Here is a 107873-nt window from a genome sequence, read left to right as displayed (position 1 = left end):
AGAGGGTATGTTACGAGATAAAGCAGAGGTGTTTTTACCTAAGACTGGCGGTATTGAACACTTTCAGTACACGTTTTTGAAGTAAAACAGCACAAACCATTTAGAGTGCCACCCTATACAATCGCGTTAAGCTACAGGAATAAAGTATTCCAGGAGATATCTAAAATGTTAGATGACGATATTATTGAACCAGCTACCTCCACATATAACAGCTTGCTCCATATTGTACAAAAACGAGATGGGAGCATCAGGTTAGTGCTTGATTCCAGACAGATCAACACAATCATAATCACTGAGACAGATCGCCCAGAAAAATTAGAGGAATTGATACAAAACTTCCACGGTGCTGAAATATTTTCATCAATTGATTTACGCAGTAGTTTCTGGCAAATAGAATTGGCCCCAGAATGTAGAAAATTTACAGCATTTATCGCATTCGGTAGATGTTACCCGTTTAAACGATTGCCATTTGGTTTAAACATATCATCAGCATCGTTTATTAGGGGATTTAATACTATACCCAGTCCTGAAATTTTACAAAAAATTACTTGTTATGTTGATGATGTGATTATAGCAGAACCCTCTTGGGAACATCACAACGACACATTAAATCAGTTTTTACAGATCATGAAAGAGCATGGGGTCACAGGAAATATAACAAAATCCAAATTTGGAAGGCGAGAGGTCAGATTTCTAGGACACATAATTTCCGAGAAAGGGGTAATGCCCGACCCAGAAAAACTAACGGCAATCAAAGAATTCTGTACTCCATATAATAAGAAAACTCTCATAGGATTTCTAGGTCTCACCGGATTCTATAAAAAAATTATTTGGATCGACTCTCCCGCAACACCACGCCTATGTGCATTGACTGGAAAAAACACGCCATGGATATGGGATCAACAAGCCAATAAAGAATTTTTAAAAGTGAAAAACGCACTAACAACAGCACCGATTTTAGCACATCCTGATCTAACACAAAATTTCTGTATGGCCACTGATAACGCGAAAACAGGTTTAGGAGTTGTGTTATTCCAAGAATACGAACAGGCAGGGCTAAGATCATATAGAACAATTGCCTTTGCCAGTCGGGTACTCACAAAAAGCGAGAAAAACTATTCAGTCACGGAGCTGGAAGCATTGGCCATTGTATGGGGCTTCCACCGTTTTCGATACTTCCTATTCGGAAGAAAAACAAAAGTATATACTGACCACAAAGCATTAGAATTTCTGTTATCCGCCAGACTGACTCATGGGAGGTTAGCCAGATGGATGTTAATACTACAAGAATTTGACTTCACTATTACACACATACTAGGACCAGCGGATGTATTAGCAGATGCTTTATCACGACGTCCACAGGGTGCATCCAATAACATAGGTTTGGAAGCAGCTGAAGACCAGTTTACAATGTACTTTTATGAAACAAGTACCTTTCGAAAACTACACTACGACAGCATTGAAAACCATAGGCAAAGAACAGGACAAGGATCCCGAAATTCTAGGAATCAAACACAAGTGGAGAAGTAAGGATTTTCCAGACATTCGACAGGACTATCTCGTAAAAAACAATGTTTTATTTTTTATACGAAATGTTGCAACGAATGAATGGTTAATTTATATCCCAGATGAACTAATTAATAAGTAGACATGGTATACACATTTAAGTAATGACCACTTTGGACCAAATAAATGCTTTTTAAAAATAAAACAAACAAGCCATTTTCCTAATATGGAAAGACGAATTCGAACAGTATTAGTCAAATGCAAAAAATGTATGAGAGCTAAACACGTCACTTTCCAAAACCAAACCACCTATGTTTCCAATAATCCCTAAAAGATTAAAACAAATAGCTGCAACAGATTTGATGGGGCCCCTCCCACGCACAAAAATGGATATAAACTCCTGGAAATGGAAAAAAGAACACATTGACACCGGTGTGTCAGACCCACCATACTTGCTCCGGACACTGCGAGAGGGCTGTACAAGCAATGATCACACGCACGGCACAGGGGACACACCAGGAACCGCGGTGTTGGCCGTCGAATGGCGCTAGCTGCGCAGCATTTGTGCACCGCCGCCGTCAGTGTCAGCCAGTTTGCCGTGGCATACGGAGCTCCATCGCAGTCTTTAACACTGGTAGCATGCCGCGACAGCGTGGACGTGAACCGTATGTGCAGTTGACGGACTTTGAGCGAGGGCGTATAGTGGGCATGCGGGAAGCCGGGTGGATGTACCGCCGAATTGCTCAACACGTGGGGCGTGGACGTGAACCGTATGTGCAGTTGACGGACTTTGAGCGAGGGCGTATAGTGGGCATGCGGGAGGCCGGGTGGATGTACCGCCGAATTGCTCAACACGTGGGGCGTGAGGTCTCCACAGTACATCGATGTTGTCGCCAGTGGTCGGCGGAAGGTGCACGTGCCCGTCGACCTGGGACCGGACCGCAGCGACGCACGGATGCACGCCAAGACCGTAGGATCCTACGCAGTGCCGTAGGGGACCGCACCGCCACTTCCCAGCAAATTAGGGACACTGTTGCTCCTGGGGTATCGGCGAGGACCATTCGCAACCGTCTCCATGAAGCTGGGCTACAGTCCCGCACACCGTTAGGCCGTCTTCCGCTCACGCCCCAACATCGTGCAGCCCGCCTCCAGTGGTGTCGCGACAGGCGTGCATGGAGGGACGAATGGAGACGTGTCGTCTTCAGCGATGAGAGTCGCTTCTGCCTTGGTGCCAATGATGGTCTATGCGTGTTTGGCGCCGTGCAGGTGAGCGCCACAATCAGGACTGCATACGACCGAGGCACACAGGGCCAACACCCGGCATCATGGTGTGGGGAGCGATCTCCTGCACTGGCCGTACACCTCTGGTGATCGTCGAGGGGACACTGAATAGTGCACGGTACATCCAAACCGTCATCGAACCCATCGTTCTACCATTTCTAGACCGGCAAGGGAACTTGCTGCTCCAACAGGACAATGCACGTCCGCATGTATCCCGTGCCACCCAACGTGCTCTAGAAGGTGTAAGTCAACTACCCTGGCCAGCAAGATCTCCGAATCTGTCCCCCATTGAGCATGTTTGGGACTGGATGAAGCGTCGTCTCACGCGGTCTGCACGTCCAGCACGAACGCTGGTCCAACTGAGGCGCCAGGTGGAAATGGCATGGCAAGCCGTTCCACAGGACTACATCCAGCATCTCTACGATCGTCTCCATGGGAGAATAGCAGCCTGCATTGCTGCGAAAGGTGGATATACACTGTACTAGTGCCGACATTGTGCATGCTCTGTTGCCTGTGTCTATGTGCCTGTGGTTCTGTCAGTGTGATCATGTGATGTATTTGACCCCAGGAATGTGTCAATAAAGTTTCCCCTTCCTGGGACAAGGAATTCACGGTGTTCTTATTTCAATTTTCAGGAGTGTATTTTCATATTTGTCGGTTTGAAACTTACTTCTAATATGTTACCTTGACACCATTAAAACGGGCAACAGATCTTACTATAAGTAAAGCATTTAGACAAGATTTTCTCAGACAAGTAGGTCGAGTGGAACGAATCATTTCTGATAATGGACCACAATACAAATCAGTGCAATGGCAGAACACGTTGAAACAACACAAAATAAAACCCATCTACATATCTAAGTACAAACCTAGCGTAAATCCAGCAGAACGATCTATGAAGGACATAGGCACTTTATGCCGATTATATGCAGGCAAAAGACACAACACTTGGGATATATTGAAAGGTCTCTGTTGGATTCCTTTCATGTTAATTTCTTAAATCTGTTGCCATTTACGGCATAAATTCCTCTTCTAAATTTACTGTGGTGTTTCTGACTATCTGGGAGGAGACTGAGCAGTGCAACGTGTTGCTTTTACACATAAACAAGAACGATCTATCACACTACTACACTTTAAAACACAGTTTATATGTAATTCATGTCACACAGACTCATACGGAACCTACATCCCCTTTCTTTTATATACTGTATATGATAAGATACTGTCATCCCCTTTCCTTTCTGTGTGAAAGAATGAATGAACAAATGTATTTCTAGTTGCGTGCTTGAGAACAATAGGACCAACGTCGGAACAGGTAGCTACGCTTTCTAGAAGCAAAGAGGTTTCTATTCTTAGTATGTTCCTGTCCGTCCCTTGTCATGTTGGTATAGGCAGCTGCCTCTCTGGTCACTTCCGTTTGTATTTGTGAAGCACGCTCGGTAGCGGGCCAGGTCAGTATGACCGCGGCGAGCGTCTGAAGTGGTAAGATCTCCGGCTAAGCGTGTGTCTGCTAAGTCCGCAGGACAATGGATTTCTTAAGTTCAGCCTAACTGAAAATTTAATCACCTTTATTTCAGGTTTAGCTCTAAAATATCTAATGTTATCGTAAATTGCAACGCAGTGTATTTCGAGTGTGAATTTCAGAACATTTTCCAGTAGTTGCTTTGTCACTACTTTGTGAGTAAAATGGAACAACGTGTTGATCAGTAACTCTAACTAAGATCATCAATCTTAATTGTGAATGTGCGTGAGATTATAACGTCTCGCCTTAACAATATTTTTCAACATAGAAACTTTTCTTTATGTTCAACCCACGTGGGGTGTACTTTGTGAGACCAGTACCACGTGCTTATACAATTGTTTGATCCATCAGGTTAATAGTAAGACGATAGTGACCAGTCTGAGGTTTTTCTTTTGTAAATTGCTTTTCGATCTAATTTATTTTAATTATCAAAAATATTGTGGAGTTGCACTCTTTGTGTAAACCAAGTTGAACACGTGAAGAATGTAGTGTTATCATTAAAGTAGCCCTCAGCTATTCTTTTCGGGAAGATTTCACAGAGAGTTAGTATGAATTTAGTATACCAGTGTGTGGTAATTACATGACGGACAGGATTGCGCTACGGACGTAACTTCTTTGGGTGAAAATTGAGTCGGTTGGTTGTGGTTAATTTCTTCTCGCATACATTTCAACGTTCTTCGTGTGTTAATTTATGAATGCAGTGTTGTATGCAGTCTCCCAATCTTGGCTCCATATTTGATGTTTTCCGTAAGATTACAAACTCACATTTTCACAATCCTAAATAGGGCACCAGCTTAGTTATGACTCAAGTTTAATATGCTGAAATTTCAATGATCAATGTTAAAATAAATTTCCAAATATAAACTGATTTATTTCTTTTTATTTAAATTCTCTTTTTTATATATATCACCGGTTTTCATATGACTATTAAAAGATTATAATTAATGTTAGTCTGGTTGGGAATTTGGTAAGCTAGACTAGATACCTGGTGAAACAGTCGCGCAGTAATGCAAGGTTAACTTCCTCAGATTGCTCACAGCTTTTATCCCACTTTTATGGTCATGAATAGCAACACCGCTTACACAACAAATTAATGCAACAATATTACAACATACCTTAAAGATGTTCAAGAAGTAATAAATGAAATGCCACATAGCACTACACTACTACCTCCAGTTACTGTACTTAAAAATATTGAAGCCCCAAACATAACCAGAGAAAATGTTATATTTCCTATTGTACCACGTAGACAGCACAAACAAGTCATAGCAACAGCACTCTCCAACATCAGAAAGGCAGCCATTAAAAGAAAAGAAAGAGGAGATAGAACAGCAATTAAAAGAACATTCTCAGTAGGCCAGAAAGTATTTGTAAAAAAAACACCATCTCTCCAGCAAACAGAAACACAAAATACATAAGTTTTACGCTGTGTACAAAGGACCTGTCATCATTAGCCGAATTGCTCATGATAATGCTGTGGGAGTAATGAACCCAAAAACAGGCAAAACCTTAGGACTTCACCATGTGAGCCATATCAAAAAGTTTGAAGATTAATTTTATTACTGGTAAATAATCAGCACAATATTTCAAGATTATGTTGCAGATAAGATCGTCAGGAGGAAGAAGAATGAAGAGAGAGGAAGGTGGGAAAAAGAAAGTAGTTTAAATAACACCAATAGTATCATAGATTCAGGTGAAGGGATAAAGCGTAGATAGTCTAACAGCATGAAATACTAAAATGCTATACACCACGATGCTACACAAAAATAAAAAACGAATTTGAGGATTCTTGAGTAGAGGTTAAGACTCCAAATATCTTAGAATTGTAACATGGAAAGGGTGCCGAAATTTGTAAAGCTTTTTAAGAAGGCCAAAACAATGTACGTACTAGACATATGTTAGATGATTATAAGTAAAACTTTTTGTAAGAACCATTGTAAAAACTCCAACAAAGACCAGATGCAACGACCCACAAGTTGCAACGCGAGAAGTATCAAGAAAGAAAAAGGACGTAATTATCAAGATACGAGGACAGTGAGACCAACAAAGGGCGCTTGTAAATCTGTTACTGAAGGGACACGTGCACGGACAGACAAACAGGCACCCGACTTTCGCCGCTCGTAAACCCCGGGGCGCCCCCACTCAGCGGAGCGAGCAAAAAACGGCCCGACGAGAAGACCGCTTGGGCAAGCCACCGCTGGCAAAAAATTTGTGTAAAGTCACACTACTGCTATTAAACAGCACGCTGATGCACGAAACTGAAGAAGAACTTCCACAAATTAAAAATGACACGCCCAAACAATTTATCAAACTATTACTAGGAGGAGAACTTCAAAGCGACTAGTTATCGATAAATACTTCCATATCCTGCCCAGAGAAGAACCAAGAAGCAGGTAAGAATCAGAGAAAAAGCAGGAAGAACAGAAGTTGAAGATTCGCAAAATTTGAGACTAAGAAAGAAGATGGGTGAAGAATAGACGACATACCTTCCCAAATCCCTATCCTATTGTAAACTAGTCGTCTGCGAAATATTACAACGAAAAACGACCGCTTTCAGCGACACATAACGATGACTTTCACGCATACAAAGCCAGTAAACCACGAGATTCTGCACTCACAGCTCCATTCCATTGTGGGACCGCCACAACAGCAACACACTTGCAAAGCCAACAAGGTACGACGAACGAAGCTGTACATCATATACTTGCTCACATCCATCTCGCTCAAGTCCATCACATTCGAGTAAAAAACATTCGCCAACCTCATGCTTAAACATTCATAGGATTGTGTGAACGTGTGAAATCAAATTACGTGATGTAGGAATTGTGCAAAAGATATGTGTGAAAAACTAAATAAGTTAAGCACACCAGACAGCTAAAAAACTAAAAAATAACAGTCATTGACTATGGACTTAAGCAAAAAATAGACTATTGATTAAAATAACTCATTAGTTCTGAAATGGACAGTATATAAAGAAACAATATGCCACTTATTTTCTCCTCATAAAAAATAAAAGAATAACTATATTTCACTTATTTTCTCCTTATAAAAACAAAGAATAAAAAATTATCTTGTTGGATGTTTTCCCTTTTTCTAAACATTTGTACCATTTATTAGGATAATATCTCAATACTTGTGTATGTATATTTCTTTGTCAAAGCAATTCTTGGAAATAATTCTTATTTGTTAGTCTAACAATGCTGAAAAGAGTGTCTAGAAACAAAAACATTTTACTTGTACATGATATTTAGAAAATGTGTTAGGAATAGATTTTACTTAATTACTACATTTATAAAAACAATATTTCTAAGAAAATCGATGTGAATTTCTCCTCACTTTCGACAACAAACATCTTAAAAAATAAACTTCACACTTAAATAAAGAAAGAAAATAATTAAAAATTAATAATAGCATAAAAATATTCTTCTCTTGTCATTTTTAATTATAATGTGGAAGAATATAAAAATATAAATTAGTAATACAAACTAGCATAGAACAGAATAACGTGTATGAACAGTAGGCAACAAAATTTAGACACCGGAATAATTTTTGACTGACTTAGACAACGATTCAATCATTGCCTAACTTCAGTGCAAAAATTAAGTACGAAGGGTGGTGATATGTAAGGTGTCAGGCAAATCCAACACCTGCCATGAAAACCCTGACATGACAAGCAAATCCAGTAGTACGCCACATAGCTCCGAATAAATCGTGACATTAAATTAACCAAAGTAATACGAGTAATGAGTGAGCAAATGGAATACCACAGACTAACACAAGAATGCCTAAATGCATGTCATACCTCCCCACCGTGAGACAGACGCAGTTCCGAGGGGAGAAACGAGAACAGAAGCCGAGAGCAGAACCGTGTTAAGCTAGAAGGCCCTACGATAAGGGACGGACTGGACACCCACGTCGCCAGCCTACCGCTAAGACCACACCACCCGCACGTTTTAGCGTGAGACTTTTTCGCGTCTCTTCTGTTACGTCAAGGACACCCCCCCCCCCTCCCCCAGCCCATGTTAAAAGCTAGAGCCCTCCAGAAAAACAGTATAGATCTTACGATAACACAAAAAGGGCCACACCAACCGCAAGGTTTAGCGTGAGACTTTTTCACATCTCTGTTACGTTAGGACCACCCACCAGCCCATGTTAAAAGATAGAGCCCTCCAGAAGAACAGTATAGATCTTACGATAACGCTAAAAGGACCACACCAGCTGCAAGTTTTAGCGTGAGACTTTTTCGCGTCTCTGTCACGTTGCAAACTTTAAAAACATTGCCCCACCACGAAAAGTATAACGTTTCTCATTGTATAGACAGAATTTTTGTAGGCGGAGCTTAAGGTTAACATTGAGACCCTGATTGGTCAGATGAAAACACAGCCAGATAGCTTTTTAAACCAACTTCGGTAAATTGTAGTAAGGAGAAGTTAGGTAGAGGGTTGCTTCGGAGACGGCGAAGTGAGCGGAGCTGTGCTGCTCGCCGCCGCCCTGACGCTGCCTAAACACCGACAAGGTAATGAACGCACGCGATGCCGCATTTTTGAGCGCATAAGCCTTCACTCAGAACTGCAGAAGTCTCATCTGTTACACCTCCGTTTTGCGTAATACTAGTGTCGATCGTAAATTAAAGCTCATGGTGTTCACATTTACCACTTGAAGTAAAAATCTGAAACGCAATGATTTCTCTGTTATATAATTATTGAGAAGCCACATCATCCACTGTAATTTACGACAAGTTAGATAAGTAATTAGAGATAATTGAGGGTCACTGTAGACCATTTTGATAGTTTTCTCTCTTGTGTAACTTAATTTAAACCTAGATTATAGATGTGATCTGGCATAGTTCATCCTTCGATCCATTTTAGAACTTGGAAACCCATACAGGGAGTATTCGTTCACAATTTTGTTGAACGCAGTTGGTTTTTACCAACCTGTATTAAAACACTTCCTTTTATCAATAGTGCAATTTATAAACAATGTTTTGTGAGTAGAATAAAATTTCCAATGGTAAACTTAACTGCTTTTTTGACGTTATTTTACCAGGTAACTAAAAACAGAAAAGCCTTGAACCGCTTCCACTAAATTTAGTTAGTATTAAGATTCTTTTACAGGGTGTGTAGTGGAGCTGACGCTGAAATTATTAAGTATTTGGTTATATCATCGCTAGTCTCACTGAACTCTTCTGAATTCTACATGTCATGTGTGTTCTGGCGTCTCCTTACCAGCAACAGGTCCCAGGTTCAAACTAGTCAATTCCCTAAAAAACACGCTCAGAGCGTCATTGCGCGAAAGTGGCAGGGAGACACGATATAGAGCAAACAGACACCACCATGAATGTTTAGAAGGCAACTAGTAGCAAAATAATATACAAATCAGAAAGTAAAAACATAGCACCAAGGGATGTCTTAAAACAGGAAACGGAAAGAGATAAGCAGAAACATAGACTTAAGGGATGCGAATATAGTAATAAATTATGCACACCAGCTAACAGACATAGTTAATGAGTATTTTCAAGAATCTCAGATAAACTGCAACAAAAATTCCAAAAAACAGACATAATACCCATAATAATTATAGTGCATAAGTACAATGTTGTTGTTACCCTCCGTAGTGCATGAAGTCAGTGAAATTGCACAAAAACTAAAATATAAGAAGTTAGTATGCCTAGACGAAGTAAGAGTCTGGGCTCTGAAACGATGCATACAGAGCATACAAGCTCCTTTCGCAACGTAATAAATGAGTCATTCGCACCAGTGAACTCTCTAGCGTACAAGAGTTGTAATTCTGCGGAAGGAAGGTAATTCAGGGAACATAGAAACCTGCAGGCATGTTTCCGTACTGGCATTATTCCCAAATATATTGGAGTCGAGCCACTTCTGAAAGACATTGGTTAGATAAATAAAACCTTTCAACTGCGTTGTACTATTGGTTCAGAAGTGGTAAAAATATAGAGTCAGACGGAGTATCTATAAAAGTGGTACTTGATGATATTGGCAAGAATGTATGCGTCAGAAACCTATTCTTAGATCTGTCCAAGGCTCCTCATACTGCTGAGCAAAAGATTCCACTAAATACACTATAATAGTTAGGAAGGAGAGGCGTAGCTAACGAATAGCTCCGATAATATCTATGAGATAGGTTAAAAAGACTAGAGATACAGAAAAACCTAAAACAAAGCTAAACATTTAACGAAAACGTACCACAATCAAAATATGTAAATATCCTCAGGGTCGCATATTAGGACCAATCTCTTTACTGATGACAGCAACATTATATTCACTAAAAACAAAAGAACTGCTTGTAGAGAAAGCAAGTGAGTCCATCAAGGACGTATATAATTGTTCAATATGCAATTAAGTTAGAGTGAACACAGAGAAAACAAATTTCATGAATTTCAGTTTGATGAAGGAAAAATGACAGTTGAACATGACTGGTAGCTCAACACACAGCGTAAAAAATTCTAAAAATGAATATTGATTCTCAGTTGAAGTATTGTGAGCACACAAAGAAGTCTGAAAACATATTGTCATTAGCACGTTATACCCTTAGAGTCTTGTCATCAGCGTGTAGCAGGCGATGCCTTTAGCTAATATTATCCATATGCACACTCAATTCCTAGATAAGGAATTCTATTTTAGGAAACAATGAATAAAATATGAACACAGTTTCCAAACCAAATAATCAGAAACAGTAAATGGCCTTATTGCAAACATCAATTCCAAACACTGGCGATTTCAACTAGATTTACCAATCAGCTATGGACATCAAAAATAACTTTCATAACTGCTACAAAAACCGCTCTGTCCATGAAGTGGGAACAACATAAAGACTGAACTTACATTTACCAAGAAAGAATAAATATAAAACTCAGAACAGAATTTTCTATTAAGGATAAAACTGTACAACACATTGGCTAAGGGGATTAAAAAATTACTAAAACAGACTTACTTAAAAATGCAGGGAACAAACTACTTGTAGCACAATGCAGTCTGTTGAGTGAAGGACTGCTTAGATAATAAAGACTAGGAGTTTGGCAAGAAATGAAACACAGCTATTTAATAATAAATGACTCTGTTATTTTACAAGACACTTTCGCACTATACTGTTTTTTTCATCTGAAAAACCTTACATCAGATCTCTGCAATATATAATACTAATATCACATCTTCTTTGTGAGCTCAGTACCTCACTCAGTATGGAAGGATGCTGACTTAATTTCTCAGGGCAGCATGTCCGAAAGAACAGATACCATCTTCATACAGTTAAGGCTAACCGGCCATTGACCTTCTTCTTCTGTGCAGATGCGCACATATTGCCCGAACTCTTACGGTGCTCGGTCACATTGTCTGCCGTGAGTAATGAGTGTAATGGACAGGGGCACTACGAATGTAGTGTGTGGACATTAAGTTGGCATTGGGAATGTGGGTCTCACGGGGAGCGTGCAAGGGATAAGTCCCTACAGTGTGACTATCCTCTGTACCCTCGGTGGCTGTGAAGGATAGAGTGTCTGCCATGTAAGCAGCAGATCCCGGGATCGAGTCCCGGTCGGGGCACACATTTTCAACTCTCACCTTTGATGTACACTCCTGGAAATGGAAAAAAGAACACATTGACAACGGTGTGTCAGACCCACCATACTTGCTCCGGACACTGCGAGAGGGCTGTACAAGCAATGATCACACGCACGGCACAGCGGACACACCAGGAACCGCGGTATTGGCCGTCGAATGGCGCTAGCTGCGCAGCATTTGTGCACCGCCGCCGTCAGTGTCAGCCAGTTTGCCGTGGCATACGGAGCTCCATCGCAGTCTTTAACACTGGTAGCATGCCGCGATAGCGTGGACGTGAACCGTATGTGCAGCTGACGGACTTTGAGCGAGGGCGTATAGTGGGCATGCGGGAGGCCGGGTGGACGTACCGCCGAATTGCTCAACACGTGGGGCGTGAGGTCTCCACAGTACATCGATGATGTCGCCAGTGGTCGGCGGAAGGTGCACGTGCCCGTCGACCTGCGACCGGACCGCAGCGACGCACGGATGCACGCCAAGACCGTATGATCCTACGCAGTGCCGTAGGGGACCACACCGCCACTTCCCAGCAAATTAGGGACACTGTTGCTCCTGGGGTATCGGCGAGGACCATTCGCAACCGTCTCCATGAAGCTGGGCTACGGTCCCACACACCGTTAGGCCGTCTTCCGCTCACGCCCCAACATCGTGCAGCCCGCCTCCAGTGGTGTCGCGACAGGCGTGAATGGAGGGACGAATGGAGACGTGTCGTCTTCAGCGATGAGAGTCGCTTCTGCCTTGGTGCCAATGATGGTCGTATGCGTGTTTGGCGCCGTGCAGGTGAGCGCCACAATCAGGACTGCATACGACCGAGGCACACAGGGCCAACACCCGACATCATGGTGTGGGGAGCGATCTCCTACACTGGCCGTACACCTCTGGTGATCGTCGAGGGGACACTGAATAGTGCACGGTACATCCAAACCGTCATCGAACCCATTGTTCTACCATTCGTAGACCGGCAAGGGAACCTGCTGTTCCAACAGGACAATGCACGTCCGCATGTATCCCGTGCCACCCAACATGCTTTAGAAGATGTAAGTCAACTACCCTGGCCAGCAAGATCTCCGGATCTGTCCCCCATTGAGCATGTTTGGGACTGGATGAAGCGTCGTCTCACGCGGTCTGCACGTCCAGCACGAACGCTGGTCCAACTGAGGCGCCAGGTGGAAATGGCATGGCAAGCCGTTCCACAGGACTACATCCAGCATCTCTACGATCGTCTCCATGGGAGAATAGCAGCCTGCATTGCTGCGAAAGGTGGATATACACTGTACTAATGCCGACATTGTGCATGCTCTGTTGCGTGTGTCTATGTGCCTGTAGTTCTGTCAGTGTGATCATGTGATGTATCTGACCCCAGGAATGTGTCAATAAAGTTTCCCCTTCCTGGGACAATGAATTCACGGTGTTCTTATTTTAATTTCCAGGAGTGTATATCAACGCCTGTCGGCAGCGTAGGGTCTTGATTCAATTATAATTTCATTAATTAAAATTGTAGCACTAGCTTCGTGTTAAATGATGAAGTTCCTTCGTTGTAGTAAAGAAAACAGCAACTTCCATTTGGGACAATCCGAATGAGGTTATGTTGTTTTCAACAGACTGTCCTTGATTTCAGGTGGATTTAAGTTCTCTTAGTTTTCTTCCGTTTCAAGAAAATGCCGGGAAGGCTCAAAATATAAAATGCGTACGCCTGGAAATCGACGACCATTTCAGCTATAACTTAGCGAAAGCCGCACCTCCATATATTTTTTCCTTCCGGATACATTTGGGATGCCCTGTATTAGCTTTCACCCTGTGAACTGAGCTGGTCGCTGAAACGGGAGATTTCTTATTTAATTCAGTTTGTCGTTTTATTTTAATTTGTTTCATTTATTTGTGAAAAGTACTCTAATTTTCTAAATTAGTTTATATGAACCCACAAGAATTGCAAAAGGGAAATATAATGGATAAGTGATGACCGAAAATGAAAATACGGAGAGTTCGACCTTCTGTCTGTCCCAGGATTTTCTCTCTGTCACTTACGGCTTCTTTTCACCTTTGGCAATGTTTCTTATGTGGGGACTTCGGAAAGTAAGTTACACATATCGTCTCACGCTAAGACCACTGGCAAAAAGAGCGAGGCTTTGTCAGAAGAGACAACATGTTGTGGGTTTCCTACAGAGACAGTATTGTTGCGTAACACTTACCAGGTGCACCATAGCATGCGATCGAAATGATGCAGCAACAGGAAACATACTCCTAAGTTGAGGCGCGTGGGACAGTACGATTCACGTGGGCGAAATGCCTCAATTGTCCACAGTTTTACCGTGAAATTCTGTTGACTACATAGACCAAATGTAGTGTAGCGACTACCCGTAGTGAATGGTGCCAAAAATTTCCGACCGCTGATTACAAGAGACTTGATGAACACTCTGAATTGATTGAAGTCATGATAGCGATATGCACATGATGACGGCAGTATATCGTACATAAGCTATAAAATGGCAGTGCATCGGCGGAGCTCTCATTTGTACTCAGGCGATTCACGTGAAAAGATTTCCGATGTGATTACGGCCGCACGACAAGCATTAACAGACTTTGAATGCGGAATGGTAGTTGGAGTTACATGCATGGGACATGCCATTTCGGAAATCGTTAGGGAATTCAGTACTGCACGATCCACCAGTGTCAAGAGTGCGCCGAGAATACCAAATTTCAAGAATTACCTCTCACCACGGACAAATCTGCGACCGACGGCCTTCACTTAACGACTACGAGTCGCAGCGTAGAGTTGTCAGCGTTAACAGACAAGCGAACTGCGTGAAATAACCGCAGAAATCAATGTGGGATGTACAACGAAAGGATCCATTAGGACAGAGCGGTGAAATGTGGCGTTAATGGGCTATGGCAGCAGACGACCGACACGAGTGACTCTGCTAAAAGCACATCTCCTGCAGCGCCTCTCCTGGGCTCGTGGTCATATCGGCTGGACCCTACACGACTGGGAAATCGTGGCCTGGTCAGATGAGTACCGATTTCAGTTGGTAAGAACTAATGGTATGGTTCGAGTGTGGCGCAGACTCCACGAAGCCATAGACCCAAGTTGTCAACAAGGAACTGTGAAAGCTGGTAATGGTTCCAAAATGGTGTGGGCTGTGTTTACATGAAATGAACTGCGTCCTCTGGTGCAATTGAACCGATCCCTGACTATCTGCAGCCACTCATGGACGTAACGTTCCCGAACAGAGATGGAATTTTTATGGATGACAAAGCGTTTTGTCATTGGGCCAGAATTAATCGCGATTGGTTTTGCAGAATATTCTGGACAGTTCGAGTCAATTGTTTGGCCACCCATTGAACATTTATGGGACGTACTCGAGAGGTCAGTTCGTGCACAAAATCCTGCAGTGGCTGCACTTTCGCAATTATGGATGGCTATAGAGGCAGCATCGCTCAATATATCAGCAAGGAACTTCCTACGACTTGATGAGTCCATTCAACTACGACAGGTCACAGGAGGTATCCCATGACTTTTTGTCAGTTCAGTGTATGTTGAAAAATAGTGGCATGTATCTGTGTCATTATCAAGTGTGGCGCAGCTTTCAATAAAAGTTACTTAGCCTACCAGGATAACGTTAAATTATTTTTGAAGTCTCCTAGCATATGCTAGTAATGCCAAGTTCCAAAATGGTTCGGATTCCACGTGAAAACTCTGTGTTCCGTGTAAGTGGCTAAGAAAACTGCCTAGCAAAGCACTATTGTGTTCAAACCAACCTTTCGAGTTGGGGTACACTACTGGCCATTAAAATTGCTGTACCATGGAGATGACTTGCTACAGACGCGAAATTTAACCGACAGGAAGAAGATGTTGTGATATGCAAATGATTAGCTTTTCAAAGCATTCACACAAGGTTGGCGCCGGTGGCGACACCTACAACGTGCTGACATAATGAAAGTTTCCAACCGATTTCTCATACACAAACAGCAGTTGACCGGCATGGCCTGGTGAAAAGTTGTTGTGATGCCTCGTGTATGGAGGAGAAATGCGTACCATCACGTTTCCGACTTTGATAAAGGTCGGATCGTAGCCTATCGAGATTGCGGTTTACCTTATCGCGACATTGCTGCTCGCGTTGGTCGAGATCCTATGACTGTTAGCAGAATATGGAATCGGTGGGTTCAGGAGGGTAACACGGAACGCCGTGCTGGATCCCAACGGCCTCGTATCACTAGCAGTCGAAATTACAGGCATCTTATCCGCAAGGCTGTAACGGATCGTGCAGCCATGTCTCGATCCCTGACTCAACAGATGGGGACGTTTGCAAGACAACAACCATCTGCACGAACAGTTCGACTATCAACTCGGAGACCATGGCTGCGGTTACCCTTCACGCTGCGTCACAGACAGGAGCGCCTGCGATGGTGTACTCAACGACGAACCTGGGTGCACGAATGGCAAAACGTCATTTTTTCGGATGAATCCTGGTTCTGTTTGCAGCATCATGATGGTCGCATCCGTGTTTGGCGACATCGCGGTGAACGCACATTGGAAGCGTGTATTCGTCATCGCCATACTGGCGAATCACCCGGCGTGATGGTACGGGTCGCTATTGGTTACACGTCTCGGCCACCTCTTGTTCGCACTGACGGCACTTTGAACAGTGGACGTTAGATTTCAGATGTGTTACGACCCGTCGCTCTACCCTTCATTCGATTCGATCCCTGCGAAACCCTACATTTCAGCAGGATAATGGACGACCGCATGTTGCAGGTCCTGTACGGGCCTTTCTCGATACAGAAAACGTTCGAGTGCTTCCCTGGCCAGCACATTCTCCATATCTCTCACCAATTGAAAACGTCTGGTCAATGGTGGCCAAGCTACTGGCTCGTCAGAATACGCCGTTCACTACTCTTGAACTTACATGGGCAGCTGTACCTGTACACGCCATCCAAGCTCTGTTTGACTCAACGCCCAGTCGTATCAAGGCCTTTATTACGGGCAGAGGTGGTTGTTCTTGGTACTGATTTCTCAGGATCTATGCACCCAAATTGCGTGAAAATGTAATCACATGTCAGTTCTAGTGTAATATATTTGTCTAATGAATACCCGTTTATCATCTGCATTTCTTCTTGGTGTAGCAATTGTAATGGCCAGTAGTGTAGATTTAGTGTTATTAGAACTTCGCTACAAATAGTTCCTTGTTTCATTTGTGTGCAGGTAGTACGTAACTGAGCACTTAGCGTACTACAAACTATTTTTCTTGACTATAGTGAGGAAGAGCAGCAGCTGCGGACAATAACGTGAGTGCAACCATTTATTTTGGCATGTGTGTGTGTGTGTGTGTGTGTGTGTGTGTGTGTGTGTGTGTGCAGACGTAAGGACATGGAGGGGCATCAATTTGTGAGTGTGTGGAGGGGAGAGGGTCGGCGAGGTGAGAGGTTGGCCGGCGCTGCGTCATGTTTGCAGGTGCGCAGCAGGGGGCCGCCGTGTTAAGTAAGCGCAGCCGACCATCCGCGGCACACACGGACACCAGCCATGCTGCACGCCGCGCTCATCTGCCTCGCCTTCTGCGCCCAAGGTACTGTCTCACTGCTCTTTCTCTCTTCTCGTGTTGCTGCCCTCAGTAAAAAGCATATTATTTGAACATACTCTGAACTCCGCGGGCTGACTCAGGGTGTGTGGCAGAGAGTACTTGGTGTAACGCTGTCACTTCCTACTTTTCCTATACCAGATGCGAGTGGTTCGTGGAAGGCACGATTGTTGATAAGACTCTCAGTAGTATGACGGTCGTGCACTTTTGCCGAGATATACGGAGGAGGGACCACTACATCGGTTAACTCTTCTCTCACTCGTTCGACCTATACTTGAGTATTGGTCATCAGTGTGGGATCCGTACCAGGTCGGGATGACAGCCGGCCGGAGAGGCCGTGCGATTCTAGGCGCTACAGTCTGGAACCGAGCGACCGCTACGGTCGCAAGTTCGAATCCTGCCTCAGGCACGGATGTGTGTGATATCCTTAGGTTAATTAGGTTTAATTAGTTCTAAGTTCTAGGCGACTGATGACCTCAGAAGTTAAGTCGCATAGAGCTCAGAGCCATTTGAACCACTTTCTGGTTGACAGAGAAGAGTGGCGCTTTTCGTCACAGGGTTATTTGGTAATCGTGATAGCGTTACGGAGATGTTTAGCAAACTCAAGTGGCAGACTCTGAAAGAGAGGCGCTCTGCATCGCGGGTTAGCTTGCTGTCCAGGTTTCGGGAGGGCGCGTTTCTGGATGAGGTATCGAATATATTGCTTCCCCCTACTTAAACCTCCTGAGGAGATCACGAATGTAAAATTAGAGAGATTCGAGCGCGCACGGAGGCTTTCCGACAGTCGTTCTACCCGCGAACCATACGCGACTGGAACAGGAGAGGTAGGTAATGACAGCGGCACGTAAAGTGCCCTCCGCCACACACCGTTGGGTGGTTTGCCGAGTATAAATGTAGATGTAGAATTTTAGCAGTGTACCGCTCAGAGATGTACAACGCCACTCTAGCGTCTGCTATTGGAGCTATATGGGCACACTGGTGACGCTTTCGCTGTTTCCAAACGAACCAGTAACAAAAAGCGATGCACTTCTTTAGTTTTTTCTATTTATTCTATTTATATAATCCGGTAACAGTCCCAGGCTGACAGCAATAGTTAAGTATCGGTGGAACGAGGGATTTCTAAGCTGCCTTTCTACCAATGATTCTCATTCTGGCCTTTGCCTTCCCTACAATTACCTTTATCTGATCGTTCCGTGCATGTTCCCACATCTTAATGGGTGTGGCCGCTTGTAGCGACTGTTCAGTAATGGTAGAATCATACGATAACGAGTCTTTCAGCCTATTTATGCTCAGTACGTTACATTTTAAGCTAAGGGTTAACAGCCAATCTCTGCACCAAATGCAAGTCCTCTGCAATTCGTAAAATTTTCTGGATTTGCGACTTTCCTATATACAACAGTATTATTCGGCCACAGCTTTTAGACGTTACCACTACATCATTTGTACATATTGTGACAATATTGGTCTTATAACACTTCCTCGAGGTACGCACGAAGATTTCTCTCCGTTACGAATGACATGCTGAGCTCTATTTCGTAGGAACTCTTCAATCTAATAATAATGTTTGCCTGGTATTCTGTACACTCATATTTGGTCCATTAAACGAAAGTGCGGAAGCGTATCGGACGGCTTGCAGAAGTCCAGGAACACGGCATTATGCTTCTTTCGCCGCCGTTGCTGCTGCTGTATGTTTTCCCACCTTACGCAGAGTTTCCGTTTTTGAGAAATTTCTGCCATTTAACCAGCGCTATGGTGTGACCCTTTGTCATTTTTTCTACCTCCAAACCCCTCAAACACAATCGTTCCACTTCTTCCTGGGCCGTACCGAGTGGGTGGTGAGATCGGCCTTGGCCCAGAGCACAGACAGGAGCCAAGTGCTAACTAATGCTAGTTGAGAAAGTAGCTGCACGGGAGTTCCAGGCGAAAGAGCTGACAAAAATCTTTGACACGGTACCCATTTGATATTCTGAATTTATTTTTTGTTAAAGTATGTGTTATAAGTTCTTTGTCCAAACATCTAAATAGCTTTGCGGATATTTACGACAATGCCAATGAATATAGCATCTTGTGTAAGTAGTTTCAATATCTTAAAGTGATTAAAAACCACTTAAGATCGAGCGTGGATGAAATTTTCTTATCTTGTCCACTGGATATGGCAAAGCATTAAAAACCTGTATTCAAAGACAAACAATTAGTTTACTTTGCTAAAATCAAGTGCATGGGGAGTAAAATTATAATTAAAATACAATTTCTGGAAAGAGATATTTTCCTCTAAGGCTCATATCAAGCTATTGATATTTTTTCATCCAAATGTTTTTCATCCAAAAGTGAGTTCAACGTTTTGAATTTTTAATCATGTAAACATTAGAAAATATCCTCAGTACATATACAACAATTTTCAGTTCCTACGTCGTCAGCAATCGATTACAGATCCCTTTTTCTTTTACGCACTAGACGTAGTGTAAAGCGAATAAAATCTGTTCTTTTTTTTTATCACACATAACATAAAATTCAGTACTCATAGCTGTCATGAAGAATTATACATATATCTTGTACTTTATTTACTGCAGTGATACAATTAATTGGCTCTGCACAATACTCTTCATTAATATAGTCCATTTCTCGATAGGTCGGTGGTTAAGTGCCACTATTACGAATAGAAAGGTCTGGGGCTGATTCCCGGTCAGTCACGTAATTTTCATCTGCTACTGAACATTTCTTTCACCTTTGTCATTGTTTGTTATCGTGGAAACTTCCAAGTAGCACCGTTGCTCTAAGTCCACGTTGATCTGCAGGTTCCCCTGTAACTGGATAAGTAAATCCAAAGGTCGAAAGAACGCAACGGCATACCGTCACCAACAGAGCCAGGCCAGGAAAGCACTGTGATGTTAAAACTGATCCTAGAGTTGACTATACTTTTACTTTAATCGTAATATTTTACAATAATACATAATTTTTATAAAACGTAATTACAAAACAGTGAAATTTGCTGAATCCTTGCAGCAAAAAAAACAATGAGGTACTTTTATAGGAGAGGGGAGAAATTATCGAGGTGATGACAAATTAACAAATACGTAGCGCGTAAGCCGTGGGGCCGCTGGCACACTATGTGTTCAAAAGTATCCGGTACCTAGCTGAAAATGACTTACAAGTTCGTGGTGCCCTCCATCGGTAAAGCTGGAATTCAGTACGGTGTTGGCCCACCCTTAGCCTTGATGACAGCTTCCTCTCTCGCAGGCATACATTCAATCAGGTGCTGGAAAGTTTCTTGGGGAATGGTAGCCCATCATTCACGGAGTGCTGCACTGAGGAGAGGTATCGATGTCGGTAGGTGAGGCCTGGCACGAAGTCGGCGTTCCAAAACGTCTCAAAGGTGTTTTACAGGATTCAGGTCAGGACCCTGTGCAGGCCAGTCCATTACAGTGATGTTGTTGTCGTGTAACCACTCCAGCACAGGCCGTGCATTATGAACAGGTGCCCGGTCGTGTTGAAAGATGCAGTCGCCATCCCCGAATTGTCCTTCAACAGTGGGAAGCAAGACGGTGTTTAAAACATCAATGTAGGTCTGTGCTGTGATAGTTCCACGCAAAACAACAAGGGTTGCAAGACTCCTCCATGAAAAACACCACCACACCGTAACACCACCGCCTCCGAATTTTGCTGTGGGCACTACAAACGATACAGAGTGACACAAGTGACACCCAGTCACCTGACCACGTTCTAAGTCCGTCAGTTCCGCGGAGCGTCCCACTCTGCTCTCTCACGATTTCTAATGACTGCTGAGGTCGATGATATGCAGCACCTGGCAGTAGGTGGCAGCACACTGCACCTAATGCGAAAAACGTATGTCTTTCGGAGTGTCCGGATACTTTTGATCGCTTAGTGTAGTTGCGCTATGGCCGCAAGGTCACTATGGGTCTCTTCTCATGACCTGTTTATGCTACTGGAGCTTCTCTACTAGACTTTTTGAACATTTCAGTAACTTTTAATCACCCTCATACTTTCTCATTTCGAATTCTGCCGATCCTTGTAACTCCGGACAGCCATTTCGGAATAATCCCTTCGCCTCTCGCATTAGTTTTTCTCTTCACTACCTTCAGCAGTAATCGTCTCCGCGTGAGTGATACTAGATTCGTTCTGCGTTGATGTATACAGATGTGGCAGGAGGAATAGTAAATTTTTTAGGAGGTAACAGTGTACACTAATTCCAATGAAATATTCCGTATAACATCTGCCCAATTTTTTATGGTTCTAGAGATACAGCTGTAGTCAAAGAAATTAAGTTCAAAATTGATTTTCATAAATTCCATCTCCGAACCTCTGACTTCAGTGTACTTTCTTGTCGCTTTGGCAACTGCACATGGTGCTCTTCTGAAAGAAGGAAGGAAATGAAGTAAAATGATCATATGGCATTATTGGCCAGGAGTTCCCTCACTCGGGTTTGTTCGGCCGCCTGGTGCAAGTCATTTTATTTGACACCACCTCGGCGACGTACGCTTCGATGATGATGAAACGATCAACAACAATATAACACCCAGTCTCCGAGCGGCTGAAACCTCCGATCCGGCCGGGAATCGAACCTGGACCCCTGCCTGGTAGTCAGACGCGATGACTGCACAGCTGCGGAGACGGAAGGAAGGAAGGAACGAGCGAACAAACGAAGGTTCCTATTTAACGAAATCCTTAGATACGAAGACAAGCTCGTATTAGAGAAGGGTGGGAAAGGAAATCGGCAGCACCGTTTCAGAGGAATCATCCCGGCATTTTCCTGGAGTGATTAAGGGAAATCGCGGAAAGAATAAGGCCAGGCAGGGACTTCAATCGTGGTCCTCCCGATTATGCTCTTTTGGAGTAGTCTTGGCGCTCTTTGATGTCGACAGGTTATTCATAAACCGGACGATCAATTCGTCTCTTGTGTTTACTTTTTCTTTCTAGACATTCCCTTTCAACAATGCCTGCAGGTAAAGTCTAAATAAGTAAAGTCTGCGGATATTAGTGTCCAAGAAATGTGGCCATTTCTGTCGATCTATCTTACTGGGAATGTTACGTTTAATTGATGTACGAGCTGGCGGCTAGAATGTGCGAGGACCTCGTCATTCCAGAAGAAAATACCCGTTCATGTAACCAAAGTACCATCTTACAGTAATTCTGGAAGGTAACTTTCAAGAAATTCTAAAAATAACGAGGCCTTCTAAGACAAGGTGGTAACACAACAGGCTCAATTAACTGGTTGTATATAATACCCCGCAACACACCCCCGGGCAGCTGCATGTGCGAGCATACCGCTTACGGGATTCGGGAAGACGCGCCGGCCCCGGGTCGAATCCGCCCGGTGTATTAACTTCGAGGGCTGGTGTCCCTTCCAGAGTTGATGTTGATGTGTTTTTTAGGAGATTTCCCACATCCGACTATAAGAATACTGGGTTGATGCCCACTTCCAGTCCCAGTTAAAGGATTCGCAAACGTTTACATGGACAACACTAGAGCAGGCAGTTGCGGTACGCAAATTCCGTCTCAGAAGGGGGAGAGGATATGTGTGGCGACAGTAAGAGCATCCAGCCACCCGTTTATTATTAACAATGCCAACTGCGATAATTAATCTGCCGACGCGCGTAGCTGCGGGTAAAAGAAAAGAAAAAAGAAGAGGAATAAGATCACACAACACATTTACATTTGAAAATGTATCTCCACAAAGGCATTTCTGTTGGATCAACGATGTGTTTACAAGTATTATTGATACCGTTGCAAGTGAATGTGGTTTCACCAATAAACAGTATTAATGGGATCAGCAGATACAGTTATCGTTTCTTGGTTAGCCAGGTCCCCGAACCTCACCCCTTCAGATTTTTGCATGTGGGAATGGCTGAACGGTGAAGTCTACATAGACAAAGTAAACACAAGAGACGAATTGATCGTTCGTATTATGAATAGTGCTGCCGTAATACAAAGAAAACCTCAAGATGATCTCAGGAGAACTGCGCGTTTTGTTGCCAATAATGTTCGAAAGTTATTTGAAGACAGGGGGGGGGGGGGGGGAGGAATTGATCAAAATGAACATTGAACTTAATCAGTTTCCTTTGCTTAACGCCCTATGTGAGTGTTACAGTCAAACAGCTGTGTCAATGTAGTCAGTAAAAATTGGACACACGTCAAATGGAATTTTTTGTTCGAATTAGACTGTACTGCTACCTTGTAATATATTTACGGCTCCTCCTGGAACACCTTCTACTGCGAGTCTCTTTCTGTACGGTTAGATACTTCACATTTTTGGCATATTGAAATGATCCTTTGCTAGAAAGGATTGATATACGGTATACATATACTGCTTGAATAAACGTGTATGTAGACTGTCTTCTACGAAGAAACCCAACGTCGTAAAAAAAGAGAGAAGAACAGTTGTGCGATGCGTGGTATGTGGCGCAACATCCAGCAGCATGTGACCTCGGATACAACTAACTTGGGCGGTCATATGCTCTGTGTGGGAGAGTGTTTGCTACCTGGATGTAGAAAGCTAGTTGTCATCAAGGCCACATACTTAACTAGTCGTTAGAAGCCAAGTAGAAGACATCGGTTGAGCAAATAAATACACTGCCTGGACCAGACCTGTGTTGTATGAACATGTACCGGAAAACTAATAATTTTACACATATTACATCAAGGCAAACGTTTAGAACCTATTGAAATATTCCTGTGCTAATGATACCGGGGAACATGCTACAATATGAAACTTGATAGCGGATGAAATCGTGTTCCAGTATGAACTCAAAGAGAGACTTTCTTCTTACGCAGACACGCCTCTCGACCCGACTGGAAATTTCATTTCTGCTACACTCTCTAAAATTACAAACTTCACACAACCTCTAGTCCCAAGAGGTTCTGAGATGGCTCAGTCGGTTGTGCGGTGCTGCGGAAAGCAAAATTCCGCGTTGGTCTCACGGTCCGGTAGACAGCTGTAATCTACAGGTGAGTAGAAGCCGTTTACGTAGTACATCACAGTTACTCTTTGGAAAGTATTGCTCGACTCAAAACCTTAAAGAACAAAATACATCAGGTGATTTTTTGTGATTTCTCCAGATCATCTGACTGAATGGATAATAATACTCTTACAAACAACTGGTTTCAATCGTACTTTGTAAAAAGAATGTTAAAGTGATTCTAAATAATTCAAACAATGGTGAAGTGAAAAAAATACTTTAGTGACTGTGAGAAAACAAATCGCAAATAGAGTCCGACAGTTCTCAAGTTTAGATACACTTCTTTTCCTCATATAGATGAATAACATTCAATTTTTGGTCGGAGACGACAAAGTTCATCATTACCTCTGTCTGAGAGACAACAATATAGATACTTGTTAGTAATATTTTCCAAAACACCTATTTATTTCTGAATTAAACACAGAATATTCATTTCGCGGACAGAAATGGCTGGTTCAAATGGTTCAAATGGCTCTGAGCACTATGGGATTTAACTGCTGAGGTCATCAGTCCCCTAGAACTTAGAACTAATTAAATCTAACTAACCTGAAGACATGACACACATCCATGCCCAAGGCAGGATTCGAACCTGCGACCGTAGCGGTGGCCAGAAATGGAATAACGTCAACAATTGGTCAGTGAATTGAATTCTTCCCATATTTTTGGTGTACATATTGATGGGAACGTGAACTGGAGGAACAATGTCAACCGGCTTCTCCAACAACATTCAACAAATTTTCGTCTTTACACTATTGCTTCATCTCTTACAAATAAAACATTAATTGCACAAATCGAACATTGAGATAATATGTAGTGTTCACCAAGGCGTCTTTTAAGCATTCCATCCGCACTTGCACAGTATTTAGAATCCATCGTAATTTTCAAATTACAGTAATGTCGACAGCTACAACAGCAGAAGAAAATATAACTCATCGTTAAAGCTGCCAGTGGTTCAGAAAGGTATTAAACAAAAAACCACAAAAATCTTCGATAATATGCGCAATTCAATAAAACTCCTACCAGATAGCAAGGTAAATTTAATTCTAAACTGAAATCGTTTTCTTTAATGCCTCTTTCTATTACATAAACATGTTTATAATGAAAATAGTAGCATATATAATCCAAACGACTATGACGTTTACATTTGTTGTTAAATTCAAGTATTTTTCACTAGTATCAAGAGTAATTTCAATAGAAATACGTGCAGCTCTCTTATATTTAAGCCACTATGTACTCTTCATAACCTTCTGTAAATGAGCAGCATGTATTCATACTGAGAAACGAATCGTGTATTCTTAGCCTGTAAACGGACTGCTTTTACATCATATTGACAAGAATTATGCCAGTGATTTATGGAACACGGAATTAACTATTTAAATAAATCTATTTCATTAGAGTGTACACCCATCTGAAGAGTGAGCGGTTTTTCTGCGTGTGGAAATACGTCATACCTTTTGTTATTGTTGTTGTTGTTGCTGTGGTTTTCATCAGGAAAACTACTTTGATACTGCTCTCCATGCTAGTCTACTCTAGTCTCTTAATTGCTGCATTACCACTGCGCAGCACACATTCACTTGAACTTTCTTACTGAATCTAAACCTTGATTTCCTCTTACAGTTTTTACACCGCCCACTTCACGTCAGTCCCAAATTGATGATACCTTTACGTCTTAGGATGTGTCATATCAAACAGTACCTTCTGTTACTCAACTTGTGTCATAAATTATTTTCTCGTCAATTCGATTCAGTATACAAAATACAGTGATGACCGAAAACATTATGATCACTGCCGACCGCGAGTGTGAATGCCGCCTGGTGGCGTCTCGGGTCACGTGACGCTGGAAGAAGCCACCGCCGTTAGGGAAGACGTGATTCATCCGACCAGGCAACACTGAGATAAGCGACGTGACACAGATCAGGTTGTTACGGGCCGGCACCTGCGAAGAGCATCTTGAAAACAGCGAAACTAGTAGGCTGTTCATGCGCTACTGCCGAGAGCATCTAGGAGCAGGGGTTGCAGAACGATGAAACCACGAAAAAAGGAAGGACGACTGGGTTTAACGTCCCGTTGACATCAGTGTCATTAGAAACGGAGATGAACACACGACTAGGCGACAAGGTGTTGGACGACAACGCTTCAGCACAGAACGTACAAATCGCGGACTTGTCTGCGCTGTAAAGTAGGAGGAAGGTGTTGGACGACAACGCTTCAGCACAGAACGTACAAATCGCGGACTTGTCTGCGCTGTAAAGTAGGGTCAGACGACAGAGAACAATGCTTGGGTAGGCAAAAGTGTTTCAGAGCGCGCCGTTCAGCGCACATTATGGACCGTGGGGCTCCGCGGCGGACGAAAGCCGTGGACCAGCGGAACTGTGTTACCTGGTCGAATGAATCACGTCTTCCCCAACGGCGGTGGCTTCTTCCAGCAACGTAACTGTATGTGTCATAAAGCCAGAAGCGCACTATAGTGGTTTGAAGAGAGTGATCGTGAACTCTCCTGCCGACCGAATTCACCTGTTCTCGAACAGATGGAACATATCCGGGACGCTGTCGGGCGCCTGCCTCGCTTGCACCAATTGCGTGACCTGTGTGTAGACATCTGGTGTCCCATACCTCAGGAGACCTACCAAGTGCTCCGAGTGCGCGAACTAGTGGTCCGTAATTTACAGGAGTTACGTGACCTGGGCTTAGACATCTGATGCCACATACCTCCGAAAACCTACCAAGTACTTGTCGCATCCATGTCGCTCACAATAGTTGCTATCGTGCCTTCTAAATGTGGATCAGCACGCTGTTAAGCAGGGATCAATATTTTGGCTCTTCATTGCAGTCTCGTGAATTTGGATGAATCTTTTTGAGGCAGTCTGTAACTCGTATGTTATGTGTCCACGGTAGAGTTAACCAAGGTTTACACAGTACATAAAAAGGCAGCCGTAAGGGACATTACTCGTTACAAAAAATTGCAGACAAGCATTTCATGTATGAAGCATCAGTGTGTAATGCCCGGAACACTAGAGGACTAACGAGAGAGGAATTTCACTGTAGGAGGCGCCCTAATTGGAGGAAAGGAAGGAGGACAATGAGACTATCAGAGACAGAGCAAAAGCGCAGATTCTTGGAAGATCGTGATAGAATTAACCGTGTCATTTTCAAAGTAACCATTCCCGCGTTCGTCATATGTGATTTAGGACAACTATGGAGAAGTGCAATCAAACTCTGCTCGTAGACACTGCGAGTCCAGCTTTTTACCACTGCGCCAACTTGCTCGCTTCCTCATTGAAAAAAATCTATCGCCTTGGATAGACACTTGTGCCGTTCTGGCCGCAGAGAGCTGGGCACAGGTTTTGTCAAAGAATTTTTCGCACAGCAGACTTCGAGGAGACGGTGTTCGATAATTTAGCAGAAGGTTCATCAACATGCACTCGTCAATTTTACTGTCCGCAGCTCGTGGTCTAGTGGCAAAACGAACTTGACCGGATGTCATGTGACGTCCTCATCGACCAAACACAACGATCAACAACGAACAAAATGCAAAAAAAAAAAAGAAAAAGGAAAAGAAAAAGTGGCTACCGTTGCTGCCTCTAGATCATGGGGTCCCGGGTTCGATTACCGGCCGGGTTGTGGATTTTCTCTGCCCGTGGACTGGGTGTTCGTATTGTCCTCATCATTTCATCATCATAATCATTCGTGATAGTGGCTAGATTGGAGTGCGTAAAAAACTGGAGTGTGAAAAAATTGGGACTTTACACGGGCGCTGATGACTACGCAGTTGAGCGCTCACACACCAAACATCATCATCGTCAATTTAACTGCCAAATGCACACTTGGAGGGCTATAGCGTAAAGAGTGTTAGACAAGCAGTAGTTGCGTCCCTGCCACCAACAACGTGTGTGGGGCTGAATTTGGCAATGAAAAGTTGCTATGAGCTTCTGTAGTTGCTGTAAGGAGTAACTTGTTTACTGGCATGAATCCAAGGGGAAGGAGGTCATCATAAAAAATAAAAAATAAAAAGTTTATCAGTTAACATTCGGAGAGTAAAATGGCATAAAGTAAGAGTTTGGAAAATGGCAAGAAATTTTGGAAAATTACAAGCTATTTTACAGTTTCTTTCCTACAATCATTGGCTTATGTCCTGACCTGCTGTGTAGATTCCAGCCAGATAATGGCGACATTTAGGACGATGATGGTACCTTGCCGGCAACAAATCCGACACGATTCGAGGGTCCACAGGTAGGACGGGAAAACTACAGGAAGTAGAGTAACACGAGACATAAAGGGAATGAACCCTCGCCCCACTAAGAAAAAACTTGCGAAAGGGCGACTTCCGGAACAAGGGCGACAGACCTGTGTTCTAATCGAAATGTTACGTGAAATACTAGTAATCATGAATGCACACATTTGTTTGATAAAGTGTAAGGTCAGATAAAATCCTGAAAGTCTGTTGCTGTTATAGTCATTTGCGTAATCTAAGAACTTCTAAAATATTTCGACGAATTCTTTTCAGGTGCTCTACTTTTTTGAAACGGAATTTCTTGGAAGTTATGCTAAATTGATGTACTCATTGCCTAAACAAATTATTGTTAGATTAAAATATGTTATATATTTTATTGTTATTATTGCTGTAATTGTACGCATCTGTGGTATGTTAAAAGTGGCGGTGATTTAGATTTGTCGGCGGGACTTTAAGAAAATTTCGCTTATCTCCCCTAGTTACATGCCTGCTTGTTTACTCGACAAATATTGTGTGTTTCCTACTATTATTTCATGATCTCAAAGGACTCGGTTTAGGATGCTCTCCCCTATTCCCCTAGCAGCGTTTCCTCACCGACAATGGCGTAGTTTTCCGCTTTCTTACTGCAATACAGGTTTCCTAAAAATCGTTCGGAATCCTTATAACGTGGACACGATAGAAGTTATCGAATGAATTCGGAGACGCACTGCTAGGATTGTAACAGCTCGCTATTGCCCATACGAGAATATAACAGAGGTTTTCGGGAAACTTAAAAGAAAATCTTTGGTGGAGAGGCGACGTTATGTTCGTGAAATACCGCTGGGTAAATTTAGAGAACCAGCATTCGATAAAGACTGTGCGGCATAGTGTATCTCGCGTACAGATCATCAGAAAAAGACGAGAGTGATTTTGGCTCTCACAGAGGCAGACAGTCATTGTTCCCACACAAAATAAACGAATGGAATCAAACATAAAGCTGCTGATATTGGACGAAATGCTCTCCGCGATGCACTAGACAGTGTGCTTGCTGACTGCACTGGGTGAGTCGCTTAAGACGTAACACCCCTTTTATTCCGTGAACGGTTCGAGATGTCGAAACGAGGATACCGGAAAATGGTTGTACGCAGAGGAGCAAGTAATTAGATTGTGTGTTTAGTTGTCTTACCTCTTGCATCAACAGTTAGTGTGGTTTCTTCAATCGAGCTGTCCTGCCTTTCAACTTCACACATTTCTGGGATACTTTTACGGAAAGTTTAAACTCCAGCATAAAGGTTGAGTACCACCGGCGTCCATAGCGAAGCATTGCTCCTGAAGCGTTGTGCCCGGCGCCGGCCACAGCATAGTCTCATAGCTGACGCCGTGGCCTTGCCGTGAAACATCTATTACTATGCGTCCCGCAGTCGGCGTGTTAACAAGCGTTATATCACTGTACTCGTCTTCTCAAGAGATTTCAACTCCGTTAAACAATTACCGGGTGGTTATAATTAAAGTGCAGCTACTCGCGGAGGTTCAGAATGGGCTGTAATTATCGTATGACAGCGAAACATTGTAGTTATGCTAATGCGTTAATGCGGAACCGATTGACACTGAAAAAAATTAGTTCCACTTTTGGCCAACAGGTGCAGATCTGGCGCTGTACACTGTTTGTATGACGGTATGATATCCACGCTGTCATTTAACAAGTCACGACGTGAATGAACAGTGTGGCTATCGAGAAGAGATACCCTGCGCTTTTAATGGAACTGCTATATGCGAACGATAGGAATTATAGAGCTGCATTGAAAGGGTACAGCCGACTGAAAGGTCTAAGGAGAGACCGATGCCATTAAATGGTTTAAAGAAGGTAATAATGAAATTAGAAAACACGAGTGAACTTGGCTTGCCTCCGGTGGAAGTTATTGACGAGGTTGCTGTTTCTGTAAGTGACCATGAAGCACGTGCCCCGGGTAGTGCTATTGCTTGTGCAATGTCACGACAATTCCTTATTACAAGAGTATGGAAAGTTTTACGGTCTATTTTACACTGGTAACTGCACAAAACCCAGACGGTGCAGGAACTGAAACCTCGTGATCCGCAGCAACGTTCTGAATTTGCTCTTCGATTTCTGGCAGGGATCGAAGTTGGTGACATGTAGCCGAGCTATATCCTATGGAGTGACGAGCCATATTTTATACCACAGGGTGCAGTGAATACACAGAACTGTCGAATTGGGGATACTGTTAAATCACGTTTTGTGCACGAAGAACCATTGCACTTGCCATATGTGACTGTGTGCTGTGGATTTACAAGCATGCCGGCCGGGGTGGCCGAGCTGTTCTAGGCGCTACAGTCTGGAACCGCGCGACCACTACGTTCGCAGGTTCGAATCCTGCCTCGGGCATGGACGTGTGTGATGTCCTTAGGTTAGTTTGGTTTAAGTAGTTCTAAGTTCTAGGGGACTGATGACCGTAGAAGTTAAGTCCCATAGTGCTCAGAGCCATTTGAACCATTTTTTACAAGCATCTTCATTGTTGGTCAGTTCTTCTTTGAAGCGAGTAGACCCACAGTGCCTATCAGGTGTACACATACCTGACGTCTGCACAAGACTTCCTTGTAAAGCTTGTGATTCTGCTGTGGAAGTGCTCAACAGCGTAGAGACCACTGTTTTCATACAACATGGTGCAACACATTATGTCGCTCGTCCAGTGAGAGATCTGATTAATGCAACCTTAGACGAATGTCTTATTTCCAGAGGTTTACCACATGCATGGCCTGCGAGATCACCTGATCTGAATCCATGTGATTTTTGGCTCTGGAGATATCTCAAAGAACCAGTTCACCAGGGACAAGTTCGGTCTCTACCTATTCTGAAGGCCAGTATATAGGAACATGTTGCTCAGATTCCACCGGAACTGTTGCGAGAACTGTTGATTACGTCGTTTTATGGACGCAACACCTCGTCCACGTCTCCTGTGCTCACACTGAACAAATTGTGTAAACAGCGTTTAATAGTAAAATCGTCGTTATGCCTTTCTCACTCGTTTGACCTTTTCTGCCCAAGTCCCGTTTCTAATCCATTATTCTCTTATATGGATGTATTTCTGTATATCTTTCTTACATTTACACCTGGTGACCAATACTGGAACTATTTTTTTCCAGGGAAAATCGGTTCCGCATTAACGCAATACAATACCTACCAAGCTTCGCTGCCATAAGACAATTACAGCCCACAATGAACCTCCGACAGTAGCTACATATTAATTACGTGTAACCACCCAGCATATCGTTCGTTTAAGTAAACCATACTTGTTTCAATATCTTGATTGATACCATAGTGACAGTGAAACATGCAAAAAGTTGCGTCACGCTGCGCACTATCATTTGCAGCAAACGACGTGTCGGTATAACGAACCACTCACGAAGTAAAATGGGTGTTACGTCTAACGCGACTCACCCTTTGTACGTAAGTAGACTTCGCAAGAATTCTGTCTCTATTTACACTGCGGCTTTCTCTTCCTTGTTGAAACCGATGACATGCTAATGAATTTCAACCGTCTCTCTGACCAAACAAGAGAGATATTTTCCACGGCGAGAACTTTTGAGTGGTGATGAACTTTTCGTTACATAATCGGCGTGACCAGAAGCGATTTCAGACACGGCTCATTTCCCTGTGAGTTGTGAAAACAACGCCGTTTATCCACGGTTATCCTGGCGTAGACTGATTGGTTTTCGTTGTAAAAACTTTCTTCAAGTTCATAGTACACCAAAACCCACCCGCACCTGTGAGTGCTTCGCATTATTGCATGAAAATCGCGGCTCGTCGGACCACACAACATGCCTATCCAGTGTTTTTGTGTTATTTGGTCCATTGAAGACGTGTAGCTATATGTACCACTCTGAGCAATAACCTTTCGAGAGGTACGTGATTCCAAATGTCCACTGAAATCAGTTCTCTTTGCATTCTTCGCTCGAAAGCTACTGAAGATGGACTTTCATTCCCTGACAGGGTAATTTCCAGTCTGGTCTAAAACCGACTGTCATTGGCAAGACGTGACATTTGAGTCTCTGCCCTGCCGGTTAGGATCTTTTTACGACAACTGTTCTTACGCCGTGTTACATAACGACACGTGAAAACCACTCCTTGTAGACACGTTGGACATTGCGCGTAGATACATAAACAAATCGAACAATTTCACACACGTCGTGGTCATGGCTACGGCCAAACACGGTAGCTCCTTTCTGTCTCCACGTCGGCCAGTCTTATTCTTCTGATTCCATACAGCAGACTGAAACATACACAGCACTTCACTGAAAAATCTTACTTTAGCTTTGGGGCACTCATGGCCACAATATCTCTGTACTGCACCATCTAAAACGCTCCAAAGCGACCATCGTGCTCTTTTGTGTGTGTGTGTGTGGGGGGGGGGGGGGTTACTAATATTTTGTCCAGTGATCTGATGTGAGGACGTCGGTCCTGAAACACTTTATTTCCATGTTGAACATCTTCTGCGACAACACTTCATAGCACATTAATCAAGAGAAAATAAGAGAACAGAATGCACAAACACATTACACAAAATTTTTTCTGGTCTGAAGTGTTCAAAATCCCCCTGGTAGCAATCATCCGTGCATCCACGAGCCGTCACACTGAATCACTTCTGATACTCTAAAAGGAAGGGAGTAATACTTTGAAGAGCCAAAGAAACTGGTACACCTGCCTAATATTGTGTAGGGCCTCCACGAGCACGCAGAAGTGCCGTAACACTACGTCTCATGGACTCGACTAATGTCTGAAGTAGTGCTGGAGGGAACTGACACCATGAATCCTGCAGGGCTGTCCTTAAATCGGCAAGAGTACGAGAGAGTGAAGATCTCCTCTGAATGGCACGTTGCAAGGCATCCCAGATATGCTCAATAATGTTCTTGTCTGGGGAGTCTGGTGACTAGCGGAAGTGTTTAAACTCAGAAAAGTGTTCCTGGAGCCACTTTGCAGCAATTCTGGACGTGTGGGGTGTCGCATTATCCTGCTGGAATTGCCGAAGTCCTTCGGAATGCACAATGGACAGGAATGGGTGCAGGTGATCAGACAGGATTCTTTCGTACGTGTCAAGTGTCAGAGTCGTATCTAGACGTATCAGGAGTCCCATATCACTCCAACTACACACGTCCCAAACCATCACAGAGCCTCCACCAGCTTGAATAGTCCCCTGCTGACATGCAGGGTCTATGAATTCATGAGGTTGTCTCCATACCCGTACACGTCCGTCCGCTCGATGCAATTTGAACCGAGATCGTCCGACTAGGAAACATATTTCCAGTTATCAACAATCTAATGTCGGTGTCGACGGACCCAGGCGAGGCGTAAAGCCTTGTGTCGGGCAGTCATCAAGGATATACGTGTGGGCCTTCGGCTCCGAAAGTCCATATCGATGATGTTTCGTTGACATCACTTCTATCACGCTGAACGATTCTATACAGTCGTTATTGGTCCCGTTCCTTCAGGATCTTTTTCTGGCCGAGCGATGTCGGAGATATGATGTTTTACCGGATTCCTGACATTCACAGTACACTCGTGAAATGTTCGAACGGGAAAATCCCCATTTCATAGTTACCTCGGATATCCTGTGTCTCATCGCTCGTGCGATATTGATAACCTGCCATTGTAGCAGCAGTAACCGATCTAACAACTGCGCCAGTTGTTATATAGGCGTTGCCGACCGCAGCGCCGTATTCTGCCTGTTTAATACCTCTGTATATGTATTGCATGTCTATACCAGTTTCTTTGGCGCCTCAGTGTAGTATATAGTCTCTCTGCCTGCGAGTTCCTTAATGGCAGAAGATTACCACACTTGAAAATTGACAACGACATAATTACACTACCCAATCGCAAATAACCAGACACTCCTAGACAAAGTGTAGGAGGAGACAGGGGTATTGTGTTGTCAGTAGAGAGGCAGTAACAGCAGAATTGGTTGCTCAGGAAAGCTCAGTGACTTCGAACGTGGTCTAGTCATTGAATGTCAACTGAGTAACAAATCCATCAGGGACATTTCAAACCAAGTCGATTGTTGATTATGTAACTGTGGAACGCGAAGGAACAAGAACAGCTAAACCTAGATCAGAGGGTTCTAGGCGCTTCAGTCTGGAACCGCGTGACCGCTACGGTCGCAGGTTCGAATCCTGCCTCGGCCATGGGTGTGTGTGATGTCCTAGGGTTAGTTAGGTTTAAGTAGTTCTCATTTCTAGGGGATTAAAGACCTCAGATTTTAAGTTCAAAATGGTTCAAATGGCTCAGAGCATTATGCGACTTAACTTCTGAGGTCATCAGTCGCTTTGAACTTAGAACTAATTAAACCTAACTAACCTAAGGACATCACACACATCCATGCCCGAGGCAGGATTCGAACCTGCGACGTAGCGGTCGCTCCGCTCCAGACTGGAGCGCCTAGAACCGCACGGCCACTCGGCCGGCAGATTTTAAGTCCCATAGTGCTCAGAGCCATTTGAACCTAGATCAGGCAGACCTCTTGTACTGATAGATGCAATTGCATTGTAAAAAATTACATGAAATTAGAGGCAGGACCCACTCGTGAGTTCCAGGTTGTTACAGGCAGTCCAGCTCGCACAGTGACTGTGCATAGGGAGTTAAAAAAAATGGAGTACAGTGACCGAACAGTCTCTCATAAGCCACACATTTCAGAATTCAGTGCTAAGCGACGTCTCAGGTTGTGCAAAGAGCGACGCCACGGGACAGTGAATGACTGGATACGAATAATTCGAAGTGATGAATCACGTTGTACTCCTCAGGAATCCGAGTGAATGACAGACTGCTGGAGAATGTTACTGCCCTCATGAGTAGTGCCAACGGTGAAATACAGATTAGGTGGTTTTGGGTATCGGCATGTTTTTCCTCTTTAGGGGGTAGTCCCATTATTGCGCTTAAGAAAACGTTAAATGCGGAACGATACGAACACATTTTACAGTACTGTGTACTTCATACAGTAGATGAATAGTTCGGAGGTGATGATCATTTGCATAAGCAAGACAACGCACCCTGTCATAGAACAGCATTTATGAGGCAATGGTTTATGGACAATAACATTTCTGAAATGGACTGGCCTGCCAAGAGTCCCTATCTGAACCCAATGAAACATCTTTTGGATGAGTTAGGGCGTCAGCTTAGCTCCATATCCGAGTGTCCAACATCACCACCTTCTCTGTTTCGGCTCTTGGGGAAGTATGGGCAGGCATTCCTCCACAGACATTCAGACACCTCGTTGGTAGTGCCCCAGCAGAGCATTATAAATGCGAAACGTGGACGCACCCTCTATAAATGTGTGAGTGTGGATACTTCTGAGCCGCGCGTGTTTAGCCGAGCGTTCTGAGGCACTGCAGCCATGGACTGTGCGGCTGGTCCCGGCGGAGGTTCGAGTCCTCCCTCGGGCATGGGTGTGTGTGTTTGTCCTTAGGATAATTTAGGTTAAGTAGTGTGTAAGCTTAGGGACTGATGACCTTAGCAGTTAAGTCCCATAACATTTCACACACATTTGAATATTTTTTTTGTACTTTTGATCAGACTACATATGTGCGTGTAGTTATGCAACTGGATTCGTGATTTCCTGCCAGAAGGATCACAGTTTGTAGTAACTGAGTGAAACAGAAGTGATAAATGAGGATTACCCTAGCAAACGTTGTAGGCCACCTGCTACTCTCAATCTTTAGTAACGATTTAGGAGAAGATCTGAGCAGCTCTCTTAGACTGTTCGTTGCTGATTCTGTCGTTCACCGTCTAATAAACTCATCAGAAGATCATACGAATTACAAAACGATTTACGTAATATATCTGCATGGTGTGGAAAAGTGGCAATTCGCCCTGAAAAATAAAAAAGTGTGAGGTATCCACAAGACTACTAAAAGAACGTTAAATTACTGTTCCACAGTAAAAAAAAAAAAATAGAGGGATAGGGAAGAGAGTGGTACGAATGTGGTAAATGAGCTGGGGTGGCATACAACAAAAACAAAGGCGTGTCTCTTTGCGGCGAGATATTTTCGCGAAGTTTTGATCACCAACTATCTCTTCCGAAAGCGAAAAACTTATGTTGACCTCCACCTACATAGGGAGGGACGACCATCGGGATAAAATAAGTGACATCAGAATTCGCGCGGAAAGCTTTAGGTGTTCATTTTTCCTAAGCGCTATTAGAGGGTGGAACGTCACCGAAATAATGTAAAAGAGGTTCTATGAACTTTCTGCCAAGCATTTAAGCGTGTATTGTAGAGAAATCATATAGAGATAGATGTAGATATAGATACAGATGTAAAATACTCCATGGACCTATTGAAGATCATCCAGGTCACGAAGTATAGGGAAATCACAGAAAATAGCGAGCTATGACAGTAGCTTCAGATGTACCGCAAGTTTACAGTGTTATCCTTATTCTAGATTTCCTATATCGGGATGATGTTCACTGCATTCTGCGGTGTTTTAACTTGGACTGTCGACCTGTTGACGGTTGAATATTTTTATCACAATGCTGTAACTGAAGTAACTGTCAAGTAAATGTGAGTACATAATTTTCTTATATATTTTCGTGTATTATTCAAATACAGTTTAACCGAAACAAGACCTTTATACGTTTTGCTCTGATTTACACACAGATGTATCCCTGAATACGTGACTCTAACGCGATGAAACTAGCTGTATCATAAATAAATATTTGTCTTACAGCTGAAGCGGTCTTTTTCGTCACGATAAAGTTCTACAGCTGTGAATGCTCACAGTACAAAATTTGCTGTACCGCAAGGGACTGTTTTACAGTCGTTACTGATCACATTACATACTGACGCTCTGCTACCTTGGATGTTCCATGAGGCTTTTCGTGGATGATGCTGTTGTATTTCGTGGATGATGCTGTAATGAGATGTAGGAAGATCTGAAGAGGAGCGACGGTTGATGTAGGAGCTTACAGTTGATCCACAGCGTAATCAAATGTAACGTATTCCATATATGTAGTCTCAGACACTCATTACTTATCATCAACACGATTGGCGATCCATTACTGGAAGTAATAACTGTGTTTAGCTGTATACGTTCTGGACAACGTAAAGGTTAAAAGGACCGCATAAAACTGGTTGTAGGAACGGCAATTCCCAAACATATTGTTCATAAAAAGCTCAATTACCAGCTCCTGTCTGATTACACGACTGGAAACCAATTACAGAAAACAGATGCAACTTTTAAATTTCTAGTATACTGAATTAGAAACGATTTAAAGTGGAAGGGCTCCTTAAAACAAAAAACAAGACGCAGGAAAGTACTGTAAATGGCAGACTAAGATTCACAGGAAGAATCCTAAGGAAATATAATTCACCCGCAAAGTAGGTGGCTTACAAAGCCCTCTATCGACATATTCTTCAGATTTGATCGGAAGTCTGTGGCCCTTATCGCAAAGGTTTAATGGGTAAGTTAGAGGCGGTCGAAACAAAATCAGCCCACTTTGTACTGTAATCACTTAGTAAGGGCGAGAGTGGCAGGGAGAGGCTCATCTCACACCATTGGCCGCGCAGTTTGGGCGCCATGTCACGGATTGTACAGCCCCGGAGGTTCCAGTCCTGCCTCGGGCATGGGTGTGTGTGTTGTTCTTAGCATAAGTTAGTTTAAGTAGTGTGTAAGTCTAGGGACCGATGACCTCAGCAGTTTTGTCCTTTAGGAGTTCACACAAATTTGAACATTTCGACTTCATTGACAGATGCTATGCAACACTGAGTGATTTACTGTTAAATTTCCGAATGTGTCAGTCCAACAAGAGTTAACCAATGTATTGCTTCCTCCTGTACACGTTTCGCGACCAGACCATTTCGGTAAAATGTGAGAAATTACAGCCCATACAGAGGCGTACCAACAGTCGTTCTGCCGCACATCAGTCTTAGATGCAACGGGAAATGGGTTCGGAGTTTGGCGGTGGCCTTCGTAAGACGTTTTCTGTAGCTTAAAATTCTGTCAAGAGTCAGATAGCGTTTTGTTAGAGTTTCATTGCAGGGAATAACGGTGTCCTCAAAATGTGCTACAAATTTGTTGTTCGCCAGTTCGTTGTTTAACGGGGAAAATGTGAACTCTGGTTTGGACGGGTTATGTTGAAACCTCCATTCGCGGAAGTATTGTTCAAATGTTCAAATGGCTCTGAGCACTATGCGACTTAACTGCTGAGGTCATCAGTCACCTAGAACTTAGAACTAATAAACCTAACTAAACTAAGGACATCACACACATCCATGCCCGAGGCAGGATTCGAACCTGCGAACGTAGCGGTCGCTAGGTTCCAGACTGTAGCGCCTAGAACCGCACGGCCACTCCGGCCGGCGGGAAGTATTGTCCAAGAGCTCTTAAAGCCTTCACCAATATTTCATCTCTTGCTTCCATGCATTTATGTTGAACAGTTATTGGTCAGTCATTGTAACTGTGCTACAGTGATCATAAAGGACAACGTTGGAAAGCCGGAATCTGCCAAGCCTCCCAGACTTTACTTGTAGAGTAAAAGACAACTGTCTCCTAAAGGTCGTCCTCTCCTCGAATTCGGCCTTGCGAAATAGCGCTGTTTTCACCGGAGAAATTCCTCAGCACAAGCTTAACGTCAGGTACAAGATTGCGAAACTGCATCCGCAGAGATTGATGAGCTACAAGTAGCTTGACAACATCGGCCCGAAAAACAAAACTATTCCCAGGAGTGAAGTTCTGCCGAGGAATGTGGCGCCGTCCTTCTGGATCATTGCCATAACCTTTTAAGGTCATCCACGCGCAGCAGCTATATGACTCAGACCTGTAGTTTGTCTCCGCGAGAGACCGGCTAAGAATAGCACAGCGAACACAGGTATGTGTCACGCGACGAGCAGAAATTTAAACGGGGGCGGCAGAAGCGCTGGCAGTCCTGTTCCGGACGGGGAGCTGCTCAATAATTTTGCCAGTGGGCTCGCAGACGAACTTTCTCAGTGTGTGTGTCCTTGGCATTTGGCCTTACGTAAGTCTCTGCTTTCCTGCCGGAGGCTACAACGCATCCCGAAGCGCTTCTTTTGTGCTGACACCTGCGTGGCGCGAGGAGAAACTGCCACATCCTTTCGCAGGATTTCAGGTCCATCGTACTTCAGTCCAGAGAGCCAGAGTCATTACGTTACCGACTATTGCTCGTGGTTATCTTACACACCTGTGTTTCACCATGAAGCACGAATCTAACATTCATCATTCTTTGGGGTGTTGATCATCACATAACTAGTATTAAATGATGAAAATTTCATTCTATTCGGAGCTGATGACAATCATCAGCATCAGTATGAGATGTGATCCCAATGCGCACGAATACACTCTTGTATTCGCTGTTATGTGGAAGCAAACAGCCTCCGTACGTCATCTTGGGCAATTTCTTGCCGTGCCTGAAACACATGCTGTGTCACTTCTGGATGAAGTCAATGTATACTTTATCAGGTGACAGGGCAGGTCATTCATGGTCTGTACATTCCTCAGAGCATTCTAAATCTACATACATACACCGCAAGCCACCTTATGGTAGGTGGCGGAGGGTGCCCTGTACCACTGTTAGTCATTTCCTTTCCTGTTCCACTTGAAAATGGAGCGAGGGAAAGCACGACTGTCTACATGCCTCTGTAAAAGCCCTAATTACGTTATATTCGTGGTTCTTAGTCGAAATGTACGTTGGTAGAAGTAGAATCGTTTTGCAGTCAGCTCCAAATTCCGGTTCTCTAAATTTTCTCAATAGTGTGCTCGAAAATAACGTCGCGTCTGAATTGCTTCGATGTCTTCCTTTAATATGACCTGGTGCAGATCCCAAACACTAGAGCAGTACTCGAGAATAGCTCGCGCTAGCGTCCTATATCCGGTCTCCTTTACAGATGATCCACACTTTCCTAAAACTGTCGATCACTCGCCTTCACTACCACAATCCTTACGTGCTCCTTCCATTTCATACCAGTTTCCAGTGGTACGCCTAACGACATGACTGTGTCAAGCATGAAACTACAAGTGCTGTATCCGAACATTACGGGTTTGCTACTCATCTGCATTAACTTATATTTTTCTACATATAGAGCCACGTGTCATTCATCAGACCAACTAGAAATTTTGTCTAAGTCATCTTGTATGCTACTACAGGCACTCAACGACGGCACCTCCCCATACGCTACAGCGAAGAACCGCAGATTCCTGCTCATCTTGGCCGCCAGATGATTTATGTCTATGGAAAATAACAGTGCTCCTATCACACTTCCCTGGGGCACTCCTGACGATATCCTTGTCTCTGGTGAACACTCGCCGTCTATGACAACATATTGGTTTATGTTACTTAAGAAGTCATCGAGCCACTCACATATCTGGTACGCTCGCACCTTCGTTAACAATTTGCAGTGGACACCGTGTCAAATGCTTTTCGGTTTGTGTTGTGAAATACAATGTAGTCTTGCACTATCCTACTGTAACATACCATTTGGTACTCTCGCCACGAGGGGTATGAAAACAGGATTTACCATCACTGCCACATACTGGCAAGAAATTTGCTATCCTTCAACAATTACCATAGCACTCCTGTGTCATTCAATAGCTCCCACACCACGATTCCGGGAGTTGGAGAGGTTTCGGTCTCTAGAATCGCTGCTTCCTGTGACATTTTCCTCAGGTCGTCCACAGACACATTGGTGTTAATCTGACTGCCACAAACAGAAGTGAGACTCGTCGATCATGACTACTGAATGTTCGAGTTGTTTCTGGCTCTACGCTAGGTACGAGGGCGTGCTAAAAAAGTAATGCCTAAGAATTTTTTTATGTGAAAACTCTTAAAGCTTTTTATGTAAAGCAAATGTTATTGACGTTCTACATCTTTATTCTTCACGTCTACATATTTGCACTCCCTTGCCGCTAGAGGGCATCGAATTATAGCGTGTTACATGGCAGTGTGTAACGTGACTATATTGGTGAGTGTGAAACAGCGTGCTGTAATCGAGTTTCGAATTCGAAGAGTTCGTCCACACATGGAGCACATGGAGCGGCATCGTGCATGAACTATATCTATAGTTTTCGCTAACAGGGAACATGCCGGCCGCGGTGGCCGAGCGGTTCTAGGCGCTTCAGTCCGGAACCGCGCGACTGCTACGGTCGCAGGTTCGTTCCCTGCCTCGGGCATGGATGTGTGTGATGTCCTTAGGTTAGTTAGGTTTAAGTAGTTCTAAATTCTAGGGGACTGATGACCTCAGATGTTAAGTCCCATAGTGCTCAGAGCCATTTGAACCATTTGAACAGGGCACATGCTAGAGATAGGTAAAAAAATACATTAATGAGAAGTCCTCATATTGTGCCCCATTTAATCTCTGCGGTAGAACATAAAGCTCTATTAATCTATTGCTAAGCGCGTTCGCCTCTTACATTGATTGCAAAACTGAGCTGGTGCCCTCTTTCTGCAATTCCCTCAGCATGACAATGCCAGTCCACACGCGAGCGCCGCAACATCTGCAACAATCCGAAGCCTTGGGTTCACTGTCGTCGGTCATCATCCATCTGTCTTGGTCCCATCCGATTTTCGTATGTTTCCAAAACTTAGAAAACACCTTCGAAGACTTCACTTTCATAGTGATAAAGCGGTGAAAACGGAACTGAGGTTGAGGCTGCGTCAACAAAATCAATCATTCTACAGCGACGCTATCTACAAACTGGTCTCTCATTGGGAGAAATATGTTCGTCGTCGAGGCGACCCTGTTGAGAAATAAATTTGTAAAAACATAGAGTAAAGATGTAGAATGTTAATGATTTTTGTTTTATTTAAAAAGCTTTCAGAGTTTTCACATAAATAATTTGAGGTCTGTTGAAGGAGAAGATCAAAGTGTGTTGTTTCCTCGACAAATCCAGTGGTCTTGAAATATCACTGCAAAATGTTCACGCACATTGCTGTGAAAATGTGCTGGTGCAGCATCGTGGTTGAACTATATCTATAGTTTACGCTAACAGAGCACATGCTAGAGCAAGGTAGGAAATATATTAATGAGACTCCTTATATTGCGCCCCATTTACTCTCTGCTCTAGAACATAAAGCTCTATCTATTGCCAAGAACGTTCGCCCCTTACACTGATTGGAAAACGGAGCTGACGCCCTCTTTCTGCACTTCCATGGGAATTTTCATCAGCCCACGCGTGATGATCTCGAAAATTCGCAACACGACCTCCTGTGAACCCCGCCTCGTCAGTAAATAAAATCCTACAATGAAATGAATACTCTTAGCTGCATACAGGCGTTGATATAAGTCAACGGGGACAGTTGAAAATGTGTGCCCCGACCGGGACTCGAACCCGAGATCTCCTGCTTACATTGCAGACGCTCTATCCATCTTTTTTTTTATATCATTTTGTTCTATATTGTTCGTTGAATTAGTTCGGGGCAGACGTCCAATGACACCCGTTCGGGTTCGTCGTTGATCCGTTCACTCAGTTTTTCATTACAGAGGGTAGCTAGCCCTCTGACCGAACACGCTGAGCTACCGTGCCAGTTCCATCTGAGGCACAGAGGATACTGCATGCGCCTGCAGGGACATATCTCTGGCACACCTCCCGTGAGACCCACATTCCCAACTTATTGTCCCGTACTATATTCATAGTGCCCCTGCCCATTATACTCACTACTCGCGGCTTGACTGCTGATTCCCGTAGCGTTTCGAGCAGTGTGTGAGCATCCGCACGAAGAAGATGGTCAAATGGCCGGTGAGCCTTAATTATATATATATGGCATCTGTTCTTTCGGACATGTCCGAAAGAACAGATACCATCTTCATATATAAATAAAACCTTAGTTGTAAATAATGAATCTCCGTTACGCTTTTGCAAGAGAACTGCAATCTGCCACGACGGTGTTGCCGTGCGCTGAAAATTGTATGCATACAGCAATTGTACATTAAGTGCGCTGAGACAAAAGAATGCCTCACGCATTCCGCTGCTGCCAAACGCCGCGCATAGGTTCAGTGATTTTCGTCCTTTAAATGCAGCACACGTTACTCCATTTCAGGCATACGAACTGAGAAAATTCTTTCACTTTTTACCTTTTGGGGCGTTATAGCACCCGCGTCCTTAAGACGCTGGCAAATCGACCGACTAACTTATCATTTGGGCAGATAGTATTCTGGGCCGTTGATATTGATCTGTGCAGAGGGTGCTGACTTGCAAGCTACTTTCATTTGCTAAATTGTACCAGAAAATCTCATCCGTACTATCGCTTGTGGTGACTTCCATTATTAACATGTGATGAAAAAGGGCAAAGAAAAGGAATAGAACCATTTGTACATACAACCAGCACAATAATAGTAATGTTAGGCGAATGAGGGATGGTTTCTTTGAGAAGGCACACTACCGATTCTCTTCTCATTCCTGTACAAAATGAACTTGCGTTCTGTCTCTTACTTGTCTCGTCGTCAACGGAACGTTAAATGCTATAGTTTCTTTTCTTTCGGTTTCTGGGATAAGATGAGTACAAGGAAATTTTATGAGTGGCAATAAAGGAAGAGGGCCCTGACTGTTATATTTTTTACTTATTTATTTGGCCACTGTCTGACGTAATTTAGCCGTCATAAAGTAAATTTAGCCGCTACTGCCCTATCTACCGTTTAAAAGAGATTTAAGAATAATTAAATGGTTCAAATGGCTCTGAGCACTATGGGACTTAACTTCTGAGGTCATCAGTCCCCTAGAACTTAGAACTACTTAAACCTAACCAACCTAAAGACATCACACACATCCATGCCCGAGGCAGGATTCGAACCTGCGACCGTAGCGATCGCGCGGTTCCAGACTGTAGTGCCTAGAACCGCTCGGCCACTTTGGCCGGCTAAGAATAATTAAAACGTTAATATTCCCATGTTCATAAATAAGACGTGAAAGCAACGTGGAACCAACAGTAGTTTTCAAAAACCTTCGCTTTTGCAATACCAGCACTTGGCGTTAGACAAGTTGATAAGAAATTATTGTACAACTTTTGCACAATTAGTTTATATAGTAATCTAGATTTGAGAACCTACACCAAAGGCTAGGGAAGTACCTTCTGCCGCGCAATTATGAGCAGTTTCCTGAGTATAGATTTACACGTAGATACCTAACAAAGATGAATAATTAAACAATGGTCACATTTGAGTCGAGCTACCGATATGTCGAAAAATTCATACTACTGACGACAGTGGTACTATACGAGGGGACTTCAAAACGTAAGCTGCGCATCGTTATGGCAGATCGTTTGACTTTTATTGAATGCTGCACTTTACTTCAAAGTGACACATACATGACACTATCTTCCAACATAAATAAATGAAATGATCGCATGACATTGATGGCCTGGGGAAGTTTGGGCGCCGAATTTCAAGTCTTTTCAGTTGACGTCACGATAGTCGACCTGCGTATCGATGGTAATTAAACGATGATCAGGACAACACAACATCCAGTCCCCGAGCTGAGAAAATCTTCGCCCCCTCCGGGAATCGAACCCAAGTCCGCTGCAGTGCATTCAAACGCGCTGACCACTTTTTTATTTTATTATGTTAGTTATTGTTCGTCCTATTTGTTCGGTGTGGACGTCCCATGACACCCGTCCAAGTTCATCGCTGATGCAGTCACTCAGTTTGTTATTACAGAGGGCAGCTAACCCTCTGACCGAAAACGCTGAGCTACTGCGCCGGCTACCACTCAGCTAAGAAGGCGGACGTGCAACAGACTCACCAAGCGACTGTAAACAAAGTTCGGAACACTCTACTAATCCTTCAGTTTCTCGGCGACAGAAATGTGCTCCTTGGTAACGGGGCTATTTGAGAACCGCTGTGTGAACGTTATCATCGCTGAAAAATCTCTTTACTTCCAGATGTGTTTTCAGTTTGCCGAAAAGATGGAAATGGCATTGTGCAAGATATAGACTTCTCTATCAGCGTCGCCCACGTCCGTGCGAACTTAGTGATATTTTTGTCACCATTTCGCTACGGCTGGACGGGACATTACATTTGGTCCACATACCGACAGAATTTCACGGTAAATCAAGATGAAATTGTCTGTCCCCGCTACCTGAGTGGTGCCGGAACGGTAACTCAGCTTGTTCGGTCAGAGGGTTAGCTGCCCTCTGTCATAAAAAAAAACTGAGTTAATGGGCCAACGACGAAATGAAACGGGTGTCTTGCGACGTCCGCCCCGAGCAGATACAACGAACGAAAACAAGCAAAATGAGGTTAAAAAAAAGTGGTCAGCGCGAAAGAATGCCAATCCTAAGGACCTTGGTTCGATTCCCGGCTGGGTCGGAGATCTTTCTCCGCTCAGGAGAAATCCAACTGGACTCAGTTATTCGGTTTCAGTTTGCATTGACCCAGTCATTCATTTTCAGTTTGCTTAGTCTCTTTCTCTCCATGATTCGGCAAATTTTATCATATTTTGTTAAATTATTTTTTAACCTCTTGGCCGGGTGCCTTTGGTATCTACACTCAGATAAGCTAAGGAAGGAAAGTCGTGTACGCCATCTGTCTGTGAATCGTGTAAACCTTGACCTGTGCGTGTTAATGGTTTGTGTACCGGTATCATTTTCTGGGGAATAGATTGTGGGTAAGCCCAGAATCTGCCTTAATGACCGTATAAAACAGCATAAAACCACACTCACACTGCCCGGTGTAACAGACCAACGGTCATTAAAGCGCCTTCGGATTCGATCCGGATCCGGCTTCCCTTTCAGTCACGCTGCGCATTAAGCGATACGAGCAGGTTTTGAATTTACCTCGTCTCCTTTTTCAAAATGGAAACCTGGCATTATTAATTGACTGTATACACTGAAATGATAATAGTCATGGGATACTTGCTACTATAATGAGCCTCTATAGCCGTTCATAATTGCGAAAGTGTTGCCAGTGCAGGATTTTGCGCACAAACTGATCTCTCGATTAAGTCTTATAAATGTTCTGTGTGATTCACCTCGGGCGATCTGGCTGGGCAAATCATTCTCTCTAATTGACTACAATGTTCTTCAAACCAATCGCAAACAATTGTGGTCCGGTGAAATGACGCATCGTTCTGTAGGAATGGCTGTAAATGATCTCCAAGTAGCTGATCACAGCCATTTCATGGCAATGATGGATTCAATTGCACCAGAAGACTCAGTGCATTCCATGTAAGCACAGGTCACACTCCATTCCATGTAAGCACAGCCCACACCATTATGGAGCTACCAACAGCTTGCAAAAGTGCATTATTTACGACTTGGTACCATGGCTTCGTGGGTTCTGCACCACACTCGAATCCTACCATCAGTTCTTACCAACTGAAATCCGTACTCATCTGGCCAGGCCAAGGTAATGGCAGTTGTGGGGAAGGCGGATAGTCGTCTCCGGTTCATTGGTAGAATTTTGGGGAGATGTGGTTCATCTGTAAAGGAGACCGCTTATAAATTACTAATACGATCTATTCTTGAGTAGTACTCGAGCGTTTGGGATCCCTATCAGGTTGGATTGAGGGAGGACACAGATCATCACACGAGTGTTACGGAAATGCTTCAGGAACTCGGGTGGGAGCCTCTAGAGGAAAGGAGGCGTTCTTTTCGTGAATCGCTACTGAGGAAATTTAGAGAACCAGCATTTGAGGCTGACTGCAGTACAATTTTACTGACGCCAACTTACATTTCGCGGAAAGAACACCAAGGTAAGATAATAGAGATTAGGGCTCGTACAGAGGAATATAGGTGGTCATTTTTCCCCCGTTCTGTTTGGGAGTGGAACAGGGAGAGAAGATGCTTGTTGTGGTACGAGGTACCCTCCGCCACGCACCGTATGGTGGATTGCGGAGTATGTATGTGTAGATGTAGGTTTTCCAGCCGCCAAAGGTCCAACCATTATGGTCAGGAGACCAGGAGAGGCGCTCCAGGCGGTGCCGCGCTGTTAGCAAAGGCACCCCCGTCGGTCGTCTGCTGCCATAGCTCACGGCTTTCACCTAACGATCGAAAGCGGCGGCGTTTACGTAGGGTTATCAGTGCTAACAGGCAAGCAACAATGCGTGAAACAACCGCAGAAATCAATGTAGGACGAACGATGAGCGTATCCATTAGGGCAGTGCATTAAAACGCTACATTTCGGCGCACTGTACTAACTGATACGTTCGCCGTTCGTCCCATATTGACTTCTGCGGCTATTTCACGCATTGTTTATTGTTTGTTAGCACTGATAACCCTCCGCAAACGCCGCCGTTTTCGTTCGTTAAGTGAAAGCCGTCAGCCACTGCGTTGCCTGTGGTGAGAGGTAATGCCTGGCATTTGGTATTCTCGGCTTACTCTTGATACTGTGAATCTCGGAATATTGAATTCCTTAACGATTTCCAAAATGGAATGTCCCATGTGTCTAGCTCCTACTTCCATTCGTGTTCAGAGTCTATTAATTCCCGTCGTGAGGACATAATCAAGTCGGAAACCTTTTCACGTGAATCACCTGAGTACAAATGGCAGCTCCGTCAATGCACGGCCTTTTTACGTGTAGTGTACGCGATACTACACTATCTCACGACTTTTATCACCTCAGTGTAAAATATGCAATGTGATCAGTGGAGAGTAGTTTCAATGAAGCGCCCAAGGATCGAAGGAAGAAGATTAGTGATTCGGTTCGTGTTGACGAAGAGGATATTATGTCTGTTTGAGAAAGGAGCCGTCCCGGAAATTGCTTTAAGTTGTACACTCATGCTAATAAATTAAGGATAATGCTGATACATGGTAAAACAACGCTCCGGTGGGCGGTTTACGGGTTTAAATAACCTCGGGGTATGACCATGCGGTGCATTTGACCTACAGTCGTCACACGGTGGCGCTGGCAGCAGTCCACATACGCAGAGGTGTGTTGGTGCACATCAGAGTTCGGTGCAGCGAGTAAGTCTGCAGACGTTTTCAGATTTGCTAATGGTGACTGTGTGTTGAAAATGGCTCAAAAGACACATATCGATGACGTTATGAGGGGTAGAATACTAGGGCGACTGAAGGCTGGTCAAACACAGCAGGCCGTAGCACGGGCCCTCCGTGTGTCACGAAGTGTGATCTCAAGATAAGGGCAACGATTCCAGCAGACAGGAAACGTGTCCTGGCGCTACAGTACGGGACGTCCACAGTGTACAACACCACAAGAAGACCGATATCTCGCCATCAGTGCCCGCAGACGGCCACGGGGTACTGCAGGTAGCCTTGTTCGGGGCCTTACTGCAGCCACTGGAACAGTTGTCTCCAGACACACAGTCTACAGACGACTGAACAGACATGGTTTATTCTCCTGGAGACCTGCAAGGTGCATTCCACTGACCCCTGGTCACAGGAGAGCTCGTAAAGCCTGGTGTCAAGAACACAGTACATGGTCATTGGAACAGTGGTCCCAGGTTATGTTCACGGACGAATCCAGGTATAGTCTGAACAGTGATTCTCCCCGGGTTTTCATCTGGCGTGAACCAGGAACCAGATACCAAACCCTTAATGTCCTTGAAAGGGACCTGTATGGAGGTCATGGTTTGATGATGTAGGGTGGGATTATGATTGGTGCGCGTGCACCGCTGTATGTCTTTGACAGAGGAACTGTAACAGGTCAGGTGTATCGGGACGTCTTTTTGCACCAGTATGTCCGCCTTTTCAGGGGTGCAGTGGGTCGCACCTTCCTCCTGATGGATGATAACGCACGGCCCCACCTAGCTGCCGTCGTGGAGGAGTACCTTGAAACAGAAGATATCTAGCGAATGGAGTGGCCCCCTGTTCCGCAGACCTAAACCCCATCTACCACGTCTGGGATGCTCTCGGTTGACGTATCGCTGCACGTCTTCAAACCCCTAGGACACTTCAGGAGCTCCGACAGGCACTGCTGCAAGAATGGTAGGCTATACCCCAGCAGCTGCTCGACAACCTGATCCAGAGTATGCCAACCCGTTGTGCGGCCTGTGTACGTGTGCATGGTGATCATATCCCATACTGATGTCGGGATATATGCGCAGAGAACAGTGGCGTTTTGTATCACATGTGTTTCGGGACGGTTTTCTCAACTTACAGATCTGTGTCGTGTATGTGCCTATGCTATTAGCGCCAGTTTTGTGTAGTGCCACGTTGTGTGGCGCCACATTCTGCAATTACCCTTAATTTATGATCATGAGTGTACATGGAAATCACGGTAAATCCAAGTGTGGCTGGCGATTTTAACCGCAGTCCTTTCAGCTGCGAGTCAAATGTGTTAGCACTGCGCGATGATGCCATACAGTGGCACCTGTGGGTGGCCGTTCCAGCTCGTCCTTGAGACATGCCCAGCTCACGCACCTGGGCGAAGGCAGATGGGTCCGTCCTTGGTCGGCCTCTGAAGCTGACCTCGCAGCAGCTTCTCGACCGCAGACAACACTGCGCGCTGCACTCAGCTCGTATCTGGGAGTGCTTCACGCTCTGCTTGCTATACAATGCAGACCGAAAGAATTTCCGACACGTAGATAACATATTAGTGCCAGATAAGAGCAAATATCGACGAGGGACCAATGGTATCGAGCACACACAGCATGGTTACACAATATCAGGGAACGCGCAGTGGAGAAATGATGCTACCATTACCTGACATCGAAAACACGATCCTGAGAATCAGATTCACACTGTTTAGGGCTCTAAAACGCCTACTGCTTGCAAGTTACAGAGTTGCCACACTCATACTACACTCATGAGTAATTCCGTAAGGAACACTTACCTAGCATCGTGTATATAGCTCTCACGATGGTGGTGAAGCGTTGGCAAACCATAAATTATAGCGATTGGTCAGAGCTCAGACGAAGAAGCATACTGCCGCGCAGGCTAGTGCCCAAGTGTGGAGGTTGCCGCGTTGTATTCGAGAGGTATGCTATTTAACCATTGTGTCGCAGGTAGCATGATACATTTACGAATAGTACCTGTGCGAACATTGCAAAAAGGGAAATACTTCGCATAACCGGATAGTATCTGTAGGTGGCAGTTACTTGTTGCCGGTGGTTTTGTTAGCAGTTCTACACCCAGAAATGTCATGTGATGATTGTGTTACAAACAGCTAAAGAAAGCGAAAATTCGATCGTGGAAAAGATACAGCTGGTGCCAACATATTTACGAAAAAAAAATAAAAACAGACAAGAGACTTAGGACAGACATGTGGAAATCTATGAACTTTGGTTTTTTGATGATTTATAGTCTTCTTACAGAATGCCAGACGGAAGAATTCCATAGTTCTTAAATTCTTAACTTGAAGCACGTGAGAAGGTCTAATTATGTGCAACTATACTTTGCAAGCCACTCTACAGTGCGTAGTGGCGGGTGCTCTGTGTACGCCTGTCACTTCCCCTCTTTTCTGTCCCAGTCACGAACGGTCTGTGGGAACAGCGATTCTTGGGAAGGGGAGTGAGCTCGGAATTCTCTAGTTTTGTCTTCACTGTATTTTGGCGAGATGTACACAGGAGGGAGCAACATATTGGGTAACTCAACAGGAACAGAATTTTAACGGTCTACCACTGCGAGAATCACAACACCTCTCTTGTAGCGTCTGCTACTGGGATTGAAAAGGCATATCCGTGCCGATTTCGCTGTTACTAAAGGAACCTGTGGCTGAGACAGTTGCTCTAACATGGATCTTCTCTATTTCCTCTTTCAGTCCTATCTGATAAGGATCCCAGACTAACGAGCAATATTCAAGTACTGAACGAACTTGCGTTTTGTAAGCTACCTCCTTCGTCGGATTCTTTCTGTGGATTCTTCCAATCTCAGTCCAACCTCTGTCTTTCCAACGATTAGTTTTATGCGCTCGTTCCGCTTTAAATTGCTCTGTACGAATACTCCCACATATTTAATGGATGAGCTTGCATCCAGTCATGGTTCAGCAATGATCTACATCTACATCTACATGATTACTCTGCAATTCACATTTAAGTGATTGGCAGAGGGTTCATCGAACCACAATCATACTATCTCCCTACCATTCCACTCCCGAACAGCGCGCGGGAAAAACTAACACCTACACCTTTCTGTTCGAGCTCTGATTTCTCTTATTTTATTTTGATGACCATTCCTACCTATGTAGGTTGGGCTCAACAAAATATTTTCGCATTCGGAAGAGAAACTTGGTGACTGAAATTTCGTAAATAGATCTAGCCGCGACGAAAAATGTCTTTGCTTTAATGACTTCCATCCCAACTCGCGTATCATATCTGCCACACTCTCTCATACCACCTGTTTATGCTCAATACGTTCCATTTGTTGATGGTGAGGGTCTTTGCACCAAACGTCGATCATCTGCAGGTGTTCCTGCATAGCGTTGCAGTTTTCTAGCGTTGTGATTTTGCTGTATACAACAGCACCATCCACGAATAGCCTCATGGATCTTCCTATTTAATCCATCAGAGCACGTTTATATAATGACGGGAAACAATCGAAACCCCAAAAGAGAATTATTGTAAGGTAATGAAATTCCGGGAATACATTTGTCTAGGTGACATATTTAGGTGATGCACATTGCAAGATCACAGGTTAATGTAATCGCGCAGTAACCCATTGCAAATGAGAAATGTTGGTGCGTTAATAACCGATGTAACCGCCAGAATGTTGAGTGCAAGCACGCAAACGTGCATGCATTGTGTTGTACAGCTGCCGGATGTCAGTTTATGGAACAGAGTTCCATGCCTGTTGCACTTGATCGGTCAGTACAGGGACGGTTAATGTTGTTTGTGGATGATGCTGGAGTTGTCGTCGGATGATGTCCCACATGTGCTCGACTGGAGACAGGTCTGGTGATCAAACAGGCCAAGTCAAGTAGAAAAAGTTCAAATGTGTGTGAAATCTTATGTGACTTAATTGATAAGGTCATCAGTCCATAAGCTTACACACAACTTAACCTAAATTATCCTAAGGACAAACACACACACCCATGCCCGAGGGAGGACTCGAACCTCCTCCAGGACCAGCCGCACAGTTCATGACTGCAGCGCCGTAAACCGCTCGGCTAATCCCGCGCGGCTACCCTTTCTCCCCCTCACCCGGTACAGCCTTGCGATCCACCCATCAAATCTTAAGCATTCTACTGTAGCACTACATGCCGAAAGCATCTATCCTCTCGTGTGTTTACTGTTTGTCATCCACGTTTCACTTCCACACAAGGACGCACTCCTGAGCCGGCCGGTGTATCCGAGCAGTTCTAGGCGCTTCAGTCCGGAACCGCGCAACTGCTACGGTCTCAGGTTCGAATCCTGCCTCTGGCAGGGATATGTGTCATGTCTTTAGGTTAGTTAGGTTTAAGTAGTTCTAAGTTCTAGGGGACTGACGACCTCAGATGTTAAGTCCCATAGTGCTCAGAGCCATTTTTGAACACACTCCTGAAAAATACTTTTAGAAAATACTTCCTAGCACTGAATTTGTATTAGATGTTAAAATAAACTGCAGTTGTTTCAAAGAAAATGCCTTTTTTGCATGATGCACATCGAAATTGTTATTTTAATTTATGCACGCAGACGCATTTCGCCTTTTTTACAAGGCCTCTCTCTCTAACACACACACACACACACACACACACACACACACACACACACACACGTGTACATTCACAAAACAGTTGAATTCAGAAAACTAATAATGTTGGTAACACTTAGAAAAACAAATGAAACGCTGTATTAAAAAGACAGCAGTTACAGTGATTTGTAACGTAAACAGTGAACTGAAAGTGAACTGTAAGATGTCCACCTGGTTGCCAGATGAGAAAAAGCAGTTTGCTTAGATGCAATTAATTAGAAGTTACCTGTAAGTACCTTTGCATTTCATAAAAAAAGTTAAGGAACTGTTTTTAAATCTATAACCTGGATGTGAAACCATAACCTATGTGTAAAAATGGACAAATCAAGTAATATTTCAGGACACCCATTGAAGATAACTTGTAAAAAAAGGCGAAACGCGTCTGGGTGCATAAATAAAAATAACAATTTCGATGTGCAGCATGCAAAAAAGGCATTTTCTTTGAAACAACTGCAATTTATATACAGCTGCTGCGAAAATGGCCTCTACAAGAAACGTGATTTTAAAATATTTGTCTTTCCCAGAAACGCAATTTTTTACTGTTTCCTCGTCTCATAGATACGTACATTTAAGAGAGTCATAAAAGACGAGGACCCATATCCGTCAATGTAATAAACAAACTACAATCATTTACACTTGCAATTGTGATCTTTTAATACAACATGATGTATTTTTTTCATGGTATTTCTCACTGTTACCTTGGTTGCTGCTCGCTTTTTCCCGTATATGTAGTACACTGACAAATATTGGTCTTCTGTTTCCTAAGAGACTGTCAAATACACGCTTCTGCAGGATATGATCACCGAGCTAATTGTGCTTCTTATTCTATTATTTTATCATATTCAGTACAGCGCGCAACCACAGAAGTCCAAGCATTGTCTTATTGAAACTACCTCTGACGTACTTAGTCATGACTGTAGCTAGTAATACATTTTTCCTCTAGAGTAGGAAACACGAGCTGCTTTAAGACACGCGCTGTATACGGAAATTTTATTTGGTTTCTCTAAACTGTACGATTTTATTTCGATGATAGGAATAACATCGACGAAAACCCAATCTCGTTGAAAGTGAGTGCCTGGTGATTAGTCGATATGAGAGACCCACGGTAAGACAGGAGAAACCGTCAACGGACTATTAATCATACAACGAGAGGCACATCTAAAAGAGAAAAATAATATTTCACTAAGTGTCTTTAACGACATGTTCAAATAAATATTAATTATAAGTAAGTTATAACTTTGGAAATTATATGTCCTAACCTTTTTCTCTTTAAATACAGAGAATCATAAATATCTTTCACAGATCAGTTCAAAGAGGATTTACTTAGAGGACAAAATTCACTCTCTGGACAGTCGAAAGGAATTAATAATAGCCGCTCAGATATATACAAGTTAGACTGAGTTGGTTATTTCATTATCTCCGAAACAGTTACGAGTAATGGTCCTCTATAAACAATAGGAACAATATATGTTTCAATGTGACACAAAAAGATACTAGGTCCGAGATTTGTGTCAAATCAAATTTATGTAATTATAAAAAAAATTCTGTTTAATGTTGAGATCTTTCCATCATAAGGACTCACTGCTGCCAGTAGCGGAACTGTACGGGCATCTACCATTCACAAAATCCTTGTATTCTTCAAGTGTTTAGACCACTCTAGTTGAACAATAACCATTTCTGTGTCATTAATTTTTATTTATTTATATGTTTTTCATCGATTTTACCTGTCAAGATGATGATCTTCAGTTCCTCTCTTATATATAACCATGTATCTTTAGACATGCACTTTAGAGTTAACATTGCAGTGCGCAAACAATTAGTTACAGATAATAACAACAATATAACAATGACAATAGTAATAGTAATAACGAAAACATATCTAATAATAAATCCAATAATTAAAATAACGTCAATTCAGTCAACATCGCAGTAAGTGCAGTCCTGTTAATATGACTTTCCTATCATATGGGAATAATGCATACAAACAGAACTACGTACATTGTATCTGCATCTAAATTTATACTGCGCAAGACACCAAACCATGTGTGACGGAGGGTAATAGTTCGGGTTGCCACCATCCCCCCCCCACCCCCCCCCCCCCCCACACACACACCCTGTTCCATTCGACAATGGTACATAGGAAGTATGATTATCGGTAAACGTCGTGATGAGCCCTAAATTCTCTCATTTTCTCGTCTATTAATTTCACGACATGTATGTAGGAGGAAGGTGGTACGTGCCCGGCTCTTCTTGGACTGTTCACTCTTGAAATTTCAATAGTAAACATCTCCGCGATGCACAGCGCCTCTCTTGAAGTGTTTGCCACTGGAACTTTTAAAACATCTCGCGCCCACTTAGTGACCCCGTGACAAAACGATCCGTTCTTCATCGGATCTTCTGTATCCCTTCTATTAATCCGGTTCGGCAAGAGCCTCATAATGATGAGCTACAGTCACGAATCAGCCTTACAAGTATCTTGTAAGCCACTTCTTTCGCGGATGAATCGTGACGTGTTATCTGGTTTTCCTACAATTTGTGTTATATGGCCATTCGGACTTAGATCGCTATGGATGCTTACTCTTAGTTGTTTTACAGTAGTTATCGTTTCCAGTAATTTATTGCCAATGGTGTCATCGAATGGTAGTGGATCTCCTCGACTATTTATATACAGTGCATTACATTTATTTCTGTTCAACGTCAACCGCCAACCCTTGCACCAATCATCGATCCTGTGCAGGTCTTTCTGCATTTCGCTACAGTATTCTGGCACTGAAATGTTCCTACAGACAACAGCACTGTCTGCGAACAGCGTTATAGAGCTTCCGACGTTACCCACTACGTCGCTAACATACACTCTAGAGTCAAACAAACTGGTACACCTGCCCAACATCGTGTAGCGCACCCGCCAGCATGCAGAAGTGTCGCAACAAGACGTGGAGTGGACTCGACTAACGTCTAAAATACTGCTGGAGGGAATTGACACCATGAATCCTGCAGGGCTGCCCATAAATCCGTAAAAGTAGGCGAGGGTGGAGATCTCTTCTGAAGAGCACGTTGTAAGGCATCCCAGATATGCTCAATGATGTTTATGTCTGAGGAGTTTGGTGGCCATCGGAAGTGTTCAAATTCCGAAGAGTGTTCCTGGATCCACTCTGTTGCAATTATAGACATGTGGGGTGTCGCATTGTCCTGCTAGAATTCTCCAAGTCCGTCCGAATGCACAAGGGGCACAAGTGGATGCAGACGATCATACAGGATGCTTACATAACTGCTACCTGTCACAATCGTATCTAGACGTACCAAGTGTCCCATATCACTTCAACTGCACACGCCCCACATAATTACAGAGACTCCACCAGTTTAAACAGACCACTGCTAACATGCAGGACCCGTGGATTCATGAGGTTGTCTCCATACTCGTACACGACCGTCCACTCGATACAATTTGAAACGAAACTCATCCGACAACGTGTTTCCAGTCATCAACAGTCCAATGTCGGTGTTGACGGGCCCAGGCGAGGCGTAAAGCTTTGCGTCATGCAGTCATCAAGAGAACACGCGTGGGCCTTCGGCTCAAAGAGCCCACATCGATGATGTTTCGTTGAATGGTTCGCAGGCTGACAAATGTTGATGGCCCAGCATTGAAATTTCCAGAAATTTGCGGAAGGGTTGTACTCCTGACACGTTGAACGATTCACTTCAGTCGTCGTTGGTCCCGTTCTTGCAGGATCTTTTTCGCGGCAGCGATGTCGGAGATTTGATGTTTTACCGCATTTCTGATATTCACGGTGCAGTCGTGAAATGGTCGTATGGAAAAATCCACACTTCATCGCTACCTCGGAGTTGCTGTGTCCCATCGATTTTGCGCCGACCAAATACCACGTTCGAACTCACTTAAATGTTAATAAGCTGCCATTGTAAAGTAAACCGATCGAACAACTGCGTCAAACACTTTTTGTCTTATATAGGTCTTGCCGACTTCCACGCCGTATTTGAATATGCATGGCTACAACAGTTTCTTTGGGGCTTCAATGTGTATTGTAAACAGGAACGGTCCTTGGAGGCATCCCCGAAATTATATTTACATGTGTCTATTTTGGTCCATTAAGAACGACGTGTTGAGGTCTACCTTCAAGGCAGTCTTCAATCCAGTCACAGATCTGGTCCGATACTCAGAAAGCTCGTGTACCGTACACGGTGTGGAACCGTCTAGGTTCCTGTAGAGAGCCGTAGTATGTCACATGAGGATACAGTATGATCTTCACAACAGATGGTCAATAATCAATGCTGTGTCGTTCAGCCTCCTAGACGACTTCTCAACCAAACAAAACTAAAAAAAAAAAAAAAACAGCAAAAGATGTGGTGTTACTAGTGAAGTACATTAGTAGTTAAGGATAAAATAATCTCTGCCCAACTGTTGAGTGTCTCAAAAGTATGGGAGCTACACCCACCACTACAAAGTAGTGGATGAAGCTATCAACGAGATACTTCACATAATAAGAGGCTTTCTGCAGCCTATCCATCCAAAAGCTGAAATGTACAGTCAGTGACAGTATTTGCGAGAACCCCTCCCCTCATCTTCTTCTTCTTTTGCTTGTGCCTTGTCCCGCAGCTTTCGCAGGGTTGGCAGGGTCACGATCGGATTTGTCATGGTTAATTGAAGGGGTGACCAGATACCCTTCCTGCCGTCACCCTCTACCCCCCAGGACGGAAACAGTGAATCCCAGCTGCCTGTGTCTAGTGTCAATCATGAATTAGTGCGAATGTGTCTCAAATGCCTGCAGGCCATGTAACTGTGGTGAGACGTGGGGAACAACCCGATATTCACCTAAGGGGATGACGAAAACTGCCTAATAACCACATTCAGGCTGGCCGGCACACCAGCCCTCGTCGTTAATCCGCTGGGAGGATTCGATCCGGGGCTGGCGCGCATACCCGAGTCCAGGTAGCAGCGCATTAGCGCTCTGGGCTAACCTGGCGGGTCACCCCTCCTCTCATCATTATGCCAAATTGCACAGCTTCACTGTCTGCTAACACAACATAACTTGGAAGGAGACGAAGTGGTATTAACGTATTGACTATAGACTTGAAGTTGAAAAAGTATCCGAACACTGAAAGACTGTTTTAGATAATGTAGGAAACCATACTGCTGTTGATTTATTTATCTCTTATGGTTATCTGCTGTGTTCCCTAAATTAACTAAAAACTGCTACTTAGTATGCACTATAGTAATACAAAACAATTCAGTTATCATGATAACGTTACTAAAAAGTCTCTTTAATTCGGGGAAGATCAGTTAGGGTTCCAGAAAAATGAAGAAACATGTGAGATAATACAGACCCTATGACTTATCTTAGACCATAGAGTACTGAAACACATATCTACGTTTATAGAATTTGTAGATTTAAAGAAAGCTTCTGACAAAGTAGACTGGTATACACTGAGATGACGAAAGTCCTGGGATAGCTATATGCACATATAAGATGGTGGTAGTATGGCTACATAATGTATAAGAGGCTAGTGCATTGACCGAGCTGTCATTTGATTCATGCGGAAAGATGTCCGACGTAATTATGGCCACACGACTTTAATTAACAGACTTTGAACGTGGAGTGATTGTTGGAGCTAGAAGAATGGGACATTCCATTTCGGAATCGTTAGGGAATTGAATATTCCGAGATCCACAGTGTCAATAGAGTGCCGAGACTCACACAGTGGCCGACGACTTCACTTAACGACGGAGAGCAGCGACGTTTGCGTGGCGTTGTCAGTGCTAACAGACAAGCAACACTGCGTGAAATAATCGCAGAAGTCGATGTGGGACGTACGACGAACGTATCCATTAGGGCAGTGCGGCGAAATGTTGAGTTAATAGTCCATGGTAGCAGATGACCGACGCGAGCGCCTTTGCTAACAGCGCGACATCGCAACCGTATCCAACCATATCGGTTGGACCTCAGTCGATTGCAAAACCGTGGCCTAGCCAGAGGAGTACCGATTTCAGTTGGTAAGAGTTGATGGTAGGGTGCGAGTGTGGTGCAAACCCCGCGAATTCATGGACCCAACTTGCCAACGATGCACTATGCAAGCTGGTGGTAGCGGCTCCGTAATTGTGTGGGCTGAGTTTACAAGGGAATGGACTGGACCTCTAATCCAACTGAACCGATCACTGACTGTAAATGGCTATGTTCTACTACCTGGAAACCATCTGCAGCCATTCACGAACTTCAGGTCCCCAAACAATGATGGAATTTTTATGGGAGACAACTGTTTGTGATTGGTTTGAAGAACTTTCTGTACAACTCGAACGAATGATTTGGCAACCCAGATCGCCCGACTTGGGACATAATCGAGAGGTCAGTTCGTGCAGTATATCCTGCACCGGCAACACTTTGGGATTTATGGGCAGCTAAAAAGGCAGCATGGCTCAATATAGCTATAGGAAACTTCCAATGACTTGTGGAACGAAGTGCTACACCACACAGGGCAAAAGGAAGTCCAACACGATGTTAGAATGTATACCATGAGTCACCTCAGTGCACTCTCTTTCGAATTCTGAAGGTAATTTGGGATAAAATAAGGGAAACGAAAGGTCACTCACTATCTGTACAGGAGCCAGACCGTATTTATAAGATTTGAAAGAACTGAAAGGGAAGCAGTGATTGAGAAGTAATGAGACATTGTTGTAGCCTATACTCAGTATTATTCAATCTGTACATTTAGCAAGTTGTGAAAGAAATCAAGGAGAAAACTAGAAAGGGAATTAAAGTTCACTAAGAAGAAACAAAAAAAGTTTGCTGCTGGCTTAGTAATTCCGTCAGAGACAGCAAGGGACTTGGAGGGGCAGTTGAACGGAATGGACAGTGTTCTGAAAAGAGGTTATAAGATGAACGTTAACAAAAGTAAACCAAAGGCAATGGAGTGTATTCGAATTACAGCAGGCGATGTTGAGAGGGATAGGTTAGGTAATGGGACACTGAATGTAGTGGATGAGTTTTCTCTATTTGGATAGCAAAATAACTTGATGGCTGGAATAGTGAGGGCATACGATATAGACTGGCAGTAGCGAGAAAAGTATTCCTGAAAAAGATAAATCTGTTTAGTTGTAGCCTAAATTTAAGCGTCAGAAGGTCTTTTCTAGAAGTACACTATGTGATCAAAAGTATCAGGACACCTGGCTGAAAATGACTTACAAGTTCGTGGCGCCCGCCATCGGTAATGCTGGAATTCAAAATGGTGTTGGCCCACCCTTAGCCTTGATGACAGCTTCCACTCTCGCAGGCGTACGTTCGATCAGGTGCCGGAAGGTATCTTGGGGAATGGCAGCCCGTTATTCACGGAGTGCTGCACTGAAAAGAGGTATCGATGTCGGCCGGTGAGGCCTGGCACGAAAGCGGCGTTCCAAAACATTCCAAAGGTGTAATAGAGGATTCAGGTCAGCACTCTATGCAGGCCAGTCCATTACAGGGGTGCCATTGTCGTGTAATCCCTCCGCCACGGGCCGTGCATTATGATCAGGTGCTTGATCATGTTGAAAGGTGCAGTCGCCTTCCCCGAATTCAGTGGGAAGCAAGAAGGTGCTTAAAACATCAATGTAGGCCCGTGCTGTGATAGTGCCAAGCAAAACAACAAGGGGTGCAAGCCCCCTCCACGAAACATACGACCACACTATAACACCACCGCCTCCGAATTTTGCTGTTGGCACTACACACGCTGGCATATGACGTTCACCGGGCATCCGCCATACCCACACCGTGCCATCGGATCGCCACATTGTGTACCGTGATTCTTCACTCCACAGAACGTTTTTCCACTGTTCAATCGTCTAATGTTTACACTCCTTACACCTTACAGCAAGCGAGGCGTCGTTTGGCATTTACCGGCGTGATGTGTGGCTTATGAACAGCCGCTCGACAATGAAATCCAAGATTTCTCACCTCCCGCCTAACTGTCATAGTACTTGCAGTGTATCCTGATGCAGTTTGGAATTCCTGTGTGATGGTCTGCATAGATGTCTGCCTATTACACATTAAGACCCTCTTCAACTGTTGGCAGTCTCTGCCAGTCAACATGCGAGGTCGGCCTGTACGGTTTTGTGCTGTAAGTGTCCCTTCACGTTTCCACTTCACTATGACATCGGAAATAGTGGACCTAGGGATGTTTAGAAGTGTGGAAATCTCGCGTACAGACATATGACACTAGTGACACCCAATCACCTGTCCACATTCGAAGTCTGTGAGTTCCACGGAGAGCCCCATTCTGCTCTCTCACGGTGTCTAATGACTACTGAGGTCTCTGATATGGAGTACCTGGCAGTAGGTGGCAGCACAATGCACCTAATATGAAAAACGTATGTTTTTGAGGTGTCCGTATACTTTTGATCACATACTGTATTTGTGTGTTGTATAACCTCATAGGCAAGTGGAACGTGAACGACAAACAGTTTAAACAAGATGCGAATAGAACCTTTCGAATGTGCTACAGAAGAATGTTGAAAATTAGATAGCAGATAGATTCCTAATGAGAAGGTACTTTTGCGAATTGCGAGAAAAAGAAATTTATGGTATAACTTAACTAAAGGAAGGTATCCGTCGACAGGACACATCCTGAAGCATCAAGGGATCATCAGTGGAAGAAAGTGTGGGGTGTAAAAATTGTAGGGTATACCAAGACTCGAATACAGTAAGCAGGTTGGGCACGATGTACGTCACAGTAGTTATGCAGAGATGAGGACACTTGCACAGGATAGACTAGCACGGAAAGGTTTTTCAAACCAGTCTTCGGAGTGAAGTAATACTAATAATCATTGTCAATCATCATTATCATCATCATCAGAGGCAAAAAAAGAACCCTTCAACGTGTTCTCCTGCTGCAGAGCAACGCTGATACGGCGACTTTCGGCCATTTCTGCAGAGGAGAATCTCTACCTGTGGCCGACACAGTGGGGTGACATTTACAGCTGCTTGCTTATGGACTGTGAGCTGTTTATGGCCCAGTTTGCTGTGCGGGATACGCCGTGTAAACGACTCGAGTTACGGCTCGCAGTAGCCCTTAATAGGTACCCGCGATGGATTCCCTTAGCCGACTTTATTGCCTGCGGCACCGCTGGAAAGAAAGCGACTTGTGTAAATTTTTGTGTCAACCTCCAACCAGTCCAGTAAAACACGCGAAGAAGAGACCGCGGCTTTCTGGTGTGAATTTATTGCTGTTTCACTTGCAGAGCCTACGACCGTGACATTTTCCTGAATTCTTGCTCAAGAAATTTCGAGGTCGTAAAATATTCAAATGCTGAATAAAATTTCTAGAAAATCGCTATCTCGCTTTTACAGTGTTCCACAACACTAAAGCATGTGAACTTTGCGTACGGAAGGAGTGCTTTTACGGCCTTTTTCCGTCACAATACAAACTTCTGTGGTTTTGAGCGATTACGTAATGTTGGTACAGTTAAATTCCTCTGGAAGTTTCAAATGATTTCGCTTCTGTAGACTTGCAATTAACTTCCAGTCGTAAAGAACTGTTTCTGTAAAATTATCGTTCATATCATGAAAATATTTTGAGAAAGCATGAATCACTTTTCTTGATGGATAAGAGCAATTTTTAATACTTAATGAAAGTTTCAGAAGATTTCAATCGGGAGCATAACACTTCTGAGTTAAAGCACTGTCATCGCAATTAGCCTCGTCTTCTGTTTCTCGGCGTATGTACCTACCTCTGTCACATCCACCTCGAGTTCACAAAATACAAACGCTATCAGCCACAAAACAATATCATCAGAGAACACTTTTTGGTCTTGAATTTTAATGCAATTCTAAATAGTTCTGAATTTCCATCATTTTAGACGCGCGGGGTAGCCGCGCGGTCTAGGGAGTCTTGTCACGGTCCGAGGGGCTCCCCCCGTCGGAGATTCGAGTCTTCCCTCGGACATGGGTGTGTGTGTCGTCCTTAGCGTAAGTTAGTTTAAGTTAGATTAAGTAGTTCGTTCGTTTAGGGACCGATGACCTCAGCAGTTTGGTCCCATAAGACCTTACCACAAATTTCCAAATAAATTCCATCATTTTGTTTAGAACTGGAACGTATCGGTTGGACAATTTGTCTAAACTTCGTATTATTTCTCCTGAGTAGTTTGAAGGCATCTCTGTAGAAAACTACCAGTCGCACTTCGGGAGTTGATGAAGTGGCACAGAACAAACTCTTTCAACCTTACATAGGGATGTAGCCCGATCAGTCACACTACTGCTGTTTTTATGATCACGATTGTTCAAACAAGATTCTCTTAAAACCAGACTGCTGTCTATTCTAATATCTATGAATATGCGTCGAAGCGATGAGTTCTGTTTCTACATACGTTTTGTTAACGGAAGCCTTGCCTTTCACAACCCGAAAAACATTTTAGCTTAAACATTCCTTCTAATAAATACAAGAATGGGAAGACGAGTTCTTCGAAATACTGCAACAACTACGTTTCTTTAATTCAAGTACTAGTACAAACATGTATAAATGTGGTGCACATCGACAACTTTCTATGGCATAACAATTCATAAATGCACACGTACATAGTAGGTTTGGGGTGCCATTTCTTTGCATAGCAGGACTTCTTTGGTTGTTAGCTGGGGCACCCTTACAGTACAGCGGTACGTCGACAATATTCTACGCCCCGTTTTGTTGCCCTTCATGGCACTGGGCTCACACTTCTGCAAGATAATGCCCGCCCGCATATCAGCGTGAGTTTCTACTGCTTGTCTTCGTTCTTGCCAAACCCTACATTGGCCAGCAAGGTCGTCAGATTTCTCCCCAATTGAGAACGTTCGGAGTATTGTGGGCAGGATCCTCCAACTAGTTCGAGATTTTGACGATCCATCGTGCTAATTGGACAGAATGTGGCATGATATCCCTCAGGAGTATATTCACCAACTCTAGCAATCGATTACAAGCCGAATAACTACTTCCATAAGCGTTAGAGATCCTTATGTCAGCCGGCCGAGGTGGTCTAGCGGTTCTAGGCGCTCAGTCCGGAACCGCGGGACCGCTACGGTCGCAGGTTCGAATCCTGCCTCGGGCATGGATGTGTGTGACGTCTTTAGGTTAGTTAGGTTTAAGTAGTTCTAAGTTCTAGGGGACTGATGACCACAGATGTTAAGTCCCATTGTGCTCAGAGCCATTTGAACCATCCTTACGTCATGTTACATTGTACCGCTTGCAGACACACTTGACAGTCCGTATTCACACACCAACAAATCGGAGGCCTTAATTCACGGAGTAGTCATGGGCACGTGCAAATAAGATGGCTCCGTTCTTCCATTCTGTCACGTCTTCACATCTTACTGCGCTGATTGTGAAGGTATGGTTAAAACCGTTCCGGTATTTTAGTTCTGAATAACCGGTATTTTTCGGTATTTGTTTGGTCTCGGTTACAACATGTGGGTTTTATTTTTTGCTAATAACCGAGTAAAAAAACCGAAGTATCAGTTATCCATAGCAGCAATGCTAAAGTTTTTCGTTTTCGAATAAAATAGGAGCAATTTTTGTTCGTCAAATTTGCTTTGGTTTGAAATATTCCGTTATTACAGAAACGATCAGTACTATTTTAATAACAGTGCCGATAGAAACGAGCAACAACCACAAAGCATAAGAAATGGTTCAGCACTGCTGAGACAATCACGTCACTGTTGCCGTGTGTCGTGGTGGCACGTGTGTACGTGTAGTGTGAAAGGCTTTCCCCACTGCATCTATACGGTAGTTTCTCACTGTCGTCGCCGCACATGTCGTTTGCTGCAGAATGGCACAAACCCTATTCCGGAAATATTTTTACGAAGTGACGTAACAATGAAGTACAATGCTTCATTTGCTTTGAAATATTAAAGAGTCTGCCATTTCTATGAAATAATAGAAGAGGAAGAAAATAATGGCAACAGCAATAAATTAAAAACTTAACAACAATTCACACGTGCGACCTTAGTTCCTCCCGGCGTATACACTCTTCAAATAACTTACGGGAATGGGTTTTCTCTGAAAACCGAGGTTTTAAATTCGCCTGCACATGCTGCAATTCTGGCTTGAAAATAGCATGGTGTGTTCCTGTCGAAACATCGTCTGTTTTCGACGACGTCACCAGGCTACATTCCCGTAAGTTATTTGAATTCGTTCATTGTATATAATAAAAATAGGAAGTAGCTGATATGTTCTCTGTGCCTCTATCTGTTTGTAGCCCTTGAAAACGGACAAATGAACACGAAAAATAGAGTTCTTCACCTCAGTTTTCACACTATAGAACTGACTATTCGTAATGTCCTAATAGTGGTGTGATCTCTGATTACAACGTGATTTTGGAGCAAATTTTCAACAAAAAAACAGAATCAATAGGAGGATACTGGTGAGTTTTTGTAGTATTCAAACACTTGTCACTTTTTCAGGAAAGTAGCGAATGGTGGACGGTCTAAGTTCTTTTTTTTTTACTTTCCATTTTAATTTAATTTTTTGACGCTATGTACCTTGAAACTAAGTGAGTCAAAATTTTTGAGTCTTTGTTCGATTTTTACGTTTATTGCAGGAAATAATAGGAATAAAAAACCGAAAATCAATTATTTCAGAAACCGATTATTTTGAGCGGTTTTAAGAGTCTAAACTGGCGTGTGAAAAAACCGATACAACCGAAAACCGGTTGTTTCAGCGATAATCGCCATCCATAGATTCCATACAACCGACTAATATATAAACACCATTTCACAGCCATGATTTAAGTCAGCGGTGGTGGGTCACATGATCGTCACGGATCGGTTCTGCTCCATCTACACCACTCCAAAGTGACCGTGTGGTATTTAAAGGGGTGAACTTACACACACTCTAAGACAATTAAAAAAAGACGCACAACGAAGGAATTATCAGGACGGGAAGGAAATCGTAGATGTGATGTACATATAGGGGAAACAAATGCTTACAATTTCAGAAAAAATTGGATTGTTTATTCATGAGAAAGGGTTTCACAAATTGAGCAGGTCAGCACTCCTGAAGTGCTAGTTGTGCAAGGTTCGCAGCAGAGCTTCTGTGAAGTTGCGAAGGTAAGAGACCAGGTACTGGCGGAAGTAAAGCTGTGAGGACGGGTCGTGAGCCGTGCTTGGGTAGCTCAGTTGGCGTAACAAGTAAAGCTGTGAGGACGGGTCGTGAGCCGTGCTTGGGTAGCTCAGTTGGCGTAACAAGTAAAGCTGTCAGGACGGGTCGTGAGCCGTGCTTGGGTAGCTCAGTTGGCGTAACAAGTAAAGCTGTGAGGACGGGTCGTGAGCCGTGCTTGGGTAGCTCAGTTGGCGTAACACTCGCCAGCGAAAGACAAATCTCCCGGGTTCTAGTCTCGGTCCGCACAAAGTTTTAATGTGCCAGAAGTTTCAATTCAGCGCACACTCCGCTGCAGAGTGGAAATCTCATTCTGGTATGTCCTGTTATTAACAGTTTCCGCGAAAACTAATGAAAACGACGGGGAACAGGACAAATGCAGATGATAGTAAGTGAAAAATTGTGATGTAACGTTTTGCTTAAATGGGTACATTTCCTCACAAAAGATGTTCGAAAAGTTCAACGTCAACTGCAATGCATTTTGCATCTCTTGTAAACAGCTGCTGTGTTGCCGATCTGATCCCATTCGTACGCTAAGAACCATACTTGAGCACATGCAACTAAAATACGAGCGAGAAGTTCCGTGTAGTAAGGAACGTCGTGACTGCTGTTTCCGTCGAAATGTCCGTAATTCAAGTAGCATCAGCGCAACTGGTGTACAAGTCAGCTGCCGTGAAGATATATCGGAATCTTACTGCTGGAAGCAGCAGACTCCCTAAGTCAATGTGTATGTGGGAGGGAGGGGGGGGGGGGCATGTGGTTTCAGAAAAAATAATCTATGATCACTAAAGACAACACCACGTAGCCTAATGTCGCTTTGGCTGCATTCACATGTGAGTGCTGGTGAAGAAGGACATTGCAGCACCGATATATTGTGTTACCCAGCTACGAAAACTGGGGGCAAAGTAGCAGCTAGTCTAGCCCTCTGACAAAGGGAGAGTGACCTAGTAAAATCTAACCAATGTCTCTGATAAGAGATTTAGCTTCGTTTTTAGTTTCCGGGTCGATTTACGTAAATCACGGCCTTATCAGGCAAGTAGTTTACAAGTCGAGTTGATTAACTGCCGATTTAAAATCATATCGTATTAATTTTCCCCGACAAGTATGGATCTCTGTTGGTCTGCCAAACAACATGACTCACAGCTCGTGAAGAGATTATAATTTCCTGACGCCTGATATAATTAATACAGCATTGCTACAATATAGCGTATTACTAAAAGGCTAAAGAAGCATTTATCTCGAATTTCAGTTCTTCTTCGCCGGTGGCGGTGTGGGAATCGTATCATGTTACCGTAAAAGCAATCTCAACCGCCCCTGTCTGGGCTGGTCTCGTCAGTTCTTGTGACTTAGAATTTCAGCTATCTCTCGTCGCACTGTCTCTGAATGCAGTGGTTTGACCATTCACTATTATGCCCGTAATCTGTACTATTTGATTATTTCTGTGTCTTGACCTGCAGCAGGACGAGTCTCGCCAGTTTCTTAATTTTGTTTTGTTGGCGGGCAGTAACTGTTATTCACGTGTAATAGGCTACCTCTCATTAAACGGGTTGCCTTGACTCAATATATGCAACATCATGCCAGATCTGTCTGTTTATTTTCTTGGTCTGTGAATTCCCCCTGTTGTCTCTTTCTTTATCAATTGGCCTAATCACTGAAACCCAGCAGTGCGTGATGAAGCCTGACGTCGGCCGCGGTCGGAACAGTTGAAGGATCACAGGTGAGATTTAATATCGCCAGTTATTTTGGGAACAAGAAAAACGGGCAGCCAAATTAATTATTCAATCACTCTTCATTCAGTTTGGTAAACCCACTCCACGAGCATTCAAGTGACGCCCGTGATTTTCAAATAGCTGTATGTCGAACACAGTTAAGAAAAGGGCAGATGTTCATTTGAAGCTTTTTGTTCAGAATCAACAATAATATCACCCCTCAAAGCAAGTACCTTTCCTCCTGGCTCGCTCTCTGTAGGTTCATGACGAGTACGCTGTGGACATTCCTTTCTTCCAAGATAGCAACAGCCGTGGTCACAGGGCTGCGAGCATACGTTACTTGTTTGACGAACACTCACGCTCTCTATAGTACTTCGACTGGCCCACTAAATCACCCAGTCTTAAACCCATATAAAATATCTGTGATTATCTGGAACAGCGGATGAAACAATACGATCAGTGTTCCCGTAATTTAGTAGCTCTGCCTGATGTAATCATCAATGAATGGCTTCAACTGGATATGGCATTCCCCGACAAAATTATGGACATTCTGTGGTGTTTTCTCTCTGTGAGATTTTTCTACCGGAAGTTTTTAAAAGGGTTACATAAATTAGCATTTCATAGAATAAGCAATGATTACCTAAATTAACTGTCGCGACCGCGGCCGTTTCTACCATTAGACAAGACTAGGCGGCCGCATAGGGCGGCAAAAGTTTGGGGGCGGCAAAGGCAGAAAAGATTAATTTCAAATCAAACAGCAAAAAACTTGAGCAAATCAGAAGAAAAAACGAAGAAGAGGAAAAATTAAAGCACCGTATCGTTTTCCAAAGCATAGGGAACAGTTACTTTACCCTAGAAGTGCCAATGAATTTCCCATAAGGCATACTACATACTAGCGTGTGTGTGTGCGGGAGGGGGTGGGGGGAGGAGACTTTGTGCACAGCACAAAGTTTTATTAACAAAATCGTTTGTAAATATATCCTGATGTATAAGTATGGTCCGGAAGGTGAATACAACTTTTTGCACAAACTTAAAAATACCAATGCATTTTCTGTAATGCGTATACAGGGAGGAAGCGTGCTTTGTGACCAGAAAAAAAATAAGAAATACAAATTTTGTTAATTGTCGTTGAGTTTTGTGCACAACATACTTTTTAAAGATATATAGATCTGTAAGAAAGATCATGAACTTGAAAAAAAAATCCAAAATAAAATTGTATGTTTTTGAGCACACAACACGCATTGGACCTTCGAATTAGATATTTAGCATCTGAATTGTCTGCTTTACTTATAAAAATACAAACAGCTTGCATATTGGCACTACTGATAAAAATATTTAGGTTAAGCAGCAGAACTTGCTGACGACGATAGTCCGAATGTTATACCACACTTTGCAAGCTCTATGGACATTCAAATTGAATATTTCCACATCTAAACTGTAAGTACAACTTATTAATATACACACAGCTTACTTATCGACACTGCTTACATGAATTATATGTTGTACACAACCATACTTTCGTCTCTGTACCACGCATTAAATTCATCTAAATACATAAAAACTGGTTGTCAAAGATACACAAGGAAACTACTATAGATTTAACTTACAGCCTCAAGAGGACTGAGAATCAGCAGAATAAACAATGAAAACATGTTACGCTCGCAAAAAGCAGTTCATCCATACATCCTGGAATGCATAGCAACATGATAGAATGCAAATGCTATTTTTTGATACATCAAATAATTATTGTCCAACAAAACCTCTGGGAAGGTGGAACTGTTGAAACATGTTTTCCTCCAGCACCATCATCATCTTAAAAAGTCTTGGTTCAATCGGCAAGGCTCTGGCTCAATAGAGTAAGTTCATCACTATTTATCTAGGTAAGACTTCCGGTTCTCATAGGTAACTTTACTACTGAGTCCTTCACTTTATTTTCTGGATCCATTGTGCACTTGCTTTGAAAATACTTTTGGGGCAAGTTGATGCATTTTTGAGGCAAGCTAACACATTTTTGGGGAAGTTGTTACATTTATGGGACTAGCTGATACTTTTTGGGGACAAGTTGATACATTTCTGTGACAAGCAGATAAATGTTTGGGAATAAGTAGATAAATTTTTTGAGAAAGATAGTACATTTTTTGGGGAAGTTGATACATTTTCAGGGCAAGCTGATACATTTTCAGGGAAATTTGATACATCTTTGGGGCAAGTTGAGACTTGTTCCAGCAAGTTGTGACAGGTATCAGCTTTGGGGGGGAAAACTTTATTTCTATCACTGCCTCTGTAATATATTATAGTTACCTCATTACAATAAGCGTTAAAGAGAGAGAGAGAGAGAGAGAGAGAGAGAGAGAGAGAGAGAGGTGAAGGTAATTTATAGAGGTGCCTAAATCAGGGAGATGATGTCAGCTGACGAGATAACATGTCCTGTGCTGTAATTGCTTGACAGAAGCAAATCAAGCGGCCACCATCTTGATTTCAGTGCTTACAAAGCTAGCATGCCATATTTTGTGTTTTTTGTACTTCCACTTGCATATTACAAAACTATTCCGGTTCTCTGAAAATGGGTCCTTCCTAAATTTTGAGAAAACACACTGCAGTCATACCAATAATTTTAGTAGCAAATGAAATGTCGTGTGGCTAAGGCCTCCTATCGGGTACACCTGTCGCCTTTTCAAGGAGTTGACTGTTTTAACGGCAGCAACACTGTAGATACATATATGTTCGCCAACGACATTCGTTATAAATAACCAGTCACAATTTGATGTGTCGCCACTTCCGGGACTTGCGTGTCGATGGAGATGCTACAATGATGATGAAGGCAACACAACTCCCAGTCCCTGAGCGGAGAAAATCTCCAACCCAGACGGGAATCAAACCCGGACCCCTTTGCATGGCATTCACACTGGCCACTCACCTATTGAGGCAGGCATGTAGCAAATGAACAGGGATAAGTAAATAGGGTAGAATGCTTCTATACATTTTGAGGAAAACTTGGAAATGGAAAAAGCACACTACTGAGCTTCTCAAAAAGTGAAATTCAGCTACCCTCGCTCTTCATATAACTGCTAGTCTTGGAAACAAATTGATTAACTTCCTAAGATATTTTCTATATTTCCACTGAGCAATGCCTTATAGAATAATTTTGTGGGGCAATTCATCACTCAGAAATGAAGTACTGATTGCACAGAAGCGAGCAGTAAGACTAATATGTTTTGTTCACTCGAAATCGTCATGTAGCTACCTCTTCAAGGAGTTGACCGGTGTAACGGCAACATCACTGTAGATACATATATATTCGCTATCGAAATTCGTTATAAATAATCATTCACAATCTGAGAAGAACAGTGATGACAATACTGACAACACTAGAGGAAAAAATGACCTCCATTACCTATGATTAAAATTGTCAGTGGCTCAGAAAGGTGTTCAATATGCAGCGAGAAAAATCTTTCATTTGCAAAATAACGTAAAATGTCTGACAGGTAGCAAAGTATGTTTTAAATCCAACATAAACTCATTTCTTCTTCTAATCCATGAAGGAATTTCTGTTTAAAAACTGTAAGCCTTTAAAATAAATAAAAAATATAAAACTTATTTTTATGTGTAGTTGTATGAGTAGGACTAAAAAATATGTGCATTAATGTTAATACTAATCATGTATGCATATTCTATAGACTGACCCATTCTGCATCATTTTGATAAAAAAATGTTCAAATGACTTACGGAACACGTAACTAACTAGCTAACTAACTGACTGACTTCAGCGTCCGTGGGCCAGTTTCGGACGTCGAGCAGCAGCCAGGGCGGGCTGTCGTGCCCGGAGAGAAACGGCCGCTACCCCAAGAGCGGGCAATGCGACGCATACATCCAGTGTGAGGACGGCGTGCCCAGCGAGCAGCTCTGCCCGGACGGGCTGCTCTTCAACGCCAAGGCCTCAATATTCAGCTACCCCTGCCAGTACCCACCCGAGGTGGACTGCGAGGGCCGCTCCCAGACACGTGAGTACCACCCTGCTCCATCTTCCATTTGCTCGATTCCTATATCTTTTCTCGCTTTCACATATTTGTCCACCTAAGTGGAACAACACTTAGAGGATTTAGGTCCTCGTGAAACTTTCCCAATGTCACCAAACCAATACAGACAATAAAATAAGGATTAAGACGACTCAAAGTCCACTACTGTAACATACTGATCGAGGTTACTTTTCGATGACAGCAGATGACGCTATTCTTGCACCATTAACGTCAACGTTAAAATGCCCTTCCTACGAACCCTTAAAGTCGGCGTTTCGTTCCACTGAAAGTCTGTGTAAATGTTGCCATTTGAAATGCCTTGTAGAATTTGTTGAAGTTTCATTCCGTTCAGGATGAATCACCCTTTATATCGATCGCTTGAGTACAACTATTAATTGTAGTTGGCCATCCCGCAAAGTTACACTACCGGCCATTAAAACTGCTACACCAAGAAGAAATGCAGATGATAAACGGGTATTAATTCGACAAATATATTACACTAGAATTGACATGTGATTACATTTTCACGCAGTTTGGGTGCATAGATCCTGAGAAATCAGTACCCTAACGACCACCTCTGGGCGTAATAACGGCCTTGATACACCTGGGCATTGAGTCAAACAGAGCTTGGCTGGCGTGTGCAGGTGCAGCTCCCCATGCAACTTCAACACGATACCACAGTAGTGACTGGCGTATTGTGACGAGCCAGTTGCTCGGCCACCAATGACCTGACGTTTTCAGTTGGTGAGAAATCTGGAGAAAGTGCTGGTCAGGGCAGCAATCGAACATTTACTGTATCCAGAGGGGCCCGTACAGGACCTTCAACATGCGGTAGTGCATTATCCTGCTGAAATGCAGGGTTTCGAAGGGATCGAATGAAGGGTAGAGCCACGGGTCGTAGCACATCTGAAATGTAATGTCCGCTGTTCAAAGTGCCGTCAATGCGAACAAGAGGTGACCGAGACGTGTAACCAATGGCACCCCATACCATCACGCTGGATGATACGCCAGTATGGCGATGACGAGCACATGCTTCCAATGTGCGTTCACCGTGATGTCGCCAAACACCGATGCGACCATCATGATGCTGTAAACAGAACCTGGATTCATCCGAAAAAATGACGTTTTGCCATTCGTGCACCCAGGTTCGTCGTTGAGTACACCATCGCAGGCGCTCTTGTCTGTGATGCAGCGTCAAGGGTAACCGTAGCCATGGACTCCGAGCTTATAGTCCATGTTGCTGCAAACGTCGTCGAACTGTTCGTGCAGATGGTTGTTGTCTCGCAAACGTCCCCATCTGTTGACTGCACGTGGCTGCACGATCCGTTACAACCATGCGGATAAGATGCCTGTCATTTCGACTGCTAGTGATACGAGGTCATTGTGATCCAGCACGGCGTTCCGTATTAACCTCCTGAACCCACCGATTCCATATTCTCCTAGCAGTCATTGGATCTCGACCAGCAATGTCGCGATACGATAAACCGCAATCGCGGTAGGCTACAATCCGACCTTTATCAAAGTCGGAAAAGTGGTGGTACACATTTCTCCTCCTTACACGAGGCATCACAACGTTTCATCAGGCAAAGCCGGTCAACTGCTGTTTGTGTATGAGAAATCGGTTGGAAACTTTCCTCATGTCAGCACGTTGTAGATGTCGCTACCGGCGCCAACCTTGTGTGAATGCTCTGAAAAGCTAATCATTTGCATATCACAGCATCTTCTTCCTGTCGGTTAAATTTCGCACCTGTAGCACGTCATCTTCGTGGTGTAGCAATTTTAATGGCCAGTAGTGTATTAAATGCATCTATAGTGGAGGAGGAGGAAATTAGTGTTTAACGTCCCGTCGACAAAGAGGTCATTAGAGACGGAGCGCAAGCTCGGGTGAGGGAAGGATGGGGAAGGAAATCGGCCGTGACCTTTCAAAGGAACCATCCCGGCATTTGCCTGAAGCGATTTAGGGAAATCACGGAAAACCTAAATCAGGATGGCCGGAGACGGGATTGAACCGTCGTCCTTCCGAATGCGAGTCCAGTGTGCAAACCACTGCACCACCTCGCTCGGTCATCTATAGTGTTGAAGGGTGTCACGTAGTGGGCAGAAATTACACACATCAGTTCATTGTTAGCATTTATCGCAGTACAATGTGAATTATACTGCAGTGTGAAAACGTTTTTAAAGCCGATCAGAAAGCGTCCACAACAATCATGATTGTTCGTCTGGTTGTGTTTGAGTTTGAACTACATGTAACAAGCATGTACACTAGAACGGTTATTTCATAGCCGTCGATTACGTCACACAAAGCCTTCAAACGACGCATGTGGTGCCCTAAGAACACAAACTCTAACAACGACCATGGGGAAAATGTCGTCTGGTCAGACAACTCAACTCGCCGTCCCCATTTTTCTGGACGAATGGAAGTATTTCTGCAGAACACCAGCAGAAGCGTGTCACATCGACTGTCTCCGGCCTACTGCGAAGCATGGCAGAAAGTCAGTAATAATGTGGGGCACAAAGTGAATAACCATGGAGGTCGCTTACTTGTTGCCCTGCATGAGAGGGTTACAGATTGGGATAATGCCATATTCTGAGCGACTATCCTCACCCAATGCTGCAAACTTTGTTCCCTCGTGAGAAAGTAGTGTACCAAGACGACAGTGCTATCATGTACACTTCTGGTGTTGTTCAAGACTGGTGTAATGGAGATGATGATGATGATGATGATGATGATGATGATGATGATGATGATGGTGATGATAACACCTCGTGTTGGCTACTCAGTCCTCTGATCTGAATATAATCGAACCTTGTTTTGGAAGACAGTTGCCATATTGATTGCCTCCTTCAAGCACGCTCCCTGAATAAGTGAATGTTTGGCCAAAGGAGTGAGTAATCATTTTTCTGTCCACTGTACATAGGTTGTGACTGTCAGACCGAAGCTGTAATTCAGGCAAGAGGAGGACCAACAGCTTGCTAATAAAAGATTTTGCTGATTTTCAGTGATATTTATAACATTTTGTCTAACTGTTATCTGCACTCTCTTGTCCTTAGGGTGCTTAGCGCATCATTCTAATATAAATCGAAGACATGGAGTGGTGAACTGTCCTGTGGAATGAATAGGTGTTCATGGGGGTGCTGCAGAGGAACTATCTGCTCTATATGTTTGCCAGTACTCCCCTGTCTCACTCGCTTGTATGGGATGGTGGTAAATGTACCAGATGTCGCCTCTCATTTTACATAAACGTCTTCTACACGAATGTATCCTGTCCAGTCACATTGACGTGACCACCTATGAAAAGCCTGAACAACCACCTTTTACAGCGTGACCGTGCAGGGAAAGAGTCCATGAAATTCTGAGAGCCACTGACAGGCATGTGGAGCCATGCCGACTCAAGTGCCATTGCCAGCTGCGTTAGTTTTCTCGGTTGAGCATATCTGGTGCCAATAGCATGATCGAGGTGGTCCCACAGATTCTTGATTGGGCTTAAATCCAGGAAGTTTGGTGGCCGGGGGAGTACACTACACTCATACTGGTGCTCTTCAAACCATGCACCTACACTGCGGGCTGTGTATTATGTTGCATTGTCCTGCTGGTAGATGCCATCATGCTAGAGAAAAACGAGCTGCATGTAGTGGTGGATATGATCCCCAAACATGGATGCATACTAGTGTTGATCCACTGTGCATTCCAGAATAATGAGATCACTCAGAGAATGCCATGCGAAAACATTCCACAGGCCATAACGCTCTGTCCTGGTTGTAGGGAGTTTGCTTTCTGACGTTTCACGCCACACATGCCAATGGCCGTCTGTGTAATGGAACATAAAAAGCAGTTCACCTGAAAGGATTGCCTGTCGCCACTCAGTGGACGTCCAGAGCCATTTTGCCATGCACAGTATAATTCAACCACAGCATCACACAAACAGTTTACAATCTTAGTCATTTCGGAAATGCTTCCACCCTGGGCCAAAAGTCAATGATCATGCCCTTCTGGATGTCAAATAAATCGCTCCCTTTCTGTGTTACGACAATGACTGCACTGTTTTCTGCGTCCCCACTTTACATACCCTCCACTGCTAGTGCTGCCACCTGTCGCCTATGAGCAGTTATTGCACGTAGACATCAAACATAGGCAGTGGCCACATTAATGTGGCTGAACTGTACAATATCACCAGCCTGACTGAACTCTGCTGTAACAGACATCTGTCAGCAATTGAGTTAGAGGTAGTTGCTGTGTGTGAAAGGAAGCACACCTGTTGCTATGGCATATCAAATGCTTCAGCAAGTAACATCAGTGGGAAGTCATCACACCTTGTACTGGCCGTAGCATGACAATTGATCATACAAGGAGCAAGACACACAATATCAGTGCTTAAATTTTGGCCAGAGTGTGAGTGCCTGACATCTGAGGAAAGTCCACTGGACCTGACGGGATACCAATTCGATTCTACACAGAGTACGCGAAAGAACTTGCCCCCCTTCTAACAGCCGTGTACCGCAAGTCTCTAGAGGAACGGAAGGTTCCAAATGATTGGAAAAGAGCTCCGGTAGTCCCAGTCTTCAAGAAGGGTCATCGAGCAGAAGCGCAAAACTATAGACCTATATCTCTGACGTCGATCTGTTGTAGAATTTTAGAACATATTTTTGGCTCGAGTATCATGTCGTTTTTGGAAACCCAGAATCTACTCTGTAGGAATCAACATGGATTCCGGAAACAGCGATCGTGTGAGACCCAACTCGCTTTATTTGTTCAGGAGACCCAGAAAATATTAGATACAGGCTCCCAGGTAGATGCTACTTTCCTTGACTTCCGGAAGGCGCTCGATACAGTTCCGCACTGTCACCTGATAAACAAAGTAAGAGCCTACGGAATATCAGTCCAGCTGTCTGGCTGGATTGAAGAGTTTTTAGCAAACAGAACACAGCATGTTGTTATCAATGGAGAGACGTCTACAGACGTTAAAGTAACCTCTGGCGTGCCACAGGGGAGTGTTATGGGACCATTGCTTTTCACAATATATATAAATGACCTAGTGTTGGAAGTTCCATGCGGCTTTTCGCGGATGATACTGTGGTATACAGAGAAGTTGCAGCATTAGAAAATTGTAGCGAAATGCAGGAAGATCTGCAGCGGTTAGGCACTTGGTGCAGGGAGTGGCAACTGACCCTTAACATAGACAAATGTAATGTATTGCGAATACATAGAAAGAAGGATCCTTTATTGTATGATTATATGATAGCGGAACAAACACTGGTAGCAGTTACTTCTGTAAAATATCTGGGAGTATGTGTGAGGAACGATTTGAAGTGGAATGATCATATAAAATTAATTGTTGGTAAGGCGGGTACCAGGTTGAGATTCATTAGGAGAGTCCTTAGAAAATGTAGTCCATCAACAAAGGAGGTGGCTTACAAAACACTCGTTCGACCTATACTTGACTATTGCTCATCAGTGTGGGATCCGTACCAGATCGGGTTGACGGAGGACATAGAGAAGATCCAAAGAAGAGGGGAGTGTTTCGTCACTGGATTATTTGGTAACCGTGATAGCGTTAGGGAGATGTTTAGCAAACTCAAGTGGCAGACTCTGCAAGAGTCTGCCTAGTTATACCTCCCGAGAAGATCACAAATGTAAAACTAGAGAGATTCGAGAGCGCACGGAGGCTTTCAGACAGTCGTTCTTCCCGCGAACCAAACGCAACTGGAACAGAGAAGGGAGGTAATGGCAGTGGCACGTAAAGTGCCCTCCGCCACACACCATTGGGTGGCTTGCGGAGAATAAATGTAGATCTAGATGTAGATGTAGATGTAGCCATCTCTGAGGCTATGAAGGCTGCCACAGGACATTTCACATGCTGGCTTGTTGAGAATGTATCACTAATCCTACAACTGAGGGAAAACTGCCAACACCAGAGACAAATGCTATAGGTGATAACGTCTCGATAATAGGGCTCAACAACATGCTGACTTACTGAGAATGTATCACTAATCCTGCGTCTGTGGGAAAACTGCCACTACCAAAGACAAGTGCTGTAGGTGGCAATGCCTCGATAATTGGGCTCAACAACGAACTGATGGGTAGCTGTAGCATCCAATTATGGGGTACAGAAGCCACTGTCCCACACATGTACCTCTGCTCACATAATGTCACAGGTGTCACAGATTAGCACGGATACAGGAACACAGTCACTGCACACTTGAAGCATATATAGTGATACCGGTGTATGTCAATAGCACTGTCTGTTGTGATATTTACTGGTGCACGTTGATGGCACTGTATGAGTATCTGTTTCAAAAATGACACAAGTTGAAGAATCTGGTCTGCCAATATGGCACACAGGTGGTGGAAGTATTCTCATGTGGAGGACTTTTACACTGGTGCCTGTGATAATTCTGTAATTGTGTCTCCCATTGATATAAGATATAACACCCTACTATTTTACTAATATGCAAGCATGAAATTGACTACAGTTTCATGAAAATGCAGCAAGACACTGTGCCATGTCACCCCAGAACTGTGTGATAATGTTTTGGAGAACACTCCATCCACACGAAGGCACTTAAGTGACAGCAGATTACCTGATCTCAGTCCCACTGCACATATTTGGGAAGCCATAAACTGAGATGAACCTGCCCTGGGTCCATGATCTATGGGTAATGGCTGAGTGGCCATGGATCAGTAATATGCAGGGTTGTCAGAACATTATGAACAACCACCTACAGTTCACATTGAGTGCACAAACTGAGTATGGATACTTCATATGAGATGCTGTGCAATGCAGAGGAATCACTTTACTTCAAATGCACAGAACTGAGGAAGCTGCTAATTTAGTTGCTTTTCAAAATGAATGAACAATGGCAACCTGGTGGCTGGAGAAAATATAATAGAAACAGAGGCTTGGTAGATGTTAATTCATTGCCTATATTACTGTCTATCAAAAATATACTGATTAGGGAAAAGTGGGTAATAAATAATAAAGAGTTAGTTATCTGAGTCTCATCTGAGAAAATTAATGTTTTGTTGCACAACATACACTCCACATTCTTGCAAATGTAGTCTCCCAGTGTTTGTTGATTGAATGACAACATCAGTTACAATTGCACTGGTCACCAAAGTATCATCATTGAACCATTAATAATAGAAAATAATTTCCTGATTCCTTGAATTGTGTTTCCTGTCAAATCCTGACAAAAGCCTTATCTGAAACTACCATCTTCCAAAAGCAATGAGGCTGTGGACCGTTAACTATGTAAACATTATTACTACTTGTTTTTGTTCCCTTATGAAAACACACTCTCTCTCTTTGATTTTCAAGTAGGATAATCATTCTGACAAAATGTAGCTGATGTCCTTGCCTCCAATGTAGCTGTATATGAATCGTGCTGGATGTTTCTGGATACTGCTAAGTACTAGTCTACAGCTCTTGAGTCATCTCCTGAGAATGTAAGGGTACTATATGATCTGTTCATGGGCATCTGGTACCATCTACTTCAAACTGTGTACCAATGACTTTCACTCGATGCCACAACATACTGCTGTTGGTTTTCATGCCAAAGATGACAAACACATTAATAGATGGTTGGTCATAATATCCTTGCTGGTCACTATGTATCTCATGAGGAAATACTGGGAAGATTAACAATGTGATAACTGTGATTGTGAAATGAAACTCAAAGGATGCAGAAGGCATTTACACTACTTAAGTGAAATATTGTGAAATATGACCAGCTTATAAAAGTGGCAGACTGGGTGATGTAGAAAACTATTGGCTCAAATAACTATTATGAATCTTTCATGAAATATTTTGAAAAGCTATAGATAATCACACAGAAGGATAAACTAAAACATATCATTATTTTAGATCGTGAACAAAGATTCAGTGAATGATGTAGTCACAAAAGAAGCAAGTGTGTCAACAGCAAGATAACTCTAGTAACTTTTCTGACCAATTAAAGCTTTCACTGCAAGAAGCCATGAGCTTCTTTTGAAAACAGTATGCACGTTTTTAACAGAATCTGTAAGCTATGTTAAAGTACGTAAAATGCAAAGCAATAACGCAGGACATAAATGAAAGGTCATGCACTCCCATTTGAAACAGATAAAATATATGTTTCCCAGTAATTAATACTGTGTCATAACAACTCCTGTAGCACATAAATTATGTTTCATTAAAAATACATTGAGAACTTTTACTGCATGCAAATGATTTAACAACAGCCACTGATGACAGTAATGAGATTAATGAACTAATCGCCTGCACAAAAAATCTCTTGGAACATTTTAAATGTGGCATATTGTCAAAGCTCAATAAAAAATGTTGAAATCTGATATGTAGAGAAAACATTTGTCCTCATAAACCATTTCAGATTTATTGTCACTTCTGCAAATAAAAAAATTGACACATTCACTATTCTTGTATATTTATATTCACTAGTTTTTAAGCTTAAAGTTGGAATTGTTTGAAGGCTGTTATTATGAACACACTGCAGGAATTAGCTGTCTTCTCACTTGTATTGCTAGTGACTATTAAATAAACTGATTGCTAGGGTATAGCCATGTTGGGTATGGAAGGAGACGAAACAATTTAAACCCACTGTCATGCAAATTGTCCATTTATTGGAACGAAATCTACCTACTATAGGGAGGTTATACAACAAATTAATATACTAGAATGTCAGTGGCAATCTGTCAATGGGAGATTATACATATATGCAGAGATGGACAAATGTACACAATGGTCCAGCTACTGTGTCCATGCCAGATACATCTCACCACTCATACAGCCAAAATATGCATACATAAAATGTTCACTCTCTCAGGATAGGGAACCAAAACCCATATTTTACAAGGGAAATATACATATACAGCAAAAGAAAAAAATTCACAATACCACTAAACAATTAATGGAGAGTAATAAAATTTCAGGAATATGTTCGTCTGGGTAATGTATTTAAGTGATTAACATTGCGAGATCATAGGTCAATGAAAGTGCAAGATAAGCCATTGCAAATGTGAAATTCTGGTACATTAATAACCAATGTAACCACCAGACTGTTGAATACACATGCATAAATGTGCAAAAATTATGTTGTAACAGGTGCCAGATGTCAGTTTGTGGGATGGAGTTCCATGCTTGTTGCTGTGGGTCGATCAATACAGGAACAGTTAATGCTGTTTGTGGATGATGCTAGAGTTGTCATCCAATGACGTTCCATATGTGCTTGATTGGAGACAGATCTGGTGATCTTGCAGGCCAAGGCAACATGTTGACTCTCTGTAGAGCATGTTGGGTTACAACAGTAGTATAATCACGAGAGTGCTCCTGCAGACAGGTTGGATGCAGGGCCTCAACTGACCCCCTTCTATCCAAAACTCACGGTGAGGCAGAATCAGGTTTCATCAAAAAACACAATAGATCTCCACCCTGCCCTCCAATGAGCTCTTGCTCGACACCACTGAAGCCGCAAATGCCGGTGGTTTGGGGTTAGTGGAATGCATGCTACAGGGGACCTGTCTCAGTACTGTCCTTTACGTAAACAATTAGTAACAGTTCATTGTGTCACTATGGTGTCAACTACTGCTCAGATTGCCGTTGCGGATGCAGTATGATGTGCCAGTCATATGCCAAACATAACGCTCTTCCTTCTTGGTAGTGCCATGTAACCATTCAGAGCCTAGTCGTCTTGTGACCATACATTCTCATGACCACCACTGCAGCAATCATGTTCAGTGGCTACATACCTGCCAACTGTCTCTGCAATATCATAGAAGGAACATCCAGCTTCTCGTAGCTCTTTTACATAACCTCGTTCAAACTCAGTGAAGTGTTGAAAACGGCATCTTAGTCAACTTAAAGGCGTTCTTGACTAACATCAACTCACCACATCCATTACAGTGTTTGTTTAAAGCAAACCTGATATGCATCCTCATAGGGGAGAGACTAGTGCTACTTTTATGTGACTGGTGCAAAATCTGAATAGACATCATCTTTCAGATGTAATAACATACCTACCTACTTTTGTTTGTTCATATCACACATCTCCTTCTTGTTGTTGCAATTTTTTTTCAGTGTAACTTACACCTATACATGGAGAACATGAAGTACAATATTTTGATCCCAGCAGTATTAGATAGAGGTACTGTTTACATACAGATTACATCTACACAAAGAAAACAGGGTCTAATATTATGAGCGTAGCAACACTAAATGGTTCACAGCATGGATGTCCATCTACCGTAGTGGGCTAGATGCACACTGGTGTTTGCACACTGCAGGGGTGTACACGTCAAATCTATATATACATAAGAAATCACAATGTACTTCGGGTCTCTTACCACATGAGTCTACACTCTCAGGTGGACGTGAGAGGTAATAACAGAATAGATACATGGTGCATGCAGCTAACTATCAGTGCACACAAACTGACATTAATAGAGACAATATTATTTCACACATGTAGATAGGCGACTTATGAAGACTTTATAAGGATTCATGAGCACACTCATGTGGGCATATGCTGCGCAATTTGGCATGCTATGGAGGGCACTGGACTACTGTCCTCACTAGTATTAATGTTGGTAGTAATTGAGAAGCAGTTTCTGGTGTTGCACCTGGAATAACTGTCAGGGTAAGGGGTCAGTGTGTGCCCTGATATTTAAATAAGGTAGGCCCATTAGTTCTCCATGATAAAGTAAGTAGCCTGTAATACTCATGCTGCTTAGTCACACAAAACAGAATTATCTGTGGATGGTCTTCTGAGTGCTCATACATCTATCTGGGAGCACAATGCAGCAAGCCATTAAGTTCCATTGTCACTCAATTACACATTGCACAGATCACTCACTGCCAGTGTCCGAGGTATCACTTGCTCAGCATTCATGTACAAAGTGTTGGTCATGGTGTAAAGTCTTCTGGCCACACTTTTTTCTGGGAAAAACCTGCCTACACCAAAGAGGTGGCTGGAGAGTGATTCATGTGCTAGGATGCTTGACACATACGAACAGTTCGGCATGTGTTCTCATGTCTTCTGCTGTAGCATTTGTGTTGTCTGATTGAGTGGCAGGTGCAAACATTGGGGAGCACATACCACAATACAAAGGAAATGAGATATGAATCAAATTAAATGCTTCCATGTCATACACACTAGTTCTTCACAATTACACTCTACTGTAAATTACTACACTAGACTACCAGTTTACTGATATATGTGAGTATATAGAAACTCGTAACTTAAACAATTTAGAATGTAGTATTAAACATGATTTCAGAGTAAATTCTTTTATTTTATAATGGAAGATTTGTGAAAGCTTATAAGACATAGAGTTTTTTTAATTTTTTTGAAGTAATACAGGCAGTTCCTTTGTGCCAATATTTTAACTGCAAAGTCTATTAATTCACTTAGCAAGTAGTTTTACTTAATGTATAACTGTAGCATTAAATGAGTTACTATAGCCTAATGACTACGCTTGACATGATATGTGACTGTAATAATAAAGACACTCGAAGTTAATACACTGTATGTGCTCAATGCAACAGAAAATATTTACTTACAATTAGTTTTATTAAATTATATTGAAATTTCAGGAATGAAATAATGTACATGTTTCTTTCTTTAATTTTACTTTTCTCTGTATGCAGAGCCTGCTCAAGCAAATGAAAGATGTCCCCGCCAGTTTGGATACTATAAGATGGGTGACTCTTCACATTGTGGGCAATTTATGAACTGTGTGGGAGGACGTGGTTTTGTTTTTGACTGTCCTGAAGGTCTAGCGTTCAATCCTGAGTTACTACGGTGTGAATGGCCAGATCAGGTCAAAGATTGTGATGCTGAGGGTATGTAAAAACTTGTAAGATACCAACTGAAACTTAAAATGTATGTTCATGTGTCACAATTTTGATAAATATGAGATGTATTTCCAAGAAGAAGTCAAGTATTTTACAGTAAATTTGATAGTTTAAGTCCCCTTCATATTGGAAACAATGTACCAGGTATTCCATGTGTTTTTGCCATCAAAATTGATTTCAGAGTTTTGAAAGCATGAAGTACAGTCTTGGGCAACAGGACAGGTCAATGTTGGAGTCATTTTTAGAACAATGAGGCTAAAAACAAATCCTTGTACATGCAAGCAGTCACACCAAGCGTTGTCTAATTCAGGAACAGAAATCTCCCATTATAAATACTTTCATGTTATCTTGAGAAACCAACTGGAAGTAGTTTGTATATGTCTCCCATTATAAATACTTTCATGTTATCTTGAGAAGCCAACTGGAAGTAATTTCTATGTCTCTCTCATAAACAAAAGATTAGTAGACTGATTTATGGAACACAAGCTGATTTACTTCAACATGACAGCTACAAAATTTTCTTATTGGGCAATCATGAATAGCATGGTCTACCATTTGCTCTATTTGGTCGTAATCAGTCTCAAGGCTGCGTATGATGTTGTATTTATAAAGGGATGGTTTGCACCTTGCATGCCTGGTTCTGATGTGGCTGAGATTGTCCCAGACTTTTCTTGGCAGCTGGCTGCCTGTAGGTGGTATAATTGGGCCACACCTTGTTCAGCAAACAGTATCCAATTAACTATACAACACTCTGTTAAATTGCAAGTAGTAGGTTGGTGAATACTGTTGAGATCCCACACATGCTTTCTGATAATGTTTATCCTGGTTTCAATTTGTCATTTGGTTATTTCAAGATGAGTCTGCAATGTGAGAGAGTGATCAGGCATTACACCTAGATATTGAGTATTTGGTTTAACTGTGCTCTGTGAAAGTCAGTATAAAGTTTAATGTTGGTAAGCTTGTTATTTGGGCAGGATTGGCACCCCTCCATTTTACTGGTGTTGAGATAAAGTCTCCACTGTTTCTAATATTTATGTAGCAAATCTAGATACTCCGTGAATCTTCTTTTTCTTCTTCTTCAAAAGATTTACTTTATGTTACTAGAGCAGTATAATCTGACAAGCAAAACTTTTGAGATATTGTTAGCAACAAGTCACTGGTGAATAAGTTGAACAAAAGGCATACCAACACCAATCATTGAGGCACAGATATATTTATTTTATATGAATTATTGGAAAGTTTTCATACTGTGTTTGTCAACTAGTGATTTCAAACATAGTCTACAATAGTTGAGTGATCTTAGCACAGTGTATGGTTTATTTTAACTTCTGCAGTTATTTAATTATTTTCTGGTTCCATGGACCATAAAACCTAATGCTACTTTGTCATTCAGTGAATAAGTATATACTTTACCGAAGGCTGATTAGCAAATTTATTAACACAGAATTAAAGAATTAACAAAAACATGAAAAAACAAGGAGTATAAGATTAAATAACATATTACACAAAAAAGTTTGCGAATGCAGTAAGGAACTCCTGTGTAGAATTGAAGGAGAGTGCCACAAGGAAAAATTTCAACTTAGATTTGAATACTTAGGGTTTATCACTCATTTTTTCAGGTCTGTGAAAATGAAACCTTCTGAATAGTGCACACCTTTCAGTACAATGCTTGGCGAATTGTTATCTGAGTGTATATTATTTTTGTACCTATTGTTCACTGAATGGATGTTGCAGTTTCTTCTGAATGAGTCAATGTTGTCAACAATAAAATCCCATGTGGAATGTATGTACAGGTACAGCAGAGTTAGAATACCAAGACATCTGAAAAATGGCCTACACAAAGTTCATGAACTGACATCAAGATCAGTCTGACTGTTTGCTTCTGAGCTAAGGATATTCTTGCTGAGTGCTCAGAGTTGTTCCCATATATAACACCACATGAGATAATAGAGTGAAAATAAGGAAAGTATACAAACATTCATGTTTCAGAGTTGCAGACAGAAGAGATCATTGTCACAGTGAAAATAGCAGCATTCATTTTCTGCGCAAGATCTTGAATATAATACTGCCAAGGAAATGAAAAGGATAGATTGCTACTCACCACATACAGGAGGCACTGAGTGGCAGACAGGTACATTGAAGAAGACTGCTAGAAATAATTAGGTATCAGCTGAAGGCCTCCATCAGGTGTAAACAAAACAAAACACACCCAACCACCCACCCACCCACCCACCCACCCACCCACTCACCCACCCACCCACACACACACACACACACACACACACACACACACACACACACACACACACACACACACTGTTGTCTCCAGGCACTACAGTGCCTGTCTACCTCTCAACACCTCCTTTATGTGGTGAGTAGCAATCTACCCTTTTGATATTATTGTTATTCCATCCTGGATTTTCCATTGTTTGTTACTCCCAAGGAAGCCTCCCATATACCCTCAGTCATAAGAATTTAAAATGGTCAACTTCACTGATTGTTTCACCACCTTCCAACAATAAAATTCTCCTTTTACAAGAGTTCCAAGTCAGAAACTATATGCATTGTGTTTTGTTACATTTAAGCATTAATGTGTTCTCTGAAATCCATGTGCTGAGGTTAGTGACTACTATATTAACTACATCATTTATATTACACTCAATGCCTTTCACAATAACAATTATTTCATTTGCAGAGATAACAATTCTTGTGTCTTCTCTCATATTTAGTGGCAAGACATTGAAATATACAATGAAAAGCAATGGACTCAGAGCAGAATCCTATGGCACCTGCCAAATTACATGAATCCAGTTAGATTCAAACCTCTTCGCTATTTGTTGAAAATGGAGGACAACTTTGTGCTTCTTACTTTCCAGATATGAAGTGAATCATTGTTGAATCTTTTCCATAATCCCATAATGTTCCAACTTTCTCAAAAGTGTTGTATGGTCCATGCAATGAAAAACTTTATTTAAACCAAAGAAAATACCTCTTGTTCTCAACCTATTATTTAGCACCACTAGTGCCCCACACATAAAAGAATAAATAACATTTTCTGTAGATACACCTTCCTGAAGCCACATGTGAGTTTGAAAGAAAAGCATGAGTACTGAGCTGTGCCACTACTCTCTTCTACATTGCTTTCTCAAACACTTTTGAAAACGATATTAACAAAGAAATTAGTTGGTAATTGTCTGTTATTTATTTCACTCTTTTCATAAACTGGCTTCACTAATAAGTATTTCTATCTCTCAGGAAACTGATCACAGCCAGGAACTGAGTACAGCAGTAATGAGTGGCACACTGATCATCGCAATCCTACTTGATAATCCCGATGCGAATCTTTACACTTCAGTGTTGTAATAATTGATTCACTTTTATTTTTGCTTGTTTCCTGCAGCTTTATGTGATGTGGTTGTCTCAGATCACCAGCTTTCAAGCGTTCTAAATATTTACCTGTACCAACAAAATTTTGATATAACTTGCTTTCTATTGACAAGTAGTGATTATTAAATATTTGGCACAACTCTGACGAAGCACTAACAGTGTAATTCTCACACAAGAGGGGTATAATATGTTAAGTACCTCTATTATGTCCTGACACCTCTTTCACAATTGACCATACAGTTTTAATTTTATCCTGAAAGTCTGGTACTGCATGCTGCGGAATTTGAATCCGCACCAGATGGCATGGAGGTCAAAGACCCCTAGGGGTCTCTGCACCATAACACCGCAAGCCATGGTGGCGCGTGGCTCCTGGCCAGATTTAGCTTGAGGGAGCCACAGTGGAACAAGTGGTCCCAGTGGCCAATGGCGGCACCCCCTGAACATGTATTTAAGCACCTGCCTCTCGCTCAGCCAGCCAGTCTAATCTTGCGTGCGTCTCTGGACATATGGCCTTGCCTTAGACAGCGTATTTACTTTCTTGTTCTGTGTATGAGTGAACGTGGTTTTCTTGTGATTCTGCTGTTTTGATCTTCTGTTGTTTATTAGGTACTTCATTCCGTTTATGTTGTTGCTCGCGGGCCGCCCTGTGGGTCCTGCCACGCTTTCTGTCACATCACCCTGCGACCATTCCGGTAGCAGTTACAACAGAGAGCTTTCTATTCTCTTGGTGTAATGCACTGATTTAGCCTGCCTGATGACACTCTTTGGCACTTTTTCGTATTGTTTGTAGTAAAATTCTGTTAAAAGACTCTGTCTCTTCTTCATATTATGATACAGCTCCCATTTACTCATACATTGTATTCTAATGCTATTAGTTATCCATACTGATTGCCTATTACTTCTGCATACGCACCCACACATTTTTAATGGTAAAGAGCTATTATGAATCCTATTTTGATGTAGTCCATGTCTAGTATAGCTGGACCTATAGATACTCTCAACTGGTACCAATGAAATGTGTGCTTTGTCAGCAGTCATTAGCTTCCTCTCAAGGCACATATTAACTCGCTTCACAGCGCTGTCATGATGGGATTGATTAAAATGCCAGAATGTCTGTACAAAGCAACATTAGTAATCTGAGTTGGAGTAGCAATCTTATCCAGGTCATTACCTGTGTCACATACCCAGTCCCACCCAAGACTATTTCCAACCCCTCCAACTATCACTACCTGGTCCATCTATCCATACAGCAGTTAAATCAATAAATGTGACAGACATTTTCTGGCCTCTTTGAAGGTCTATTTTAAAAAATGAAATTACAGCTAAGACTTGCTCGCAACTATTTCAGTTTCATCTGAACCCAGCCCTTTCCAGGAGTTCTATGATGTCAATAATCATCTATATTCTGTTGTAAAGTATCTCTTCTGATAGTAATAGCATATACTGAGCAATACAAATGTGCAATTGCTTGGTTTCACTGGTTTTAGAACTGCTAGTGGCTGAAATATTTTAAATTGTTGTGGGATTATGCTGGCAGTGGGATTGTGAGAGTAGAAATGTGGACTATTTTATAACTCACAGGTCCAGATGTTTAGTAAATTAAAGATAAATTCTATTGTTTTCTGCACCCTTCCTCAGTTTCAGCTTGAGCTGGAGCTAAGATTTGCAGCTTCCTTTAGTTCTTTGCACATATCTTCTAAGTCTTTCTTAAACGTCATTTTTTTTAATGTGGGCCAAGTGAGACATTCTTTGTATGGTTTCTGTTATGGTGAGTTTATATTTTCTGTTATTTTTTTACAGCTAGCTTTCCAAGACCCATTTATTGCCTGCTGTATCTATTTTCCTATGTCTGGATTACTTGTCTGTAAATATTCTTTCTGGAGATTTTCTGTATCTTCCAACAAGGAGTGTGCACATCTCTGTAGCAGTGTGGAATATTTATTTTTTGCCGCAGCAATTGTGGCACCTATTAGTTGACCACAATACTATTGCATCTGTTAGTGAGAGTGCATTGGTCAGCTTGTTGTGAATAAGAATGTGATTGTGGTTGATACTACACTCCTGGAAACTGAAATAAGAACACCGTGAATTCATTGTCCCAGGATGGGGAAACTTTATTGACACATTCCTGGGGTCAGATACATCACATGATCACACTGACAGAACCACAGGCACATAGACACAGGCAACAGAGCATGCACAATGTCGGCACTAGTACAGTGTATATCCACCTTTCGCAGCAATGCAGGCTGCTATTCTCCCATGGAGACGATCGTAGAGATGCTGGATGTAGTCCTGTGGAATGGCTTGCCATGCCATTTCCACCTGGCGCCTCAGTTGGACCAGCATTCGTGCTGGACGTGCAGACCGCATGAGACGACGCTTCATCCAGTCCCAAACATGCTCAATGGGGGACAGATCCGGAGATCTTGCTGGCCAGGGTAGTTGACTTACACCTTCTAGAGCACGTTGGTTGGCACGGGATACATGCGGACGTGCATTGTCCTGTTGGAACAGCAAGTTCCCTTGCCGGTCTAGGAATGGTAGAACGATGGGTTCGATGACGGTTTGGATGTACCGTGCACTATTCAGTGTCCCCTTGACGATCACCAGAGGTGTACGGCCAGTGTAGGAGATCGCTCCCCACAAAATGATGCCGGGTGTTGGCCCTGTGTGCCTCGGGCGTATGCAGTCCTCATTGTGGCGCTCACCTGCACGGCGCCAAACACGCATACGACCATCTTTGGCACCAAGGTAGAAGCGACTCTCATCGCTGAAGACGACACGTCTCCATTCGTCCCTCCATTCACGCCTGTCGCGACACCACTGGAGGCGGGCTGCACGATGTTGGGGCGTGAGCGGAAGACGGCCTAACGGTGTGCGGGACCGTAGCTTAGCTTCATGAAGACGGTTGCAAATGGTCCTCGCCGATACCCCAGGAGCAACAGTGTCCCAAATTTGCTGGGAAGTGGCGGTGCGGTCCCCTACAGCACTGCGTATGATCCTACGGTCTTGGCGTGCATCCGTGCATCACTGCGGTCCGGTCCCATGTCGACGGGCACGTGCACCTTCCGCCGACCACTGGTGACAACATCGATGTACCGTGGAGACCTCACGCCCCACGTGTTGAGCAATTCGGCGGTACGTCCACCCGGCCTCCCGCATGCCCACTATACGCCCTCGCTCATAGTCCATCAACTGCACATACGGTTCATGTCCACGCTGTCGCGGCATGCTACAAGTGTTAAAGACTGCGATGGAGCTTCGTATGCCACGGCAAACTGGCTGACACTGACGGCGGCGGTGCACAAATGCTGCGCAGCTAGCGCCATTCGATGGCCAACACCGCGGTTCCTGGTGTGTCCGCTGTGCCGTGCGTGTGATCATTGCTTGTACAGCCCTCTCGCAGTGTCCAGAGCAAGTATGGTGGGTCTGACACACCGGTGTCAATGTGTTCTTTTTTCCATTTCCAGGAGTGTATATGCAGAACTGACCTGAAAGCATTGACAGTGTGATGCATTTTCCACAGTCATCTCTGTAGTTGTTTACTGTAATGTCACCGTGAGTTTCCTGTAATGGCCAAGTGCAGTAACATTGTGGTTGAATAGTAGAAACCGGTTATAATTTTTTAATGTTGATGTTATCCAGTCAGACGTTTTTTTCTTTTTTTTTTTTTTTGCACTCTTAGGTGCCTTTCTAAAATAACATCTTTTAGTGAGGGGCAGTTGACTTCCAATTTTAAGTATAACTTGCTGATGCTGATTGTGTGGAAAATCAAGCAAGACATGTCTTGTGTGTGGAATTGGTAGGCTGGAACTGTCAGTTGTAACAGTGTTTCTATTTGGAACTGTTTCACTCTGCAGTCTATGACTTGGGTTTTTTTCTGCCTTAAGAGCTGGTAGGGGAGATCTCATCAGTCTTACTGTTGGTGGTCTACAAACTGACATTACTGTAATTCCAGGTATTTTATGGTGACAATTTGAATTTAGTGTTGGCAAATTCAGTCATTTTTATTACTTTTCTCTATGTTTCAATGAGTGTACATTAGGGAGGCATCATATTTGATGTAATGTTTCGTATCTTTGTTAATATTGGATGAATATATATCAATGAAGACCACAGATATTGAAGGTTTAGTGATTCCTTCATATGTGGCAGTAACTACACCACATCACTATTAGCCACGCAAGTCAGCCACCTTGAAAACTAAGAATATGGCAAAATAGCTGGCCACAGACCAGGCAGAAATCAGTTTCCTTTTGGGCAGACACTGCACGCAGATCATCATCAGCTACAGTCAGCCACCATCTTCTCATGATCACTACTGCTGGACTTGGAGTACAACATTGCTCTATAGAGTTGGACTGTGCCAAAATTACTGTCTCATCCTGCTGCACTGCCATGATCTAGACTCTGTCAGCAGTGCTTGACAATAACTGATAGATGTGAAAATATGTCCTCTGGATAACTGTACTACTGTGAACTATTCAGTGTGGAACTCTCTGAAATAGCTCACATTAATACCAAGTGATGGATGCTGAGCTCCTACAATTTCTCTTATCAGTTCCATCTACTTATTTTCTCATGGACATCACTCTTTCAGTTACAGCTTGTGTACTGCAAATTCCAGCATAAAGAGTAATTATCTCTTATGTGGAGTAGGTTACGGAAAACATCAGTACAGAGAAGCAGCTATTACAAAAGTTCTTTGTATTCTGCATTAAAAACAACAAAGTTATTTTACATCTATGATATGAGTCAGAGTCATTAGCTTTACTCGGCCCTTACTTGAAACTGCAAAATCTTATTGATAGCACAGAAGACAATACTTTGAAAACTATTCATTTACTGTGCAACTTTGAATTTACATAAGCATCCTAAAATTTACTGATATCCAGAAAAAGTGGTTGATTTATTTTGCTAAGAATGTTATTCACTACAACATTAGCAGGGATTAGAAATTCTAGACTTAAGATAATTTATAGAAATAGTGACAAAAAAGATATGCTCCCAGTTTATTTTTCAATACAGGGAGCAGCCAGACAACAAGTTAAAATGTTTGCAGGAGATATATGCATGGTTGAGTCACATTAATGTGACTGCTGCCTATGATCAGCATCAACATGTAGGTGGCAGCACTAGCAGTGGAGGGCATATAAAGTGTCTTGGGGCAAGAGGAACGCAGTGCAGTAGTTGTGCAGAAACTGAGTGATTTATCTGATGTCCAAAAGGGCATGCTCATTGGCTTTTGGGCTGAGGGTGAAAGCACTTCTGCCACAGCTAAATTTTAGACAGGTTGCACACTGCCATGGTTAAACTATACTGTGTGTGACAAAATGGTGCTACCCAAAACCAGCACCAAGGCAACTGTGGTGCACCAAGGACCACAGATACGGGAGTGAACGGCAGCTACAGAGATGTGTACAGACAAATATATGTGCAACAATAGAGCAACTGACCACCCAGATGAACCAAGGGTCTACCAACAGTGTCTCCTCAATGACCGTTCAGTGAATGTTGTTGAGTGTGGACCACCACAGCAGGCACCTTGTATCTGCATCCATGCTGACTGCTGTTCATCTGTGATGAAGGTTATAATTTGCATGGCAATACTTCAACTGGATGACCACTAAGTGATGATAAGTGGCCTTTTTCAGATGAATCATATTTTATGCTCGATCAGATAGGTGGCTGTTGGCATAAATGTCTGAAAGCAAATACCCCACAAAAAAATCATCAGAAGGGTCCAGGCCAGAGGGCATTCCCTGAGTAATCTCATCATTCTGGAAGGCACAATGGATTGATACAAGTATGCATCTATCCTTGGGGACCATGTCCACTCGTACATGCAGCTTGTTTTTCTTCAGCACGATGGTATCTACCAATAGGACAATGCAACTGGTTACACAATTTTCAATGTATGTGCAAGGTTTGAAGAGCACCAGGATGAGTATACCATATTCCTCTGTCCACCAAACTCCCCAGATTTAAATCCAATTGAGAATCTGTGGGACGACCTCGATTGGGCTGTTGATGCTACGTATCCTCAACCGAGAAACCTAGATCATCTTTCCAATGGCACTGAAGTCTGCAGGACTCCACATCCCTATCATTACCTTGTAGAATCTCTTTGACTCTCTTCCTGCATGTCTCACAGTGGTCTGCACTGTAAAAGTTGGTTAATCAGGCTTTTGACAGGTGGCCACATAATTCCTCTATAAACTCCTAAGAAAAACACTATGCCTATGAGTAACTTATTTTAATATCTTTCACAAAAATTGGCTGTATTACAGCTCATCTGGAACTTATATGCCACTATAAAGACAATGTACTGAATTGTTTCTGTAAAATGGCTAAACTCCTTGAAAATGCTTTTGCTTGATGTTTGCAAACTGAGAGTAAATAATAATGTTATTACTCATATTGTAGACTAAGTATTTTATTGATATTTCCTGTAAAACTATGCTACTATATTGTCAATTGGCTAATACAATGAGAGTTATATCTGAATGAAAAGTGAACTGAGTTAAGTATTTTTTCTGCTCATCAAAAAGTTGTTTCCATTTTAATGGGTATATGAGAACAGGTCTCTTCTTGCCAAGGAGAAGAGGCACTAAGCAGTAGGCAGGTATATAGAAAAGAAGTGAAAGTGCTCATATTCTGAACAGAAGTGTGTTACATCTGGTATTTGTCAGTCATTATCAATGGTTTGTAATAGTGTAAAATGAGTTTTTCTATGTCTATAATGTAGGTATGTGTAGGAATGGAATTCAAAATATTTGCAAGAACCAACTGTAGGACTGGTTAGAAAATACCATAATCATGTGTGGCTTAGTCAAATATGGGTCCCTCAATTAGTATTGCTTGTGTCAGAGGAAAAATTGCAACACTGGAGAAATCCATCAACACATTTTTCAGATAATTTATCACTTAATTTTATCCAACATAAACCTATATACATATGGTATGAAGCCTAGTCTAAAGTTATTTTTATACCTGTGGGAAAATTTCTCAGTGTGGTTTTTTGTGATCTAGAATTGAGATGAGACATTGGTCGCACTGTGAAGGAGTCATTAATTTCGTAACCTCTAGTAAAATTTTATGGTCTCTTCACCCAAAGGGTTTGGCAACAACATACTAAATACTAAAATATTTTTCCTTCTCCAACTGCAAACATAATCCATGAACTGGAAACACCTCTCTTTGTTGAGAAATATGACCAGTAAGTGTAGCAGGTAACTGCTGTTGCCATTAATTGTGGCCACACTAAACACAAAAGGTTGTCTCACAGTTTTGGGGAGTGTTACTGTTCTTAAACATTGATGACGCTACGTCACATGAAAAAAATGCGCTGTTCCACATTGTTTAGAGTTCCCAGCCAATTACCAGATGTGTTACAGACTAGGATACAGTCACTCAGAACCTACAGCATTAGTTCCAATTTGACAGTTACTACCAGTAACTCCTGGTCACAGTAGGTAGGTGGGAAATACCTGTGAGCAGATCTGTCTCTCTGATTCAGTCATGTTAAGATGCAAAAGCTCTTATGGCAGATTTTGGAAGATTCGTAAGTCCTAGTTTTGTTTTGATAACATTCATCGCATGTAGCATGATCTTAATTTTTTATAATAATCCTCAATAGGACTGTAATTTTTGCAGACATGGATGAGAAAGTAATTGTCTGTCAATAAACCTACATATTAGAAAGTTTATTGAGACTTCTTATCCTGTACTGTCACCAGTTATTAACAACAGCTTTTCTTTCTTTCTTAGCTTTTCTTGGTTTCCGGTGTCCAGAGGAAGCAATTGGTAGTGAAGACATACGTTTCTATCGCAGCCCTGAAGACTGCCAGAGATTCTTTGTATGTGTGAATGGAAAGCCTCGTCTACAGCGATGTGCTGATGGCTACGCATTTAGTGATGAATTTGGAGAATGTGTTGGTGTTGAAAATGTCACTGCTTGGTGAGTGCTTTTAAGATACTTTGCATATGAACACTCATACTGTAATATTTTGTTAAATTCCTTTTATTTATTGCTACTCATCCTAGTTTAGTCTTAAAAGTACTAAAGAAATAAATGAGAGTTTAACATTCAGGGTAATTTAGACCTACACTATTGCCCCCTTTTTCTTGGGGGGGATTTCTTTCAGGTAAAATGTGTCAAATTGATAATGTCAAACTGAATAATGACCTTTAAATTGTATGGAAGTGGTGTAAAATGGAGAAAATATATTAAACTTCAGCATGACAAATGGGAACCTGATTTAGAAATCAGCTGCAGAATATAATTCTAGACTGTAAATAATTTTTACTTAACGTCTGATGAGTATAAATGTGTTATGGATGTGGACCATCATCATGTAGATTTATCCACACAGAACTTCTGCTATCTCTGAAATCCTGCACTATTCTTTGTATAAAAAGATGTAGGTCAAAATTTATTGCAGAAGGCATCTCTGCACTTCCATCATATCTAGCACATTATGTTACTGGCTTGTTATGGTTGTGAGTTAGTTGCAAATTGCCACACATACATGAATATTACCAGAAATTCTTTGTGTTTATGAGTGGAAAGCCATGTCTACGGTACTGTTGGCATGCACAATCTCAATATCTCTCTGCATAAATCACCTCTGCTTGTTAGTAATTCTTGTACTCTTAGAGTGTCATATGCATATCAAATGCCCATTTGTTATAATATGCCATCTCAGAACACAATAAAGACTGCCATAGAAAGCTCTGACAATATACTGCTGAAACACTTTTTGTTCCACATGAATAATGGTACTATGAGTGAGACAACACAAGTTATGTTGCTTAGTATCAATAGCTTCCACTCACTTCAGCTGTACTATGAGTAGTATGTCACATTGCCAGGAAAAGCTTTTATATGATTCTATTGGCATTGGCACAAGATTAAAAAATATTCACAAAAATGCCAGTACTCTATTCAACATTAATAATGTCACACCACATTTTCTTTTAAATTCCCACGTTGGTCTCATTTTATCCATTTTCCAGCAGCTTCCAGGCAATTTAAAGTTCACCATTCAATCCATGTTGGTTTGCCTACAATGCATTTTACCTACAAATGACTGGACACACTATTTTTGGGAAAAAGGGCCAGTCCTGTAAGTCTGACATCCCCAGTGTTTGCCACAGGCACCACAAACTTGATTGGTTTCCCAAGTGCAATCAAGATCCATGTGTCACAGGTAAACGTCCTATAAACAAATGCCAAAGCTACTTTGGCCCTTCTCAGTGACTGAAAGAAGGAATGCCACAGCCATTTATAGTTGATTCCAGGGGCTGTAGCAGGTTTTTCCTTACTTATGACCATTCTTCCTTGTACTGATGCATGACGCTGCTGCAGGGTACCGGCACATTGCTGAAGTCTGTAACAACCACAGCCTTTCTTAGCTGCATGTATGTGTGCTGGAGTTTATAATATGCAATGACACCCAGTTTCCTTACTGTTAGAGCAGAAGAATGCAATTGTGTGCTCTGAACCATTTTATCTGCTGGACACCCTTAAAAATGTTTTCTATCAGTCACATGTCCCTTGCCTAACAGCTTTCAGGACTGCACTAAAAACTGTAAGTTCATTAGGCAGGTAGGGCCTCAAAACACAATAAGGTTAATCTAGATTCGCATTCATTGGCATATTGGACATGAAAGTGTGTTCCTGATTGAAAAGGCTCTTCTCTTTCTAATTTTTTTAAATCTAATATTTTTCTGGGCCTTCTAAGTACTTAAGATAGACCCTTACACTAGCCTTGGTTTAAACAATAATATTCACCACACACATCTCTAAAATAATGATTTATTAATTAACTCCACCATCCCATTTGCTTACAAATAACTACTGAGTGGATGTTATGTGGAAGGATAAGCGATGCTACAGTTCACATGTGCATTCAGTATGAGTACACTCTGTGTACTTGTCTGAATATCTGTAGTTGAGGCCTGACTGAGTGCCTAAGTATAGAGGACTGGAATCAAATTAGTTCTCAATGTCCAGTCTAATCTGTTTCCCTCATGCTGGATTACATCCTATATCTTCAGATGCAACGGTCTGGTACATCCATGTATAACACACCCATAATCAAGCAAGACCATAAAAAGACACTGTGAAACTAGTGCAGATAGACTTGGTCTGCTTCTTCCCATAATCTATAATGATGTGTCTTCAAATTCCTCTTGGCGTTTTAAAACAACAGAAATCTCAGGTCGAACTCTCAAATTTTAAATGGCAATCATCACTGTAACAAGAGGCAAATTAAATATGCAGGTAATTGAAATGCTTCTTTTATCACAGGTACTAAAAAAATTGAGTTCTAATGCAGGAATGAATGAAGGGAAAGAAATGGTAGGTGTGTGCACCACTTGATGTATAAGATACTCAGGCAAGCAAATGGATACAGCTAGCTCTGATTTTATGTCAACGTATCCTATACACTTATTTTCTTCTTAGCTGAAAGTAAAATCCTTGTATTAATCACAATTTTTTTTTCCAGCAAAAATCAGGCAAATCTTCGACTGAAGCCAGTGAGGCCTTCAAAGCTGGGAGTTCAGAAACCATCAGTGCAGAAACAAACAGCACAAAATCCAAATCAGTATCGTTTTGGTTGAGATAATTTCATATTGTGTCACTGCACCTAAAAATGAATGGAATTTCTGCCTATACAATCTTTCAATGAACTAAAAAAATTATACGTTCTCATGAAAGATCTCATTCGATAACAATATACTGAAGCTGGAGTTTGTTGTGAAACAGTATCAAATGTAAACTTCTGAAGCCTGTCAAATAAAGTTCTGTATTATATTTCTGAAGGATAATGTATGCATTATGCCATAGTTTCTGCTTGTATAACATTCCTACCTGGTCTATTAATTATTCTCAACATTCTTCTTAATATAAACAATAACAGCCTCAGCAGGTCTTAACTTACTTTGAAATTTGCTGTTTTCATTGTGTATCTTTCAGTAAATAAAGCCAATAATCTATACATATATAAAAATGGATGTACATACATTGAGGTAACAAAAGTCATGGGATACCTCCTAATATCATGTCATACCTACTTTTGCCCAGTGTAGTGCAGCAACTCAATGTGGCATGGACCCAACAAGTTGTTGGACATCCCCTGCAGAAATGTTGATCCATTCTAATACTATAGCCATCCATAATTGAAAAAGTTGCCAGTGGGGGATATTGTGCACAAAGTGATTTCTCGATTAAGTCCTATAAATGTGCAGTTGGATTCATGTTGGGCAATCAAGGTAACCAAATCATTCACTTGAATTGTCCATAATGTTCTTCAAACCAATCATGAACAATTATGGCCCAGACATCACATCGTTGTTCGGAAATGTGAAGTCCATGAATGGCTTCAAGTGGTCTCCAAGTAGCTGAAAATAACTGTTTCCAGGCAATGCTCAGTTCAGTTGGACCAGAGGACCCAGTCCATTCCATGTAAACATAGCTCACATCATTATGGAGCCACCACCAGCTTGCACAGTGCCTTGTTGACAACTTTGGTCCAAAGCTTTGTGGGGCCTGCACTACCCTTGAACCCTACCATTATCTCTCACCAACTGAAATCAGATTGCATCTGACCAGGCAATGATTTTCTAGCTGTCTATGGTACAACCGATTGATCATGAGCCCATGAGAGGCACTGCAGGCAATGTTGTGCTAGTAGCAAAGGTTTACTGGCATAGCCTATTAATGCCAAATTTTGCTGTATTGTCTTAACAAACATGTTCATCATATGTCCCACATTGATTTCTGTGGTTATTTTACGCAGTGTTGCTGGTCTTTTAGTACTGAAAACTCTATGAAAACGTCACTACTCTTGGTCATTAAGCTAAGGCCATCAGCCACTGCATTATCTATGGTGAGAAGTAATGCCTGAGATTTGGTATTCTCAGCACAATGTTGACATCGTGGATCTCAGAATATTGAATTCCTTAATGATTTCCAAAATGGAATGTCCCATGCTTCTAGCTCCAACTATCATTCCACATTCAAAGTCTGCTAATCACCATCGCATGGCCATAATCATGTCAGAAGACATTTCACATGCATCACCTGAGAACAAATGATAGCTCCACCAATGCACTGTCCTTTTATAAGTTGGGTACACAGTATTACTGCCATCTGAATATGTGCATGTCACAATCCCACGTCTTTTTCCACCTCAGTGTATATATGTATGCACGTTCCACATTTCCTCCTAAACCAACTTCAACAAAACATGGTACACTTTTCATTTACCATCTGGAAAGAATTTCTGTGGGACTATGAACCACTTACTAATCAAAGGAGCAGCAGAGGAGGTGGGGGTGAAAAAGCAGTGTAGTCCATGATGTGCAAATACCCATACTTTATTCATCCAGTATTTGAGATGAGAGCATTTTAAAAACTTGCAAAAAAATTTTCATTTAATTCCAAGCCTTTACAGTATGTTTTCTTGTTTACAACCCCCACAAAATGATGAAACAGAAAAATGTTTATTGCTTACTACATACTTGCTGTTCATGCAGTAAACCTGCCACATGAAGCATGACTTTCAATTTATTACTTCTTTACTACTAACTCTATACACAACACATTTTGCAGACATCAGCCACATACAGGACTGGATGTATCTGCAAAATTATATGATTGTGTAACAGAGTTCAGGCGATACTTCATTATAAAAATTGAGCTCAGTGAAAATGAAACTGTAGGGTGAAATTCGTTAGACATACAGGTGAAAAAATGTGGTGGTGACTGAAGAATGAGGTTCCATGTCAGAGTTGGTATGTCATGATGGAAACACACTGTCTGACTGAGAAAACAATGGGAGATGTCAGCATAGACACACCCTAAGGAGGTTCCATACGTCACTTCTGCTAGTTGCTTACTTAGGTCAGAGCACAGCACTCCTCAGTGCACTCATTAATCATTGCTTATGACAGCAGCATTGCCTTACTTCAGGTCCAGTAGTGTGAGTTGTATTAGAAGCCAGAACTGTCTATCAAAATTTACAGTCAACTGTACATTACAATATGACTATCATTTCATATCAAACCAAGTGATAAGTTTTAAAAGTCGGCAACACTAACATATGAGTAATGACATACCTGTATACCTGGATTGATTTCAAGTTAAGTACTGTATTTTGTTCAAATTTTAATAAAGTGTTCTATTACTTTGTGTGTGATGTGGTATCTGCTTGGCCTCCTCCAGAACTAAATCTGGAACTGTTACAAGCCCACTCCAATGCTGACAAGGATGTGTGCAGGTTATTCCTATCCATATTCCTCCCTGGTCTGCCTTGTGCATCCTCTTAGCATTCTGCTAGACAGTGGCCAAAATATTCATTGTGCATTCTGTTTCCTACTGTGTGTACTATAAAGAGTTTAACCATGTCTGACCTCCAACGAGAAACTGATGTTGTTCACTGCAGCTTAGTACCCGACAAATGATAACCTTACTGGTGCAACAAGCAGCTCCTCAACTGGTTGCTGCTCCCAAGTTTCACCAGTTTAACGGTAAAGAAAAGGACTGGTCTGAATATCATGCACAACTGGATGCCCACTTCATAGCCTACAACATCAAAGGTATGGTGCTCACTGTTTTCTTTTTATCAGTGGTTACAGCTGATATGAACTTTCTATGTTTAAAACTGTGACCTGACTCTCATCCTGAAGATGAGAAACTCGTTCGTAAATCAGAAGAACATTTACAAACTAAGGTCTTGTTGCTGCAGTGAGATTTTTCGTCTTAAGAAGCACCCCTAACAGTCACTGAAATAGTGGACTGCTGAACTTAGAGGGCTAGAGATTGCAGGTTCAACTGTTCTTGTGGACTAAGCCATAGTGCTAACACACAAAACATGTCTGACACATGAATTTATGCTGCTATCTTAAAACTGCCAGATCTGGATCTGAAAACAGTTTTGTCAATTGTAGAGTCTCAAAAGCACAGTGGACACAACTGAAGTTGATTTTGAAGCTCTGTATATTTTCCTGGTTCATAGTGTACAAGCTACTTAGTCTCATGCAAATGTTGAATTGAATAAAGGTAGGGATCAGATTAACAATGAAAGTAAAGGTAAAACATTTCAGTCATGTGGCTCTTAGCACTATTAGACTTAACATCTGAGGTCATCAGTCCCCTAGAACTTAGAACAACTTAAACCTAACTAACCTAAGGACATCACACACATCCATGCCCGAGGCAGGATTTGAACCTGCAACCATAGCAGTTGCGCGGTTCCGGACTGAATCGCCTAGAACCGCTCAGCCACAGTGGAGTCATGTGGTACACAAGGTGTACCTAAGAACAAGGTGAGAAAGTATTATTCTCAGTGTTTTTCAAGGCATGATAGAAAGACTTGTCCTTGTAAGGACACAAAGTGTTTCTGGTGTGGTAAGCAATGACATACCCAAACAATCTGTTTACAAAGCAGCCAGGGCAGGCACAGATCGCGAACACAGCTTCAGTGTGGCTTTCAGGAAGTGAATGTAGTGTTGACACTTCCATTACAGCTGACGCTGTCAAAGGCTCACTTTTCTTCTTCTGTAGACCACATGCAGCAGAACAGACTTTTCGTTCAGGTTCAAAAGACAATTAAATTTCAGTCAGATATGGGTGCATATGTTTCACTCATCAGTAAAAGCACCTATGAAATGATAGGTATACCACAGCTGCAGATGCTAACTTCTGTTTTGTCTGCATATAACAGGCACAAAATACCAGTACTTGGTACATGCAGTTTGCCAGCAAATTTTCGTGATATTGCAAAGAGTGTTTCATTTCATGTATGTTCTAAAAACAGTGCAAACACTTTTGATTTAGATTTGGTTGATTTCTTCAGCCTGTTTATACAAGACAATCTGTAACAAATCAGCATTTCAATGCCTCATACTAATGTTTCTGACTTGTGCAATAAGTACAGTGAACTATTTGAACCAGGTTTCGGAAGGGCTAAGGATTTTGAATTGCACATTATATTGTTAAAGAGAGAGAACAACCAGAATTTCATCGTGCTTGGTCTGTCTCCCATGCTATACATGAGCAGGTTCATCTATGTCTACATCTACATCTACGTGATTACTCTGCTATTCACAATAAAGTGCATGGCAGAGGGTTCAATGAACCACCTTCAAGTGTCTCCTTACCGTTCCACTCTCAAACCGTGCGGGGGAAGAACAATCACTTAAATTTTTCTGTACGTGCCCTAATTTCTCTTATTTTATTGTGATCATCATTTCTCCCTATGTAGGTGGGTGCCAACAGAATGTTTTCACAGTTGGAGAAAACTGGTGATTGAAATTTCATGAGAAGATCCCGTCGCAACAAAAAACACCTTTGTTTTAATGACTGCCACTTCCAATTCACGTATTGTGTACATGGCACTGTCTCCCCTATTTTGTGATAATACAAAATGAACCACCCTTCTTTGAACTTTTTCGATGTCATACATCAGTCCCACCTGATGCAAATCCCACACCGTACATCAGTACTCCGGAACAGGGCGGACAAGCGTGGTGTAAGCAGTCTCTTTAGTAGATCTGTTACACCTTCTAAGTGTTCTGCCAATGAATCACATCTTTGGTTTGCTCTACCCACAACATTATTTATGTGATCATTCTAATCTAGGATTTTTGAAATTGTAATCCCTAACTATTTAGTTGAATTTATAGCCTTCGGATTTGTGTGGCTTATCGCATAATTGAAATTTAGTGGATTTCTTTTAGTGTTCATGTGAATAATTTCACACTTTTCTTTATTCAGGGTCAATTGTCACTTTTTGCACCATAAAGATGTCTTATCTAAATCATTTTTCAATTCATTTTGGTTATCTAATGACTTTATAAGACGATAAATGACAGCATCATCTGCAAACATTCTAAGAGGGCTACTCAGATTGTCTGCTATGTCGTTAATATAGATCAGGAACAAGAGAGGGCCTATTACACTTCCATGGGGAATGCCGGATATTACTTCTGTTTTACTCAATGACTTTCCGTCTATTAATATGAACTGTGACCTTCCTGACAAGAAATCATGAATTCAGTTGTACAACTGAGGCAATATTCCATAGGCACGCAGTTTGGTTAGAAGACGCTTTTGAGGAACAGTGTTGAAAGCCTTATGGAACTCTAAAAATATGGAATCAATTTGACATCCTCCGTCGATAGCACTCATTACTTCATGAGTATAAAGAGCTAGTTGTGTTTCACAAGAACAATATTTTCTGAATCTGTGCTGACTATGTGTCAATAAATCTTTTTCTTTGAGGCAATTTATAATGTTCAAACACAGTATATGTTCCAAAACCCTACTGCAAATCGACATTAGTGATATGGGCCTGTAATTCAGCAGATTATTCCTATTTCCCTTAATGGATATTGGCGTGCCTTGAGCAATTTTCCAGTCTTTAGGTATGGATCTTTCTGTAAGCGAGCAGTTGTATACAATTGCTAAATATGGACCTATTGTATCAGCATACTCTGAAAGGAACCTGACTGGTATACAATCTGGACTGGAGGCCTTGCCCTTATTAAGTGATTTAACCTGCTTTGCTACACTGAGGATATATACTTCTATGTTTCTCATCTCGGCAGTTGTTCTTTATTGGAATTCAGGGATATTTACTTCATCTTCTTGGGTGAAGGAGTTTGGAAAGCGTGTTTAATACTTCTGCTTTAGTGGCACTGTCATCAGTAGTTATGTACTGTAGTTATCGCGTAGTGAAGACGTTGACTGCGTCTTGCCACCGGTGTGCTTCACATATGACCAGAATCTCTTTGGGTTTTCTGCCATATGCCAAGATAGAGTTTCATTGTGGAAATTATTAAAAGCATCTCACATATAAGTATGTGCTACATTTTGAACTTATGCAAAACTTTGACAATATTGGGGATTTAGCGCACTTTTAAATTTGGCATACGTTTTTCGTTGCTTCTGCAACAGCCATCTGACCATTTTGTGTACCAATGGGGATCAGTACCATCTCCTATTAAGACCCAGTACATATACCTGTCACAGTTGGCACCATCCAGAGTGGTCCCAGTGGAGGTTGATGTCGCACCACCACTGCAGTGATCGATGGTCCTGCTACCAGAGCCAAACTCAATGGAGACACAGTCCCTGGACAGCCATCATAGCACCCCTGCCCTGGAGTTCCGTCACTGGCTGTTGCAAGTCACACTCCCTGTCTCCTTATTAACATTTCCATTCAAGCCTGCCCCCCCCCCCACCTTGTCCTGCTGTCATCATGTGACACACCACTACACAACAATGGTGTGTAGGTTTAAGGAGGAGGAGGAGGGGGGCAGGGAAGGGAAAGGAATGTGTTGTCATCCAAAAAATGAGGTCCCATGTCAAAGTTGGTGTCTCATGATGGAACTACAAGTAAGAACAGTCTCTGCCTGATGCACTAACAAATGGGAAATGTCGGTGCAGACATGCCCTGAAGAGGTTCCATATGCCACTGCTACTGGATTCTTATGTATATCAGAGCACAACGCCACTTATCCCACTTGTCAGTCATCACTTACGACAAAAGTATGATCATAGATCCAGCAGTGCCAGTTGTATTAGAAGCCAGAACTGTCTATTGAAGTTTATAGTCAACTGTAAATTGAGATATGCCTATAATTCTGTACTGTTCAGCAGCAGAAACATATACATAGTGCCATTCTTGTTGACCTGAATTGTTTCCAAGTTAAGTACTCTATCTTGTTCAAGTTTTAATAACGTGATCTAACATTTTATACATGTTGTAGTCTCTGGTCAGCCTCCTCCAAAAGTAAATCTACAATTGCTACAACTCACTACATTAAATACATGTGAAATGTATTTGACATGTGTGTGTGTGTGTGGACAAATGCATGGGTAAAAAGCTTACTACCATTCAAAGAAATTTGGCACACATGTTGGTTACTATATGGAAAGAAATACTGTTGGCGTAAGAATCACCAGCCTCCTATTGGGGTGGGGGTGACAACGTGGAGAGAAAAGGGAGGAAGATGATATGGACAGACAGACAGGAGGAAGGAGGAGATGGACACAGATGGGGAGAGGAGGAGATGGATAGAGAGAAGGGGATGGTGAAATGAACAGAGAGTGGGGGGAGGAGAAGATGGGTGGAGAGAGTGGAAAGGAGGAGATGGACAGAGAAAGGAAAGAGGAGCAAATGGAAGAGAAAGGACGGAGGAGGAGAAGAACAGTGAGAGGTGAGAGGAGGAGATGGATAGGAAGAGAAAGGGAAGAGATGGACCAAGAGAGGGTGAGTAGGAGATGGGCAAAGAGAGGGAAAGGAGGAGATGGACATAGGAGAATGGAGCAGATGGACAGAGGATGCAAAATGCAGTCTAGCAATAGCAGGAAAGGCATTTCTCATAAACAGAAATTCGTTAACATCTATCTTCTTCTATATAGATATCTATAGTAATGATAAAACTGTAAAAGCAGCATAACTGTCTGTTTGCTTTGAACACATTTATCTCCAAAATTATCAGCTGTATTTTCATGGGGTTTTCATAGGTAACTTGAGTGTAGCTTGGAGGGACATATAGATTTTATTTAATCAAAATCACAACATGGAAAAAAAAATATATTTAAAGTTTTGTCTAAAATTACCTGATCAGCTCATCAATTCAGATGTTTAATTATAATGGTGAAATTCATCAAACAACCAAACGATGCCACTGTTAGTTTTTTAGTATATCAAAGAACCAAGAGAAGATGCTCTCAGTTTTTGTCAGTGACACATGTATTTTAAGAAGTATATGTTAGTGACAGAATTTTGTTCTTTATGAACACAAACTAACAATGAATTTACTTGGTTAGGATACACAGATTTAATGTTTTTGTTCTGTGTATTAAAGACTTTAAGATTTTGCTTTGCTTCCTTTGATAGGTTTTGTTTAATTTCTTTGCTAGGAAAAACGAAATTATTAAGTTTGCTGTGGGATTTGGGTGCCTACTCATTACATTTTGATTTCATTTTGTTTATGAGTAAAAATGCCTATGAAACAGTCAAGTCTTTCTGAATATGCCACAACAGCTGGAAGACTGAGGAGTGTGCGGCCTCAAGAATCCAATGAAGATTGTAAGGTGAGACTTGGTGCAGATCAAGTACATCATTCTTTAATGCATTCTTTGGAAACTCCTTCCAAAAGTGAGGTGCGACACAACTCCAATTGAGAGCATCACGCATTATCTTGTTCCTTGGAGCATTTCACTCACAAGGGTTTCAGGTTATTTCTCTCCAATGTAACATCATAGAAGCAGAAATTTGAAAGGAAGTGGTACATGACAGCAAATGTTTTACTCGGAATCCCATTTATTCTTAACAGTTCACCATTTCGCTTTAAATACATATGATTTCCAGTGAGCGTATGTTATGCCATGACCATAAAAAAAAGCACATGGCCAGATGCTGCATGCTGCTGGTGTGCACCTTATTGTCAGTTGCTCTTTGCATGACCAACTCTATGGTGGCTCTCTCCCATGTTAGTGAAGCAAACAAGCTCTTTGTTCATGTCCCCAATTGTACTACTTCAAACGTATACAAAGTATCTTTATAAGTCAAAAATATATTCCACATGTACAAGGTCTCAGGCACAGCTATAAATAAATACTTGGGCAATACTGGGTTTCTCAGCTAGTGGTCAATATAACGAAATATCATTGCAGTTTCCTAGCAAAGAAAATGGTCCCCTTGCTAGGATGATTAAGGGATGCTGCTTATCAGTTATTACCCAAAACAACATGCACTTCACCACAGGTTTATATAAGAAACACTTACTGGTTATCAGATCAGTCACTAAGTCTATATCTGTTGTGAACTATTATTTTCCACAAGTTAACTGAAACACATTGTGGGCAGGCATATTTTAAACGGCATATATTACTTTGTGAACCCTCTAGGACTTAAAACAAGTACTTGAAATTTTTCTGATAGTAAGTACATACTCTTTCATTTTATTTTCCATTTGACGACTTTTCCTCTATGTTCTAAGTCCTTCATCATGAAAAAGATTTATGAGTCAGTCTTGTATGAGTAAAAATATTTCTATACTTACTCTAATTTGCATCTTCAGTGACATGTGTCTTTGCCTTTCATTTCTTGTCAGCTACCTTCCACTAGCAGAAGCTTCTTCAGCATGTTCCCATTTATGTATTCTCTAAATGAAGTTTTCCCAAACACCCTTCCCCTTCTTTAACCAAACTAAAATATGTTCACTTCACAGCTTTACATGTTCCTCAATTTATGATATCCACTGGGGCATTTAATTTCAAATGCTTTTAACCCCCATCTCCCAAGCTTTCTGTCTTCCACATAGCACAATGGTCTAGAAATGGTTTCAGAAAGTTCTTATACTGCACCTGTATAACATGATTAATAAATAAGTAAAGCAATTTTAAATAATTTTTAATTCTACCTTTACTGTCAAAAGTGACTAAATTCATTGACTGCATTCTTGTCTGTACATTTTAACATATATGTTGTACGTATCAGCATTTCAACTAAACTATCAACAATGCATTTTATTGCGCATTTATGCACACTGAAATATAGGGGAAACAAAAATGTTG

At 42.4% G+C, this 107873-nt stretch overlaps 1 protein-coding gene across 1 annotated transcript; it reads left to right on the top strand.

Annotated features, from left to right (window-relative positions):
- The first annotated feature begins 17340 nt into the window (after positions 1 to 17340).
- Positions 17341 to 98101, top strand: LOC126298777 (protein obstructor-E-like). Its single transcript, XM_049990232.1, has 5 exons — positions 17341 to 17441; positions 71787 to 72020; positions 83675 to 83869; positions 95042 to 95231; positions 97786 to 98101. Exons 1-5 carry the CDS (start codon positions 17399 to 17401, stop codon positions 97898 to 97900), a joined length of 777 nt encoding a protein of 258 aa, XP_049846189.1. The 5' UTR covers positions 17341 to 17398; the 3' UTR covers positions 97901 to 98101.
- The last annotated feature ends 9772 nt before the right edge of the window (positions 98102 to 107873 follow it).

Source organism: Schistocerca gregaria, chromosome X, assembly GCF_023897955.1.
Source record: "Schistocerca gregaria isolate iqSchGreg1 chromosome X, iqSchGreg1.2, whole genome shotgun sequence".
In the NCBI taxonomy this organism is placed as follows: domain Eukaryota; kingdom Metazoa; phylum Arthropoda; class Insecta; order Orthoptera; family Acrididae; genus Schistocerca; species Schistocerca gregaria.
This window is presented reverse-complemented; position numbering and strand designations above follow the sequence as displayed.

Bases quoted from the DNA above. Each gene is read 5' to 3' on its own strand.
- LOC126298777 (XM_049990232.1), top strand. From the start codon at position 17,399: ATGCTGCACGCCGCGCTCATCTGCCTCGCCTTCTGCGCCCAAG. The intron at 72,021-83,674 runs GTGAGTACCACC...CTCTGTATGCAG, and splicing joins CGAGGGCCGCTCCCAGACAC to AGCCTGCTCAAGCAAATGAA. The intron at 83,870-95,041 runs GTATGTAAAAAC...TTTCTTTCTTAG, and splicing joins CAAAGATTGTGATGCTGAGG to CTTTTCTTGGTTTCCGGTGT.